The 121,896-nt window shown below is 46.4% G+C and overlaps 1 protein-coding gene across 3 annotated transcripts; it reads left to right on the forward strand.

The window, feature by feature from the left end:
• The first annotated feature begins 60,579 nt into the window (after positions 1 to 60,579).
• Positions 60,580 to 119,114, forward strand: fnbp4 (formin binding protein 4). Of its 3 annotated transcripts, none has more exons than XM_041197454.1 (17): positions 60,580 to 60,899; positions 65,104 to 65,199; positions 65,600 to 65,730; positions 72,865 to 73,081; positions 96,510 to 96,654; positions 100,857 to 100,965; positions 101,150 to 101,470; positions 102,159 to 102,393; positions 103,365 to 103,489; positions 103,679 to 103,783; positions 103,894 to 104,027; positions 104,969 to 105,147; positions 109,490 to 109,812; positions 110,372 to 110,531; positions 111,277 to 111,512; positions 113,562 to 113,722; positions 118,738 to 119,114. In XM_041197454.1, the coding sequence occupies exons 1-17, from the start codon at positions 60,797 to 60,799 to the stop codon at positions 118,826 to 118,828; spliced, it is 2,871 nt and encodes a 956-aa protein (XP_041053388.1). In that variant the 5' UTR covers positions 60,580 to 60,796; the 3' UTR covers positions 118,829 to 119,114. The 3 variants fall into 3 exon arrangements, with proteins under 3 accessions (XP_041053388.1, XP_041053389.1, XP_041053390.1); XM_041197455.1 differs by having other exon boundaries at positions 103,365 to 103,486; XM_041197456.1 differs by lacking the exons at positions 60,580 to 60,899; positions 65,104 to 65,199; positions 72,865 to 73,081 and having other exon boundaries at positions 65,604 to 65,730.
• Positions 119,115 to 121,896: the final 2,782 nt, after the last annotated feature.

Here is a 121,896-nt window from a genome sequence, read left to right on the forward strand (position 1 = left end):
GTGTTGCAGTTGGAGGGGTAATGTGGGTTTTTGACAGAGTGGAAGGGGCACTGTTGCAGAGGGAGGTGTAATGGGGGCTTTTTGTCAGAGTGCAAGGGGCAGTGATGCATTGGGAGGGGTGATGGGTGTTTGTGACAGTGTGGAAGGGGCAGTGTTGCAATCGTAGGGGTAATGGTTCATTTTGACAGTGTGGAAGGGGCAATGATGCAGTGGGAGGGTAATGGTGTTCTTTGAAAGAGTGCAAGCCGAAGTTTTGCAGAGGGAGGGTAACATGGGTTTTCGACAGAGTGGAAGGAGCAGTGGTGCCGTGGCAAGGGCACTGGTTGTTTTGGACAGAGTGGAAGGGGCAGGGTTGCACTGGGGAGGGGTAACGTGAGCGTTTGACAGGGTAGCAATGGCAGTGTAGCAGTGGGAGAGGTAGTGGGGGTTTATGACAAAATGGAAGGGGCAGTGTTGCAATGGGAGGCGTAATTGGGTTTTTTCACAGAGTGGAAGGAGCATTGTTGCAGTGGGAGTGGTAATGGGAGTTTTTGAACGAGTGAAAGGGGCAGTGTTGCAGTGGGAGGGGTAATGGGGGTTTTGACATGATGGAAGGAGCAGTGTTGCAGTTGGAGGGGTAATGTGGGTTTTTGACAGAGTGGAAGGGGCATTGTTGCACTGGGAGGGATAAACGGGGTTTTTGACAGAGTGGAAGTGGCAGTGTTGCAGTGGGAGGGGTAATGGGAGATACTGACAGTGTGGAAGGGGCAGTGTTGAAGTGGGAGGGGTAATGGGGGTTTTTGACAGAGTGGAAGGGGCAGTGTTGCAGTGGGAGGATGAATGGGGGTTGTTGACAGAGTGGAAGGGGCAGTGCTGCAGTGGGAGGGGTCATGGGGTTTTTTGACAGAGTGGAAGGGGCAGTGTTGCAGTGGGAGGGGTACTGGGGTTTTGGATAGAGTGGATGGGGCAGGGATCCTGTGGGAGGCATAATGGGGGCTTTTGACAGGGTTGCAGGGACAGTGCAGCAGTGGGAGAGCTAATGGGGGTTTTTCACAGAGTGGAAGGGACAGTGTAGTAATGGGACAGTTAATGGGTGTTGTTGACAGAGTGGAAGGGGCAGTGTTGCAGTGGGATGGGTAATGCTGGATTTTTGACAGACTGAAAGGGGCAGTGATGCAGTGGAAGAGCTAATGGGGGTGTTTGACACAGTGGAAGTGGCAGTGTTGCAGTGGGATGGGTAATGGCGGTTTTTGACAGACCGAAAGGAGCAGTGGTGGAGTGGGAGTGGTAATTGTTTTTTTGACAGAGTGCTAGGCGCAGTGTTGCAGCAGGAGGGGTAACGGGTGTTTTTGACAGAATGAGAGGGGTAGTGTTGCAGTGGGAGGGGTAATGGGAGTTTTTGACAGAGTGTAAGGGTTAGTGTTGCAGGGGGAGAGGTAATGGGTGTTTTTGACAGAGTGGAAAGAGGCAGTGTTGCAGTGGGAGGGGTAATGGGTATTTTTGACAGAGTGGAAGGGGCAGTGTTGCAGTTGGAGGGGTAATGGGGGTTTTTGTCAGAGTGGAAGCGACGGTATTGCAGTGGGTGGGAAAATGGGGGTTTTTGACACAATCGAATAGGCAGTGTTGCAGTGGGAGTGGGAATGGGGGTTATGCACAGTGTGGAAGGTGCATTGCTGCAGTGGGAGGTTTCATGTGGTTATCAACATAGTGGGAGAGGCAGTGTTGCACTGGGAGGGGTAATGGGGGTTTTTGACAGAGTGGATGGGGCAGTGTTGCAGTGGGAGGTTTCATGGGGTTATCGACATAGTGGGAGAGGCAGTGTTGCACAGGGAGGGGTAATTGGGGGTTTTGATAGAGTGGAAGGGGCAGTGGTGGAGTGGGAGTGTTAATTGTTTTTTTGACAGAGTGGAAGGGGCAGTGTTGCAGTGGGAGGGGTAACTGGTGTTTTGACAGAATGCGAGAGGTTTTGTTGCAGTGGGAGGGGTAATGGGAGTTTTTGACAGAGTGGAGGGGGCAGTGTTGCAGTTGGAGGGGTAATGTGGGTTTTTGACAGAGTGGAAGGGGCACTGTTGCAGAGGGAGGTGTAATGGGGGCTTTTTGACAGAGTGCAAGGGGCAGTGATGCATTGGGAGGGGTGATGGGTGTTTGTGAGAGTGTGGAAGGGGCAGTGTTGCAATGGGAGGGGTAATGGTTCATTTTGTCAGAGTGGAAGGGGCAGTGTTACAGTGGGAGGGGTAATGGTGTTTTTGACAGAGCGGGAAGGGCAGTGTTGCAATGGGAGGGGAGATGGGTGTTGGTGACAGTGTGGAAGGGGCAGTGTTGCAATGGGAGGGGTAATGGTTCATTTTGTCAGAGTGGAAGGGGCAGTGTTGCAGTGGGAGGGGTAATGGTGTTTTTGACAGAGCGGAAGGGGCAGTGTTGCAGTGGGAGGGGAAATGGGGGTTTTTGACACGATGGAAGGGGCAGTGTTGCAGTTGGAGTCGTAATGGTTCATTTTGTCAGAGTGGAAGGGGCAGTGTTGCAGTGGGAGGGGTAATGGTGTTTTTGACACGATGGAAGGGGCAGTGTTGCAGTTGGAGTCGTAATGGTTCATTTTGTCAGAGTGGAAGGGGCAGTGTTGCAGTGGGAGGGGTAATGGTGTTTTTGACAGAGCAGAAGGGGCAGTGTTGCAATGGGAGGGGTAATGGTTCATTTTGTCAGAGTGGAAGGGGCAGTGTTGCAGTGGGAGGGGTAACTGGTGTTTTGACAGAATGCGAGAGGTTTTGTTGAAGTGGGAGGGGTAATGGGAGTTTTTGACAGAGTGGAGGGGGCAGTGTTGCAGTTGGAGGGGTAATGTGGGTTTTTGACAGAGTGGAAGGGGCACTGTTGCAGAGGGAGGTGTAATGGGGGCTTTTTGTCAGAGTGCAAGGAGCAGTGATGCATTGGGAGGGGTGATGGGTGTTTGTGACAGTGTGGAAGGGGCAGTGTTGCAATGGGAGGGGTAATGGTTCATTTTGTCAGAGTGGAAGGGGCAGTGTTACAGTGGGAGGGGTGATGGGTGTTTGTGACAGTGTGGAAGGGGCAGTGTTGCAATGGGAGGGGTAATGGTTCATTTTGTCAGAGTGGAAGGGGCAGTGTTGCAGTGTGAGGGGTAATGGTGTTTTTGACAGAGCGGAAGGGGCAGTGTTGCAGTGGGAGGGGTAATGGGGGTTTTTGACACGATGGAAGGGGCAGTGTTGCAGTTGGAGGGGTAATGGTTCATTTTGTCAGAGTGGAAGGGCCAGTGTTGCAGTGGGAGGGGTAATGGTGTTTTTGACAGAGCAGAAGGGGCAGTGTTGCAATGGGAGGGGTAATGGTTCATTTTGTCAGAGTGGAAGGGGCAGTGTTGCAGTGGGAGGGGTAACTGGTGTTTTGACAGAATGCGAGAGGTTTTGTTGCAGTGGGAGGGGTAATGGGAGTTTTTGACACGATGGAAGGGGCAGTGTTGCAGTTGGAGGGGTAATGGGGGTTTTTGACAGAGTGGAAGGGGCACTGTTGCAGAGGGAGGTGTAATGGGGGCTTTTTGTCAGAGTGCAAGGGGCAGTGATGCATTGGGAGGGGTGATGGGTGTTTGTGACAGTGTGGAAGGGGCAGTGTTGCAATGGGAGGGGTAATGGTTCATTTTGTCAGAGTGGAAGGGGCAGTGTTGCAGTGGGAGGGGTAATGGTGTTTTTGACAGAGTGGAAGGGGCAGTGTTGCAGTGGGAAGGGTAATGGGGGTTTTTGACACGATGGAAGGGGCAGTGTTGCAGTTGGAGGGGTAATGGTTCATTTTGTCAGAGTGGAAGGGGCAGTGTTGCAGTGGGAGGGGTAATGGTGTTTTTGACAGAGCAGAAGGGGCAGTGTTGCAATGGGAGGGGTAATGGTTCATTTTGTCAGAGTGGAAGGGGCAGTGTTGCAGTGGGAGGGGTAACTGGTGTTTTGACAGAATGCGAGAGGTTTTGTTGCAGTGGGAGGGATAATGGGAGTTTTTGACACGATGGAAGGGGCAGTGTTGCAGTTGGAGGGATAATGGGGGTTTTTGACAGATTGGAAGGGGCACTGTTGCAGAGGGAGGTGTAATGGGGGCTTTTTGTCAGAGTGCAAGGGGCAGTGATGCATTGGGAGGGGTGATGGGTGTTTGTGACAGTGTGGAAGGGGCAGTGTTGCAATGGGAGGGGTAATGGTTCATTTTGTCAGAGTGGAAGGGGCAGTGTTGCAGTGGGAGGGGTAATGGTGTTTTTGACAGAGCGGAAAGGGCAGTGTTGCAATGGGAGGGGTGATGGGTGTTTGTGACTGTGTGGAAGGGGCAGTGTTGCAGTGGGAGGGGTAATGGTGTTTTTGACAGAGCGGAAGGGGCAGTGTTGCAGTGGGAGGGGTAATGGGGGTTTTTGACACGATGGAAGGGGCAGTGTTGCAGTTGGAGGGGTAATGGTTCATTTTGTCAGATTGGAAGGGGCAGTGTTGCAGTGGGAGGGGTAATGGTGTTTTTGACAGAGCAGAAGGGGCAGTGTTGCAATGGGAGGGGTAATGGTTCATTTTGTCAGAGTGGAAGGGGCAGTGTTGCAGTGGGAGGGGTAATGGTGTTTTTGACGGAGCGGAAGGGGCAGTGTTGCAGTGGGAGGGGTAATGGGGGTTTTTGACACGATGGAAGGGGCAGTGTTGCAGTTGGAGGGGTAATGTGGGTTTTTGACAGAGTGGAAGGGGCACTGTTGCAGAGGGAGGTGTAATGGGGGCTTTTTGTCAGAGTGCAAGGGGCAGTGATGCATTGGGAGGGGTGATGGGTGTTTGTGACAGCGTGGAAGGGGCAGTGTTGCAATGAGAGGGGTTATGGTTCATTTCGTCAGATTGGAAGGGGCAGTGTTGCAGTGGGAGGGGTAATGGTGTTTTTGACAGAGCAGAAGGGGCAGTGTTGCAATGGGAGGGGTAATGGTTCATTTTGTCAGAGTGGAAGGGGCAGTGTTGCAGTGGGAGGGGTAATGGTGTTTTTGACAGAGCGGAAGGGGCAGTGTTGCAGTGGGAGGGGTAATGGGGGTTTTTGACACGATGGAAGGGGCAGTGTTGCAGTTGGAGGGGTAATGGGGGTTTTTGACAGAGTGGAAGGGGCACTGTTGCAGAGGGAGGTGTAATGGGGGCTTTTTGTCAGAGTGCAAGGGGCAGTGATGCATTGGGAGGGGTGATGGGTGTTTGTGACAGTGTGGAAGGGGCAGTGTTGCAATGGGAGGGGTAATGGTTCATTTTGTCAGAGTGGAAGGGGCAATGTTGCAGTGGGAGGGGTAATGGTGTTTTTGACAGAGCGGAAGGGGCAGTGTTGCAATGGGAGGGGTAATGGTTCATTTTGTCAGAGTGGAAGGGGCAGTGTTGCAGTGGGAGGGGTAATGGTGTTTTTGACAGAGCGGAAGGGGCAGTGTTGCAATGCTTTAGTTAATGGGTGTTTTTGACAGTGTGGAAGGGGCAATGATGCAGTGGGAGGGTAATGGTGTTCTTTGAAAGAGTGCAAGCCGAAGTTTTGCAGAGGGAGGGATAACATGGGTTTTCGACAGAGTGGGAGGAGCAGTGGTGCCGTGGCAAGGGCACTGGTTGTTTTGGACAGAGTGGAAGGGGCAGGGTTGCACTGGGGAGTGGTAACGTGAGCGTTTGACAGGGTAGCAATGGCAGTGTAGCAGTGGGAGAGGTAGTGGGGGTTTATGACAAAATGGAAGGGGCAGTGTTGCAATGGGAGGCGTAATTGGGTTTTTTCACAGAGTGGAAGAGGCAGTGTTGCAGTGGGAGTGGTAATGGGGGTTTTTGAACGAGTGAAAGGGGCAGTGTTGCAGTGGGAGGGGTAATGGGGGTTTTTGAACGAGTGAAAGGGGCAGTGTTGCAGTGGGAGGGGTAATGGGGGTTTTTGACATGATGGAAGGAGCAGTGTTGCAGCTGGAGGGGTAATGTGGGTTTTTGACAGAGTGGAAGGGGCATTGTTGCACTGGGAGGGCTGATGGTTGTTTTGACAGGGTGGAAGGGGCAGTGTTGCATTGTCGAGGGATAAACGGGGTTTTTGACAGAGTGGAAGTGGCAGTGTTGCAGTGGGAGGGGTAATGGGGGTTTTTGACAGAGTGGAAGGGGCAGTGTTGCAGTGGGAGGATGAATGGGTGTTTTTGACAGAATGAGAGGGGTAGTGTTGCAGTGGGAGGGGTAATGGGAGTTTTTGACAGAGTGTAAGGGTTAGTGTTGCAGGGGGAGAGGTAATGGGTGTTTTTGACAGAGTGGAAAGAGGCAGTGTTACAGTGGGAGGGGTAATGGGTATTTTTGACAGAGTGGAAGGGGCAGTGTTGCAGTTGGAGGGGTAATGGGGGTTTTTGTCAGAGTGGAAGCGACGGTATTGCAGTGGGTGGGAAAATGGGGGTTTTTGACACAATCGAATAGGCAGTGTTGCAGTGGGAGTGGGAATGGAGGTTATGCACAGTGTGGAAGGTGCATTGCTGCAGTGGGAGGTTTCATGGGGTTATCAACATAGTGGGAGAGGCAGTGTTGCACTGGGAGGGGTAATGGGGGGTTTTGACAGAGTGGATGGGGCAGTGTTGCAGTGGGAGGTTTCATGGGGTTATCGACATAGTGGGAGAGGCAGTGTTGCACAGGGAGGGGTAATTGGGGGTTTTGATAGAGTGGAAGGGGCAGTGGTGGAGTGGGAGTGTTAATTGTTTTTTTGACAGAGTGGAAGGGGCAGTGTTGCAGTGGGAGGGGTAACTGGTGTTTTGACAGAATGCGAGAGGTTTTGTTGCAGTGGGAGGGGTAATGGGAGTTTTTGACACGATGGAAGGGGCAGTGTTGCAGTTGGAGGGGTAATGTGGGTTTTTGACAGAGTGGAAGGGGCACTGTTGCAGAGGGAGGTGTAATGGGGGCTTTTTGTCAGAGTGCAAGGGGCAGTGATGCATTGGGAGGGGTGATGGGTGTTTGTGACAGTGTGGAAGGGGCAGTGTTGCAATGGGAGGGGTAATGGTTCATTTTGTCAGAGTGGAAGGGGCAGTGTTGCAGTGGGAGGGGTAATGGTGTTTTTGACAGAGCGGAAGGGGCAGTGTTGCAATGGGAGGGGTAATGGTTCATTTTGTCAGAGTGGAAGGGGCAGTGTTGCAGTGGGAGGGGTAATGGTGTTTTTGACAGAGCGGAAGGGGCAGTGTTGCAGTGGGAGGGGTAATGGGGGTTTTTGACACGATGGAATGGGCAGTGTTGCAGTTGGAGGGGTAATGGTTCATTTTGTCAGAGTGGAAGGGGCAGTGTTGCCGTGGGAGGGGTAATGGTGTTTTTGACAGAGCAGAAGGGGCAGTGTTGCAATGGGAGGGGTAATGGTTCATTTTGTCAGAGTGGAAGGGGCAGTGTTGCAGTGGGAGGGGTAACTGGTGTTTTGACAGAATGCGAGAGGTTTTGTTGCAGTGGGAGGGGTAATGGGAGTTTTTGACACGATGGAAGGGGCAGTGTTGCAGTTGGAGGGGTAATGGGGGTTTTTGACAGAGTGGAAGGGGCACTGTTGCAGAGGGAGGTGTAATGGGGGCTTTTTGTCAGAGTGCAAGGGGCAGTGATGCATTGGGAGGGGTGATGGGTGTTTGTGACAGTGTGGAAGGGGCAGTGTTGCACTGGGAGGGGTAATGGTTCATTTTGTCAGAGTGGAAGGGGCAGTGTTGCAGTGGGTGGGGTAATGGTGTTTTTGACAGAGCGGAAGGGGCAGTGTTGCAGTGGGAGGGGTAATGGGGCTTTTTGACACGATGGAAGGGGCAGTGTTGCAGTTGGAGGGGTAATGGTTCATTTTGTCAGATTGGAAGGGGCAGTGTTGCAGTGGGAGGGGTAATAGTGTTTTTGACAGAGCAGAAGGGGCAGTGTTGCAAAGGGAGGGGTAATGGTTCATTTTGTCAGAGTGGAAGGGGCAGTGTTGCAGTGGGAGGGGTAATGGTGTTTTTGACGGAGCGGAAGGGGCAGTGTTGCAATGGGAGGGGTAATGGGGGTTTTTGACACGATGGAAGGGGCAGTGTTGCAGTTGGAGGGGTAATGTGGGTTTTTGACAGAGTGGAAGGGGCACTGTTGCAGAGGGAGGTGTAATGGGGGCTTTTTGTCAGAGTGCAAGGGGCAGTGATGCATTGGGAGGGGTGATGGGTGTTTGTGACAGTGTGGAAGGGGCAGTGTTGCAATGGGAGGGGTTATGGTTCATTTTGTCAGAGTGGAAGGGGCAGTGTTGCAGTGGGAGGGGTAATGGTGTTTTTGACAGAGCGGAAGGGGCAGTGTTGCAATGGGAGGGGTAATGGTTCATTTTGTCAGAGTGGAAGGGGCAGTGTTGCAGTGGGAGGGGTAATGGTGTTTTTGACAGAGCGGAAGGGGCAGTGTTGCAGTGGGAGGGGTAATGGGGGTTTTTGACACGATGGAAGGGGCAGTGTTGCAGTTGGAGGGGTAATGTGGGTTTTTGACAGAGTGGAAGGGGCACTGTTGCAGAGGGAGGTGTAATGGGGGCTTTTTGTCAGACTGCAAGGGGCAGTGATGCATTGGGAGGGGTGATGGGTGTTTGTGACAGTGTGGAAGGGGCAGTGTTGCAATGGGAGGGGTAATGGTTCATTTTGTCAGAGTGGAAGGGGCAGTGTTGCAGTGGGAGGGGTAATGCTGTTTTTGACAGAGCGGAAGGGGCAGTGTTGCAATGGGAGGGGTAATGGTTCATTTTGTCAGAGTGGAAGGGGCAGTGTTGCAGTGGGAGGGGTAATGGTGTTTTTGACAGAGCGGAAGGGGCAGTGTTGCAGTGGGAGGGGTAATGGGGGTTTTTGACAGAGCGGAAGGGGCAGTGTTGCAGTTGGAGGGGTAATGGTTCATTTTGTCAGAGTGGAAGGGGCAGTGTTGCAGTGGGAGGGGTAATGGTGTTTTTGACAGAGCAGAAGGGGCAGTGTTGCAATGGGAGGGGTAATGGTTCATTTTGTCAGAGTGGAAGGGGCAGTGTTGCAGTGGGAGGGGTAACTGGTGTTTTGACAGAATGCGAGAGGTTTTGTTGCAGTGGGAGGGGTAATGGGAGTTTTTGACACGATGGAAGGGGCAGTGTTGCAGTTGGAGGGGTAATGTGGGTTTTTGACAGAGTGGAAGGGGCACTGTTGCAGAGGGAGGTGTAATGGGGGCTTTTTGTCAGAGTGCAAGGGGCAGTGATGCATTGGGAGGGGTGATGGGTGTTTGTGACAGTGTGGAAGGGGCAGTGTTGCAATGGGAGGGGTAATGGTTCATTTTGTCAGAGTGGAAGGGGCAGTGTTGCAGTGGGAGGGGTAATGGTGTTTTTGACAGAGCGGAAGGGGCAGTGTTGCAATGGGAGGGGTAATGGTTCATTTTGTCAGAGTGGAAGGGGCAGTGTTGCAGTGGGAGGGGTAATGGTGTTTTTGACAGAGCGGAAGGGGCAGTGTTGCAGTGGGAGGGGTAATGGGGGTTTTTGACACGATGGAATGGGCAGTGTTGCAGTTGGAGGGGTAATGGTTCATTTTGTCAGAGTGGAAGGGGCAGTGTTGCAGTGGGAGGGGTAATGGTGTTTTTGACAGAGCAGAAGGGGCAGTGTTGCAATGGGAGGGGTAATGGTTCATTTTGTCAGAGTGGAAGGGGCAGTGTTGCAGTGGGAGGGGTAACTGGTGTTTTGACAGAATGCGAGAGGTTTTGTTGCAGTGGGAGGGGTAATGGGAGTTTTTGACACGATGGAAGGGGCAGTGTTGCAGTTGGAGGGGTAATGGGGGTTTTTGACAGAGTGGAAGGGGCACTGTTGCAGAGGGAGGTGTAATGGGGGCTTTTTGTCAGAGTGCAAGGGGCAGTGATGCATTGGGAGGGGTGATGGGTGTTTGTGACAGTGTGGAAGGGGCAGTGTTGCAATGGGAGGGGTAATGGTTCATTTTGTCAGAGTGGAAGGGGCAGTGTTGCAGTGGGTGGGGTAATGGTGTTTTTGACAGAGCGGAAGGGGCAGTGTTGCAGTGGGAGGGGTAATGGGGCTTTTTGACACGATGGAAGGGGCAGTGTTGCAGTTGGAGGGGTAATGGTTCATTTTGTCAGATTGGAAGGGGCAGTGTTGCAGTGGGAGGGGTAATAGTGTTTTTGACAGAGCAGAAGGGGCAGTGTTGCAAAGGGAGGGGTAATGGTTCATTTTGTCAGAGTGGAAGGGGCAGTGTTGCAGTGGGAGGGGTAATGGTGTTTTTGACAGAGCGGAAGGGGCAGTGTTGCAATGGGAGGGGTAATGGGGGTTTTTGACACGATGGAAGGGGCAGTGTTGCAGTTGGAGGGGTAATGTGTGTTTTTGACAGAGTGGAAGGGGCACTGTTGCAGAGGGAGGTGTAATGGGGGCTTTTTGTCAGAGTGCAAGGGGCAGTGATGCATTGGGAGGGGTGATGGGTGTTTGTGACAGTGTGGAAGGGGCAGTGTTGCAATGGGAGGGGTTATGGTTCATTTTGTCAGAGTGGAAGGGGCAGTGTTGCAGTGGGAGGGGTAATGGTGTTTTTGACAGAGCGGAAGGGGCAGTGTTGCAATGGGAGGGGTAATGGTTCATTTTGTCAGAGTGGAAGGGGCAGTGTTGCAGTGGGAGGGGTAATGGTGTTTTTGACAGAGCGGAAGGGGCAGTGTTGCAGTGGGAGGGGTAATGGGGGTTTTTGACACGATGGAAGGGGCAGTGTTGCAGTTGGAGGGGTAATGTGGGTTTTTGACAGAGTGGAAGGGGCACTGTTGCAGAGGGAGGTGTAATGGGGGCTTTTTGTCAGACTGCAAGGGGCAGTGATGCATTGGGAGGGGTGATGGGTGTTTGTGACAGTGTGGAAGGGGCAGTGTTGCAATGGGAGGGGTAATGGTTCATTTTGTCAGAGTGGAAGGGGCAGTGTTGCAGTGGGAGGGGTAATGCTGTTTTTGACAGAGCGGAAGGGGCAGTGTTGCAATGGGAGGGGTAAAGGTTCACTTTGTCAGAGTGGAAGGGGCAGTGTTGCAGTGGGAGGGGTAATGGTGTTTTTGACAGAGCGGAAGGGGCAGTGTTGCAGTGGGAGGGGTAATGGGGGTTTTTGACAGAGCGGAAGGGGCAGTGTTGCAGTTGGAGGGGTAATGGTTCATTTTGTCAGAGTGGAAGGGGCAGTGTTGCAGTGGGAGGGGTAATGGTGTTTTTGACAGAGCAGAAGGGGCAGTGTTGCAATGGGAGGGGTAATGGTTCATTTTGTCAGAGTGGAAGGGGCAGTGTTGCAGTGGGAGGGGTAACTGGTGTTTTGACAGAATGCGAGAGGTTTTGTTGCAGTGGGAGGGGTAATGGGAGTTTTTGACACGATGGAAGGGGCAGTGTTGCAGTTGGAGGGGTAATGGGGGTTTTTGACAGAGTGGAAGGGGCACTGTTGCAGAGGGAGGTGTAATGGGGGCTTTTTGTCAGAGTGCAAGGGGCAGTGATGCATTGGGAGGGGTGATGGGTGTTTGTGACAGTGTGGAAGGGGCAGTGTTGCAATGGGAGGGGTACTGGTTCATTTTGTCAGAGTGGAAGGGGCAGTGTTGCAGTGGGAGGGGTAATGGTGTTTTTGACAGAGCGGAAGGGGCAGTGTTGCAATGGGAGGGGTAATGGTTCATTTTGTCAGAGTGGAAGGGGCAGTGTTGCAGTGGGAGGGGTAATGGTGTTTTTGACAGAGCGGAAGGGGCAGTGTTGCAGTGGGAGGGGTAATGGGGGTTTTTGACACGATGGAATGGGCAGTGTTGCAGTTGGAGGGGTAATGGTTCATTTTGTCAGAGTGGAAGGGGCAGTGTTGCAGTGGGAGGGGTAATGGTGTTTTTGACAGAGCAGAAGGGGCAGTGTTGCAATGGGAGGGGTAATGGTTCATTTTGTCAGAGTGGAAGGGGCAGTGTTGCAGTGGGAGGGGTAACTGGTGTTTTGACAGAATGCGAGAGGTTTTGTTGCAGTGGGAGGGGTAATGGGAGTTTTTGACACGATGGAAGGGGCAGTGTTGCAGTTGGAGGGGTAATGGGGGTTTTTGACAGAGTGGAAGGGGCACTGTTGCAGAGGGAGGTGTAATGGGGGCTTTTTGTCAGAGTGCAAGGGGCAGTGATGCATTGGGAGGGGTGATGGGTGTTTGTGACAGTGTGGAAGGGGCAGTGTTGCAATGGGAGGGGTAATGGTTCATTTTGTCAGAGTGGAAGGGGCAGTGTTGCAGTGGGTGGGGTAATGGTGTTTTTGACAGAGCGGAAGGGGCAGTGTTGCAGTGGGAGGGGTAATGGGGCTTTTTGACACGATGGAAGGGGCAGTGTTGCAGTTGGAGGGGTAATGGTTCATTTTGTCAGATTGGAAGGGGCAGTGTTGCAGTGGGAGGGGTAATAGTGTTTTTGACAGAGCAGAAGGGGCAGTGTTGCAAAGGGAGGGGTAATGGTTCATTTTGTCAGAGTGGAAGGGGCAGTGTTGCAGTGGGAGGGGTAATGGTGTTTTTGACAGAGCGGAAGGGGCAGTGTTGCAATGGGAGGGGTAATGGGGGTTTTTGACACGATGGAAGGGGCAGTGTTGCAGTTGGAGGGGTAATGTGTGTTTTTGACAGAGTGGAAGGGGCACTGTTGCAGAGGGAGGTGTAATGGGGGCTTTTTGTCAGAGTGCAAGGGGCAGTGATGCATTGGGAGGGGTGATGGGTGTTTGTGACAGTGTGGAAGGGGCAGTGTTGCAATGGGAGGGGTTATGGTTCATTTTGTCAGAGTGGAAGGGGCAGTGTTGCAGTGGGAGGGGTAATGGTGTTTTTGACAGAGCGGAAGGGGCAGTGTTGCAATGGGAGGGGTAATGGTTCATTTTGTCAGAGTGGAAGGGGCAGTGTTGCAGTGGGAGGGGTAATGGTGTTTTTGACAGAGCGGAAGGGGCAGTGTTGCAGTGGGAGGGGTAATGGGGGTTTTTGACACGATGGAAGGGGCAGTGTTGCAGTTGGAGGGGTAATGTGGGTTTTTGACAGAGTGGAAGGGGCACTGTTGCAGAGGGAGGTGTAATGGGGGCTTTTTGTCAGACTGCAAGGGGCAGTGATGCATTGGGAGGGGTGATGGGTGTTTGTGACAGTGTGGAAGGGGCAGTGTTGCAATGGGAGGGGTAATGGTTCATTTTGTCAGAGTGGAAGGGGCAGTGTTGCAGTGGGAGGGGTAATGCTGTTTTTGACAGAGCGGAAGGGGCAGTGTTGCAATGGGAGGGGTAAAGGTTCACTTTGTCAGAGTGGAAGGGGCAGTGTTGCAGTGGGAGGGGTAATGGTGTTTTTGACAGAGCGGAAGGGGCAGTGTTGCAGTGGGAGGGGTAATGGGGGTTTTTGACAGAGCGGAAGGGGCAGTGTTGCAGTTGGAGGGGTAATGGTTCATTTTGTCAGAGTGGAAGGGGCAGTGTTGCAGTGGGAGGGGTAATGGTGTTTTTGACAGAGCAGAAGGGGCAGTGTTGCAATGGGAGGGGTAATGGTTCATTTTGTCAGAGTGGAAGGGGCAGTGTTGCAGTGGGAGGGGTAACTGGTGTTTTGACAGAATGCGAGAGGTTTTGTTGCAGTGGGAGGGGTAATGGGAGTTTTTGACACGATGGAAGGGGCAGTGTTGCAGTTGGAGGGGTAATGGGGGTTTTTGACAGAGTGGAAGGGGCACTGTTGCAGAGGGAGGTGTAATGGGGGCTTTTTGTCAGAGTGCAAGGGGCAGTGATGCATTGGGAGGGGTGATGGGTGTTTGTGACAGTGTGGAAGGGGCAGTGTTGCAATGGGAGGGGTAATGGTTCATTTTGTCAGAGTGGAAGGGGCAGTGTTGCAGTGGGAGGGGTAATGGTGTTTTTGACAGAGCGGAAGGGGCAGTGTTGCAGTGGGAGGGGTAATGGGGGTTTTTGACACGATGGAAGGGGCAGTGTTGCCGTTGGAGGGGTAATGGTTCATTTTGTCAGATTGGAAGGGGCAGTGTTGCAGTGGGAGGGGTAATGGTGTTTTTGACAGAGCAGAAGGGGCAGTGTTGCAATGGGAGGGGTAATGATTCATTTTGTCAGAGTAGAAGGGGCAGTGTTGCAGTGGGAGGGGTAATGGTGTTTTTGACGGAGCGGAAGGGGCAGTGTTGCAATGGGAGGGGTAATGGGTATTTTTGACAGAGTGGAAAGGGCAGTGTTGCAGTTGGAGGGGTAATGGGGGTTTTTGTCAGAGTGGAAGCGACGGTATTGCAGTGGGTGGGAAAATGGGGGTTTTTGACACAATTGAATAGGCAGTGTTGCAGTGGGAGTGGGAATGGGGGTTATGCACAGTGTGGAAGGTGCATTGCTGCAGTGGGAGGTTTCATGGGGTTATCAACATAGTGGGGGAGGCAGTGTTGCACTGGGAGGGGTAATGGGGGTTTTTGACAGAGTGGTTGGGGCAGTGTTGCAGTGGGAGGTTTCATGGGGTTATCGACATAGTGGGAGAGGCAGTGTTGCACAGGGAGGGGTAATTGGGGGTTTTGATAGAGTGGAAGGGGCAGTGGTGGAGTGGGAGTGTTAGTTGTTCTTTTGACAGAGTGGAAGGGGCAGTGTTGCAGTGGGAGGGGTAACTGGTGTTTTGACAGAATGCGAGAGGTTTTGTTGCAGTGGGAGGGGTAATGGGAGTTTTTGACACGATGGAAGGGGCAGTGTTGCAGGTGGAGGGGTAATGTGGGTTTTTGACAGAGTGGAAGGGGCACTGTTGCAGAGGGAGGTGTAATGGGGGCTTTTTGTCAGAGTGCAAGGGGCAGTGATGCATTGGGAGGGGTGATGGGTGTTTGTGACAGTGTGGAAGGGGCAGTGTTGCAATGGGAGGGGTAATGGTTCATTTTGTCAGAGTGGAAGGGGCAGTGTTGCAGTGGGAGGGGTAATGGTGTTTTTGACAGAGCGGAAGGGGCAGTGTTGCAATGGGAGGGGTAATGGTTCATTTTGTCAGAGTGGAAGGGGCAGTGTTGCAGTGGGAGGGGTAATGGTGTTTTTGACAGAGCAGAAGGGGCAGTGTTGCAGTGGGAGGGGTAATGGGGGTTTTTGACACGATGGAAGGGGCAGTGTTGCAGTTGGAGGGGTAATGGTTCATTTTGTCAGAGTGGAAGGGGCAGTATTGCAGTGGGAGGGGTAATGGTGTTTTTGACAGAGCAGAAGGGGCAGTGTTGCAATGGGAGGGGTAATGGTTCATTTTGTCAGAGTGGAAGGGGCAGTGCTGCATTGGGAGGGGTGATGGGTGTTTGTGACAGTGTGGAAGGGGCAGTGTTGCAATGGGAGGGGTAATGGTTCATTTTGTCAGAGTGGAAGGGGCAGTGTTGCAGTGGGAGGGGTAATGGTGTTTTTGACAGAGCGGAAGGGGCAGTGTTGCAGTGGGAGGGGTAATGGGGGTTTTTGACACGATGGAAGGGGCAGTGTTGCCGTTGGAGGGGTAATGGTTCATTTTGTCAGATTGGAAGGGGCAGTGTTGCAGTGGGAGGGGTAATGGTGTTTTTGACAGAGCAGAAGGGGCAGTGTTGCAATGGGAGGGATAATGATTCATTTTGTCAGAGTAGAAGGGTCAGTGTTGCAGTGGGAGGGGTTATGGTGTTTTTGACGGAGCGGAAGGGGCAGTGTTGCAATGGGAGGGGTAATGGGGGTTTTTGACACGATGGAAGGGGCGGTGTTGCAGTTGGAGGGGTAATGTGGGTTTTTGACAGAGTGGAAGGGGCACTGTTGCAGAGGGAGGTGTAATGGGGGCTTTTTGTCAGAGTGCAAGGGGCAGTGATGCATTGGGAGGGGTGATGGGTGTTTGTGACAGTGTGGAAGGGGCAGTGTTGCAATGGGAGGGGTTATGGTTCATTTTGTCAGAGTGGAAGGGGCAGTGTTGCAGTGGGAGGGGTAATGGTGTTTTTGACAGAGCGGAAGGGGCAGTGTTGCAGTGGGAGGGGTAATGGGGGTTTTTGACACGATGGAAGGGGCAGTGTTGCAGTTGGAGGGGTAATGGTTCATTTTGTCAGAGTGGAAGGGGCAGTGTTGCAGTGGGAGGGGTAATGGTGTTTTTGACAGAGCAGAAGGGGCAGTGTTGCAATGGGAGGGGTAATGGTTCATTTTGTCAGAGTGGAAGGGGCAGTGTTGCAGTGGGAGGGGTAATGGAAGTTTTTGACACGATGGAAGGGGCAGTGTTGCAGTTGGAGGGGTAATGGGGGTTTTTGACAGAGTGGAAGGGGCACTGTTGCAGAGGGAGGTGTAATGGGGGCTTTTTGTCAGAGTGCAAGGGGCAGTGATGCATTGGGAGGGGTGATGGGTGTTTGTGACAGTGTGGAAGGGGCAGTGTTGCAATGGGAGGGGTAATGGTTCATTTTGTCAGAGTGGAAGGGGCAGTGTTGCAGTGGGTGGGGTAATGGTGTTTTTGACAGAGCGGAAGGGGCAGTGTTGCAGTGGGAGGGGTAATGGGGGTTTTTGACACGATGGAAGGGGCAGTGTTGCAGTTGGAGGGGTAATGGTTCATTTTGTCAGATTGGAAGGGGCAGTGTTGCAGTGGGAGGGGTAATGGTGTTTTTGACAGAGCAGAAGGGGCAGTGTTGCAATGGGAGGGGTAATGGTTCATTTTGTCAGAGTGGAAGGGGCAGTGTTGCAGTGGGAGGGGTAATGGTGTTTTTGACGGAGCGGAAGGGGCAGTGTTGCAATGGGAGGGGTAATGGGGGTTTTTGACACGATGGAAGGGGCAGTGTTGCAGTTGGAGGGGTAATGTGGGTTTTTGACAGAGTGGAAGGGGCACTGTTGCAGAGGGAGGTGTAATGGGGGCTTTTTGTCAGAGTGCAAGGGGCAGTGATGCATTGGGAGGGGTGATGGGTGTTTGTGACAGTGTGGAAGGGGCAGTGTTGCAATGGGAGGGGTTATGGTTCATTTTGTCAGAGTGGAAGGGGGAGTGTTGCAGTGGGAGGGGTAATGGTGTTTTTGACAGAGCGGAAGGGGCAGTGTTGCAATGGGAGGGGTAATGGTTCATTTTGTCAGAGTGGAAGGGGCAGTGTTGCAGTGGGAGGGGTAATGGTGTTTTTGACAGAGCGGAAGGGGCAGTGTTGCAGTGGGAGGGGTAATGGGGGTTTTTGACACGATGGAAGGGGCAGTGTTGCAGTTGGAGGGGTAATGTGGGTTTTTGACAGAGTGGAAGGGGCACTGTTGCAGAGGGAGGGGTAATGGTTCATTTTGTCAGAGTGGAAGGGGCAGTGATGCATTGGGAGGGGTGATGGGTGTTTGTGACAGTGTGGAAGGGGCAGTGTTGCAATGGGAGGGGTAATGGTTCATTTTGTCAGAGTGGAAGGGGCAATGTTGCAGTGGGAGGGGTAATGGTGTTTTTGACAGAGCGGAAGGGGCAGTGTTGCAATGGGAGGGGTAATGGTTCATTTTGTCAGAGTGGAAGGGGCAGTGTTGCAGTGGGAGGGGAAATGGGCGTTTTTGACAGAGTGGAAGGGGCAGTATTGCAGTGGGAAGGGTACTGGGGTTTTGGATAGAGTGGATGGGGCAGGGATCCTATGGGAGGCATAATGGGGGCTTTTGACAGGGTTGCAGGGGCAGTGCAGCAGTGGGAGAGCTAATGGGGGTTTTTCACAGAGTGGAAGGGCCAGTGTAGTAATGGGACAGTTAATGGGTGTTGTTGACAGAGTGGAAGGGGCAGTGTTGCAGTGGGATGGGTAATGCTGGATTTTTGACAGACTGAAAGGGGCAGTGATGCAGTGGAGGAGCTAATGGGGGTGTTTGACACAGTGGAAGTGGCAGTGTTGCAGTGGGATGGGTAATGGCGGTTTTTGACAGACCGAAAGGAGCAGTGGTGGAGTGGGAGTGGTAATTGTTTTTTTGACAGAGTGCTAGGCGCAGTGTTGCAGCGGGAGGGGTAACGGGTGTTTTTGACAGAATGAGAGGGGTAGTGTTGCAGTGGGAGGGGTAATGGGAGTTTTTGACAGAGTGTAAGGGTTAGTGTTGCAGGGGGAGAGGTAATGGGTGTTTTTGACAGAGTGGAAAGAGGCAGTGTTGCAGTGGGAGGGGTAATGGGTATTTTTGACAGAGTGGAAGGGGCAGTGTTGCAGTTGGAGGGGTAATGGGGGTTTTTGTCAGAGTGGAAGCGACGGTATTGCAGTGGGTGGGAAAATGGGGGTTTTTGACACAATCGAATAGGCAGTGTTGCAGTGGGAGTGGGAATGGGGGTTATGCACAGTGTGGAAGGTGCATTGCTGCAGTGGGAGGTTTCATGGGGTTATCAACATAGTGGGAGAGGCAGTGTTGCACTGGGAGGGGTAATGGGGGGTTTTGACAGAGTGGATGGGGCAGTGTTGCAGTGGGAGGTTTCATGGGGTTATCGACATAGTGGGAGAGGCAGTGTTGCACAGGGAGGGGTAATTGGGGGTTTTGATAGAGTGGAAGGGGCAGTGGTGGAGTGGGAGTGTTAATTGTGTTTTTGACAGAGTGGAAGGGACAGTGTTGCAGTGGGAGGGGTAACTGGTGTTTTGACAGAATGCGAGAGGTTTTGTTGCAGTGGGAGGGGTAATGGGAGTTTTTGACAGAGTGGAGGGGGCAGTGTTGCAGTTGGAGGGGTAATGTGGGTTTTTGACAGAGTGGAAGGGGCACTGTTGCAGAGGGAGGTGTAATGGGGGCTTTTTGTCAGAGTGCAAGGAGCAGTGATGCATTGGGAGGGGTGATGGGTGTTTGTGACAGTGTGGAAGGGGCAGTGTTGCAATGGGAGGGGTAATGGTTCATTTTGTCAGAGTGGAAGGGGCAGTGTTGCAGTGGGAGGGGTAATGGTGTTTTTGACAGAGCGGAAGGGGCAGTGTTGCAATGGGAGGGGTAATGGTTCATTTTGTCAGAGTGGAAGGGGCAGTGTTGCAGTGGGAGGGGTAATGGTGTTTTTGACAGAGCGGAAGGGATAGTGTTGCAATGGGATGGTTAATGGGTGTTTTTGACAGTGTGGAAGGGGCAATGATGCAGTGGGAGGGTAATGGTGTTCTTTGAAAGAGTGCAAGCCGAACTTTTGCAGAGGGAGGGGTAACATGGGTTTTCGACAGAGTGGGAGGAGCAGTGGTGCCGTGGCAAGGGCACTGGTTGTTTTGGACAGAGTGGAAGGGGCAGGGTTGCACTGGGGAGTGGTAACGTGAGCGTTTGACAGGGTAGCAATGGCAGTGTAGCAGTGGGAGAGGTAGTGGGGGTTTATGGCAAAATGGAAGGGGCAGTGTTGCAATGGGAGGCGTAATTGGGTTTTTTCACAGAGTGGAAGGGGCAGTGTTGTAATGGGACGGTTAATGGGTGTTTTTGACCAAGTGAAAGGGGCAGTGTTGCAATGGGAGGGGTAATGGGTGTTTTTGACAGAGTGGAAGAGGCAGCGTTGCAGAGGAAGGCGTAATGGGGGCTTTTTGTCAGAGTGGAAGGGACAGTGATGCAGTGGGTGGAGTAATGGCGGATTTGGACACAATGGAAGGGGCAGTGTTACAGTGGGAGGGGTAATGTGGGTTTTTGACGGAGTGGAAGGGGCAGTGTTGCTGTGGGGTGGGCTAAATGGGGTTTTTGACAGAGCGGAAGGGGCAGCGTTGCAGTGGGAGGGGTAATGTGGGTTTTTGACAGAGTGGAAGGGGCATTGTTGCAATGGGAGTGGTAATGTGTGATTTTGACAGAGTGGAAGGGGCAGTGTTGCAGTGGAGAAGGGTAAAGGGGGTTTTTGACAGAGTGGAAGGGGCATTGTTGCAGTGGGAGGGGTGATGGGTGTTTTGACAGAGTGGAAGGAGCAGTGTTGCAGTGGGGAGGGGTAAGGGGGTTTTCGTCAGAGTGGAAGGGGCAGTGTTGCAGTGGGTGTGGTAATGGGCATTTTTGACACAATGGAAGGGGCAGTGTTGCAGTGGATGGGGTAATGGGGGTTATTGACAGAGTGGAAGGGGCAGCGTTGCAGTGGGAGGGGTAATGGGGGTTCTTGACTGCATGGAAGAGGCAGAGTTGCAGTGGGAGGGTTGCAGGGGGTGGTTGTGTGTGTCTGCTTCACCTCTTACTTCTGAGTAATCCAAATTGCTCCCACTCCCTGGGTTCTAGACCGTTGTCTTATTTGTGGGTTGTGATAAAGTGCAGCAGACAACTGGTTTTGGTGCAAGAGAGAAAAAAACTGGGTTTATTGAAGTCACAAATGAACTTATAACATTAGGATTACACTGAGATTATACAGACCTGCACAGTACACTTAGTTAAGAATGGGGAACACACGGCATAACGAGGGAATATCACGCTACTAATCCCCTTACCCTTGTCCCACCCCCAAAACCTAACTAAATTGAACTAGGAGAGGTCAGGGATCATGCTCACCAACCAGGGTTCCTTGATAGTTCGAAATCCAGCCAGTTAAGCTGGTTGCAATTTTGGGTATGCTCTTTGTGTCCTCTGGGGCCTGCCATCCCCACGTGGTCCTGGTCTGTGGAATCTGCAAAGGTTCTTGACTTGGGTGGAGGGCACGGTTGTGGATGGTCGATCTTCATGGAGGGCTGCGGTTGTGACCTTGTTGTCTTTGGTTGATCCTGCCACCCCGTATCCCACGCCGTGATGTTGCCTGCAGGCCTGAAAACCTCCAGATCTCCTTCCTCTGCTTGGCTCAGCTACCTCTCCCTGCTTAAACTCCGCTCAACCACTCCAAAACTGCTCACCCCTCAGATCTCCTCCCTTTTGTAACTGGTGGCCCAGTTATACTGTTTTTCGAATTTCTTTTCTCAATCCAAATCAAGGTTAGTTCTTTATCTGATTTTGGTTGGTTTCTTCAGGTGATTGTTGTCTCGTTGTTTTTAATGGGCTTGAAAGATGTTCATCATTGTCTTCCTTTCCCTGTAACTCGTCTTGAACTGAAATCCATTGTATATGTGGAGTATTGATGGGTTTGCATAATTGCTGCCTTCCTGCCTTAGTAGTTAGTAGCGATTATTTATGCAAGATTTTGATGGACTTTAGTTTTGTGTAAGATGAAGTCTTTCTCTGGGTTGATTGTTTTAAAGAGAAGAATGCGTATTCTGTCTCCTCTCGTTGTCTGGTTCCAGGCAACAATCCACACTGCACTCAACAAGCCTGGGCATGTCCAGTCCCAGGCCTTCATGGGCCTAGCCTCCTGTCTGCAGGGTTCTACACTTAACTCAGCAATTGGGTCCTCTGCCATAAAAGTCCAAAAGTCATATCCTTGTTGATGATATGAAAAATGTGGGAATTTTGAGAACCCTTCATGGGTAATGGGGTTTTTTGACAGAGTGGAAGGGGCAGTGTTGCAGTGGGAGGGGTAATGTGTGTAACACAGGGCACTACAGGAATCTGGAAATACACGGTGTCTCTGGACAGTGAAAGCAGGAGAGTCAATCCTTACTACACCCAGATGGAGGCAATGGTGTAGTGGTACTGTCACCGGACTAGTAATCCATTGCTCTGGGGACACAGGTAGATTTTGAATTCAATAAAAAAAATGACCATGAAATCATTGTCGATTGTTGTTTAAAAAAAAACCCATCTGGTTCACTAATGAGAAGGAAATCTGCTTTCCTTACTTGGTCTGGCCTACATGTGACTCCAGGCCCACAGCAATGTGGTTTACTCTTAAAGACCCTAGCAAGCCACTCAGTTGTGCCAAACTGCTACAAAGCCTCAAAAAAGGAATGAAACTGGATGGACCACCTGGCATTGACCTGGGCACCGAAAATGACAATGGCAAACTCAGCCTCGTAGACCCTATAAAGTCCTCACTCTAGGCAAGCAGCAGAATCATCTCTTACAGATAATGTCCCAGACACAACCATCTCCATCCCTGGGTATGTCCTGTCCCACCCAGCAGAGGTGGCGGCACAATGTATTACAGTCGAGAGGGAGTTGCCCTGGGAATCCTCAACATCGACTCCGGACCCCATGATGTCTCATGGCATCAGGTCAAACATGGACAAGGAAACCTCCTGCTGATTACCACATACCGCCCACCCTCAGCTCCATGTTGAACACCGCTTGACGGAAGCACTGAGGGTGACAAGGGTGCAAAATGTACTCTGGGTGGGAGACTTCATTGTCCATCACCAAGGGTGGCTCCTAGCACAACTACAGACCGAAGCTGGCTAAGTCCTAAAGGACATAGCTGCTAGGCTGGGTCTGTAGCAACTGGTGAGGGAACCAAAGAGAGGGAAAAACCTCATCCTCACCAACCTCGATAGGAGTGAGCACCACAAGGTCCTTGTGGAGATGAAGTCCCGTCTTCACATTGAGGATACCCTCCATCATGATGTGCGTCACTACCACTGTGCTAAATGGGATAGATTTCGAACAGCTCTAACAACTCAAGACTGGGCGTTCATGAGGCACTGTGGGCCATCAGCAGCAGCAGAATTGTACTTGAACACAATCTGTAACCTCATAGCCCGGCATATCCCCCACTCTACCATTACCAACAAGCCAGGGGATCAACTCTAGTTCAATAAAGAGTGTAGGTGGGCATGCCAGGAGCAGCACTAGTCATACCTAAAAATGAGGTGTCAAGCTGGTAAAGCTATAACACAGGGCTACTTGCATGCCAAAAAGCACAAGCAGCAAGTGATAGACAGAGTTAAGCAATCCCATAACCAATGGATCAGATCAAAGCTCTGCATTCCTGCCACATCCAGTTGTGAATGGTGGTGGACAATTACAGGGGAGGAGGCTCCATGAATATCCCCATCCTCAATGATGGGGAAACCCAGCGCATTAGTGCAAAAGATAAGACTGAAGCATTTGCTACAATCTTCGGCCCGAAGTGCCGAGTGGATGATCCATCTCAGTCTCCCCTGAAGGTCCCCAGAGTCACAGATCCCAGTCTTCAGCCAATTCAATTCACTATACGTGATATCAAGAAACGGACGAAGGCACTGGATACTGCAAAGGCTACGGGGCCTGACAATATTCCAGCAATAGTACTGAAGACTTGTGCTCCAGAAGTTGCCACGCCCCTAGCCAAGCTGTTCCGGTACAGAAACTGCTTGATTGGCACCACATAGACAAACATCGCTCCCTGCACATCGACGAAGGGTAGCAGCAGTGTGCACCATCTACAAGATGTGCTGCAGAAACTCACCGACGCTCCTTAGACAGTGCCTTCCAAACCCATGACCACTACCAAGGGCACCTACCTAGCAATGTGGAAAATTGCCCAGGTATGTCCTGTACACAAAAAGCAGGACAAATCCAATCCAGCCAATTACCACCCCATCAGTCTACTCTCTGGCATTAGTAAAGTAATGGAAGGGGTCATCAACAGTGCTATCAAGCAGCACTTGCTACGCAATAACCTGCTCACTGACACCCAGTTTGGGTTCTGCCAGGGCCACTCAGCTCCTGACCTCATTACAGCCTTGATTCAAATATGGACAAAAGAGCTGAACTCCTGAGGTGAGGTGAGAGTGACAGCCCTTAACATCAAGGCAGCATTTGACCGAGTGTGGCATGAGGTGCCCGAGCAAAACTGGAGTCAACAGGGATCAGGGGCAAAAACTCTCCACTGGTTGCAGTCATACCTCGCACAGAGGGAGATAGTTGTGGTTGTTGGGGTCAGTCATCTCAGTTCCAGGACATCACTGCAGGAGTTCCTCAGGGCAATGTCCCAGGCCCAACCATCTTCAGCTGCTTCATCAATGACCTTCTTTCCATCATAAGGTCAGAAGTGGAGATGTTCTCTGATAATTGCACAACATTCAGCACCATTCACGACTCCTCATACTGAAGCAGTCCATGTCCAAATGCAGCAGGACCTGGACAATATCCAGGCTTGGGCTAACAAGTGGCAAGTAACATTTGTGCCACACAAGTGCCAGGCAATGACCATATCCAACAGGAGAGAATCTAACTTTCACCCCTTAATGTTCAGTGGCATTAACATCATTGCATCCTCCACTATCAATACCCTTATGGTTACCATTGACCAGAAACTGAACTGGACTAGCCATATAAATACTGTGGCTACAAAAGCAGGTCAGAGGCTAGGAATCCTGCGGCGAGTAACTCATCTCCTGACTCCCTAAAGCCTTCCCACCATCTACAAGGCACAAGTCAGGAGTGTGATGGAATACTCCCCAAATGCCTGGATGAGTGCAGCTCCCATAACACTCAAGAAGCTTGACATCGTCCAGGACAAAGCAGTCCACTTGATTGGCAGCACATAGACAAACATCACTCCCTGCACCATCGATGCAGGGTAGCAGCAGTGTGCACCATCTACAAGATGTGCTGCAGAAATTCACCGAGGCTCCTTAGACAGTGCCTTCCAAACCCACAACCACAAGGGCAACAGATGGATGGGAACAACACCACCTGGAGGTTCCCCACCAAGTCACTCACCATCCTGACTTGGAAATACATCACCGTTCCTTCACTGTTGCTGGGTCAAAATCCTGGAACTCCCTCCCTAACAGCACTGTGGGTGTACCTACACCACATGGACTGCAGCGGTTCAAGAAGGCAGCTCACCATTACCTTCTCAAGGGCAACTAGGGATGGGAAATAAATGCTGGCCCAACCAGCAAAGCCCACATCCTGTGAATGAGTTAAAAAAAACACCCAGGCAGATCTGTGTTGACACTTCAGGTGTATGACTTGTGACTGAAATTCTCACTCCTCAGATGACAGCCAGAATCACTGGAAAGTCATGCACTGCTTAGCGCTGGACTAGTAAGTGCGAGTCTCTGGCCAGTCCAGCTCTTAGGGTCAGTGGTCCATTAACACAGAGCTTTGGGCTGAAATAAATGTGAGCTTCCTGGAGACTTTGCAGTCAGTTTCAAGTTACATGAACTGCCAGCTACAGTCTGACTCATTCTGGAAAGAGTGCTTACTCTACGGGAAAGAGGAAGCAATCACACGGACCCTGATCTCTACTGGAGTCAGAATGCTGTAAGATCCAAAAATGGGTTCTCAGTATCACTGTTGACTCAACACTGTATACAGTTGAAACACAAAGCACAGTCACTTTCTTTCTCGCCTGAGACTGGGACACACATATCTCTCACCATCAATTCAGCCAATTCTGATCTCTTTGTTTAGATAGTCAACACACAATGCAGAGAGAGCAGACCATCCGTGACAGCGCTCCCCCTTCCACTCTGTCAAAAACCACCATCACCCGTCCTACTTCAACACTTCCCCTTACCCCATATCAGAAATCCCTCCATTACCCCACCCGCTTCAAAACTCCCCCTTCCACTCTCTCAGAAAACCCCATTATCCCTCTTGCTGCAATTCTCCCACCATAGGTGGGACCATAAGTCATAGGAGCAGAAATTAGACCAATCGGCCCATTGAGTCTGCTCTGCCATTCAATCATGGCTGATAAGTTTCTCAACCCGATTCTCCCGCCTTCTCCCCGTAACCTTTGATCCCCTTACCAATCAAGAACCTATTATCTCGGTCTTAAATACACTCAATGATCTGGCCTCCAAAGCCTTCTGTGGCAATGAATTCCATAGATTCACCACTCTCTGGCTAAACAAGTTTCTCCTCATCTCTGTTCTCAAAGGTCTTCCCTTTACTCTGAGGCTGTGCCCTCGGGTCTCAGTCTCTCCTACTAATGGAAGCATCTTCCTCATGTCCACTCTATCCAGGCCTTTCAGTATTCTGTAAGTTTCAATCAGATCCCGCCCTCATCCTTCTAAACTCCATCGAGTATAGACCCAGAGTCCTCAAACATTCCTCATATGTTAAGTCTTTCATTCCTGGGATCACTCTTGTGAACCTTCTCTGGACCCTCTCCAGGGCCAGCACATCCTTCCTGAGACACGGGGCCCAAAATTGCTCACAATATTCTAAATGTAGTCTGACCTTATAAAGCCTCAGCAGCACATCCCTGCTTTTATATTCTAGTCCTCTCGAAATAAATGCCAACATCGCATTTGCCTTCCTAACTACTGACTCAACCTGCAAGTTAACCTTAAGAGAATCCTGGCCTAGGACTCCCAAGTCCCTTTGCACTCCAGATTTCTGAATACTCTCCCCATTTAGAAAATAATCCATGCCTCTATTCTTCCTACCAAAATGCATGACCTCACACTTCCCCACGTTGTATTCCATCTGCCACTTCTTTGCCCGTTCTCCTAACCTGTCCAAATCCTTCTGCAACCTCCCCGCCTCCTCAAATACTACCTGTCCCTCCACCAATCTTTGCATCATCTACAAACTTAGCCAGGATGCCATCAGTTCCTTCATCTAGATCATTAATGTATAAAGTGAAAAGTTGTGGTCCCAACACTGACCCCTGCGGAACTCCACTAGTCACCGGCCGCCATCCTGAGAAGGACCCCCTTATCCCCACTCTCTGCCTCCTGCCAAACAGCCAATCTTCTATCCATGCTAATACCTTGCCTCTAACACCATGGGCTCTTATCTTACTGAGCAGCCTCCTGTGCGGCACCTTATCAAAGGCCTTCTGGAAGTCCAAGTAGATAACATCCATTGGCTCTCCTTTGTCTAACCTACTCGTTACCTCCTCAAAGAATTCTAACAGATTTGTCAGGCATGACCTCCCCTTGATGAAACCATGCTGCCTTTGCCTGATTTTACCATGCACTTCCAAGTATTCTGAAATCTTATCCTTAATAATGGACTCTAAAATCTTACCAACGACCAAGGTCAGGCTAATCGGCCTGTAATTTCCCGTCTTTTGCCTCACTCCCTTCTTAAACAGGGGGGTTACATTAGTGATTTTCCAGTCCTCTGGGACCCTCCCTGACTCCAGTGATTCCTGAAAGATCACCACTAACGCCTCCACTATCTCTTCAGCTATCTCCTTCAGAACTCTGGGGTGTAATACATCTGGTCCAGGTGATTTATCCACCTTCAGACCTTTCAGTTTTCCTAGCACCTTCTCCTTGGTAATGGCCACCATACTCACCACTGCCCCCCGACTCTCTTGAACTTTGGGGATGTCACTTGTGTCTTCCACTGTGAAGACTGACGCAAAGTACGTATTCAGTTGCTCCGCCATTTCTTTGTTCCCCACTACTACTTCTCCAGCGTCATTTTCCAGTGGCCCAATGTCCATTTTTGCCTCTCTCTTACCCTTTATATATCCAAAAAAACTCTTGCAATCTTCTTTTATATTACTGGCTAGTTTACCCTCATATGTAATCTTCTCCCTCCTTATTTCTTTTTTAGTTGTCTTTGTAGGCTTCCCAATCCCCTGGTTTCCCACTGCTCTTCGTCACATTGTATGCTTTCTCTTTAGCTTTTATGCTGTCCCTGAATTTCCTTGTCAGCCATGGTTGCCTCGTCCTCCCTTTAGTATGCTTCTTCTTCCTAGGGATGAATTTTTGCTGTGTCTCCCAAATTATTCCCAGAAACTCCTGCCATTGCTGTTCCACTATCTTTCCTGCTAGGCTCATCTCCCAGTCAATTCTAGCCAGCTCCTCCCTCATGCCTCTGTAGTTGCCTTTGTTCAACTGTAATACCGTTACATCTGATTCCAGCTTTTTCCTCTCAAATTGCAGGGTAAATTCTATCATATTATGGTCAATTCCTCCTCAGGGTTCCTTCACCTTAAGCTCCCTTATCAAATCTGCCTCATTACGCATCACTAAATCTAGAATTGCCTGTTCCCTAGTGGGCTCCACCACAAGCTGCTCCAAAAAGCCATCTCATAGACATTCCACAAATTCCTTTTCTTGGGATCCACTATCAACCTGATTTTTCCAGTCTACCTGCATATTGAAATCCCCCATGATCACTGTAACCTTGCCTTTCTTACACACCTTTTCTATCTCCTGGTGTATCTTGTGCCCCACATCCTGACTACTGTTCGGAGGCCTGTACATAACTCCCATTATGGTTTTTTTACCTTTGCGGTTCCTCAACTCTACCCACACAGATTCTACATCATCTGACCCTACATCATTTCTTGCTAACGATTTAATTTCATTTCTTACCAACAAAGCAATCCCACCCCCTCTGCCAACCTGCCTATCTTTTCGATAGGATGTATATCCTTGGATATTTAGCTCCCAGTCCTGATCCCCTTGCAGCCAGGTCTCCGTAATGGAGGGACCTTCCCTCTTCGGAATTAGAAGGAATGGGTTTGAGTGTCATTCCGGACATCAACCATTGAGTAGAGACCAGAGTCCTGACTCTGAACACTAGGTTGAGGTCCGGCAAGATTACTTGTGATATAGTCAGTTAATATCATAAAGTAGTGCTCTTTTGCCTTGGCTATAGCTCACCTCAGAGAAGGCACTCCAAATAGCAAAATCCCTTTCCTAGTTAAAGCTTCAAGAACCTCTTGTGAGTGATTTAAATTAAAACCTGCCCTGGGGCAGTGCACAACAGATTGACTGTTGGATCAATATTCTTCTCAAATCTCCAGGCATGAGAGATCCAACAAAATCTGCTGCTATCTTGCGCCTCAGGATATAATTAAATGTGTGTTTAATTATTGACATATGCTTAATAACTCTGTAAATGTCTACTTGTAATACTGTGAAACCTTCCACACTGAGGTGTCACTTAGCAGTAGAACATCAACCCTGGAATAACTTAGTCCACACTTTCTTAGTGAAGCTCTTTCAAGATCATTGAAAATGCCTTGTAAAGAGCCAGATGCAGCTGTAGAGCTGGGGATCACCTCTCCCAACCTCATTACAAGAAAGCATTAGGCCTTGCTCATTGACCATTCAGGAAATCTTGAGGTTGAACTTGGTAACTCAGTTGTCAGTTTCCCCTTTCACACACCTGGGAACCAAGCAATGTTGAGGGATAATAAAAGGCATTTGGCCTATCCAAATTCTACCTATGCAAGCAGGAGTGACTGCAGGGATTCTGTGAGCACAGTGCACTCTATGAACTCCAACACTTTTCTTTTGAAGGCAACATCTTTCAGTTCACAGCCCATAAAGTAGCCTTGTAACACAAACTCTAACCATCCACCGAAGACTGCCAGTCGCTCAATGCCCTTTGATCGCAGAACTCTAGATTATCTCTACAGATTAAATCAGCTGACAAACACTGTCACTCAGTGACCATTCTCCCCAGCACCAGGTTACTGGCTGTAGTTCTATCGATGTTAAATCAGCTGCATTAAATTGTTACTAGATAATTGCTCAATTTAGCGCTCTTGTGTTATTATCTGTACTGATGTTAATCCAGCTCCCACACACACACACTCAGTAACCCCACCCCCAACGCCCTATGTTACTGACTGTATCTCTACTGATGTTCATACACCTCCCTCACACTGTCACTCAGTAACCCCTCTCCACCCAGGGATGTTACTTGCTGTATCTATGTTGAGGTCCCTAACAGTGTTACTGAAAAACCTCCACTCCCATTCCCCTATATGAATCACAAAAGATTTTAAACAAATATATTAAAGACGAATGCTAATTTAGCAAGAGTTAATTCTGCGGTCAGGGATTTCATTATGATGCCTGTTTACCTGGACCCTATCCATGATTCTTTGAATAAGGACAGGATGTCTATCCACAAAAAAATCAATGGAGAAAACTAAACAATGAATATAAAATAAAGTAAGCGGTGCGAGGGAAATACTGAGTGTGTTTCATTGGTCAGTTAAAGGAAGAAGTTAGAAAAAAGATGGAAAATATTCTAGATATTTCTACAAATGTTCTGTAACAAACTCCCCTCTCCCAGACTTCCTCTCTGTAACAAACTCCCCTTTCCCAGACTCTTTGTGTAACAAACTCCCCTCTCCCAGACTCTCTGTAACAAACTCCCCTCTCCCAGACTCTCTCTGCAACAAACTCCCCTCTCTCAGACTCCCTCTGTCTATAACAAACTCCCCTCTCCCAGACCCTCTCTCTTTAACAAACTCCCCTCTCCCAGACCCTCTCTCTGTAACAAACTCCCCTCTCCCAGACCCGCTCTCTGTAACAAACTCCCCTCTCCCAGACTCTGTGTAACAGACTCCCCTCTCCCAGACCCTCTCTGTAACAGACTCCCCTCTCCCAGACTCTCTCTGTAGCAAAATCCCCTCTCCCAAACTCCGTCTCTGCAACAAACTCCCCTCTCCCAGACCTTCTCTCTGTAACAAACTCCCCTCTCCCAGACCCTCTCTCTGTAACAAACTCCCCTTTCCCAGACTCACTCTCTGTAACAAACTCTGCTCTTCCAGACCCTCTCTCTGTAACAAACTCCCCTCTCCCAGACCCTCTCTCTGTAACAAACTCCCCTCTCCCAGACACTCTCTCTCTGTAACAAACTCCCCTCTCCCAGACCCTCTCTCTGTAACAAACTCCCCTCTCCCAGACCCTCTCTCTGTAACAAACTCCCCTCTCCCAGATCCTCTCTCTGTAACAAACTCCCCTCTCCCAGACCCTCTCTCTGTAACAAACTCCCCTCTCCCAGACCCTCTCTCTGTAACAAACTCCCCTCTCCCAGACCCTCTCTCTGTAACAAACTCCCCTCTCCCAGACCCTCTCTCTGTAACAAACTCCCCTCTCCCAGACCCTCTCTCTGTAACAAACTCCCCTCACCCAGACTCTGTGTAACAGACTTCCCTCCCAGACCCTCTCTGTAACAAACTCCCCTCTCCCAGACTCTCTCTGTAGCAAAATCCCCTCTCCCAAACTCCCTCTCTGCAACAAACTCCCCTCTCCCAGACCTTCTCTCTGTAACAAACTCCCCTCTCCCAGACCTTCTCTCTGTAACAAACTCCCCTCTCCCAGACCTTCTCTCTGTAACAAACTCCCCTCTCCCAGACCCTCTCTCTGTAACAAACTCCCCTTTCCCAGACTCACTCTCTGTAACAAACTCCCCTCTCCCAGACGCTCTCTCTGTAACAAACTCCCCTCTCCCAGACACTCTCTCTCTGTAACAAACTCCCCTCTCCCAGACCCTCTCTCTGTAACAAACTCCCCTCTCTCAAAATGTCTGTAACTGACTCCCCTCTCCTGGATTCTACCTGTAACAAATTTTCCTCTCCCGAACTATCAGTAACAAATGTTAGGGGAGGAAAGAGTTAATGAAATTCAATTGCTAATTATTAGATTGTTTAACTAAGTACGTACTTGGTTGTATAAAAGCTGAGACAACAGCTGAGACTACTTCTTACTGTGGAGAGTTTTATGACAAGCAATAAAATCTGTCTGAAGGAGTTTGTCTTGTTTTTGGTCTACGTTTCGAAACAACTATTAGAACTTGACAGTGGTAGCAGAGAATGGTTGCTGTGTGTAAGTAAATGATTGGAAACTGAGCTTTCTTTGGACAAAAGATTGTATTTGGAGTTAATTTTAAGAGCTGAGTGGCTCGGAGTCACTCAAAGAAAAAGAAGAATGGCTGAATCAAAATATAGAGTTTCGGGTTATAATTACCCACCGATGTTTTCTGAGTGAACCCTATGAGCAATGGAAGAATTAAGTAATTATGTGGACATGAGTTATGTCCTTGCCAAATAAAAATAAATAGCCTTGGCACTTCTGTTACCATACAAAAGCAAAATAAGATGCAAAGTATTTTCAGAGCTGGAGCTTGAGCATTTGGACATGGATGAAGGTTTGGAAACATTATTAGATTTTATGGATAAGATCTATCGAAAAGATTATTTATTAAGTGCTTACCAAGCATGGTCTGATTTTGACAAATTTAGAAAGTCAGAAGAAAGTTCCAAAGAAGATTACATAATGGAATTCAGTAGGCTATATGCAAAAGTTCTGTCTAGAAATTCCCTAATCGGTGCTGGTGTTCAAGTTACTAGACTGTGCCAAAGTATCAAATATGGATAGGATTCTAGTTTGGATGGGAGTTAAGTTTGCAGAAAGATACATACTGCTAGAACAGAAGTCAGAAGCTCTTTTTTAAAAGAAAATAAAATTCCTCGGAAAACATTCCTTTCCGGCAACAATCATGGTGCAAATGAGCCATTTAGCGATAAGACAGAAAATGGAGGATACAATGATAACGGAATGGTGAGATGGTTTAGAAACCAGATGCAGGCATCATTACAAAAGAAGATTCGTAACTAGAAACAACAGGGACAGAAACACCTTGGACAATTATGGCAGGAGAAAAGAATTAGGGGATTATAACGAACCCCAGAAATGCCCAGGGTGTGGTCAATCGGTGTTTTATATGGGATTCAAAATTCCATTATGCAATGGACTTTCCTAAACGATATAAGGTGTTCTAAATTAAACATGAGACACATGGCTCAAAGAAGAAGATGGAGATATTGACCAAAAAGAGGGCATTGTATTAGTTACAAGATGTTTCAGCCCGGTGATGAATGTCTTAGTGATGAATGGCTTAGTCCTTCAACTCTGCAGCGCTAGATAGCGGATGCACATCTACAGTCTGTGGACTCGACTGGTTAAAATACTACCTGGATTCCTTAAATTACAAGAACCAGAATAAGGTTAAAGAATTTGAGAGGTCCACCAGTTTTAGATTTGGAGATGATAATACCCTAAAATCTTTAAAAACAGTAGTGATTCCCTGTAGGATTGCTGGAGTCAGTCATTTCATCAGCACAGACGTAATGTCCAGTGAAATACCATTACTGTTGAGCAGACCATTAATGAAGAAAGCTTAAATGAAGCTGGACATGGGAAATGACAAGGCCATTATATTTGGAAAACTGGTGGATTTACAATTTACACAATCTGGACACTACTGTATTCCTTTAATGAAACCTAACTTTTCTACTAAGGAGATTAAAGTGTTATTAACGTCAAGGGATAGGAATCTGGAAGACAAAAAGCAAATTGTGTTAAAATTGTATTGGCAGCTTGCCTGCCCTTCATAAAGATTAAAAATTTTGCTAAGGGATGGAGAGTAACACTAAACTTAGAGGAGATAAGTGATATATGTAAGAAATGCAGGACAACGTCATAGCTAATAGTGAGTCTACCCTTAGCGAGTGATTTCAATGAAGTCGTGCTGATGCATTTAACGATGTGGGATAAAGGAAAGAACATTTTATTTGGCAACAAGGTTTAGCCAATCGATTATCAGGTACAGTGAAGAAAAGAAAATAATTGTGGATCAGGTAATGGAGAAGTGGATAGGGACCGGTTTGGGACCACCAGCGAAATTCCTCACTGATAATGGTGGGGAATTTGCTAACACAGCTGAAATTCCCTTTAGTAACAGTGTGTGTGAAAGGAATCACATAGTTTTAGATGAGATGCTTCATAAAATATTGGCAGATAGACCAAACTGTAAATTAACATCAGCTCCCGCATAGGCTGTCCATGCCAAGAATTCACTGGAGATGGTTGTGGGAGCTATAGTCCATACCAGCTGGTTTCTGGTAGAAGCCCAAAAATTCCTTCAGTCCTGAGTGAACATCCCTGAGCTTGGGAGGGAACTATGATTAGCTCTACCTTTTCTGAGCATTTAAATGCACTCCACGTAGGTAGAAAAGCGTTCCTTAAAGCCAAAGTTTCAGAGAATTTGACAAGCTCCAAGATACAATGTACGTCCATTGGGAAATTATTATCAATCAGGGAGACAGGGTACACTGTAAAAGAGAAGGACTTAATGAATGGAAAGGCCCGGGAAAGATTACAGGTAAAGATAGTGAAACAGTCATTTTACAACATGGGAACCAGACTATTCGGCTACACGTCGAGGTTAGATGGCACGGACTACAAATTTGCAGTTCCAGAAAGGATAGTAGGAAGGGACGAGGAAGCATGTACTTCTCATACCTATATGATGCATGACTGTGAGGACCAGGTAGCTGAAGTTGACAGGGCATCTGAAGATGGAGACGGTAAATTGGACGAACAAGATGAGGCAATTTGTCCCAGAGGACAACTGCCAAAAGCTGGCACTAAAGTTACATACTCGCCAAGGGGCCAGTCAATGGCAAGATGCAACAATTGTAGGTAGAGCAGGGAAGGCCACTGGAAAATATAAAAGCTGGTTAAATGTATGAGATAAAGGACAGGAGGTTAGGCCTATGGATTGGGAACATGAGATACAAAAATGGAAGGCACAGAAATGCAGTATCAGTTCAGACAATGGGTCTGGGAGTGAACATGCCTCTAGGGAGAGATTGCAAATTGTTGAAAGAACTTCCATAAATGGAAGAGGGAGATCAAACAGTAACAGTCCAGAGCGGGATAGGGGGCAGGATAGAGTACATAGCTTAACAAGGTCAAGGAATATGGCACAGACTGGTAACGCTACAAGGAGCAGAAGCCCATGTGATCGAGAAGTCTGAGTAGCTTCAAACAAATTAGATGATAAATTAATAAAGGATGCCAAACAGCAAGAACGACATAGTTAGAAAGAATTTGGGGTATACACAGAGGTGCCAGATAGGGGACAACCAGCTCTGTGTCTCAGATGGATATGCACAGAAAAGGTGCTTCCTGATAGGGCTCATAAAGCTAAAGCCAGGCTAATGGCACAAGGGTTTGAAGAAACATTGGATGACCAGGATATAAGAGTGGATTCACCCTCAGCAGGAAAAGTTACGTTGAAGACCTTTTTAGCTCTATTCGCTACAAATGCTGGGAACGTAAGTCCATTGACATTAAAGCTGTTTTTTTTTGCAGGGACACCAATTTCAACTTCAAAGGGAAGTTCTCCTCTGTCCACCAAAAGAGGCGCCAAATGCAGAAGGGACTCTTTGAAAGCTAAATAAATGAGTATAAGGTTTAAATGATGCCTCCAGAGTTTGATATTTGTCCTGTTTTATTAGCACCATGGAGGAAACTTGCAGGCAACTTTATGATGTATGTAGATGATGTTTTTGTGGGGTGATAGTAGTGAATTTGAAACAGTTGTCATTAATGGGCTCAGAACAGAGTTTAAAATTGGAAACCAGGCTTCTGGTGCGTTAAGTGGAAATCGGGTAAAGCGGATCACACATCCGTTTACATCAGCAATCCTGTTTAGAGAACATCAATCCCATTGCAATTTGTCATAGTAGGGCCTCCCAGAAAGATACAGCAGCTTCTAACACAGAAAAAGAGGAACTCCGAAATCTAATTGGGCAGTTGAATTGGATAGGCAAACAAACAAGGCCAGGCATCAGTTTTGACATTTTGGAATTGAGCGCTAAAATGAACGATCCCAAGTTGGAAAAAATCATTCAGGCAAACGAAACATTGACAAATTTCAAATGGAACAGTGTGTTTTGAAATTCCCATCTTTGGGTGATGTTAGAAAAATGAAACTGATTGTGTTCAGTGATGCGTTTTATGCAAATCTGTGATGGATTTTCGAATGTGGGAGGATTTATAATATTTCTCATGGGGGGGGCGAAGGCAAATGCTGCCCTTTGGCATAGGTATCTAAAAAGATAAGAGTGTAAAAAGTACATTGGCAATGGAGACTCTCGCCCTTGTTGAGGCTGTAGATATGGCATTCTTTGATATAAAGGTACTGGCAGAAGTTTTAAATGGAAAAGGGTATTCAGGAATGGTACCTATCGAATGTCTTATAGATAATAAACCACTTTGGGAAAATGTTTACTCTATTTAGTGCGTTAATGAGAAGGGATTGCCAATTGACATTGCCAGCTTAAAACAGGTGCTCGAGAATAAGGAAATTGCCAAGATCAAATGGGTTGAAAGCAGCTACGAATTATCTGATTGCCTCACCAAAAGAGAAGCGAGCTCCAAGAGTTATTAGAAATCCTCAAAGGGACGTCTTTTTCTTTAAGAAAAAGTACTTATTTTTTCTGGACATATGTTTTTTAAGGAGGAGAATGAGGTCAATTTATTGAATTAAAAATATATTGATGTTTGTTATTACCATTAGTTTTTTTGTGATTATATAAACTCAGGGTTACTTTCTCTTTAAGAGGGGAATCTGTTTTTGCAGGAAGGAAACAGTTAAAGAAGTTCAATTGCTAATTATTAGGTTGTTTAACTAAGTACCCACTTGTTGTATAAAAGGGGTAACAGCTGAGATTAGTTCTCACTGGAGAGTTTTATGACGAACAATAAAACTCTGTCTGAAGGAGTCTGTCTTGGTTTCAGTCTTCGTTTCTGAACAACTATTGGAACTTAACAACAAACTCCCATCGCCCGGACTCTCGAACAAAATGTAATCTTTTCAGCTTTGATTCAAAGAGGAACTGATCCTATTGCATGTTGAATTCCATTCTGTTCTTTCAGCTTAAGACTAAAATTGCTCCTCTAAAAGGAAGTTAATGGATGATGATCAGGGGCAGGGCCCTATGGAATTCCTTCCCTTTTGAACGATTGCAGCAGACCCCCTGAGCCCCACTGGTTCTGCCTGCTCTATGAAAGAAGCCTGGCACCTTCTCTCTTAAAGTTGCTAATTCTATTTGAACCAGGTTTTTTCATCCTTTGACCTCCTGCTTCTGATAGCTACCCACCCCATGCTCCTAACCATTGATCATCAGCTCATTTCTTTCTCCCACCTCAATCAATCAGTAATAATCAATAATGGGCCATGATACTCACAATCTTTTGTTCTACAGATCGCCTCTTTCTGCACCAGTTGTTTGTTTGCAGTAGCAAATCTGGGCCATATTGTCCAGCCAGAGCAAAAGGATGCAGTAAACGTCTCATGGGATTTTTCTCCCAGGCTTGCTCACAGAAATGTCTGGCAGATTAATCTTTATATCCAGGAGATTCTGGGACATTCTGAGAAGGGTAAAGACAGAAAAACCCAGTGTTTATGTCATGCCTTTCATGTTTTCTAGCTTTTCCAAGGCGCTTCAGTCAATTGAGTACTTTTTGTAGGTCATTGTTGTAATGTAGGAAATATGACAGCCAATTTACACACAAGCTCCCACAAACAGCAATGAGATAATGACCAGGTAATCTGTTTTGTGACATTGATTGAGGGATAAATATTAACCAGAACACTAGAGCCATAGGATCTTTTAAAGCAAGACTGCACAAGTAACAATGCAGTGCTCCCCTGGCTATGGTTCCTTGACAGTGCAACTCTCTCAGATATTGAATAGGCATTTGATAAAATGCTGCACAAGAGGTTGTTACACACCATTATGGCTCGTGCTATTAAGGTAATAGTTAACAAACAAAAAACAGTAGTAACAAAGGGGTGATTTTTGGAATGACGGGATGTAACTAATGGAGTACTGCAAAGAATAGCGCTTGGGCCTCAGCTACAATCAAAATCAGTGACTTAGATCGAGGAGACCAAGTGTAAAATATCCAAGTTTACTGACAATGCAAAACTAGGTGAGAAAGTAAACTGTGAGGAGGACTCAAGGAGGCTGAAAGTAATACAGACTGCTTAACTGATTGGACAAGGTGGCCAATGGAGTAAACTGTGGGCAAATAGGAAATTATCTGCCTTGTTAGGAAGGATGGAAAAGCAAAATATTTCTCAAAGGTAGGAGACTAGTAAATGTTGATGCTCAGAGGGAAATGGGGGTCCTTGCGCACAAATCACATAAAGTCAACATATCAGGAAGCAAAATAGCAAATGGTACATCCACCTTTATTGCAAGAAGGTTAGGGTATAAGGCTTTGGTGAGACCACAACTGGAGTCTCGAGACACACTCATTGCCTTAGAAGGGGTGCGATGGTAGTTCACTAGATTGATTCCTGAAATGAGCGGGCTGTCCTATGAGGAGAGATTGTGTAGAATAGGCTTATGTTCTCTGGTATTTAGAAAAATATGGGGTAATTACATTGAAACTTCAAGGGTTTAACAGGGTAGATGCTATGAGTGGAATAGTCCCAGAATTGCGCTAAGTGTGGTAGTGGGCGTGAAATTAGATGTTTTACCTACTAGCCATAATGGTGGATGTTCAGTGTATCGTCCGCTTCCTGCCTCATTAATTATGCAACCACAGGAAACATGTCTCACTGGTGGGCAGCCTCTCAATCACCCATCACCTCACTTTCTTCACACGGTGCCATATCTAAACTGCAGCCGCACACACAGCTCTCAACACTTGCAGCCCAGGACTGCTCCAGTGAAGGCATGGCACAGAAAGCCAAGAAGAGTTCAGTAACCCGTCACTGGAATGCCTTTTGGAGACCCATCATGATGTCCTCTATCCCTGCTCTGGCCACAGGAAGTCCAGCAATCTCACCACTGTGGCTTGGGAGGTGATGGCAGTGGTGATCAATGCCAATGTTGCACAGAAGAGGTTGGCCATCCAGTGCAGAAAGAGGATGAATGATCTCTGTACCGCCAGGGTAAGGCAACCATCTCATCGCTCTAAGCTCACACACTCAAGCCCATCACACATTCACTGGCATCTCACTCACTGCCAGCTCAAGGGACATCACCACTCACTCTCTCACCCACACACACCCTCACATCTCCACCTGGCCTCATCTCCTCTTGCACAGATCAACATGCTCCCACACACACTGATCTCAGCCCTAAATATACTCATGAACAGAGCATCCACAACCCTCTGGGATAAAGAATGCCAAAGATTCACAAGCCTATGAGTGTGGAAATTTCTCCTCACTCAGTCCTAAAAAGCCAACCTCTTATCCTGAGTCTAGTTCGAGACTCCTCAACCAAGAGACATAGGGTGGAATTTTCTGCTTCCATTGGTGGCGGGTGTGTTTGGCAGTGTGAGCAGACAATATACGGGAATACCCCACCTTCCCCAGTACAGCCTCTTCCCTTGCCTGAGGCCATTTCTCCCCCTTCCCCAAGCAAGCCCTAGCCCTGCAGTCATTGAAAAGCCACCCCCACCTTATGGCTGGTCTTGTAGGTAGAGAACTGCCTGTGAGACCCCCTAAAAGTGACGTGGTGCTGTCTGCATACGTGGTGCTGATGACCACAAGTGCTGCCCGAGACAAGGTAGGCAAACAAACCCCGAAGTCCCAAGCGAAGTGCAGCTCGCCAGGTGCATGAGGCTTATGTTCAGTTGTGAAACACGTCAGCGTGATGCCAGATGATCCAGCGTGGGGGGAATAAGATGCTAAAGCATTGAAATTAGGTTCACAATGTGCAGTGGCGAGAATCACGACCCAACACTGACGGGTGGAGCAGACGATCGCAAACCTGTTTCACGATGGCGTCAAACGGATTTTTGGTCATTCGGCCATATTGTTCGCACACACCGCCAAACACAGCTGCTGCCAACAATGGCTCTCCAACAACATAGCACTCTCTGTACTGCCCCTCCAACAATGTAGCACTCTCTCTGTACTGCCCCTCCAACAATGTAGCACTCTCACTGCTCCTCCAACATGCAACAATCCCTGTGTTTATTCTCCGACAGTGCAGCACTCCCTCAATACTGACCCTCCAACAGTGATGCACTCCCTCAGTACTAACCCTCCAACTGTGATGCACTTCCTCAGTACTGCCCTTTCAGCAGTGCAGCACTCCCTCAATACTGCCCCTCCGACAGTGCAGCACTCATTCAGTGTTGATCCTCCGACAGTGCAGCACTCCCTCAGTATTGACCCTCCGACAGTGCAGCACTCCTTCAATACTGACCTTCTGACAGTGCAGCAATTTCAGTACTGACCCTCCGACAGTGCAGCGCTCCCTCAGTACTGACCCTCCAACAGTGCAGCGCACCCTCAGTAGTGACCCTCGGACAATGCAGCACTCCCTCAGTACTGAACTTCGGACAGCGCAGATTACCTCAGCAATGGAGCGACAGACTAGGTTACATACTGTAGTCTCTGAAGTGGGGCTTGAATTCATGATTTTCTCATTGAGAAGCAAACATACTACCACTGAGTAATGAGGCTGACACAGTAGTGGCCTTATTGCTAATCTGTATAGTTTAGTACAAAAACAAATATACCTGGAAAAACTCAGCAGGTCTGACAGCATCTGTGGAGAGGAGTCTGCAGATGCTGTCAGACCTGCTGAGTTTTTCCAGGTAGTTTTGTTTTTGTTCTAGATTTCCAGCATCCCCAGTATTTTGCTTTTATCTTAGTGTATAATTTAGTGGATGGCTGGTGTGAATGGGACTGACTCTTCCATTTCCCTATCACATCTCTCATTCATTCTGCTCACTTGAAGCTCTCTCAATAAGCCTGCAGCTCCCCCTTCTGTTTCATGTTAATATAACACTACTGCTTACAACAACAACTTGTGCTTGTACAACATTTTTCATTTAATTAAACATCCCAAGGTGCTTAACTCCAAGCTACTCAAGGGGATATTAGGACAAGTGACCAAAAATGTAGTCATTGGTGTGTCTGATAAGTGAGGGGCTTGAGTGTGGAAGTGGTTTCCATTCAAATATTTGAATTAGAAGCAGAAGTAGGCCATTCTGCCCCTCAAGCTTGATCCGTTATTCAATAAGATCATGGCTTAGTGAGGGAATTCCAGGGCTTAGGCCTGGGAAGCTTAAAGCATAGCCGTAGAGTGATTAATATCAGGAATATGCAAGGAACCCGACTGGAAGAGCAGAGGTCTGAATGTTGTAAACACTTGATGTGCAAGAGGCTCCAGTGCATGTAGAACATAGAAATGTAGGAGCTGGAGTCGGCCAATCAACCCATCAAACCTGCTGTGTCATTCAATATGACCATGGCTGATCATCCACTTCAATGCCTTTTCCCCGCACTATCCCCATATCCCTTTATGTTATTGGTATTTAGAAATCTGTCAACATTTGCTTTAAGTATGCTCAATGACTGAGCTTCCATGGTCCTCTGGGGTACAGAATTTTAAACATTCACAACCCACTGAGTAAAAAAAATTCTCATCTCTGTCCTTATTTTAAAATTGTGCCCCTGGTTAAACATCTTTGCTGCATCTATCCTGTCTATCCCCTCAAGTATTTTGTAGATTTCAATGAGATCATCTCTCATTCTTCGAAACTCTAGAGAATACAACCTCAGTTTCTCCAATCTCTCTTTGTAACACAGTCCTGCCATCCCCAGAGCAAGTCTAGTGAACCTTCGTTGCATTCCCTCTATGGTAATAATAACCTTCCTAAGGTAAAGGGACCAAAACTGCACACAGTACTCCAGGTGCTGTCTAACAAAGGTTCTATACAATTGAAGCAAGACTTCACTGCTCCTGTACTCAAATCCTCTTGCAATAAAGGCCAACGTACTATTAACCTTCTGAGCTGCACGCTGTACCTGCATATTAGCTTTCAGTGACTTATTAATGAGGACACCCAGGTCCCTTTGTTCATATACACTTTCTAATCGCTCACCATTTAAGAAACGCTCCGCACGTCTGTTCCTCCTACCAAAGTGGATAACTTCACATTTTTCCACATTATATTCCATTGCCATGTTCTTGCCCACTCACTAAGTCTGTCCAGATCCCCTTGAAGCTGTTTTGCATCTTCCTCACAACACACATTCCCATCTAGCTTTGTGTCATCTGCAAACTTGGAAATACTACATTTGGTCTTCATCCAAATCAGTGATATATTTTGTGAATAGTTGGTCCCAAGTACCGATCCTTGTGGTACACCACTGATCACAGCCTGCCAACATGAGGATGACCCATTTATTCTTGCTGTGTGTGCTCTGTATGAGATGATATCCACACCGGAGTCAAGAGAGACTGTCATCAAATTATTCCCCCAATTATTCAGCACCCTGCTCATTCATCACAGCTCCTCCATCAATGTTCATCTGCCCAAGGTTTTTGTTCCTCATCATGAATCAAAGCAGAGAGATTTCTCGGCTGAGCCCCAATCATTGAGCAGCAGAGATCTGTGTGTGAACTGTGTAGAGATACTAATGGAACTGCTGAATATGTCAAACATTAAACAAGTGGTATATTTCATGGTGGAAAGTGGAGGTTGGAATCAGATGATGGACCTACGCAAGTTGCACAGAGGGGTTATTCTGCTGGCTAAAGCAATGGTCCAATATGCCAGCCCTAGTCTGACAGGGATTGTAGTGCAACTCTGAGCTCTCATCCTTACAGTAGAAGAATATCAGAAAGTCACTGTGGCTGCCTTCTTTGGAGAACTTTTAAAGTCTCCACTGGCCTTACAGCTTCAGCTGACTGATACTCTGATGAACAAACTGCTTCGATGTCTGTTTAATTGTTCTTCAGTTGTCCAGTTTATGTGTTCGGGGCCTGAGCAATGTTACAACTGGAGCTCCTCACAGAACAGAAAAATATTCGCAGCCAGTGCTTTGTGCAATGACTAGTCTGATGGAAACCGGGGAGAATGACAACGAGCTGCTAATGTTTGAGATGTTGTTATGCCTCTCAAAGCATTTGGATCAGCTGAGACCAAATACTATCAGACCCTTTGTCCTGAAAATCATCAGTGGGATCCAACCATTCTTTGAAGCTAAGTGTGAGAAGGTGCAGGCTGAAGCATTTAGCGTGTTGGGGAGCTTAGCAAAGTGTGGATGTTCAGATCCCAGGACCTATTTTTACCGACAAATCCATTCACACCTGGGTTGTTTATTGCTGCATCTGGGTGGAAACAACAAAGAAGTGTCTAGACCTCGTAACTCAACACTTAGTTTGGTCATTCCCCTTATTGGCTCAACATCTTCCTCAACAACTTCTTCAACACAAGTCCTATCTTCCAGGACCTTCTCTTAAGCCCATACCCTACTCAACCTTCTCTTTAACACAGGCCCTGATCCTACTCGATCTTCTCTTCAACAAAGGCCCTGATCCTACTCGACTTGCTCTTCAACATAGGCCCTGATTCTCCTCGACCTTCTCAACTACACAGGCCGTGGTCCTCCTTGTTCTCCTCTTCAACACAGGCACTGATCCAACTGGACCACTTCCTCTTCAAAACAGGCCCTGATCCTCCTCAGCCTTCTCTCCACCTCAGGCCTTGCTCCTCCTCGACCTTTTCTTCATTGGACACTGGTCCACCTCAACCTTCTCTTCAACACAGCCCCTGATCCTCCTCGACCTTCTCTACAACACAGGCCGTTACTCCTTGAAGTTCTCGTCAACATAGGCCATGCTCCTCGTCATCCTTCACATATTCACAGACCTTAGTCCTCCTCGACTTCTCTTCAAAGGAGGCCCTGATCCTCCACAACCTTCTCTTCAAAGGAGGCCCTGATCCTCCCCGACCTTCTTGACAACATAGGCCCCAATCATTCTCAATCCTTGCTTCAACATAGGCCCAGACCCTCTTCAACCTCCTCTTCAACACAGGCCTTGATCCTCCACGACCTTCGCTTCAGCACAGGCCCTGATCCTCCTTGACCTCCTCTTCAATACAACCGCTGATCCCCCTCGACCTTCTCTTCAACAAAAGCCCTGATCTTCCTTGACCTTCCCTTCAACACAGCACCTAATCCTCCTCGACCTTCTCTTAAACACAGGCTCCAATCGTCCTCAACCTTCCTTCAATACAATCCTCCTCAACCTTCTCTTAAACAAAGCCCCTGATCCTCATCGACCTTCTCTTAAACGCAGCCCCTGATCTTCCTCAAACCTCTCTTCAACACAGACCCTGATCATCCCAAACCTTCTCTTCTACAGAATCCATGATCCATCACTACCTCCTCTTCAACACAGATCCTAATCTACTTCGAACCCCTCCCTTTCAACACAGGCCCTGATCCTCCTCGATGTTCTCTTCCACACAGCGCTGATTCTCTTCAACCTCCAACCCTAATCAACACAGACCTTCTCATCAACAAAGGCCCTGATCTTCTCTGCCCTCCTATTCAAAACCTCCTCGCACTTCTCATCAAAAGAAGCCCTGATCCTCCACGAGCTTCTTGTCAACACAGGCCCTGATCCACCTCAACCACCTCCTCTTCAACACACAACCTGATCCTCCTCGATATTCTCTTCAACAAAGGTCACGATCCTCCTCAAACTTCTCTTCAACAGAGCCAGAATCCTCCTTAACCTTGTCATCAACACAGGCCCTGATCCACCACGACCTCCTCCTCTTCAACACACAACCTGAACCTCCTCTACCTTCTCTTCTACAAAAGTCCTGATCCTCGTTAACCTGATCTTCATCCCAGGCTGATATCCTCCTCTTTAACACAGGCCCTGATCCTCCTCAACATTTTCTTCAACACAGGTCCTATCTTCCACGACCTTCTCTTAAGCACAGGCCCATACCCTACTCAACCTCCTCTTCGACACACGCCCTGATCCTCCTCGATCTTCTCTTCAACACAGGCCCTGATCCTCCTTGACCTTCTCTTCAATACAGGCCCTGATCCTCCTCGACCCCCTCCTATAAACATACAAAATAGGACAGAAGTAAGCCATTTCAACTCTCAAGACTGCTCCACCATTCATTAAGATCATTCCTAATCTGTTTATATTTCAAATTCCACATTCCCAACTACCCGCAATAACCTATGATTCCCTTGCCCAACAAGAATCTATCTGCCTCTTCCTTAAAAATATTCAATGACCCTACCTCCACCACTTTCTGAGTCAGAGTTCCAAAGTTGCACCTTCACAGAGAAAAAATTTCTCCTCATATCTGTCCTAAAAGGGTGAACTCTAATTTTAAAACAGTGCCCCCGAGTTCTGTACCCACCGACAAGAGGCAATATCCTTTCCACATCTACCTTGTCACACCATTCAGGATCTTATACACTTCAATCAAATTACCCCTCACTCTTCTAAACTCCAGTGGAAATAAACCGAGTCTGTCCAATCATTCCTCATAAGACAACCTGCTCATTCCAGGTGCCAATCTAGTAAACCTGCTCTGAACCGCTTCCAATGCATTTACATCCTTCCTTAAATAAGGAGACCAAAACTGCACCATATTCGAGAATGGTCTCACCAATACCCTGTATAACTGAAGCATAACATCCTTACTTTTATGTTCAATTCCTCTCGTAATAAAGGATAGCATTCCATTAGCCGCCTTAATTACTTGCTGTACTTGCATACAAACTTTTTGTGACTCATGCACTAGAACACCTAGATCCCTCTGCACCTTGGAATTCTGCAGACGTTCTCTGTTTAAGTTATACTCTGCTTTTTTATTCTTCCTGCAAAAGTAAACAACATCACATTTTCCCACATTATGATCCATCTGCCAGATTTTGGGCCCACTCACTCATCCTATCTATATCCATCTGCAACCTCGTCATGTCCTCTTCACAACATATGTTCCTACCTATTTTTGTATCATCTGTAAATTTAGCTATCGGCCTTCACTCCCCTCATCTAAGTCATTGATATAAATTGAAAAAAGTTGAGACGCCAGATCAGACCCCTGTTAGACTCCACTCGTCACATCCTGCCAATCAGAAAAACGCCCACTTATGCATACTCTGTTTTCTGCTAGCCAGCCAATCTTCTATCCACACTAATACGTTACCCCCAACACCATGAGCTTTTATTTTCCACAATAACCTTTGATGTGGCACCTTATCAAATGCCTTCTGGAAATCCAAGTGCAGTACATCAACGGGTTCCCCTTTATCCACAGTGCATGTTACTCCCTCAAAGAACTCCAATAAGTTGGTTAAACATGATTTCCCTTTCACAAAACCATGCTGACTCTTCCCGAATACCTTCAGTTTCTCTAAGTGCCCAGCTATAACCTCCTTAATGACCGATTCTAGCACCTTCCCCATGACAGACGTCAAGCTAACTGGCCTATAGTTTCCTGATTTCTGCCTCCCTCCCTCCTTGAATAGAGGGGTTATATTTGCTATTTTCCAGTCTGATGCAGCCTTTCCAGAGTACAGCAAATTTTGGAACATTAACACTAACGCATCTACTACTTCATTAGCCACCTCTTTTAAGACCCCAGGATGAAGTCCATGAGGACCCGGAGACTTGTCAGCCCACAGCTCCATCAGTTTACTCAGTACTGCTTCCCTAGTGATTATAATTTCACCAAGTTCCCCTCTCCCTTTCACCTTCTGATTTACAGCTATTACTGGAATGTACTTGTATCCTCTATGGTGAAGATAGAAGCAAAATACTTGTTCATTTCATCCGCTATTTCCTTATTATCTACAATTAATTCCCCACTGTCACTCTCTAGAGGACCAACACTCATTTTACCTACTCTTTTCCATCTTAAATACTGTAGAAACTCTTACTATTCATTTTTACATTTCTAGCGAGCTTCCTCTCATACTCTCATTTCTTTCTCCTGATTAACCTTTTAGTTATTCTCTGCCATTCTTTATATTCTGACAAATTATGGGACCTGCAACTTATCTTTATTTATTCATTCATGGGATGTGGGCTTCGCTAGCTGGGCCAACATTTATTGCCCATCCCAAGTTGGCCTTGAGAAGGTGGTGGTGAGCTGCCTTCTTGGACCGCTACTGTCCATGTGGTGTAGGTGCTGTTAGGGTGGGAATTGCAGGGTTTTGGCCCAGTGACAGTGAAGGAATGGCAATATATTTCCAAGTCAGGATGGTGAGTGACTTGGAGTGGGCCATCCAGGCAGTGGTGTTCCATTAATCTGCTGCCCTTGTCCTTCTAGATGGTAGTGTTCATGGGTTTGAAAGATGCTGTCGAAGGAGCCATGGTGAATTCATGCAATGCATCTTGTAGATGGTACACACTGCTGCTACTGTGCATCGGTGGTGGAAGGAGTAAATGTTTGTGGATGGGGTGCCAATCATTCGGGCTGCTTTATCCTGGATGGTGTCAAGCTTCTTGAGTGTTGCGGGAGCTGCACTCATCCAGACAAGTGGAGAGTATTCCATCACACTCCTGACTTGTGCCTTGTAGATGGTGGACAGGCTATGGGGAGTCAGAAGGTGAGTTAATCACCACAGGATTCCTAGCCTCTGACCTGCTCTTGTAGCCACAATATTTACCCCCATGGTGTTCATAGTTGGGTATTCAGTGATTATAATGCCACTGAATGTCAAGGGGCGATGGTTAGCTTTTCTCATGTTGGAGATGGCCATTGCCTGGCATTTGTGTGGCATGAATGTTACTTGCCACTTTTCAGCCCAAGCTTGGATATTGTCCAGGTCTTGCTGCATTTGTACATGGACTGCTTCAGTATCTGAGTCATCACAAATGGTGCTGAACATTGTGCAATCATCAGCGAACATATCCACTTCTGATCTTATGATGGAGGGAAGGTTACTGATGAAGCAGTTGAAGATGGTTGGGCCAAGGACGCTACCCTGAGGAACTCCTGCAGTGATGTCCTGGAGCTGAGATGACTGACATCCAGCAACCACAACCATCTTCCTTTTTGCTAGGTATGACTCCCATTGACTCCAGTTTTGCTAGGGCTCCTTGATGCCACACTCGGTCAAATGCTGCCTTGATATCAAGGGCAGTCACTCTCAATTCACCTCGGGAGTTCATCTCTTTTGTCCATATTTGAACCAAGGCTGTAACAAGGTCAGGAGCTTAGTGGCCCTGGTGGACCCCAAACTGGGCATCAGTGAGCAAGTTATTGCTAAGCAAGTGCCGTTTAATAGCACTGTTGATGATCCCTTCCATTACTTTACCGATGATGGGGAAGTAATTGGCCAGGTTAGATTTGTCCTGCTTTTTGTGTACAGGACATGCCTGGGCAATTTTCCACATAGCCGGGTAGATGCAAGTGTTGTAGCTGTACTGAACCAGCTTGGCTAGGGGCGTGGCAAGTTCTGGAGCACAAGTCTTCAGTACTATTGCCAGAATATTGTCAGGAGTCATAGCCTTTGCAGTATGCAGTGCCTTCAGCAGCTTCTTGATATCACATGAAGTGAATCAAATTGGCTGAAGATTGGCATCAATGATGCTGGGGACCTTCAGATGAGGCTGAGATGGATCATCCACTCAGCACTTCTGGCTGAAGATTGTAACAAATGCTTCAGCCTTATCTTTTGCACTGCTGTGCTGGGTTCCCCCATCATTGAGGATGGGGATATTTGTGGAGCCTTTTCCTCCAGTAAGTTGTTTAATTGTCCACCACCATTCATGACTGGATTTGGCAGGACTGCAGAGCTCGGATCTGAACCATTGGTTGTGGGGTCGCTTAGCTCTGCCTATTGCTTGCTGCTTATGCTGTTTGGCATGCAGGTAGTCCTGTGTTGTAGCTTCATCAGGTTGACACCTCATTTTTAGGTATACTTGGTGCTGCTCCTGGCATGCCCACCAGCACTCATCATTTGCGCAGTTATACGCTTTTTCCTTCAGTTTGATGCTTTCCTTAACTTCTTTAGTTAACCAAGGGTCGTGGGTCCTCCCCTTAGACTATTTCTTTATAGTAGGAAATACTTATTCTGAATATTCTGAAATATCCCCTTAAATATCTGCCACTGCTTCTCTATTGATCTACCCCTTGCCGAATATCCCATTTCACTTCAGCTAGCTCAGCTTTCATGCCCACAAGGTTGTCCTTATTTAAGTTTAAAATATTAGTCTTAGCCCAGTCTTCTCTCTTTCAAACTGGATGTAAAATTCAATCATATTGTGGTTGCTGCTACCTAGGGGTGTCTTTACTCTGTAGTCATTAATTAATCCTGTCACATTACACAATATCAGGTCTAATATAACCAGCTCGTTGGTTGCTCTAAGAAACTATCTCGAAAGCATTTTATGAACTCCTCATCCAGGCTACTACTACCAATCTGATTTTTCCAGTTTATATGTAGATTAACATCACCCATGATTATTACTGTCCCTTTATCACAAGCACACAATATTTCTTCTTGTATTCTTTGTCCTAAATTCTGGTTACTGTTAGGGGCCCTGTAGACTCTCCTACTAGTGACTTCTTTCCCCCACTACTCCTCATCTCCACCCAAACCGATTCTACAACATGAACTCTTAAACCAAGGTCACGTCTAACTATTGTACCAATGCCATCCTTGATCAACAGTGCTACCCCTCCATCTTTACCTAGCTTCCTATTCTTCTTAAATATCATATACCCCCAATATTCAGGACCCAATCCTTGTCATCCTGCAGCCATGTCTCCATAATGGCTATGAGATCATATTTATTTACTTCAATGTGTGCTTTCAATTCATTTATTTTGTTATGAAAGCTACCCAAAATCAGATACAAAGCCTTTAGTTTTGTTTTTATGTTATCTTTGAAACATCTAGTCTTGAATTTGGTGTATTCTTAGGTTTTATCTCTTTGCCCCTCCCTGCTATTCTATGACCCTCATTTCCCATATTACTATTATGGTCTTCTGCCTTGAATCTACCCCCTTGACTGGTCACATCTACCCAAGCTTGATCCCTCAATCCCCCACTCCCTCGTTTAGTTTAAAGCCCTCTTTACTTCCTTAGTTATGCGATTTACAAGTACACGGGTCCCAGCACAGTTCAGGTGTTGACCGTCCCAACGGTACAGCCCCGACTTTCCCCAGTACTGGTGCCAGTGCCCCACTTCTCCCATACCAGTCTTTGAGCCACGCATTAATCTCTCTAATCTTATTTGTCCTATGCCAATTTGCACATGGCTCAGGTAATAATCTAGAGATTATTACCTTTGAGGTTCTGCTTTTTAATTTGGTACCTAGCTCCTCATACTGACTATGAAGAATCTCTTTCCTTGTCCTGCCAATGTTGTTGGTACCTACATGAACCACAATAACTGGATCCTTCCCCTCCACTGCAAGTTTCTCTCCAGCCCTGAGCAATGTCCTGAACCCTGGCACTGGGCAGGCAACACAGCCTTCTGGACTCTTGCTCTTTGCTGCAGAGAACAGTGTCAATCCCCCTCAATATACCCTCCCCTATTACCACTATGTTCCTATTTGCTCCTCCTGCTTGAAAAGCTTCCTGTACCATGGTGCAATTGCCAGCCTGCTCATCCACCTTGTAGACCTCGCTTTCGTCCACACAGGTTGTGAGCACCTCAAACCTGTTTGACAATTGCAAAATCTAAGGCTCCTCCACTACTGTCTGCTTGGGCCCATTACTTGCCTCACTCACAGTCACGTCCTCCAAAACAGATGATCCTGTTCTAAGAGGCATGACCATCTCCTGGAACCAAGTGTCCAGGTATTTCTTCCCCTCTCGTATGTTGCACAGTGTCTGCAGTTCAGCTTCCAGATCATTAATCCTGATCTTGAGTTCCTCTACTTGCTTACACTTTCTGCAGATGTGTTTGCCCCTGATCATCTTGGCTTCCAAAAGCTCCCACATTCCACAGCTGCAACATAAAACCTTCCCTACCATTGTTACTTAGGTTATTTAGTTAACTTAATTTAGCTACTCACTTGATTAACTTAGAATAATTCCTTTCTATACCACACCTCTTTCCCTGTGCACCAAATTCTCACGTGAACCTAATTCGCTACTCACTCAGTCTCTGTCTCACTCAAATGTCGACGCCTGTCCCCTCATGCACCCCTTGCTGCCTGTGTTAAAGAGAAGATCGAGGAGGATCAGGGTCTGTGTTGAGAGGAGGAGCCTGAGATGGAACAATGCCTGTGTTGACGAGAAGGTTGGGGAAAATCAGCGTCTGTGTTGTGGAGGATAACACGCACCCTGATCCTCCTCTTCAACGCATGCCCTGATCTTCCTCCACCTTCTCTTCAACACAGACCCTGATCCTCCTCGACTTCCTCCTTTTCAACGCAGACCCTTATCCTCTTCAACGTACATCCTGATCCTCCTCTTCAACGCACACCCTGATCCTCCTCTTCAACGCACACCCTGATCCTCCTCCACCTTCTCTTCAACACAGACCCTGATCCTCCTCGACCATCTATTCTTCAACACAGGCCCAACCTTCTCTTCAACACAGTTCCTGATCCTTCTCTATCTTTTCTTCAACACAAACCCTAGCCCTCCTCCAGCTTCTCTTCAGCACAGGTCTGATGCTCCTCCAGCTTCTCTTCAACCCAGGCCCTGATCCTCCTCGACCTCCTTCTCAACACAGACTCTAATCCTCCACTGTGGCGTGCTGTGTTTGGCTGCAGTGGAGAGCTTCAGTTGGAGTTTGGTGACTGAGGAGGTTTAAATGTTAAATTAAGGGTTAAATTCTGTCTAAAATCTAGTCTTTCTTTATCTTAGCAATAAACTAAATGTTGCTGTTAGGGTTGGAAGAAGGTGAGTTTTAGTCCAGCCTTAAAACAGGGCTCATACAGGCTCAGCTTGCAACTGTAACTAGTTAATTAGGTAACTGGTTCGGAGAGAATAAAAATAGGCTATCTTATGTTTTGACTTTGACTTTATGACTTTGTTTGCACTGGTGTGCTGTGTTTGCCTGCAGTAGAGAGCTTCAGTTGGAGTTTGGTAATTGAGGGAGGAGGTGCTCTTTTCATTTTCTACCTTCGCTCAAAGAGCGGCGGCCTTGGTAAGTAGGAACTGGTGAGTAAATTAGAAAAATGTAAGATTTTTGAAGTTCAAATACTTGGATTTAACAGTGAAGCACCAGGAATAAGGGAAGTTTAAGGCCCAATATAATAAAGTAATATAAATACTCTAAAGTAGAATAAAGTTAACGTAAGGGAAATAAAGTTAAGACATGGTAGGGCAGCTCAGTCAATGCGTGTCCTGTAATTTGTGTGAAGACACGGACGCTACCAGTGTCCTAGCTGACCACATATGCAGGAAGGGCTGCAAGCTGCAGAAACCTGAGGTCCAGGTTTTAGAGCTCGAGTGGCGGCTGAAGTCACGGTGGTGCATCAGTGAGGCTGAGAGCTACATGGATAGCGCATTCAGAGAGGTGGTCATACTGCAGCTTAAGGGCCTGGAGACAGAGAGGGAATGGGTGACCACCAGGCAGTCCAAGAGAAATAGGCAGGTAGTGCAGGAGTCCCCTGGAGTTCCACTCACAAATTGGTTTTCTGTTTTGGAAGCTGGTGAGGGTGCTGGCTCCTCAGAGGAGTGCAGTCAGAGCCAGGTTTATGGCACCACGAGTTGCTCGCTGTACAGGAGGGGAGGAAGGAGAAAGGAAGAGCTATAGTGATGGGGGATTCAATCGTTAGGGGAACAGACAGGCGTTTCTGTGGCCATAGACATGACTCAGGGATGGTATATTGCCTCCCTTGTGCCAGGGTCAAGGATGTCACAGAGCGGCTGCAGGACATCCTTCTGGGGGAGGGTGTGTAGTAATCTCTGTATTACTCCCAGTGCCATGTGCCAGTGAGTACAGAAATAGGAGGATAAGGCAGATGAATGTGTGGCTGGAAAGATGGTGCAGGAGGGAGGCCTTTAGATTCCTGGGACACTGAGATTGGATCTGGGGGAGATGGCACCTGTCCAAGCCAGACGGGTTGCACCTGAACAGAGCCAGGGCTGAGTTCCTTGCAGGTCGTTTTGTTATGACTGCTGGGGAGGGTTTAAATTAACTTGCAGGGGTGTGGGAACCTAGAGAAAATGTTAAAGAGGAATACCAGGGTGCACAAAATACTGGGAGGGGCAGATAGCACTAGTATAGAGAATAGTAAGCTAATACGTAAAGTCGGGGTGAGGGAGAAAGTAAAAAAAATCTAAATCAGGATTACTCTGCTTGTATGTGAACGCACGGAGTACAGTAAATAAGATTGGTGAGTTACAGGCGCAGGTTACCATGTGGAAATATGATGCTGTGGCAATAACAGGCCTAGCTTAAGGAAGGGCAGAACTGGGTGTTAAATATCCCCGGGTACAAGGGGTTCAGAAAAGATAAGAAAGGAAGGAAAGGAGGAGGGGTGGCGATATTAGTTAAGGAGAGCATTGCAGTGTTGAAGAAAGAGAATGTCCCAGAGGGTTCAAGGACAGAATCAATTTGGCTAGAGCTAAGGAACAAAAAGGAACATTGCTTGGTGTAGCCTATAGACCACCAAATAATGAGAAGGACATAGAGGAACAAATCTCCAGGGAAATTAGAGATGCAGGCACTATAGTTATAATGGGGGACCTTAATTACCCAAATGTAGACTGGGACAGTGATGGTGCAAAGGGTGGAGAGGAGCAAAAGCTCCTAGATTGTGTTCAGGAGAATTTTCTATAGCAATATGTGTCCAATCCAACAAGAAATGACTCATTGTTGGACCTGGTTCTTGGAAATGAAGTGGGCCAAGTAGATAAAGTGTCAGTGGGGGAACATTTAGGAGACAGTGATCATTTACTGTATGTTTTAGGATGATGATAGAAAAGAACAATAGGCAAGCAGAGTAAAAATAATTAATTGGACAAGAGCCAACTTCGATGGGGCAAGAACGGAGCTGGGCCAGATAGACTAGAATGAAAGATTGGCAGGAAAGACTGTAGCTGAACAATGGGCTACCTTCAAAAAAGAATTGGGTTCAGGCACAGTGAAGGTATTTTCTATCGAAAGAGAAAGGTAGGGCGAACAAATCCAGAGCTCCCTGGATGAAAAAGGAGATTGAAATTAAGATAAAGAAGAAAATGTGCACTTATGACAGCGGTCAGGTAGAAAATACAATTGAAAACCAAGAGGAATACAGAAGGTTCAGAGAGGAGGAGGGGAGGTGAAAAGACTGGCAGCCAACATAAAGGAAATCGCTAAGTCTTCTATAGGCATATAAATAGTAAAAGGGTGGTCAAAAGGAGGAGTATGGCCAATTAGGGACCTAAAAGGGAATTTACACATAGATGAAAATACATAGGTATTAAATGAATACCCTGCATCCGTCTTTACCAAGAGGGTAGATGCTACCCAGGCCATGGCGACAGACAAGAAAACTCTGTCACTATAAGGGTTCAAAGTTAATAAGGAGGAAGTGTTGAATAAACTGCTGGTACTTAAAGTTGACAAGGCACTGGGACCGGATGAGATGCATCCAAGGGTATTGAAGGAAGTGAGAGTAGAAATTGCAGGGGTACTGGCCACAATCTTTCAGTCTTCCCTAGACTCAGGGGTGGTGCCAGAGGACTGGAGAATTGCAAACATTACGGCCCTTGTTCAAAAAAGGTCGTAAGCATAAGCCCAGCAACTACAGACCAGTCAGTTTAACTTCAGTGGTGGGAAAAGTTTTAGAAACAATTATTCGGGATAAAATAATTAGTAGTCACATGGAAAAATATGGGTTGATAAGCAAGAGCCAGCATGGATTTCTAAAGGGGAAATCATGTTTAACTAACTTGCAGGAGTTTTTTGAAGAGGTCACAGAAAAAGTCAATAAGGGTAATGCTGTTGATGTGGTGTACATGGACTTTGAAAAGGCATTTGACACAATGCTATACAACCGACTTGTGAGAAAAGTTATTGCTCATGGAATAAAAGGGACAGTAGCAACAAGGATACAAAATTGGCTGAAAAATAGGAAGCAGAATCATGGGCAATGGATATTTTTCGGGCTGGAGGAAGGTTTGTCATGGAGTTCCCCAGGGGCCCATATTGGGACCCTTGCTTTTCCTGATAATATATTAATGATCTAGATCTTATTGTGCAGGGGACAATTCAAAGTTGAGGATGATACGAAGCTTGGGAGTGTTGTGAACTGTGAGGAGGACGGTGTGGACAGAGACACCTGTCAAGAGGACAGAGACAAGTTGGTGGAGTGGGCACATAGATGGCAAATGAAGTTCAATGTGGAGAAGTGTGAGGTGGTGCATTTTGGTAGAAAGAACATGGACAGACAATATAAAATAAGGGATGAAATTTTGAAGGGGGAGCAGGAGCAGAAAGACTTGGGTGTATAAGTGGCAGAACAGATGGAGAGAGCAGTTAATAAAGTATATAATATCCTGGGCTTTATTAATAGGGGCATAGTAGGGAGGTTATGCTGAATTTATATAAGACACTCGTTGGACCTCAGCTGGAGTATTGTGTACAGTTCTGGGCACCATATTATAGGAAGGATGTGAACACATTGGAGAGTAGTGGATAGTGTAGAGGATAGCCATAATCTCCAAAACGATATAGATGGGTTGTTGGAGTGGGCGGTGAAGTGGCAGATGGATTTTAACATAGAGAAGTGTGATACATTTAGGGGGGTCAAACAATTACAGAGAGTACAAAATAAATGGGAGTATACTAAGAGGGGTAGATGAAGTGAGAGATCTTGGCGTACAAGCACACAGGTCCCTGAAGGCAGCAGTTTAAGTAGACAAGGTTGTAAAGAAGGCATATGGAATGCCCTCCTTCACTGGCAGAGGTATAGAATATAAAAGGATATAATGTTGGAATTGTATAAAACACTGGTGAGGCCACAACTGGAGTATTGTGTGCAGTTCTGGTCACATTACAGGAAAGACGTAAAAGCTCCGGAGAGAGTGCAGAGGAGGTTCACAAGAATGTTGCTAGGATTAGAAAAGTGTAGCTATGAGGAGAGATTGGATAGGTTGGAGTTATTTTCCTTAGAACAAAGAAGGCTGATAGGTGACTTGATTGAGGTGTACAAAATTATGAGGGGAATAGATAGAGTGGACAGGATAAAATTGTTTCCCTTGATGGAGAATTCTAGAACCAGGGAACATAGATTCAAGATAAGTGGCAGAAGGTGTAGGGGGGACATGAGGAAGAACTTTTTTACGCAGAGGGTAGTGGGTGTCTGGAATTCACTGCTCAAGTTGGTGGTAGAGGCAGAAACTTTAAACTCTTTTAAAGAGTACCTGGATCTGCACCTAAAGTGCTGTAAGCTACAGGGCTATGGGCTGGGTGCAGGAAGGTGGGATCAGAAAGCGCACCTGGGTGTCCTCGGGCTGGCATGGACAAGATGGGCCGAATGGCCTCCTTCTGTGCTGTAACTTTTCTGTGGTTCTATGGAGTGCAGAAGAGGTTCACAATAATGGTTCAAGGGATGAGAAGCTTCAGCGATGAAGATGGATTGGAGAGGTTGGGACTATTCTCCTTGGAGAGAAGGCTGAGGAGAGATTTGATAGAGATGTTCAAAATCATAAGGGGTCTGGACAGAGTAGATAGGGAGAAGTTGCTCCCAGTCGTAAAAGGGTCAAGAACAAGAGAGCACAGATTTAAAGTGATTTGCAAAAGAAGCAAGTATGGCGTGAGAAAAAACTTTTTCACACAAAGAGGTTCAGGTCCAGAATGCACTGCCTGCAAGTGTGATTGAGGCAGATTCAATCGAGGCATTCAAGAGGACATTAGATGATTGTTTCTATTAAAATAATGTGCAAGGGTGAGGGGAAAAGGCAGGGCAACAGAGTCATGAGGTCATAATGCCCATTTGGAGAGCCAGTGCAGACATGATAGGCTGAATGGCCTTCTGTGGTGTTAAGATTCTGTGATTCTTCGACATTTTCTTCCACATCGGCCCTGGTCCTCTTCAATGTTCCCTTCATCACAGGCCCTGATCCTCCTCTACCTCCTCCTGTTCAATACAGTCCCTGATTCTCCTCAACATTCTCTTCAATACAGTTCCTGATCCTCCTCTACCTCCTTCTCAACACAGGCTCTGATGCTCCTCGAGCTCCTCTTCCACACAGACTCTGGTCCTCTTTGACGTTCTCTTCAACACAGGCCCTGATCTTCCTCAACCTTCTCTTCAATACTATCCGTGACCCTCCTCGCCCTTCTCTTCTTCAACATGTCCTGATCCTTCTCCACTTTCTTTTCTCCAACACAGGCCCTGATCTCCCTCATCCTTCTCTTCAACACAGGCCCTGATCCTCTTCTACCTCCTCCTGTTCAATACAGTCCCTGATTCTCCTCGACATTCTCTTCAATACAGTTCCTGATTCTCCTCTACCTCCTTCTCAACACAGGATCTGATGCTCCTCGAGCTCTTCTTCCACGCAGACCATGGTCCTCTTTGATGTTCATTTCAACACAGGCCCTGATCCTCCTCTACCCTCTCCTGTTCAGCATAGGCCCTGATCCTCCTCACCCTTCTCTTCAATACAAGCCCTGACCCTCCTCACCCTTCTCTTCAATACAAGCCCTGACCCTCCTCACCCTTCTCTTCCTCAACACAGGGCCTGATCCTTTTCGACTTTCTCTTCTTCAACACAAGGCCTGACCCTTCTCAACCTCCTCTTTCCCAACACAGGCCCGGATCATCCTCCAGCTTCTCCTCTACTTTGCAATAAATTGTTGATTGTTTCTGAATTATGTTATGTAATTTTCTTTCTTATAAATTAACTGAAATCCTGTTGTTCCGTTATAATCATTGGTTAAACTTCAAACTGTGCAGTGCTAAATTCTGATGCAGAGTCATATTCTATCCTTCAGTCAATGGAATTCTTCACAGGATCAGGAGGCTATTTTATTTATGGAAACAGTTCCCATTCTTTAGCTTACTGAGTATCTTGGAACAAATTCATTGCACACACTACTGCCTGGACAGAACCTGACGCTGTCTTGGTGATTGGGACAACACCGTTCTTTCTGTCCTGGTATTGTATGGATTTATTTTCCCAGCTGCCCAATCGTGGTGCTGGACAGATGCTTCTGTTGTTTGCACTGAGTGAATCTTGATACAATATGGTGTACTGGGGCATCAACATGGTCTAGAGTGCAGATCTAAACCCTGGCAAGGCCTCACTCCAGAAAATGCAGGATACCTGCACCTACAGACCTGGTCACAATGGGCAGTACAGGTCTAATCCGTCATGTCTGAGCTTTGCCCCAGCAAATGGGGTGGCTTACAGTTTCAATTCTGCTCACCTGAACTGATACTGCTGCTGAAGTAGTGTCAGAGCTCGTGGGTCCATGGGCCAAAGATCTGGAGAGAGCTGAAAATAATATTTTCCTCACCCACCCATATGGTGAGGAAGAGCATGGGTGGGATTTGAGAGAGTGCCTCCCAAAGAGAGGGGTGTCCCAGCTTCTGAAAGGAAGTTTTCCTCCAGCTATACAACGTCCTGGTTAGATCGCTTCTGGAGTAGTTTGAGAAGTACTGTGCACAGTTCTGGGCAACGTACCTTAGAAAGGATATATTGGCAATGGAAAGAGTGCAATGCAGATTCATCAGAATGTTATCAGGGCCCCAAAGCGCAGTAATAAGGAGAGATTACATAAACAAAGCTTATTCCCTGGAATACAGAAAGTTTTGGGGTGATTTTATTGAGGTTTGTTCAGGATTTTTAAAGGAATTGTTAGGCAAATTGTTTTTTTTTCCATTGGTGGGGGAGTTTTAAATAAATAGACTTAAGCTTTAAATGAGAGCCAATCATTCAGGAGAACAGTTCAAAAACATTTCTTCACAAAGGATGGTACAAATGTGGAACTCTTTCCTACAACAAGTACTGACGCCAGCTAAATCATTTTAAATCTGAGCTAGGCAAGGCAATAAAAACCATCTGGGGCCAAGAGAGATGATGGAGTTAAGATAAAGATTAGCCATGACCTAATTGAATGGCTTACCCCTCATTAATCACTCCTCTGACACAGCTCTGGAAAGAGAGACACAGGTCCCTAAAGAGGGGTGGGTATTTGCTGGCTGAGCTGACCAAATCTGAGAGGACATTGTTGGCAGCTTGGGCTTGGCAGGTGCTGAGAGAACCAACATGAGCAAATCAACATTTGAATTTTGTTCTCACCAAGCTACTTGCTGAAGAGGCATTTGTCCAGGGTAGCCTAGATAAAGTGAACCAAGTCTCATTGTCACAGTGACAATCCGCCACTTGGAGGTTGATGGCATGCCTTTTCTGTTCCTACAGAAATGGTGTCATATAGTAGTAACACCGTGTTTTGTCAGATTGATTAAGGACAATCTGCATTTATATAGAACTTTTAACGTAGTAAAGCTTCCCAAGACAGCAATATCAATAAAAACCCCAAGCCACAGGAGGAGATATCAGAACAGATGATCAAATGTTTGATCAAAGCGTTAGTTTTTAAAGAAGTAACACAGAGGTAGAGGCAGAGAGATTGAAGGAAAAAATTTTAGAACTTAGGGCCATGTCCAAGCATGGCCATCGATGGTGGGGAGATTTAAACTGGAGATGCACAAGAGGCCATATCTGGAAGAGTGTGGAGATCCTGAAGGCTCCCAGAGGTGGAAGAGGCTACAGGATTAGGAATGAGTCCATGAAAGCAAGATTGGGGAGTTTAGAGTTTTGGCACTGTCAGGCCAGAAGCCAGTGAACAAGATTTGGAGCGGGTTAAAGATCTGTGCAGCAGAGGTTTGGATAAGTACAAGTTTATGTAGGATGGAAGATGGGAGGCAGCCAGGAGATCATTGGGATAGTCATGTCTCGAGGTAACAAATGCACGGATGAGGGTTTCAGCAGCAGGTGGGCTAAGGCAGGGCTGGAGTCAAGCAATGTTAGGGAGGTGGAAGGCAGTCTTGGTGATGATGTAAATACATGATTGCAAAATTCATCTCAACAAAAATAACAACATGGCTGTCAACAGTCTTATTCAAACTTCAAATGGTTGCCAATTACAGAAATGGTGGTCAGGGATCAATTTGTGGGGAGGTCCAGAAGTAATCTCAGGCAGTGACACAAAACAGGCAATGTTGGATTGTCTGCCCATTGTATACAACAGCAGGTATTCTATTGATTGCAATGGAACCTAATACCAGGCACTGTAATCAATGGGCAGTAAATCTGAGATCACCCATTTTGTCTACTGCCCCAGGTGAATTTCTACACCCATGGCTTCATCTTCCCAATGTTTAGTTGGAGGAAATTTCTGCTCATCCAACATTGGATGTCAGGCAAGTAGTATGATTAATCAGTTACTAGGAGACTCTAAAGAACAGATTTAGCAACTCAAAGCAGAAGATGCTGAGGGGCCCCTCGACACACAATGGGAACTGTATACCACCAGTCTATTACTGCATGACCCAACATATTCCTCATTCCTCCCAACGCCATAAAGCCAGATGATCAACCCTGTTGCTATGAAGTATGTAAACAAATGTGCCAAGAGCACCACCAAGTGTACCTGAAAATGAGGTGACAAGCAGATAAAACTACAGCACAATACCACACATGTTAAACAGTGGAAAGGGCATGTGATAAACAGAGCTAAGCTAACCCACAATAAACAGATCAGATTAAATTACTGCAGTCCTGCTGTTCTGTTCACAACTCCTCATAATGAGGCAGACCATGCAGCAAGATCTGGACAACATCCAGATATGGGATGATAAGTGGCAAGTACCATTTTTGTGATGCAAGTCTCAGGATGTGACCATTTCCAATGAGAGAGAATTCCCACACCCCTTGAAACCTAAGGACATTGCCATTGCTGAGTTCCCCATCAATATCCTGGAAACCCACCAATGACCAGAAACTCAACCAGACCAGCCACAACAATACTGTGGCTACAAGTGTAGATTAGTGAGCACTTCACTGCCTGACCCACCCCCCTCCAGCCCCACCCACCCCAAAACCCTGTCCTTCATCTACAAGTCACTTGCCTGGATGAGTGCAGCTCCAACAACACTCAAGAGGCTCAATGCCACCAAGGATGAACCAGCCCACTTGTTTGGCACCCCAGGCACCACTTTAAACATCCAACCCCTCTATCGCTGGCTGCAGTGTTTACCATCTATAGGATCCACCACAGCAAGTCCCCAGGCTAGACAATGCAATCTGTGCTCATAGATTCTAAACTCTGGTATCTTAAGATCATTACAACTAACCCCCTTTTAATACCCTGCAGTAAAAACCTACTCGTCCTGGAGATTTATCCATTTTAAGTCCTATTATATTTTCCATCACTTATTTTAACTTACATTAAATTCTCTCATTGAAATATTTGAGTTTCCCTTCTATCAGAGATATTTTATACTGATACTCCAGTGGGGAAATAGATCCTCTGAATACATCTGCCATTACTTTCTTATCAGCTGGACCTAGCTTTAATAGGCCCACATTTCTCCTATCTTATTATATTTGTTCAAGTTTTCATTATTACTTTTGAATTGATAATTAATCTGAGCTGTTTCAGTATTCTCTATTTTCCTGCTACTCCTTGCCTCTCTTTCCTGCGTGACAGACTTTGGAGGGAAATGGTTCCCATCTGGAGAGGATGGGGCTTCCAACACTGCTCTGCAAAGGCCTGACCCAGTGACGCACTGATGCCATGACGTCAAGCCGATTTAAAATTATTGACGCGATGACGTCACGACGCAGTCAGCTCCTGTTGGACCCGGTGTGGAGGAAAGAGGCGCACGCACAGCAAGGGCCCAGCTCGGAGAGAGAGGCCCCAGCTCGTAGAGAGAGAGAGGGGCCCAGCTCGGAGAGGGGGAGAGAGGGCCCAACTCGGAGAGGGCGGGCCCAGACCGAGCCAGAGAGCGAGACGCGGCCTGTTCCGTGTCTGAGTGGAAGAGGCCGAGTTGCGGCCTGGAAGCCGGTTTCGATGGGGAAGAAGACACGGATCAACCTGCAGCAGAGCAGGCGGCGGCCCATCCTGCAGCTGGAGCCCGGCCATAAGAAGGAGGAGCGCGGCTCGGGCTCAGAGGGTGAGTTGGAGAGGCCTGGTCAGAACTGGCCGGAGGCCGCGGGGCTGCCCTGGGACTCTCCTCCCGGCCCGCGGAGAGGGGGGGAAGCGGCCATGGGCACAGCCCTATTCCCAGGAGCGGACCCCTTGTAGCCATTGCTCCTGGGTTTGCCTGTTCAGCCTGTCCATTCATATAGAACAGGGCTAAAGTACACCTCGGCCCAGCCTGAACTCCAGATCCCACCATAGGCAAGAATAACAAAAAGACTAATCATCTCAATCTAGAAAATTCCCAATTGTCCTCACCCAGGAAACTTTCCACAATGTTCAGTGTCAACCTTACTTAGATACAGAGTAAAGCTCCCTCTACACTGTCCCATCAAACATTCCCAGGACAGGTACGGCACGGTGTTAGATGCAGAGTAAAGCTCCCCCTACACTGTCCCATCAAACACTCACAGGGCAGATACAGCACGGTGTTAGATACAGAGTAAAGCTCCCTCTACACTGTCCCCATCAAACACTCCCAGGACAGGTACGGCACGAGGTTAGATACAGAGTAAAGCTCCCTCTACACTGTCCCCATCAAACACTCCCAGGACAGGTATAGCACGGGGTTAGATACAGAGTAAAGCACCCTCTACACTGTCCCTATCAAACACTCCCAGGACAGGTACGGCACGGGGTTAGATACAGAGTAAAGGTCCCTCCACACTGTCCTATCGAACACTCCCTGGGCGGGTACCACAACATATCTAAATGGAGAGATTGTAGAATTCTGTGGTACAGAGCGATCTGGGTGTCCTGGTGCATGTATCACAGAAAGTCCATATGCTGTTATACAGCAAGTGATTAGCCAAGCAAATGGAATGTTGGTGAAAGCAAAATATCACGGCTGCTGGAAAAACTCAGCATGTCTAACAGTATCTGTGGAAAGAAAAATAGTTAATGTTTCGAGTCCATATTACTCTTTTTCAGAACTTTGAAGAAGTCATATGAAATGGAATGTTGGTGTTTATTGCAAGGAAAACGGAATATAAAAACCAGGATTTTTTTCCCAGTTGTTCAGGGCCTTGATGAGATCCCCTTCTGGAGTACTGTGTTCAGTTTTGGTTTCCTTATTTGAAAACCAATATGAATGAAGCTATTCACTGAAGTTTCACTTGACTGATTCCTTGGATGAAGGGATATCTTGTGATGAAAGATTGAGCAGGCTGGGCCTCTATCCATTGGAGTTTAGAAGAATGAGTGGTGATCTTATTGAAACATATAAGATCTTGAGGGGACTTGACAGAGTGGATGCTGAAAGGCTGTTTCCCTTGTGGGAAAGACTAGAACTAGGGGGCGAAGTTTTAAATTAAGGGGTCTCCCATGTAAGACGGACACTAGAAGAATTTTTCTGAGGTTTGTGAATCTGTGACTCCTCCCCGGAATGTGGTAGAGGCAGGATCTCTATTGAATATTAACAAGGGAGTCGAAGGTTATCGGGGGTAGGCAGGAATGTGCAGTTAAGGCCACAATCAGATCAGCCGTGATGTTATTGAATTGTGGGATGGGCTCGAGGGGCCGAAAGGCCAACTCTTGCTCCTAAATCCTTTGTTTATATATACATATGTTTGTCTGCACAGGTTAGATGCAGTAGCAAAACTGAAATAAACCTTATCAAAGTCATACAATATCCTATGTGACTGCTGCTGAATGATTCCCCTCGTTGTTCTTGATTTGTCTGCCCCCTTTGATAAAGTTGGCCACAGCACTCCGCCCAGTTCCTCCATCATCCAGCTGAGTGAGATTGCAGTTGCCTGGTTTTGTTCTCATCTATCCATTTGTAGTCAGGGAATCACTTACAATGGCTTCTTTTCTGTTCCTGTAGCATTATTGCTGGTTTCCCCAAGGATCTGTCCTTCTATTTTCCATATACCTGCTGCCCCTCAGCAATATCGCTGAGAAACACCTCAGGTTCCACACATACGTTCCAGCTCTACCTCAGCACCATCTCACAGTCTCTTCATTGTCTGATTTGTCACATTCCCTCCAGTTTGAGATTGGGAAGACTGAAGTCATTGTATATTGCTGAAAAGAGAGACACGTTGTTGAAGCTTTTTGTCCCACTCATCAGAACAAATGCAAGAATGCCAGATTTCAAACTATTATAATAATTAATACAACAGGAAAAAAGGATGCTGATTGGTTGGCAAGTTGACTGATTGGCCAAGGCGTTGCCAAGAAGAAAACAGTTCTCCAAGCTCCCTGGTAATTCAAAGTAAAGTGCAAGGCTTGAACATATTCCTTTTGTTTGCAGTGAACGGGCCCCTGTGTATGAATATAAAATAATCCATCGATCTTGCAACGTGGCCCATTTATGCTTGCTGGAAGCGACATACGTTCATACATTCAGCCTGCGAGGCTGTGAAAACAATCAATATATATTAAAACAAATTAACCTTCCTACCTCAACACACCTCCATGATACCCATAGCCTGTTCCCAGATAGAAATGCAAATTAATTATCTTTAACTTTAAACCTGTTCTTTGGTCTGCAAAATATATGGATACTTTCAAACCTTCATTTGTTCACCAGGTGCCTTCAAACCTTTCTCTGATCTGGGGAAATTTGATGAAGAATTTAAACCGTCGCAGTCTGGGCAGTACCTTTCATTCAAACCTCTTGCTGAGGTGCCTAAAACAGACTATCCTCAAGGTATTCAGAGATAATCCCAGGTGTGAATACCTCACATCAGCATCCCAGCCACACAGCAGGGCTTCCCCTTTGATCTGCAATTGTAGGCCCATCTGATCAGTCTTTTGTACCAGGCATTCTTTTTAATAATCCTACATTTTAAAAATTACAATTTCCAAACTAAAAGTAATCTTAATTATGTGTTTGTAACAGCTGATATTTGCTCTCAGATGATCTGTAGAAGTGACTGATTGCAGCCTTCTGGACTGATGGTGCAGGGGGGGATTGTTCTTGCAGTGCTTTGTGATTGATAGATTCTTAACCATTCATTGAAGCAGGAATTTGGACTGCTGCCAGCTGAGAAACTCCAACCTGTGGTCTGTGTGTTCAGGAGAGCATTGTGGATTTATCTTCTTCTTTGGTTCCTGAGTTGCATGACCTCCCCACACCTGTCTCAGTTTGCCATCTCTTGAGAACTCAGCTCAGACTGGAATGAAGGCAAAAAACTGCAGATGCTGGAATTTATTCATTTTGGTTTATATTTTTTTAAATATTTTTTCTCCAATGCCCCCCCCCACCCCCACCCCCACCGCCCAAACCCCACAACGGGCCATGGGCCATCTGTCACTTGTTTCTATGCTGTGCTCTTACAGAGCGCTGACCCTTGTTCTGCTATTAGCACATTGCTTCCTTAGCTTTATGCTGCTATCAGCACCTTCTTTAGTCTTTAACACTCCCTTTGTCTTGTGTCCATTACATCTTTGTCCATCTCTCCTGAGCTCCCACCTATCCCTGACCTATTTTGCTTCACCTGCTCCATCCCCTCTTCAACAGTATAAAATCCATCACATTTCTACTCTTTAGCTCTGAAAAAGAGACACGCGGACATGAAACGTTAACTAGTTCTCTCTCCACAGATGCTGCCAGACCTGCTGAGTTTTCCAGCTGTTTTTATTTCGGCTGAGACTGAAACCTGATGGGACTCGTCATTACAATCGCATCACTCCCAGTCACTTCTTTATATTCAGTTGCTGCCTGCACCATTTTTGATAATGCTCAGTATTTTCGCTGACCTCTAATTGTCAGTAAGTCTGAAATATTTTCACTGATATGATTCAGATAAACAGACATTGTTCTGTCTGCACCTGGAGCAAATAGTGCCAAGTTTCAGGGGAAGTAGTGCAGCTCTTGGGTTGCAGCTTTTGGTTTGCCACAGATCTTGCCTGTCTCCCCACCACCCAGCTAATTCTCTCAGCCCCTGTGCCCATGCCGGGCCATCTATTTCTGCCTTGAGGGGTTTGTGAGAAGTTGCTGAATTTCCAGCCTGTGTCCTTCTAATTGTGACCTTGCACCATGATTGTTTGATTCTGCCCTGGGGGAGCTCCATGGGGAGATTTCAGCATCATGACAGCTGGAAGCGATAGCAGGGAGCACGATTCCTCGAGTGATATTCTGTTTGTCAATGATAATACTATGACTCCCCTGTAGTGATTTATTATACAGACTGCCACCTTGTTCAGATTGTAACATCCATCCTTCTCTGCAGATGAACAAGAAGACGCATCCGATCAATTATTTGTTAATTCAAGTTCAAACAATACAAACAATGGGACGGCAAAGGAATCTGCAGTCCGGACTACAGGTAACTGTTTCCTCATTACACCTCTGAACAGTGTAACTAGAGTAAGATTGTACCCTCTTGTTCTGGATTCCTCCAGCTGAAACTGTTTCCCTGTCTCTAGCCGATAAATCATTTTAGGCACTCATCATTTAGAAAATGCTCTGTATCTTGGGTCCAAAGTGAATGACCAGACTTGCCCATATTGAACTCCATTTCTGCAGTTTGACCACTCACTTACTATTACAGTCCATTTGCAAGTTTCTACTCCCATCTCATTCCTCCCAACTGAGGTGAGCTGCTTGATGTGAGCTATTGACAGGGGATTGTTGCTGAGTGAAGTGATGGTGATATCACTGCTATGGCAGGTATAAGGAGAAGGAGCGGGATGATAGCTGTTTTAATGTATTGTCCTGACTTGCAGGTGGGCTGGGCTTACTCGGAACTTACACAGACAGCGAGGACGATGATGGTGCTGACACTGAGCCACAAGAGGCAGAGCCACGGCCCACCAAGTCTGCAGACATCGACAGCACGTTGGCAAACTTCATGGCGGTAAGGATTAGGTTGACCTTGCCTCCCCCAAGCATAGTCTGCATATTCCCCTTCCCCTCTGCCCAGCACCCCAAGAACAACCTGCATTTCACCCAGCTTTCTTTCCTGGCTCCCATGTTAGCTAATAGCAAGAGTTCTCTATCCTCAGGTACTCTCCTCTGTCCTTCAGATCAGTCAGCATCAACCCTACCCTCAAAAATTAACTCGTGACCCTTCCATGCAAACTATCGCCCCAGCTCCAACCTCTCTCTCCTCTTCAATCCTTAAACATGTTGCCTCCCAAATGTGTGACATCTTTCCTGGAACTGTATTTGAATTCCTCCAGTCAGATTTCCCTACCTGCCACAGTACCAAAACAGCTTTCGTCAAAGTCACAAATCACTTCCTCTGCCTCCTTGCCCTGACTGCAAGCCTTTGACGTGGTTGACCTCACCATCATCCCCCAAACCCTGCCAATGCCTCTCCCCTATGTTTCAGTTGATTGGGGCTACACTTGTGTCTGGTTCCGTTCTTGTCTAACTAATTGTAACCAGAGAATCGTCTGCAGTGGCTTCACTTTCTGCTCTGTACTATTACCACAGTTGTCCCCCCAAAGGTCAATCCTTGGTCCTTCCCTACATGTTGCTCCCTTGGCGACATCATTCAAAAGCACATTAGTTTCCTCGTGTACACTGACAACACCCAGCTCTACCTCACCACTGGCTCTCTCAACAGCTCCACAGTTACTAAGTTGTCAGACAACTTATCCACAATCATGGTGTCATATTTGATCTTGAGATGATTTTCTAATCACACATCCGCATCATCGCTAAGCCCATTTCTTTCTACTCCAACATTACCTAACTCCAACCCACATTAGTTAATCTGTTGCTGAAACCCTAATTCAAGCCTTCGTTGCCTCTAGATTTCACTATTCCAACTGACTGGTCTCCCACATTGTATCCTCGTAAACTTGAGGTCTGGCGGTGCCTTAACTCATGTCAACTTCCATTCATGCATCATTCTTGTGCTAGCTGACCTGCCTTGGTCCATGATTATGCAGTGCCTTGGTTTTTAAAATTCACAGCCTTTTTTCAAATCCCTCCACAGCCTCGCCCCTCCCTATCTCTGTAGCTTCCTCCAACTCCACAGCCCTCTGAAATATCTACACTCATCCAATTCTGGCCTCCTGCGCATCCCAAGTTTATTTGCTCCATCTTTGGTGGTTGGTGCCTTAAGCTCTGAAATTTCCTCCCTTAACCTCTCTACTTTTCCTTCATTTTCATCCTTTAAGATACTCCTTAAAACCTACTTCTTACTTTAAAGGCGCTTTATAAATACAAGGTATTGTCACCTATTTCCCTCTCCATTTGCCCCTACACCAAACGCTACCCATGGCAGTCCTTCCTGTGCACTGTCGGAGTCTCCCCTTCCACTCAACTCACAGCTGCCCTTCTCCGTTATCCACTACCTTCACGCCCCTGTCCTGCAGCCTATGTTGTCCATTGCTACCCTCTCCCTCAGCATGAGACTGACTATTCCAGGTACATTTTATATCTTGGTTTTAACTGCTAGAATTTTGAATGCTGTAATGCTTTATGGTTAATGAGTTACTGTTGTAACCCCTTTACCTTGTCTATACGCACACCAATTCATTAGATTGCTGGTTATATTCCACAGTCTGTGATTCTTCAGTTACATTTGTACTCAAACCGTCCAGAATCTTGTCATTTTGCCTTGTGATTTTATTCAAGGGCTAACTGTTAATCTGTGCTAAACCCCTGGCCGGTTTACATTTGTGCCAGTGGCTTGCAGCTGGATGTGAACAAGTGCTGATGATAGTTTTTCTGAAATTTTGTGTGCCCTAAAGTAAGGATTACTGCTGTGAGCAAGTAGAGCCAATGATTTACCTTTACCTGGAATCTTCAATCAGTCACCTATTTCTCCCTGCACCAAGTTGGAATCTCATGGTCACGCACTATCTCAGCGTTTCCTGTCACTTCATTCCCAGCATTCACCATCTCTTTTTTGAACTGGGAAAGCTGTATTTTCTGGTTTTCTGGTACAACCAGGTGATGGATGCATTCACCAGAGCAGTTTCCCTAAATCTGCACATTGAGCCTTGTCTGTGTGTTGATGTGTGGTCTTTAGGTTTACTTGAAGTAGCAGGTATTCTGTGGTGGGTAACTCACCTCCTGCCTCCCCAAAGCATGTCCACCTTCTACAAGGCACAAGTCAGGAGTGTGGTGGAATATTCCTCACTTGCCTGGATGAGCGTGGCTCTCACAACACTCAAGAAGCTTGACACCATCCAGGACAAAGCCTGCTTGATTGGCACCACATCCACATTCACTCCCACCAGCACCAACGCACAGTAGCAACAATGTGTACCATCTACAAGATACACTGCAGGAATTCACCCAAGGCTCCTTTGACAGCAAGTTCCAAACGTGCGACCTCTACCACCTAGAAAGACCAGGGCAGCAGTCATATGGGAAAATCATTACCTGCAAGTTCCCCTCCAAGTCATTCACCATCCTGACTTGGAACTACAGAACCATGGAAAAGTGACAGCACAGAAAGAGGCCATTCAGCCCATATCTGCACTGGCTCAAAAAAACTAGCCACCCATTCTAATCCCACCTTCTAGCACCCAGCCCACAGCCTTACAGCTTACAAAACCTCAGGTGCAGATCCATGAGCTGGGGGGTTCTGCCTCAACCAGCAATGCAGACAGTGAATTCCAGACACTTACCACCCTCTGGATGAAAAGGTTTTTCCTAATATACACTCTAACCCTTCTACCAATCACCTTAAATCTATGCCCCCTTATAATTGACCTCTCTGCTAGGGGAAAGAAGTCTTCTCTGTCTATCCTATCTAGGCCCCTCATAATTTTGTACATCTCAATCAGGTCACCCTTCAGCCTCCTCTGTTCTAAGGGAAACAACCCCAGCTTATCCAATCTCTCCTCATAGCTGCATTTTTCATAAATCTCCTCTGTACTCTATCGAGAGCAATTATGTCCTTCCTGTTATGTGGTGACCAAAAAATTCCAGCTTTGGCCTAATCAGCGTTTTATACAGTTCCAGCATTGCATCCCTGCACTTGTATTCTATACCTCGTACAATAAAGGAAAGCATACCATGTGCTTTCATAACCACCTTATCTACTTGTCCTGCCACCTTCAGGGACCTATGGACATGTACTCCAAGGTCTCTCACTTCCTCTACCCTTCTCAATATCCTCCTGTTTATCATGTATTCTCTTTGTTTGTCCTCCCAAAATGCATTACCTCACACTTCTCCTGATTGAATTCCATTTGCTACTTTTCCGCCCACTCAACCAAATTATTGATGTCATTGAGTCTTCAGCTATCCTCTTCACTATCAACTACACAGCTGATTTTTGTGTCATGTACAAATTTCCCACTCTCGCCTCCCGCATTTAAGTCTGAATTATTAATAAATAAATGACAATCAACAAGTGCCCCAACACTCAGCCCTGTAGAACACCACTGGAAACTGTGTTCCATTCACAAAAGCATCTATCAACCGTTATGCTTTGTTTCCTGTCACTGAGTCAGTTTTGGATCCAACTCACCACATTCCCCTGTATCCCATGGGCTTTTATTTTTCTGATCAGCCTTCTATGCGGGATCTTGTCAAATGCCTTGCTAAATTCCATGTAAACCACATCCAGTCATCAATCCTCCTTGTTACTACCTCTAAAAATTCTATTAAGTTAGTAAGCCACAACTTTCCCTTAACAAAACCATGCTGACTATCCCTGATCAATCGTGCCTTTCTAAGTGACAGTTTATCATGCCTCTCAGGATTGATTCCAATAATTTGCCCACCACCGAAGTCAGACTGAATGGCCTATAATTTTCTGGCCTATCCCTCGCACCCATTTTAAATAAAGGTACAATGTTTGCAGGCCTCCAATCCTCTGGTACCTCACCTCTATTTAGTGAGGATCCTCAGAGTACCTGCTATTTCCTCCCTGGCTTCCTTCAACAGCTTGCGATACAATCCATCTGACCCTGGTAATTTATCCACCTTCGAGGATGCCAGTCCCTCCAATACTTCCTCTCTCATTATACTTATTGTATCTAATATTTCGCACTCCTCCTCTTTAACTAGAATGTCTGCATCATCCCTCTCCTCTCCTTAGTGAAGACAGAGACAAAGTACTCATTTAGAACCCTGCCCACATCTTCAATATCAACCCACAAGTTACCATGATCACCTCTGATAGGCCCTACCCTTTCCTTAGTTATTCTCTTCCTTTAATGTGCTGATAAAACAGCTTTGGATTTTCTTTGATTATACCTGTAATTTTTTTTGTATCCTCTCTTTGCTTTCGTAATTTCCTTTTTAACTTCACCCCTGTAGTTTCTATACTCCTCTAGACTTTCTAATGTATTTATTTTTTTTGTGACTGTCATACACTTTCTTTTCCTGTTCTACCTTATCCTGTATGCCTCTGGATAAGTGGTGGTTCTTGATTGGGCAGTACCACCTTTTTTCTTTGTGGGGGCGTGTCTATACTGTGCCCGTTGAATCTCGCTTTTGAATGCCTCCCATGGTCTGTCACTGATTTCCCTTCAAGTAGCTGTAACCATCCAGTTTCGCCAGATCAGCTCTCATCTTTGTAAAATTTGCCATCCCCCAATTTCGAACTCTTACTCTTGTTCTATCTTTATTCTTTTCCATAATCATGCTAAATCTAACTGTATTTGGTCACTATCTCCAAAATGGTCACCCGCTGCTACTTCGTCCACTTGCCCAGCTTCATTTCCTAAGACTAAATCTAGAATTGTGACCCCTCTTGCTTGTTATGTGCTGGCTAAAGAAGTTTTCCTGAATGCAGTTCAAGAATTTTGTGCCCTCTGCACTGTACGTATGTATCCCAATTGCTATTAAGGTAGTTGAAGTCCCCAACGATTATAGAAACATAGAAAATAGAAGCAGGAGTAGGCCATTCAGCCCCTTGAGCCTGTACCGCCATTCAGTATGATCATGGCTGATCATCTCCCCATATCCTTTGATCCCTTTCGTCCCAAGAGCTATATCTACTCCTTCTTGAAAACATACAATGTTTTGGTCTCAACTACTTTCTGTGGTAGCAAATTTCACAGGCTCACCACGCTCTGGGTGAAGAAATTTCTCCTGATCTCAGCCCTAAATGGTCTACCCCGTATCCTCAGACTGTGACCCCTGGTCCTGGACTCCCCCGACAATTAGGAACATCCTTCCTGCATCTACCCTGTCTAGTCCTGTTAGAATTTTATAGGTTTCTACAAGATCCCCCCTCGTTCTTCTGAACTCTAGCGAATATGATCCCAATTGACTCAATTTCTCCTCATATGTCAGTCCCGCCATCCTTGGAATCAGTTTGGTAAACCTTCGTTGCACTCCCTCTGTAGCAAGAGCATCCTTCCTCAGATAAGGAGACCAAAACTGCATACGCTATTCCAGGTGTGGCCTCACCAAGGCCCTATATAATTGCAGCAAGACATCCTTGCTCCTGTACTTGAATCCTGTCACTATGAATGCCTCCCATGGTCTGTCACTGATTTCCCTTCAAGTAACTGTTACCAGTCCACTTTCACTTGCCTTTTTGTTTTTGCACTGAGAAATCTGTATACATATTTGCTCTTCTAACTCCCTTCCACTATTTGGGGATCTGTAATACACGCTTAGCAGTGTGGCTGCCCCTTTTTTATTTCTGAGTTCAATCCATATGGCCTCATTTGATACTTCATTTAGTATATCATCCCTCCTCGCAGCTGTAATTAATTCTTTAACCAGTAATGCTACACCCCCCACCCTTTTTTTTCCTCCTCCCTACCCTGCCTGAAAACACTATATCCAGGGATGTTGAGCTGCCATTTTTGCTTCTTCTTAAGCCAAATTTCCCTAATAGCAATGATATCATGCTGACCTGTGTCTATCTGTGCCCTCAGCTCATCAGCTTTGTTTGCTATACTCCTTGCATTTAAATATATGTCTTATAACACTGCCAAATTCCTGTGCTGTGCAATTTTTAACCTTTGCTTCTACTGTCTTTCAGAGTCATTCACTAATTTTCTGCCTCCTGTTCCCTACTCTGAATTTTTCCTATCTGAATCTGCCCTCAGGTTCCCATCCCTCTGCTAATCTAGTTTAAACCCTCGCCAACAACACTAGCAAATCTCCCTGCAAGGACATTTTTCCAGGTCCTGTTCAGGTGTAGATCGCCCAGCTTGTAAAGATCCCACTTTCCCCAGAACTGGTCCTAATGCCCCAGAAATCTGAATCCCTCCCTCCTGCACCATCTCTCCAGCCACCATGCATGCACATGGCGGATTCTCCTATTTCCATATTCACTAGCACGTGGTCTTGGGAGTAATCTGGAGATTACTATCTTTGTGGTCCTGCTTGCAAATCTCTTTCCTAACACCCTAAACTCAGCTGCACAACCTCATCCCTTTCCCAACATATAATGTTGGGGCTAATGTGTGGGTTAATTGTTGACCAACTTTGAATAGTGCAGCGCTCTCGGCATTTGAGAAACAACTCAAATTCTGTCTTCAAACCCAGGACTGCATGTGTGGCTGACTAAGCTCAGCTACGTTTCCCATGCAGAAACCAATCCTCTCAATGTGTATGCTTACTCCTGGTTCTACTGCAGACCCTGGATCAGGGCACGACGATTCTTCCTATGGATTTGTGTCGCCTGCTTGTTGGGTGCAGGTAAAAAGCATGTACGTTTTTGAGGAAGCTTGTCTGGGCACATACTGAAAGGTTGTTTTCTTCTGTGGAGGTTATCTAGAATTAGGGGGCACAGTTTTAAAATAAGGTGTCTCCCATTTAAGACTGAGCTGAGGAGGAATTTCTTCTCTGATGGTCTTTAGTCTTTGGAATTCTAGAGCAGTGGAGGCTGAGTCATTGAATGTATTCAAGACTGAGTTTGATTTTTGATCTACAACGGATTCGAGGGTTATAGAGGCAAGCAGGTCGCAATCAGATCAGCTGAATGACCACCTCCTATTTCTTATACTTTCATTGAACTATTTGTGAGATCAAGTCCTAAAGGCAGTATTAGGTTATGTAATGGGCTCCGCCAATGCTCAGTCCAAGTGTCATGTCTGTGTTTCTATAACCTCAGGAGATTGATGCAATTACAGCACCCTTACCTGTTTCTGAGTCAAGTCCCACTGAGTCACCCGTGTCAGCACCCACACCACCGCGACCAGAACCCAAAACTGAACCGAATGGTCAGAAACCAGCAAACAACCACAACGGCAATGAGGCGAATGCCACTGTGGAAGGCAGTAATGTGGCAACTGATTGGCACTACGATACACAGTACTCACTCTCTGGAGGTAGGTGTACATGTACAGTGTTCATTGGAGGTGTATTAGATTAACGTAAATGCAGTGTTCATTGCAGGTATGTTAGATTAATACTGTATATATAGTGACAATTGGAGGTGTTAGATTAATACTGTATATACAGTGCCCATTGGAGGTGTTAGATTAATACTGTACTTACAGTGCCCATTGGCGGTGTTAGATTAATGTATATACAATGTTCATTGCAGGTATTTGTTAGCTTAATACTGTATATACAGTGCTCATTGAAGGTATGTTAGATTAACACTATACAGTGCTCATAATACTGTATATATAGTGTTCATTGGAGGTTTGTATTAGGTTAATACAATATTAACACGGGTATGTATTAGATTAATACTGTACGTACAGTGCTCATTGGAGGTATGTTAGATTACCGAACCTAGTGCTCATTGGAGGTGTTAGATTACTACAGTATTAACAGTGCTCATAGGAGGTATGTGTTAAATACTGTATATACAGTGCTCATTGGGGGTATGCTAGATTAATACAGTATTAACACCAGTATGTTAGATTAATACTGAATATACAGGGCTCATTGGAGGTGTTAGATTAGTACAGTATTAACACATGTTGGATTAATACTGTATATACAGTGCTCATTGGAGGCATGTTAGATTAATACTGTATATGCAGTGCTCATTGGCTGTAACTGTTCAACATCTCTGCTTGCAACAATCCCAATCGGACTGTTGTGCCTCTGTCTCTTTGAAAATACTTTCCAATGTTATCCCACCTCCCAGCGTTTCCACATAAACCTACAATTAGTCCTGTTTAAGTACACGTACAATTACCATTTGAAAGTTCCTATGGAATCTGATTCCACTATTATTTTAGGCAATGCGTTATGACCTGAAAATCTGTGGGCGGGAGAATTCTCCTTGTTTCACCTCTTGTTCTTTTGCCAATTATTTTCAATCTATGACCACTGCTTGGTGCCAAACTTTCAAAAGAGATGCAGTTTTTCCATACCTCCTCCATCAAAACCCTTTTCTTTTGAATACCTGTTAGGTCTCCTCTTAACCTTCTTTACTCTTAAGGAGAACAATCCAGCTTTATCAATCTCTGCACTTAATTGAAGTCCATAATGAGGTGTAACCAGTAATTTGTGAAGGTTTAACCCGATTGTTTTGTTTTTGTATTCAATACCATGGGTATCCCTGTACGTTTTAACAGTTTATCAACTTGCCCTGTCACCGTCAAGGATTTATAAATTTTCTCCCTTCAAAATAGTATTTGGATTGTATTGAAATAAAAACAGAAAATGCTGGTAAGGCTCAGTAAGTCTGACAGCATCTGTGAGAGAAACAGAGTTAATGTTTCGAGTCCATTTGACTCTTCAGAGCTGACCTATCAACTTTCTAGTTCTCTTGGCTCTGAAGAACAATCGTACGGACTTGAAACGTTAACTCTGTTTCTCTCTCCACAGATGCTGGCGTTTTCTGTTTTTATTTGGGATTTCCAGCACCCTTAGTATTTTGCTTTTAACTTTGGATTTTTTTTTTTGAAAAAAGTACTTTATTCATAAAATATCTGGAAGAACATTACAAAACATTTCTAAATCACCATCACAAAAAGTGCAATCAGATTCAACTTTTACACATAGATCACGAGGTACTTCAATACAATCAATGAGTGTTACAATCATTTCAATATGGTCATTACAGACAATCAGACAATGGTACTGGAGTTATCAACATACTTCATGTTGCACTCTGAGGTGCTTCAATACAAATTTAATACAATTGGTATTCGATGAGTACATTCATTGTGAGCCTCCCAGCCTCTTGGTGCCCTATGGCAGAAAGGTCTTAGATGGCGACCTTTCCCCATTGCACCTTTGCGGCGGCTGCCCCAAGCTTTAGTGCGCCCCTCCGCACGTAGTCCCGGACCTTGGAATATGCCAGTCTGCAACACTCGGTCGGGGACAACTCATTGCGCTGGAAGACCAACAAGTTTCGGGCAGACCAAAGAGCGTCTTTCACCAAGTTGATGATCCTCCAGCTGCAGTTGATGTTTGTCTCGGTGTGTGTCCTTGGGAACAGCCCGTAGAGCACAGAGTCCTGTGTCACAACTGCTCGGGATGAACCTCGACAGAAACCACTGCATCTCCCTCCAGACCTTCTTTGCAAAGGCATAATCCACAAAGAGGTGAACAACGGTCTCGTCCCCACCACAGCCACCTCGAGGGCAAAGTGCAGAGGGGTGAGACTCCTGGCGTGTTGGAAGGATCTGACAGGGAGGACCTTTCTCGCCACCAGCCAAGCTACATCTTGTTGGAAAGTTCTGGTGATGAGGCATTCTGCCAAATGACTTTGACAGTCTGCTCGGGGAACCATCCCACAGGATCCACCCTCTCCTTTTCCCACAGGGCCTCTAAGATGTTACGTGCCGACCACTGCCTGATGGACTTGTGGTCTCTGCATAAATTTTTTCACGAGCGACAGGTGGTGCGGCACGGTCCAACTACTTGGCGCGTTCCGTGGCAGCGTGGCCAAACCCATCCTTCGCAACACCGGGAACAGGTAGAACCTCAGCAAGTAGTGACACTTGGTGTTTGGGTACCGAGGATCTACGCACAGCTTGAAGCAGCCGCACACACAGGTGGCCATCAGTACGAGGACGATGTTGGGCACGTTTTTTCCCCCTTTATCTTGAGGCTTGTACATCGCGTCCCTGTGGACGCAATCCATTTTTGACCTCCAGATAAAGTGAAAGATGGCTCGGGTGATCGCCATCGCACAGGAGTCTGGAACGGGCCAGACCTGCGCCACGTACAGCAACAGCGATAGTGCCTCACACTTGATGACCAGGTTATTACCTGCAATGGAGAGGGAGCGGCACTCCCACATGTCCAGTTTTTTTTGCACCATAGATACTCGCTCCTTCCAGTTTCTAACGCATGCCCTGGTCCCTCCGAACCATATCCCCAGCACCTTCAGGCCATCACCCTGATGGTGAAGGGAACAAAGGATCGGTCAGCCCAGTTCCCAAAGAACATTTACCTTGGCTCCCGAGGCCAGTTCGAACTGGTCGCAGATGTGGATCAGTCTGCGCACCGACAGTGGATCCAGGCAGAAGACGGCGTTATCGTCCACGTACAGGGAGGCTTTGACCTGAGTGCCTCCGCTGCCTGGGATTGTCACTCCTCTTGTGCCCGGATCCTTCCTGATGAACTCAGCAAAGGATTCTATGCAACACACGAACAGGGCAGGGGAGAGAGGGCAGCCCTGCCTGACTACAGATTTAATAGGAAAGCTATCTGATTCCCACCCATTGATTGAGATTGCGCTACTGATGTTAGAGCAGCTGGATCCAGTTGTGAATTCCTTCCCCAAACCCCATTTTGGAGAGCACATCCACCATGAAGGTGTGCGATATTCTGTCAAAGGCTTTCTCCTGACCCAGGCTGATGAGGCAGGTGTCCACACCCCTGTCCTGCACATAGGCAATCATATCCCTGAGAAGCATAAGGCTGTCAGAGATCTTCCTCCCGGGCACAGCGCAGGTCTGGTCAGCATGGATCACCAATTCCAAAGCAGACTTGACCCGATTGGCAATGACCTTGGACAGAATCTTATAGTCCACATTCAACAGTGAAATGGGTCGCCTTTTTCTAATTTCCTCCCTTTCCCCCTTGTGCTTGTAGATGAGGGTGATGATGCCTTTTCTGATGGATTCTGACATGCTGCGGCCAGGAGCATACTCTCATACACTTCCATCAGGTCTGGGCCGATCCAGTCCCACAGAGCCAAATACAAATTGGCTGACAAGCCGTCGATTCCGGGAGTTTTACTCTTCTCAAAGGACTCAAGGGCCTTAGTCAGTTTGTCAGGAGTTAGCGGTTTGTCCAGGCTCTCCCATGTACTGTCATCTAAGACCTCCGTGATAGAGGACAGGAAGGACTGGGAGTCCATGCTGTCTGTGGGCTTCACGTCATACAATCTGGCATAAAAGGATTTGCTGATCCTCAAAATGTCAGACTGTGATGACCTTACTTCAGGCTGCTGATCACAGAGCTCTCTCTGTGTACCTTTTGGAAGAAGAAACGTGAGCACATCTCATCCTGCTTCACGGAGTGGACTCTGGAACGGAAGATGATCCTGAAGGCCTCCGAGGCAAGGAGCAAGGCTTGCTAGCTCTTCACCACTTGGAGTTCCTCCTTGACATCAACCCCCATCGACTGCAGCCGGAGCAGGTTCTGCATATTTTGCTGGAGTCAGGACATTTCCCTTTGTTCCTTTCTAGCTTTCTGGACGCCTCTGAGGATGAAAAACCTCTTGATGTTTTCCTTGATCGCTCCCCACCAGTGTGTCAGGGACTCAAAGAGGGGTTTCACAGTTCTCCAAACTTTGTAATCCCTCTTGAGCTCCTCAATGTTCTCTGGGGTCAGCTGTTGCACATTCAGCTTCCATGCCCCCGCCAACCCTCTGGTCTTCCTTTAAGTGTCAGCCAGAAGCAGGCAGTGGTCAGAGAAGAACACCGGCTTGACATCAGTGGATCTGACTGCGAACGCACAGGAAGCAAACAGGAAGTCTATCCTGGAAGGGATGGACCCATCTGGCCGTGACCAGGTGTATCTACGCTGCGCTCCATCTGCAGAGTTTCTGAAGACACCGTGCAGCTTGGCATCCTTTACTGTTTCTATCAGGGATCTGGACATAGCGTCCAATCCGCTGTCAGCCCTACCGGATCACCCAGCTGCATCGGTTTTGCAGTTGAAGTCACCGCCCAGAATGACTGGCCTGGAGGTCGCCAGCAGCAGTGGGAGATGCTGAAAAACTGCCAGCCGCTCGCTATTTTGTGCTGGGGCGTACACGTTAATTAACCGGAATGGAGCATTACATCTGCTACGAGGAGACGCCCGCCCACCACCTCCTTAACCTCGGAGATGGTGAAGTTGCTTCCCCACAGCAGAATACCCAGGCCGAAGGAACGTGAGTCGTTTCCTCCCGACCAGATCGATGGCCCATGGGACCAGTATCGTGACCATTGCCTGTAGGAGCTGAGGTGCGGTATCGCACACTCCTGCAGAAACAGCAGGTCAGCTTTGATAAAAGCAAAATACTGCGGATGCTGGAAATCTAGAACAAGAACAAAAACAAAAATACCTGGAAAAACTCACCAGGTCTGACAGCATCTGCGGAGAGGGATACAGTTAACGTTTTGAGTCCGTATGACCCTTCATCAGAACTAGGAAATGTAGAAATGAGATGAAATATAAGCTAGTAGAAGGGGGTAGGACAGTTAGAGCTCGATAGGAGGCCAGTGATAGGTGGAGGCCAAGAAGAGACTGCCAAAGATGTCATGGACAAAAGGACAAAGGGGTGTTGACTGTAGTGATATTATCTAAAGAGTGTGCTAATGGGGACATTAAGGGTAGCAAGCAAGACAAGCTAGTGGCAGATGGCCTGGGTGGGGTGGGGTGGGGGGAAGGGATCGAAATGGGCTAAAAGGTGGAGATGAAACAATAGATCAAAATAAATTTAAAAATAGGTGGGAAAAGAAAAATATATTTGTTAAAACATTATAAATTATGGGGGAAAGTGGGATCGGAACGGGGATGGAGGAGAGAGTTCATGATCTGAAATTGTTGAACTCAATATTAAGTCCAGAAGACTGTAAAGTGCCTGGTCGGAAGATGAGGTGTTGTTCTTCCAGTTGGCATGGAACTTCAGTGGAACATTGCAGCAGGCCAAGGACAGACGTGGACATGAGAGCAGGATGGTATGTTGAAATGGCAAGCGACAGAGAGGTCTGGGTCATGCTAGGGGACAGACCGAAGGTGTTCTGCAAAGCGGTCACCCAGTCTGCGTTTGGGAGCAACGAATGCAGTAAACTAAGTTGAGGAAAGTGCAAGTGAAGTGCTGCTTCACTTGAAAAGAGTGTTTGAGCCCTTGGTCGGTGAGGAGGAGGGGGAGTAAAGGGGCAGGTGTTGCACCTTCTGCAGTTGCGTGGGAGGGGGTTGAGGTGTAGGGGGTGATGGAGGAGTGGACCAGGGTGTCCCGGAGGGAACGATCCCTCCGGAAAGCTGCCGGGGGGATGAAGGGAAGATGTGTTTGGTGGTGGCATCATGCTGGAGTTGGTGGAAATGGCGGAGGATGATCCTTTGAACGCAGAGGCTGGTGGGGTGATAAATGAAGCCAAGGGGGACCCTATCATGTTTCTGGGAGAGAGATGAAGGTGTGAGGGCGGATGGGCCGGACACGGTTGAGGGCCCTGTCAACTACCGTGGGTGGAAAACCTCGGTTCAGGAAGAAGGAAGACATGTCAGAGGAACTATTTTGGAAAGTGGCATCATCAGAACAGATGCGACGGAGGCGAAGGAACTGAGAGAATGGGATGGACTCTTTACAGGAAGCTAGTGTGAGGAGCTGTAGCCGAGGTAGCTGTGGGAGTCGGTCGGCTTGTAATGAATATTGGTGGACAGTCTATCACCAGAAATTGAGACTGAGAGGTCAAGGAAGGGAAGGGAAGTGTCAATGATAGACCACATGAAAATGATGAAGGGGTAAAAATTGGAAGTAAAATTAATAAATTTTTCCAGATCCAGACAAGAGCATGAGGTGGCACCAAAGCAGTCATCGATGTACTGGAGAAAAAGTTGTGGGAGGGGGCCTGAGTAGGACTGGAACAAGGAATGTTCCACATACCCCATAAAGAGGCAGAACTGGGGCCCATGCAGGTACCCATAGCCACACCTTTTAAATGGAGGAAGTGAGACGAGTTTAAGGAGAAATTGTTCAGTGAGAGAACAAGTTCAGCTTTGACCTTGGCAAGGTAGTCCAAGGTCGCAACACATCGCGTAGTAGATTTAATGCTATAGATTTATGGATATAATCTTTACACCCATTTTAAAGCATTTTGTCGTTATCAAACCTGTTGTCTTTGAGAGTTCCAGCTCTTTGGTCTGCTCCTGCATACCCATAGTGTTCACGAATTGTCTCACTTTGGATGGGCTGAGGAAACTGCCCTGAATCACCCCATTGGAGATGTTCCACTTAGGTGGTATCTGGGGATTTGTGCAAGGAACGATCTTTGAAATGTTCTCTGGAGAAGTCTCTCCGATCCTCTCCCCCTCTGGGCCGTTGCTGCTTCCGGCTTCCCGGAGCTGGGGTGCGCTGAGCGCTTCACTGCTCCCAGATTCCTGAGGCTGGGGTGCACTGACCTCTTCGAGTTGTGGGCAAAGTTGGGGTGCGCTGGTCTCTTCAATGTCTCCAATGTTCTGGAGCTCTGGTGTCTCGTCCTCCAACTGCCTAGAGCTTTGCCGCTTCTTCTGTAGGTGCCACCCTTGCCCTTCTTCATCCGAAGAGCAGCTGCCCTTGTCATCTGTGTCAGATGGGAGATGCCTCTTGCCATTTGTCTGGGAAGTGGCTTGGTCCCCCCTTAGCCCGTTCTTCTTTTTGGCTCTCTTAACCAGCTGTTACTCCCCCTGCTGATTTTCCGCTGCTTCCTCCTCCATTGATTCGCTCTCCTGAGGAGTGGGAGGTTCGGGGGCAGTGCAGTTGATTAGCTGTCTACTGCCTCAATCTTTTCCTCCACCTTGTCTCTCTCCCTGTCCTCCTTTGTCTCATTGTTCTCATTGGGGGTCTTGATGGAGTGTTGCGAGTGCCCTTGGTAGTAGTGACACGAAGTATTTCATCTGCTTCCCCCTCATTGGCTTTGGCTGCCTGTGCGTAAGTGAGGCAGCATTTGGGGCAGGTCTTGTAGAGGCGGCCTGTCTCGCCACACAGGTTGAGGACTTAGTCTGTTTGCAGTCCTTTTGTCTGGTGCCCTTCCTGCTTGCAGTTCTTGCAGAGGGCGGCGCTGCAGTTGGCCGCCACATGACCAAACTTGCCGCATGAGCGACAAAGTTTGGGCTGCCCAGTGTAGACAAAGTAGCCACGGCTTCCCCCGATTGCGAACCTGGAAGGAGGGTGGAGGATGGCTCCCTTACCATTGGCCTTGAGCGTGACCTTGACATGGCGTTTGCTTGTCCAAATCTCAAAGGCTTCTTTAACTTCGGTGCAGCTCCCAGCCATGTCGACATACCTGGCGAGGAAGGTGAGCACATCGGCAACAGGGACGTGGGGGTTGTAGAGGTACACAGACACCACACGGTCCAGTTGCAACGGCAGGGCAAATCGGGGGAAGCCATGGCTACTTTGTCTACGCTGGGCAACCCAAACTTTGTCGCTCATGCGGCAAGTTTGGTCATGTGGCGGCCAACTGCAGCGCTGCCCTCTGCAAGAACTGCAGGACCTTCATCTGCAGCTGGTCTCTCTTCTCCTCAAACACCTTCAGGAACTTGACGCAAGCAGCCACACTCCTGAAGGTCACGTTGAAATATTCAGCACTGGGGAAGTCTTGCAGGCAGTGGTTCTCCGCAGCTTCAAATCCACACAACTGCAACAGGATCCACTTGGTGAAGAAGACACGATCCATGGGTGCTCGTCCTCTGCTGTCCTTCACTGCCACCCTAACGGTATTACGTACCCCATGGTTTGGGGCTCGACTGGTTATAGCCATCGCTACACTTGATCTTAGCCAAAAGGCCGAGAAGCACTTTGGATTACATTACCTTGCCATGATGTACCACCCTCATCCATCGCTTCACACTTACCAACATTACATTTAATTTGCCTCAAATCTGCCCATTTCACCACCAGTCTGCCCTTCTAACGTCTCTTTCTATTTCAGTTTACTTACGCTGTATAGTTTTATATCATTTGTAAACTTCATAATTGTGCTCCCTTTACCTAAATTGTGATCTGATTGTGACTTCAACTGTCTTTCCTTGTCATTTACTTACCTCTGAGGGAACCCTACTGAATACTCCTCCCCAATCAAATGTCCTTTCACCATGATGCTCTGATTCCTATCCCTCAGCCAATTACACACCCAAGTTACCACCATTCCTTCAATCCCATGCGCTTCTAATTTTCCAAATAAAACTTTCAAATGCCTTTTGAAGGTCTGTTTATACAACATGTATCACTGCATACCTTCACATCAACACTGTTAGCTTATGAAGGTTGGTCTGACACCATATGCTTTTAACAAATCCATGCTGGCTGTCCTTCATGCTTTTCCAAATGAGAATATATTTTACTCTTGATGATAGTCTTTGTATCGTTGGACTTGAACCTGGTAACAACAGGACATCATGCATCTTTCTGTTTTTTGAACAAGGGTTTCTAATCCACTACCTTTACACCCCCCACACCCTTTTTATCTACTGTGACATTAATTTGATCCTCCTCCTCTTGTGAGACATGCAAAGTACTCATTTAGTACCTCAATAATGCCCTTTGCCTCCACAAGGAGATTTTCTTTTTTTTTGTCCCTTATCTCCCCACACTTCCTTTAACTATATTTTTATTTTTTATATATTTTTATAAAAGACTTTCCATTTTATCTAACATACTATTTGTTTTCTCATATTGTGCCTTGATTTTTCTTCCAAGTTTCCACTGCACTCTCTCTCATTCTGCCTGGTTTTCAAATGTGTTCTGTATCTGACTTTGTCAAGGACCTTTTTAGCTTTGGATGCCCTATCTCTCTTTATGGGGATGTGTTTGGCTTCTATGTGAATTATCTCCACCTCAAAAACTTTCCATAGACCAGGAAAGCAGCAAACTGGCAATTGTTTCTTGTCCCTAATCACTAAAGTTGCCTACTATTCAGTTTGGTTTTATTTCATGATTAATTTTTGCTTTGGCCCTTTTCATAATGACTGTAAACTTCATTATATTTTGATCACTATTACCCAGACACTCCTCCACGGAAGCACACACTGTTTACCCTACTTCATTCTCCAAAACTGCAGCACATTCTTACTCAATGGGCTGATTAAGAAAGTGTTTCTGTACACATTTTAGGAGTTCTTCACCCTCCTTGGCCTTTACTGTGTCTTTTTCTTCAACCTTTAATAAGATAGTTGAAGCCTCCTGCACTTACATTACCTTAATATTTGTCTGAAATTTGTCTACAGATTTGCTGCTTGATCTATTCACTATTTGGGGATCTGTAGTAAGCACCCAGAAATGTAACAGCTTCCAGCTAAATCAGATCAGAGTTGATTGCATGGCTCAAAGATTGCAGTGGGAGAAATGAGTTGCAATTCATGGGGCACTGGCACCGCTAGGGAAAGAGGGAGCTGTACCATTAGAACATCGTTACATATAGTCAGCATGGTTTTATGAAGGGGAAATCATGTTTAACTAATTTAGTAGCATTCTTTGAGGAAGTACATGCAATGTGCATAAAGGAGAACCTGTAGATGTAATGTACTTGGATTTCCAAAAGGTAGTTGGTAAGGTGCTACATCAAAGGTGTATACGCATACTGTCGGGATAACATAATAGCATGAATAAAGGATTGGTTGACTAACAGGAAGCAGAGACTAGCAGAAAATCTGGAATTAAAAGTCTGATGATGACCGTGAAACCATTGCCAATTGTCATAAAAACCCATCTGGTTCACTAACGTCCTTTAGGGAAGGAAATCTGCCATCTTTACCTGGTCTGGCCTACATGTGACTCCAGACCCAGAGCAATGTGGTTGACACTTAAATGCCCCCTGAACAAGGGCAATAAATGCTGGCCTAGCCATTGACAACCACATCCACATGAACAAATTTTAAAAAAGGAATAAGTGGGTCTTTTTCAGGTTGGCAAGCTGGGATCATTGCTGGGCTTTCTACTATTTACAATCTATATCAACAACTTGGATGAAGGGACCAAATATTGTAGCTAAATTTTCCAATGACACCAAGATAGGTGGGGAAAGTAAATTGTGATGGAGAGATAGAGTGTCTACAAAGAGAGAGAGGTTAAGTGGGCAAAGTTTAGCAAATGGAATATACTGTGGGAAAATGTGAACTTGCCCACTTTGGTAGGAAGAATAGAAAAACAGAATGCTATTTAAATGCACAACTCTGGTACAGAGGGATCTGGGTGTCTTGGTACATGAATCACAAAAAGTTAGCATGCAGGTACAGCAAGTGATTAGGAAGGCAAATGGAATTTTGGTGTTTTTTTCTCCAGAGGAATGGAGTATAAAAGTAGGGAGGTTTTACTGCAGCTGTGCAAGGCCTTGGTGAGACCATATCTGGATTGCTGCATGCAGTTTTGGCCTCCCTTATTTGAAAGAATTGCATGAGAAGCAGTTTAGAGAAGGTTCACTTGATTCATTCTTGGGATGAAGGGCTTATCATATACCCATTGGAGTTTACAAGAATGAGAGGTGATCTTATTGAAACATCCAAGATCTTGAGAGGTCTTGACAGGCTGGATACATTTCCCCTTGTGGGTGAGACCAGAACGAGGGTGCACAGTTTTAAAAATTAAGGGAGATCTCATTTAAGACTGAGGTGAGGATGTTTTTCTCTGAGGATCATTAGACTGTGAAATTCTCTTCCCCAGAAAGCAGTGGAGGCTGGGTTGTTGAACTTATTCAAGGCTGAGTTAGACAGATTTTTAATTGACCAGTGAGTCGAGAGTTATGGGGGGCAGGCAGGAAAGTGGAGTTGAGACCACTATCAGATCAGTCATGATCTTATCAAATGGCGGAGCAGGTTTGAAGGGCCAAATGGCCTACTCCTCTTAAACCCTATAAAATCATAGAAACATTACGGTGCAGAAAGAGGCAGTCCAATGTGTCTGTGCTGGCTAAAAATAAAGAAAGTAACCGCTCGTTTTTAATCCCACTTTCCAGCACCTGATCCATAGCCTTGCGGGTTACAGCACTTCCAGTGCAGATCCAGATATCTTTTTAAATAAGCTGAGCAATTCAGCTTCAACTGCCAACTTAGGCAGTGAATTCTAGACACCCATCACCCTCTTTCTGGGGAAGAGAATTCCACAATCTAATGATCCTCAGAAAAACACCCTTATCCCAGTCTTAAATGAGCCCCCCCCCTCACTTATTTTTAAAACTGTGCGCCCTCGTTCTGGTCTCACCCACAAGGAAACGTATCCAGCCTGTCAAGGCCTCTCAAGATCTCGTATGTTTCAATAAGTTTTTCTTCTTGTCCCGTCTAATCGTTCTACCAATCACCTTAAATCTATAGATAAAAACAAAAAAACTGCGGATGCTGGAAATCCAAAACAAAAACAGAATTACCTGGAAAAACTCAGCAGGTCTGGCAGCATCGGCAGAGAAGAAAAGAGTTGACGTTTCGAGTCCTCATGACCCTTCGACAGAACTTGAGTGAGTCCAAGAAAGGGGTGAAATATAAGCTGGTTTAAGGGGGGGTGGGGGGTGGGTGGTGGTTTTGGGTGGGGGGAGAGAGAGAGAAGTGGAGGGGGTTGGTGTGGTTGTAGGGACAAACAAGCTTGTTTGTCCCTACAACCACACCAACCCCCTCCACTTCTCTCTCTCTCCCCCCACCCACCTTAAACCAGTTTATATTTTACCCCTTTCTTGGACTCACTCAAGTTCTGTCGAAGGGTCATGAGGACTCGAAACGTCAACTCTTTTCTTCTCCGCCGATGCTGCCAGACCTGCTGAGTTTTTCCAGATAATTCTGCTTTTGTTACCTTAAATCTATGCCTGCTGATATTTGGCCCCTTAGCTAGGGGAAACGGGTCTTTCCTGTCTAATCTATCTAGGCCTCTCATAATTTTATACATCTTAATTAGGTCACCCTTCAGCCTCCTCTGTCCTAAGGAAGCCAACCCTAGCCTATCAAATCTCTCCTTATAGCTGCAGTTTTCAAGCTCTGGTAACATTCTTGTAAATCTGCTCTGCACTCTCTCCAGAGCAATTATGTCCTTCCTATAGTGTGACCAGATCCATACACAAAATTCCAGCTGTGGACTAACTAGCTTTATACAGTCCAGCATTACATCCCTGCTTTTGTATTCAATACCTCATACAATAAAGGAAAGCATTCCATCTTCACCACCTTATCCACCTGCCCTGCCACCTTCAGCGACAGGTCGACATGCACACCAAGGCCTCCTACTTCCTCAACCCTTCTCAATATCCAACCGTTTATTGAGTATCCCCTTGCTTTGTTTGCCCTCCCCTAATGTATTACCTTGCACTTCTCCAGATTGATTCCATTTGCCACTTCTCTGTCCACTCAACCAAACCATTGATATCATTCTGGAGTCGACAGCTGTCCTCTTCACTATTCACTACACGGCCAATTTTTGTGTTGTCTGCACACTTCCCACTGATACTTCCCACATTTAAGTCCAAAAATCAATATATACAACGAACATCAAGGACCCCAACACTGAGCCCTGTGGAATGCCACTGGAAACCATTTTCTATTCGCTAAAACATCTGTCAACCTTTGTTTCCGGCCAATTTTGGATCCAACTCACCACCTTCCCCTGTATCCCTTGGGATCTCACTTTTTTGACCAGCCTGCCATGTGGGACCTTGTCAAATGCCTTAGGAAAATTCATGTAGACACTGCACTATCCTCATCAATCCTCCTTGTTACTTCCTCAAAAAATTGAATTAAGTTAGTAAGACACAACCACCCCCTTTAAAAAAAAAAACCATGCTGACTATCCCTGATCAATCTGTACCTTTCTAAGTGGCAGTTTATTCTGCCTCTCAGAATTGATTCCAATAATTTGCCCGTCACCGAAGTCAGGCTGTCTGGCCTATAATTTTCTGGCCTATCCCTCGCACCCTTTTTAATAAAGGTACAATGTTTGCAGACCTCCAATCCTCTGGGACCTCGCCTGTATCTGGTGAGGATTGGAAAATGACGCTCAGAGCATCTGCTAATTCCTCCCTGGCTTCCTTTAACAGCCTGGGATACAATCCATCTGACCCTGGTGATTTATCCAATTTCAAGGATGTCAGCCCCTCCAGTACTTGCTCTCTCACTCTGCATATTGTATTAATATTTCACACTCCTCCTCTTTAACTAGAATGTCTGCATCATCTCTCTCCTTAGTGAAGGTGAAGACAAAGTACTCATTAAGACCCCTGCCCACATCTTCAGCATTGACACACAAGTTACCACGTGCATCTCTGATAGGTCCTAACTTTTCCTTAGTTATTCTCTTGCTCTTAATGTACTGGTAAAACATCTTTGGGTTTTCTTTGATTTTGCTACCAATATTTTTTCGTATCCTCTCTTTGCTTTTCTAATTTCCATTTTTTAACTTCATCGTTGTAGTTTCTATATTCCTGTAGGCTTTCTGCAGCATTAAGCTTTTTGTTGCTGTCATAAACTTTTTTTTTGTTTTATCTTACCCTGTATGCGTCTGGTTAACTCGCGGCTCTAGATTTGGCAGTACCACCCTTTTTCTTTCTGGGTATGTGTCTATATTGTGCCCGGAGAATCTCGCTTTTGAATGGCTACCACTGAGTTGACACAATTTTCCCTTCCAGTAGCTGTATCCAATCCACTCTCGTCAGCTCACCTCTCAGCTTTGTAAAATTTGTCTCCCCACAATTTAGAACATTTACTCCTGTTCTGTCTTTGTCGGTATTGTTTGTGGGCACTTTGTGGACACCATTTTAAAATTAGGTGTCACCCTTATAGGACAGAGATGAGGGAAAAAAATTTTGAGGGTTGTGCAAATTTGGAACTCCCCAGCTCAACCGCTTTCTGAGACAGAGCCACTGATTTTTAAGGCAGATGTAGATGCATTCTCGTTAGGCAAGGGAATCAAAAGTTATCAGGGGTAGATGGGAATCTGGTACTCATACTTGGAACATACAAAGAAAATAGGAGTAGGTGTAGGCCATTCAGTCCTTTGAGCCTGCTCCGCCATTCACTATGATCATGGCTGATCATCCAACTCAATAGCCTGCTCCCGCTTTCTCCCCATATCCTTTGATCCCTTTCACCCCAGGAGCTATATTTAATTCCTTGTAAACATACAATGTTTTGGCCTCAACTACTTTCTGTGGTAGCGAATTCCACAGGCTCACCATTCTCTGTGTGAAGATGTTTCTCCTCATCTCAGTCCTAAACGGTCTACCCCGTATCCTCAGACTGGTTCGTGACTCCCCCACCATCAGGAGCATCCTTCCTGCATCTACCCTGTTAGAATTTTACAGGTTTCTATGAGATCCCCCCTCATTCTTCTGAACTGCAGCGAATATAATCTTAACCAACTCAATCTCTCCTCATATGTCCGTCCTGCCATCCCAGGAATCAGTCTGGTAAACCTTCGCTGCACTCCCTATGGAGTAAGAACATCCTTCCTCAGATAAGGAGACCAAAACTGCACACAATATTCTAGGTGTGGTTTCACTAAGGCCTTGTACAATTGCAGCAAGACATCCCTGCTCCTGTACTCGAATCCTCTGGCTATGAAGGCCAACGTACCATTTGCCTTCTTTACCGCCTGCTGCAACCTGCATGCTTACCTTCACCCTGGTCTCGTTGCACGTTTCCCTCTCTCAATTGAAAGCCATTCAGATAATAATCTGCTTTCCTGTTTTTGCTGCCAAAGTGGATAACCTCACATTTATCCACATTATACTCCATCTGCCCACTCACTCAGCTTGTCCAAATCACACTGAAGCATCTCTGCATCCTCCTCACAGCTCACCCAGCTTTGTATCATCTGCACATTTGGAGATATTACATTTAGTTCCCTCATCTAAATCATTAATATATATTGTGATTAGCTGGGGTCCCAGCACCAATCCCTGCAGTACCCCACTAGTCACCGCCTGCCATTCGGAAAAAGACCCATTTACTCCTACTCTTTGTCTCCTTTCTGTCAACCAGTTTTCTATCCATCTCAATACACTACACCCAATCCCATGCGCTTTAATTTTACGTGCCAATCTCTTATGTGGGACTTGGTCGAAAGCCTTCTGAAAGCCCAAATAAACCACATCCATTGGCTCCCCCTCATCAACTCTACTAGTTACATCCTCAAAATTCCAGTAGATTTGTCAAGCATGATTTCCCTTTTGTAAATCCATGCTGACTGTCCGATTCAGCTACTGTTTTCCAAGTGCTCAGCTATTAAGTGTTTTATAATGGACTCTAGATTCTAATTTTCCTCACTACCGACGTCAGGCTGACTGGTCTATAATTTGCTGTTTTCTCTCTGCCTCCCTTTTTAAATAATGGGGTTACATTAGCTACCCTCCAATTTGTAGAAACTGTTCCAGAATCTCTAGAATGCATCCACTATTTCTAGGGCCACTTCCTTAAATACTCTGGGATGTAGATTATCAGGCCGTGGGGATTTATCGGCCTTCAATCCCATCAATTTCCCCAACACCATTTCCCCACTAATACTGATTTCTTTCAGTTCCTCCCTCTCTAAACCCTGTGTTCCCCAACATTTCTGGTATGTTATTTGTGTCGTCCTTTGTGAAGACAGAACCAAAGTATGTATTTAGTTGGTCAGCCATTTCTTTGTTCCCTATTATAAATTCCCCTGTTTCTGACTGTAAGGGACCTACATTTGTCTTCACCAATCTTTTTCTCTTCACATACCTATAGAAACTTTTATAGTCAGTTTTTATGTTCCCCGCAAGCTTAATCTCATACTGTATTTTCCCCTTCTTAATCAATCCCTTGGTCCTCCTTTGCTGAATTCTAAACTGCTCCCAATCCTCAGGTCTGTTGTTTTTTTCTGGCCAATTTGTATGCCTGTTCCTTGGATATAATTGTATCTCTAATTTCCCTTGTAAGCCATGGTTTGGCCACCTTTCCTGTTTTACTTTTGCGCCAGACAGGAATAAACAATTGTTGCAGTTCACCCATGCGCTCTTTGAATGTTTGCCTATCCACTGTCATCACTTTAAGTAACGTTTCCCAATCCATCATAGCCAACTCATGCCTCATACCATTGTAGTTTCCTTTATTAAGATTCAGAACCCTCGTCTCAGAATCAACTACGTCACTCTCCGTCTTGATGAAGAATTCTATCATATTAAGGTCCCAAAGGGGCCTCGCACAACTAAATTGCCAATTATTTCTTTCTCATTACACAATACCCAGTCTAGGATGGCCTGTTCTCTAGTTGGTTCCTCAACGTATTGGTCCAGAAAACCATCCCATGTACACTCCAGGAATTCCTCCTCTACGGTATTGTTACTAATTTGATTTGCCCAATCTATATGCAGATTAAAGTCACCCATAATTACATATGTTCCTTTATTGTATGCATCTCTAATTTCCTATTTAATGCAATTCCCAACATTACCACTACAGTTTGGGGGTCTATATACAATCCCCACTAACATTTTTTGCCCCTTAGTGTTTCTCAGCTCTACCCATACAGATTCCACATCGTTGGAACTAATATCTTTCCTCACTATTGCATTAAATTCCTCTTTAACCAGCAATGCAACTCCACTGCCTTTTCCTTTTTGTCAATGTCCTTCCTAAATACTGTTCAGTTCCCATCCCTGGGCACCCTGCAGCTATGTCTCCGTAATCCTGACTCTATCATACCTGTTTACATCTATTTGCGTGGTTAATTCATCCACTTTATTGTGAATGCTCCTCGCGTTAAGACACAAAGGCTTGTCTTTTTAACATTACTTGTCCCGTTCCCACTATTTTTCACTGAGGCCCTGTTTAATTCTTGCCCTTGATTTCTTTGCCTATCACTTTTCTTATTCCCCTTTGTTCTTGTCCTTGATTCCCCTTCCTCTGACTCCTTGCAAAGGTTCCCATCTCCCTGCCATTTTAGTTTAAACCCTCCCCAACCACTACAGCAAATATTCCCCCCAGAACATCAGTCTTGGTCCTGCCCAGGTGTAACCCGTCCAGTTTGTACTGGTCCCACCTCCCCCAGAACCGGTCCCAATGTCCCAGGAATCTGAAACCCCACCCCTCACACCATCTCTTCAGCCATGTATTCATCCGATGTATCCTGCTCTGTATCTACTCTGACTAGCAAGTGGCACTGATAGTAATCCTGAGATCAATACCTTTGAGATACTTTTCAACTTACCTCCTAACTCCCTATATCCTGCTTTTTTAGGATCTCATCCCTTTTTTTACCTATGTCGTTTGTACCAATGTGTAACACGACCGCTGGCTGTTCACCCACCCCCTTCAAAACGTCCTCTCGCCGCTCTGAGACATCCTTGACCCTAGCACCAGGGAGGCAACGTACCATCCCGGAGTCTAGTTTGCGGCCACAGAAACGCCTATCTATTCCCCTTACAACTGAATCCCCTATAACTATTGCATTCCCACACTTTTTACCCCTCCTGTGTGCAGCAGAGCCAACTGTGGTGCAACGAATTTGGATGTTGCTGCTTTACCCTGAGAGGCCATTCCCCTCAACATTATCCAAAGCGGTTTATCTGTTTTGCAGGGGAATAGCCACAGGTGATTGCTGCCCTGCCTGGTGATCACTCATTCCCTTCCTGCTTGTGGACTCATAGCCTGACTACCTCTCTATACGTGCTATCCACGATACTCTCTGCCTCGCAGATGCTCCACAGTGTCTCCAGCCGTCGCTTCGGCTCCAGAAGCCAGGCTTCCAGGAGCTGCAGCTGGAAACACTTCCTGTACACATGCTGGCCCCGAACACTGCAAATGTTCCCAGCTTCCCACATAGAGCAGGAGGAGCACACCACGGCTTTGAGCTCTCCTGCCATGACTTACTCCTTTAAATTAAATTAAACCTTTTGGAAGATACTTAATATCAAATAATATCAATTACTCTAGGGCCCTTCTTCTCTGCTCCTCGTTGTTACAGAATATCGTCCTTACAAACGATGAACCCACAAAATAAGACCTTAAAAACTATAAGTGACAAAAGTAGTAAATACTTACCCGACCATACTCACGGTACTCAAAGGATCACCTCATTCCCTCCTCACCGATCTCCCTCAGTCACCTCTGCTCTTACAGCTACTCGTTAGCTCCCGGCTCTGCTCGAGGTTCTCTCGCGCTCCCAGCTCCTCCCGCGCCCCTCTCGTGCCCCTGGCTCCTCCTGCGCCCCTCTCGCCCCTCCCGCCCCCCCCTCTCGCCCCTCCCGCCCCCCCCTCTCGCCCCTCCCGCCCCCCCTCTCGCCCCTCCCGCCCCCCCTCTCGCCCCTCCCGCCCCCCCCCTCGCCCCTCCCGCCCCCCCCTCTTGCCCCTCTCGCCCCTCCCGCCCCCCTCTCGCCCCTCCCGTGCCCCTCTCGCCCCTCCCGCGCCCCTCTCGCCCCTCCCGCGCCCCTCTCGCTCCTCCCGCACCCCAGGCTCCTCCCGTGCCCCTCTTCTCAGCCCTCTCCCTCTGTATCCTGCCTGAAAACTATGTACAGGGATATTGAGCTGCTATTTTTGCACCCCCCCCCCCCCACAAGCCAAGTTTCTGCTTTAGTGATGGTATCATGTTGCCATGTGTCTATATGTGCCTTCAGCTCATTGGCTTTATTTACTATATTCCTTGCGTCTACATATATACCTTTTAACGCTGCCAAATTCCTGTGCTGAGAAGCGAAGCTCGAAACACAAACAGATCAGCCATGATCTTCATGAATGGTGGAGCAGGCTTGAGGAGCCAAATGGCCGCCTTCTCCTATTTTGTATGTTATGTTTTCCATAATGATGCTAAATCTAACTGTATTATGGTCACTATCTCCAAAATGGCTCCCCACTGCTACTTTATCCACTTGTCCAGTTTCATTTCCTATGACTAAATCTAGAATTGGGCTTATGTGCTGGCTGCAAAAGTTCCCTTGAATGTAGTTCAAGAATTTTGTGCCCTCTGTGCCCTTCACACTGTTTGTATCCCAACTGATATTAGGGCAGTTGAAGTACCCAACTATTACTGCCCTATTGTTTTTTCACTCAGAAATCTGCCTACATATTTGCTCTTCTAATTTCCTTCCACTATTTGGAGGTCTATAATACACTCCTAGCAGTGTGGCTGCCCCTTTTTTATTTCTGAGCTCAACCCTTATTTGATGCTTCATTTAGTATATCATCCTTCTTCACAGCTGTAATTGATTCTTTAACAAATAGTACTACACCCCGACCTTTTTCATGCCCCTCCCTATCCTACCTGAAAACTCATTATCCAGGGATGTTGAGCTGCCGTTTTGCCCCCCACTTAAGCCAAGTTTCTGCTATAGTGATGATATCATGCTGCCATGTGTCTGTCTGTGTCCTCAGCTCATCGGCTTTATTTACTATGGCCCTTGCATTTACACATATGCCTTTTAATGCTGCCAAATTCCTGTGCTGTACACTTTTTAACGTGCTGTTTTCTGTCTTTTGGAGTCATTCACTAATTCTCGATCACCCGTTTCCTGCTCTGAATCTGCCCTTGGGTTCCCATTCCCCTGCCACTCTAGTTTAAACCACACACAGACGCACACGCACACGCACACGCGCACACACACCCCCCGGGTATTCATCCCAGTCACCTTTCCGGCCAAGTGTTTAATCGCCAGTTCTCCTGTTTCTATACTCGCTTGCACGTGGGACTGGGAGTAACCCTGAGTTTACTGCTGTGTTCCTGTGTGGGAATCGACCTAGTCAACCTTCCCTGAACTGCTTCCAATGTAAATATATGCACGTTTAAGTGTGGAGACCAAAACTACACACAATACCCTAGGTGCGGTCTCACCAAAACCCTGTACAGATGTAGCAAGATTTCCCTACTTTAATACTCCATCCTTCCTGCAATAAAGGCCAGCATTCCGTTTGCCGCCTTAATTACTTGCTGCGCCTGCGTGCTGCCTGTTTGTGCTTATACGTAGACATGCAGATCCATTTGTACCACAGCATTCTGCAGTCTCTCCATTTGAATAACTCTGTTTTGAGTCCAGAGGACAGTAAAGTCCCTGATTGATCAATGAGATGCTGTCCCTCGAGCTTGCATTGAGCCACACTACAATAGTGCAGAGGGCCAAGAGCAGAGTAGAATGTGGATTTAAAATAAAATGTGACCACAAGCTCAGGGCCATGTGGACTGAACAAACATGTTCCACAAAGCAATCAATCTGAGTTTAGTCTCCCAGTGCAGATGAGACCGCCATTGTGATCTGCAAATACAGTATAATAAATTGAAAGAAGTGCATGTAAATTGTTTCAGCCCTGGAAGGAGTATTTGGAGCTTGAGTGTTGAGATGGAGGGAGATAAAGGGCAGGTCTTGCATCTAGTGTACTTGCATGGAAAGGTATTGTGGAAAGGGGATTGGGTATTGGGGATGATTGAGAAGTGGACCAGTGTATTGCAAGAGGAATAGTCTCTTTGGAATGCTGATAGGAGAGGGAACGATATGTCTGACTTCATGCTGGGGGTATCAGAAATGGAGGAAGATGATGATTTAAGGTGGAAACTAGTGGGACGGAAGGTGAGAGCAATGGGAACCTTAGTGTACTTCTGGGAGGGAGGAAAATGAGGGGCTGAGAGTAGAAGTGTGGGGAATGGAGCAGATACATTCAGGAGTCCTGTCAGCCCCTGGTGGAGGGGAATCCTTCACCTTGCGCTGTCATCCTTTTTGTCATTTCATCACTCCTGCCTTGCCTTTTCACAGAACTTCCTTTTTGTTCTTGCCCATCCACCTCTGTATTTACTTACAACTTGTTACCCCTTTTCCCAGTTCTGGTGAAAGGCATCAACCTGAAAGGTTAACTGTTTCTCCCTCCACTTCTGCCAGACTTGAGTATTTCCAGGATTTTCTGTCTCTTCCAGGCTTCTAACATCCAAATATGTTGCTTTTAGCCTAACCTTTTCTCTTGTCCATAATCTCAAAGCTAGCAGATTATAAGTAATATTTGCTGGCTATAATGGCTGCCCATTTGGTGTTCCAGGAAATGTTGGCACAGACTCACCCTCTAGTCACCTGATTGTTGTAAATTAAACCAAAATTTGCCCCCCCCCCACCACCACCACCACCACCGCCCCCAACCATCCACCAGGTCAAATGGGCAAAATGTTGACAAGCTGGAATCTGCCATGATGCCCATCATAAGTGAACAGCCTCTGAATGCTCCGGATAGATGCTCAAATAATGAAGGGCCACTTGGATGAAGTGCCCAAAGGGCTATTAAGGTCCCATTAAGAGTTAACTCTTTTGGAACAGGAGGGGACAAACATAAGGAGGAAGCCATTCAACCCCTTAAGCCAATCTATAATTCAGCTAGATCATGGTTTATCTGTATCTTTGCCACAGCTGCCATCACCCTACTAGCTGGAGTTAATGTTACTGAACTAGTAATCCAGAGGTCCAGAATAATTCTTCAGAGACATGATTTCAAATCTCACCACAGCAGCTGGTAAAATTTAACTGTAGAATAAAAAAATGAACCGCAATAATGATCATGCCAGATTGTTATAAAAACCCATCTTCTTCACTTTTGCCTTTCAGGGCTATGTAATAAATGCTGGCCTTGCTGCCCATGCCCCAGGAACAAATTCCTGTCTTTACTCTGAAACACTTAAACCCCTGTCTCACAATAATCTGTCAATCTCTGATATAAAATTTGCAATTGATACCCCCCACCCCACCCCAACCCAACCTCCCCAAACACGCATCCAGCCTCAACAGTTTTTTTTTTGGGAAGAGCGTTCCAGTTTTCCACTACCCTTTATGTGAAAGTGTACTTCCGAAAATCACCTCTGAATGGTCTAACTCTAATTTTAAGATTGCATCCCCTTGTTCTGGATCCTTTGACCAGAGGATGTGATTTCTTTCTAACTACCCTATCAAATGTTTTAGTCATCTTAAACTCCTCACTAGATTAACCTATAACCATCTATGCTTGTGGGAATACAAACCTGCTTTAAGTAACCTGTCCTCAGTTTAGCTCTCTTGGCGTGGTGTCACTCTGGTGTTGGAGCCCTCCAAGGCCAGTATGAGCTTCCTATGGTGTGGTGCCCAAAATTGAATACAGTTATCTATATGTTGGTCCGCCAGGACTGTGTAATTAACATTACTTTGTATTCCAGTCCTAAAAGCCCAGCATTTCAGTAGCCTTTTACTTTATTTTTATGTCTATCCACCAGTTTTTAGTGATTTCTACTTGAATCTCTAAACCTTTCTGCTCTGTAATTCCTAGCCCCTCGCCATGTAGAAAATACCCTGATCTTTCTATCTTGGGTGTAAAGTGGATGCTCTCATACTTTTCCATATTAAACACCATCTGCCAGTTTTGCCCACTCACTTAATCTACCAGTGACCCTTTGCAATTTTTGTTCTCACCTGCACGACCGAGCCACCTAACTTGGTGTCATCAGCAAACTTGGATATATAGTTCTCTATTCCTTTATCTAAATCATTGATAAATATAGTGAAAAGGTGAAACCCCAGTACAGATGTTTGGATACCACTAACCCATATCCTGCCAACTGGGAGTATGTCTGCATTTTCCCCAGATCCTCTACCTCCTAACCAATTCAGTACAAATGGGTCAGACCACCTTACCCTCCCTGCTGGAGAACTGTTGTGTCTGGAGGTGGGTGTGCTTTATTGATATGTACAAGTAATGAGCACAGCCTTTGTCTCTCACTGTACAGTTAACGTGAATATGGGCGACTGGCAGGAGGTGTGGGATGAGAACACAGGCTGCTACTATTACTGGAACGTTCAAACCAATGAAGTGACGTGGGAGCTGCCCCTCTATCTGGCTGCTCAACTGCAAGGTCTACATTACCAACACAGGTAGGTGCTTAACCACAGCGGATCTCCACACACTTCTGATGAGCATTCCAGTGCTGTGTCTTGTGCAATGACATTTGTCAACACCAAGTGGATAGTTTAACTGGTTAGTTTGCGTTATATAAAATTGCATTCCAATGTTTTTTAAATAAAAGAAAAGCTTGCAAATTGGCACTTGCTGTATTTCAGTTTCCTCCCCCTGCAACTGCAACCAAACCATGCTGGTGACATTGACCAAAGAAGAAAGAGCCTTTGTTGTGCCCCAGCTAATTTAGGGATGATTTGAGACATCCCGAAGGCACTGGCTTGTCCTTGTGGAGTGGGGCAAGCTGTAGAAATTGTGCGAGTTAATTCAGAAGTCATGGAACATTCTGCCCTACCCACCAAACCCACCCATTGTAATTTTGGCATGTTTAAACCCATGTAGTGATTGGACACATGCTTTGATTTTAAGCGTGTGACCTCGGTCGGAATCCAGGGTGTTATAGTTGTGTGGAATGGATGGAAATGCACATCTGACAGTTGTTTACATCCGTTTGTCTTTCCATGAGAGAAAGTTAAACCGCATTAATGGAGAAGACCCAGCAGTAGCAAAACACATGGCCCAAGTTGAGGGCTTTGAAACAAGACAGCCAAGCATGTGAGTACGTACAAGAGGAGTGAGGGATTGGAGCTGGGCAGGGGCCACACCACCAAGACTCAGCTGTTGCTGCCTGGAGTTTCTGAAATATAGTGCTGATTTTACAGAGTGATTCTAACCAAACAAACCATGTGCAATGTCTCCGCTCCTAGCAAAGTGTGAAATATGAAGGGCTACCTCGCCAGGGGGTCCAGCATCTCGGTTTACACAAGAGTCGACTGGCTCGTCGCTATGTAGTGCAAGTGGTGATCTTGCATCTACCTGTGTCTGTTCCTGTACCCGTTTACTATTGAAATCATGCAGAAGGTAATGATTAGCATTCTGACGTGCTACACAAAGGGTTTAGATTAAGTATCACAGAATTTAACTTTTGGGCAATTTATAATTTTCTTACATTGCTGAAGTCACTGAGCCTAGGGCTTAGTTAATTTCATTTCAAATTCTGCCCCACACTCCACAACTCCAGCATTAGTGTGGGGAAAATAGCTGCATCAATGGCAGTAGTGTGAGGTAGAAAATGGGGAAGGGTTTACAGGCTGGTTGGTTGGTTGGCTTGGGGGTGAGAGGAGCTTGAGAAACTGGAGTACGAATGTTCAAAACTGGCCCATTACATTTGGCACTAGCGTGAACAAGTTCAGGACGTCCTTCATGGACGAGATCCAGCCTAAGTACTAATGCGATGGAGAGAAATATCAAGAGTGCTCTTAGATTAGTATGTTAATAAAGGTATTCAAGGTCTAGAACTAAGACATTGCAGGACAATACCTCCACTTGGTACATTACAGTTGAGCATTTTAGCCCTGGTATTCCAGTGACATGGGTTTATATTTCCTATTCAACTTATCATTCATATTTTCCACTTTCTTCCGTTAAAAGTAAGCCACTCACTAATGTTCTGATTTTGCTATTTTCTTTTAAACACTGATCCTGATGTCCTGTTTGACCCAAAGGAGAGTGTGTGGAAAGGTTATGATGTCCAATTTTATACGGTAATTCAAGATTATCCATTCTATGTATGCACGGTACAAGAGTAATGGATGGAGAAGGGTTTCAAGACAGTGACGCAAGGAGGGGCTCACATTTCAACGTGCTGTGTAAAATACTCCTAGTAATACACATCATCTAGATCATGAGGTAACAAAGAGGAGGCTGAGGGGTGACCTGATAGTCTTTAACATTATAAAATGTTTCCACAAAACTAGAAACCATAAGCATACAGTTGCTATACAAAGCTAGGTGGGGAATTAAAACTTGAGAACATAAATACACTGCAAAGGGCTAGATAGACTGTTTAAGTTGTTGGACAAGGTAGCAGATGGACTGTAATGTGGAGAAGTGTGAAGTTATCCACTTTGGAAGAAAAAGCATTTTTTTAGATAGGTAAGAATCTAGTAAATGTTGGCATTAAATGAAATTTTGGGGTCCCTGTAAAGGAATCGCAGTTAACATGCTGGTACAATAAACAATTAGACAAATTATATGTAAATGGTAAATTGACCTTTATCGGAAGGGGTTTAGAGTGGTACGGTAGTCTTGCTGCAATTATTTAGGGCTCTGGTGAGACCATTTTTGAAGTGCTGTGTAACAGTTTGATCTCTTTACCTAAGGAAGGATATACTTGCCTTGGAGCAGGTGGAACAAAGGTTCACTAGATTGCTTCCTGGGATGTGGCGAGATTGATTAGATGGGCTTATATGCGCTGGAGGGGTCAGTCATTTAGGGCAGATCAGAAATTACTTCACTTGCAGAATTCCAAAGATTCACAAATGTATCCCTGAGGGCTGTGGATGCTCATTTGATGAGCACAGTATATTGATAGAATTTTGATGGGACAGAGTGGAGTTGATCTAGAAGCTCAGCCCTGATCTTAGTGAATGGCGGAACAGGCTTAAATGATCATATGGCTTGTTCCTATTGATCTTTTAGGGTAGGTGAGCGTAGAGTGGGAGGAGGCTTTTACAGAGCAAAAATATAGTATAATGGGCTGAATGATCAGTTTCTGTGCTGTAAATCCCATGTAGCACATGGGAGCAGTGGGTAAAATCCCTGGTAATAGCGCATGAGCCCACAGTGTCCTTCAAGTGACAGTGCTTCAAGATGTATTTGATGGCAGTCGTGAGGCAACATTCTGGTTTGTAAGGATTCCAGTTAATGTGAAGTGACAGCAAGGCAAGTACCTCATCATCCATGCAGACTGGGAGTCGTTGCCTGAGATCTAAAATCAGATTGGCCACTTGTGGATTAACCACATTGCCTTCAGCTAAGGGCATTTCTTTAAGTTAATTGTATAGTTTCTAAAGGCCTCCTGCTGAGAGAATATGCTTGCCACCATTAACACTCTAGAGTTGGTTTAACAGCTGATTATTGGAACTGTATCCCTGAGTAATTTAAAGAAAGATATAGAAGAGAGAAATGTGAATTAAAGGCAAGAGTACAATTGTTGTAATTTAAATATAAGTTGAAAGAGGGGAGATAAATCCAAAGAGCAAAGTCCAAAATTAAACAAACCTTGGGGCTGCTCTTTACAAAAACAGTCAGCAGATAAGGTTGAGGTTCATTACGAGTTGCAGTAGCATTGTGTGCTTTAAGTCCCCCTTCATACAGCTTACAGCTTCGGTAAAAAACTACCAACCCAGTGCCTTGTTTGCTATGGTACTTCTAGTCATGCAGCTCAGTTTTAAGTTTATATCCTACGTGCTGGTCGAACATGTCGTTCGGGTGTATGGTAGGATATTTACAGCAAGGCCCTTGTATAAAGTTGGAATTCCCCTTTATAGTTGTGAGGCTCCCTGGGACCAAGTGGTGTCTCAGAATCCTTGAGTTTCCACTCATGAGAACATAACAGAAGTAAACCATTCAGCCCCTTGAGCCTGTTCCGCCTTGGTTGATCTATATCTTAACTCCATCTACCCCCACCCTTGCTCCATTTCATGAATACCTTCACTCAGCTTTTTTTACATTTTCACTTGACCCCAGCATTTGTGTGAGGAAGGGGATCTTTGAGCAAGAGTTCCTGATTTCCACTACCCCTCAAATCACCCCGAACTCTAATTTTAAGATTATGCTCCCTTGTATTGGCCTCCCCCTGCCCGCAACCAAAGGAAACAGTTTCTCTACCTACCTTGTCAATTCCTTTGATAATTTTAAACACAGAATTAGAACATCCCTTACTTCTCTACATTCAAGGGAATGCAGGCGTAGTCTATGCAACCTACCTTTTTTCCCAGGTATCATTCTGTGAACCTACGCTCCACCTCTCCAAGGCTAATCCATCCTTCTCTATGTGTGGTATCTAACCAACAATTTAAATATCATATAACTTCCACATTGCAACCAGGAAATTGAGTTGTGTGAGAGTTTACCTATACTATGTATAGAGAAGAATCGGTGTTTTAAGCTGTAATGTAATGATGCTTAGTGGTGTGGGGGTGGGTGCTGACAGTAGCTGTTGAAATGGAGAGGGAGGGGGGGCAGCAAGGCCATTCAGTTTTGGGAAGGATTGTTGCCACAGGACCTTTTGAGCAGTGCAGTGAGGAAACGCATGTTACCGTGTGTTGTCTTTCAGCTCCGTGACCCTGTCCGCTGGCGAAGTGGAGAGTAATTATCAGCACACAGGCATCTATCACCATGACCAAACTGTGGCAAAGCCAGATGGCAGAAACCTGAAGAAGAAGGTAGGGGTGAAATAAGGTGATATCTGTTGCTTTTCTGCAGGGCAAGGGGCAACAAAAATAAAAATCTTGTGCGGAAGCCTGCATTTATTTCAGTGGGGCCACTGATGTACAGGTAACTTTGAATCACGGCCGTGCTGGCTCCTTTGCGTGTCATGTCTCTAACCTGCTTTTTCTACTTCCAAAGGAAGTGAACGAGAGTGTATTTGCACTGGCTGGCGAGAAAGAGGAACATTCAGGTGTCGCCGCATCTCTGCTGGCTCCTCTCATTCCCGAAGAGGTGAAGAAAGCCGAGGAAAAGTGGCGGAAGAAATTGATTTGCCAGGAAGAAGAGGTTGTTGAGGACAGTGGCAAGAACAACAGCAGCATGCAAGTGCAAGAAGCATCACAAGAGGATCGTCCGAGCTTAAACCTTTCCCTGGAGAGCGCAGAGGAAGAGGAGGGAGTGGAGAAAGAGGAGGAGGAAGAGTATACCCGGGAACTGGAGTTGGTGCTGGAGAGAAAGAAGGTAAAATTATGCTTCAGTTAAAGGATGCAAAGCTGTCTGTGGTAAGAGAGAGACTGGGTGCTTGTGAACAGCAGAACTAAACTTGCATTTCTAATCTGCCCAGTTCCTTCACCACACAATTACATGATCATCTGAAACTTTGCTTACTAAATAAATTATCCTCTGAATTACAGCAGAGTAATGCATGGTGCATCATTGCATAACACTCCTTTCCTTGGAAGGTGAAGTGTCACTCTTAAGTTGCAATGAGGAGTGATGCCACTGAGGATCTGCTAATATTTGCAATTCTTTTGAATTTGGATGGGCGCAGAATGATTTGGACAGCATAATGTACATTTTAAGCTGGTTGCTAGGACCAAGGGTAATGAACAGCTGAGAAGGGCCAAGTAGACATTTGAGGGGCGTTGGTGTTTTCATGTATCAATAACCCACACACCATGGGGCAAAATCATCCTTGTGCAAATGTGGCCCCAGCACACAATTGCTCTGAGCTTGTGTTCACGCCAAGGCCCAGGATACCTGGGGTAAGAAGTGACACTGAAGAAGATCTTTCACTTTCACAACCGCAAAATCTACCAAGATCCACCTACAAATTAAAACAGCAACAAGAAAGGCAGAGTCATTTGTGTAGCTTTGTTTTACTTGCTTTTTATATCAATAGTTTTTGACTCAGTCCATGTGTTCACAGGCAGAGCTGCGTGCACTGGAGGAGGGCGATGCCAGCTTGACTGGGTCAAGTCCGCGCTCTGATTGCAGCCAGACTTTAGCGCAGGAGGGGCAGGTGTCTGAGAGCAGCAAGCACGTCCATAGGAAAGGAAAGTGGCAGGCACTGGTTCGCACTTTTAGCCCCGAGTCTGCTGGTCGTGCTTCAGATAACCTAGAACGTGACATCACCCCAGAGGGAACGCACTGTGCTGAAACTGGTAAGTGATTGGAGAAACTTCATTGGAAAGGTTTTGTCACTGTTCGGACGGCCAAGCTTTGTTTTTTGTTTCCAGGATTGGACAGTGCTGCAAGGCCACATTTTGTAACCCCTCTCTTGCAGCCCTAGAGATATGGTGGGCCTTCATTTGTTTGTACTTGTGCATATCTTCTTCAGGAGGGATAAGACTGGACTGGCTGGTCGTGGGAGATATGGACATTCGTAAACCAGCTCAGATTTATGATAGTCCAGCAGTTATTATGATCAACTTGACAACTCCTGATCCTGGGATTCTAATCCAATACCAAGGCCGTAACATGCAAGCTTAACTTGTTCAAAATGGCTCAGTGGAGGAATCGCATTTCATTCATATGGTGTCAAGCTCCCTCTACACTGTGCAATCACACACACTCAGGGCAGGTACAAGCACAGGTTTAATCGGTTAACAGCACTGTGGATGTACCTACCCTACATGTACTGCTGTGGTTCAAGAAGGTGGCTCATCACCACCTTCCCAATGGCAAGTAGGAATGGGCAGCAAATGCTGGTCTAGCCAGCGAAGCCACATCCAATGAAAGAATTTTTTTTAAGAAGCACAGAGTGAAGATGAGTATGAGATTTATATTTTTTATACCAACTTTTGTGACTGTAATGAGCAAACCTGATGGTCTGTACCAATAAAAGTCCATTTATTGTCTGCCCATTTGGAATAGGTCGAGACACCCAACCTAATTTCACTCAGCTGTAACCAACAGGGAATTGTGCAGGAATACAATGTGATAAATTATTTTGACAATTACAGTTTGACAGTTATATATGGAGGGGAATTATAGGTTTGGGTAATAATAATTTGAAAGAAAATGGTTGAATATTGTGTGTAACTTAATGTCATAGTCAAGTGTTGAATGACTTCAGTAACCTGCTCATCTAGCTTCCTGTTGCACACCCCAATCCTCTGATTTCTCTCTGCAGCTCCTGAAAAGCCGAGTGTTGATCCTGAGGAAAGTGAAATGGATCTTGAAGGATCTGCAGAAAAGCAAACAGCTGCACCAAAACTTCCTCCAGAAGAAAAGGATGACCGCGGTGAATTGAAGGTGGCAAGTCCAAAGTCTAGGCTGTGTTGGCATTTCTTTATTGTTTAACTAGCTGCGGCCTTTTCGGTCACTCGTATGGCTCAGTATGCTAGGACATTTTGGGGACCACTATGGGGCCCAGGGGATGGTTGTGGGATGGGGAAGGGGATGTCTTGCAAACATTGTGAGCATTGATATTGACTCGTTCTTCAGTTTCAGATTGCTGAATTGGCAAACACTCTCTCCAGCAAACTGGAATTCCTGGGAATTAGCAGACAGTCTATCTCCAACTTCCACTTCCTGCTGCTCCAGATTGAGGTTTGAGACTGACTCTATTTATTCCACACACAACCTGAATTGGTGTTTGAGGGGTGGGAAGCCCTCAGAGGGAGAGCTTTTTCTTTAATGACACCTCTCTTGGATTTCAGACTCGAATATCAGACTGGCGAGAAGGAGCACTGAATGGCCAATACCTGAAACGCAAACTGCAGGAAGCTGATTTACAGATTAAACACTATGAATCTAATGCATCCCCAAAAGGCTGGTCCTGCCATTGGGACAGGTACGCACTCTTCTACTTTTTCACCTTTCACCTTTGACACGTGACAACCGAACTGTGACCCCCCCTCCCCATCTCCACATGACGACGTGGCAACAGTAGTTGCAGACTGCCAGCTCACTAAACTGCTAATTTGGTAACGCTCCTGCATGTATGCAAATCCCAAAAGCAAAACCAAAATCATTGGACCAGCCTAAAGTATAACCCTCAAAATTTGGCAATTTCTCATGCTGAGGTTTGAGTGTTGGAATTGAACAGATAGACTGCTCATATAATTGTGTTGAGTAAGGGATTAACGATAAAGGGGAAAGGGGCGGGAGAGAGAGAGAGTGCGCATGCAAGGAATGTCTGCGCTTTGCTGGAAATTTCTGAGATGGAATTCCTGAGCCGACTACACAAGAGAAAGAGGGAAGGTGCCTCCTGCAGCAGCTACGCGAGAAGACCAAGATTATTGCCGGAAGCACAGGTCAGAATTATTTTCTTTTCTCTATTTCCAGTTTACTGTATCTGTAAAATACATAAATGTGTTTTTCTATATAAATTTTTTTTAAATAGTTTTATTTTTCAGCTTGAAGAATATTTTTGCACTAATTCCTTCCTTGTTTGCTTCTAGATGAAAAAGGATGTCTGAATTAGCCGTCAGATCTCCTGCTCTGTGCCACCATTATCAGGCAGCCTTTTTCTCCCATCGAATACAACGATAATTGGGCTGTAATTTGTAAATGCCTTTTTACAAAGGCACAATATTTTAAAAAAGCAAAAATACAAACCAAAATTAAATCATGAGGTTTTCTGTTTAACCTCTGCATTCCTAGACTGCTAGGAGCAGGAGGTGCCAAACCTCCTGTTGGCAAAAAAAAATCATACCTGTTTTTTTTCGCCTCTGGCAGGGTGCACCTGCAGTCGCCCCCCAAACTAAGTGTGTCCTTTCTGTCACGCCGTAGGGAGCACCGGCGCTATTTCTATCTCAATGAGCAGACGGGCCAGTCACAGTGGGAGTTCCCAGACGTGGACGAGGAGGATGAAACAGCTGAGTGTGCCTCAAGGCTGAATGCTGGCAAGAGCATGTTCTCCGCCAGCGCTCCGGTGAAAGAAATATCGGGCGCACTAAGTGACCCTACAGGTGAGGAGCTTTGCTGCTGGTCTGTCTTTATCTCCGGTTGGTAGTGGGGAATGAACAACAATCAATATTCCTTTCAAACTTCCTGGGCTTAATCACCGGTTGGTCCCCAATCCTGCAGCAGTGGATCAGTCCAAGTCAAGGGTGGTGTGCAACTTGGAGGGGAACTTTCAGGTGATGCTGGTGTTCCCATGTGTCTTTATCTTGGAGGTGGTAATGGTCCTGGGTTTGGAAGGTGCTATTGAAGGAGCCTTGGTGAGTTGCTGCGGCGTACCTTGTATCTGCTGCCACTGTGCATCGGTGGTGGGGGGAGTGAATGTTTGTGGATGTGGTGCCAATCAAATGAGCTGCTTTGTCTTGGAAGGCGTTGAGCTTCTTGAGTGAGATGGGAGCTGCACTCATCCAGGCAAGTGGAGAGTACTCCATCGCACTCCTGACTTGTGCCTTGTAGTTGGTGGGCAGGCACGGGAGAGTCAGGAGGTGAGTTACTCGTCGCAGGATTCCAAGCCGCTGACCTGCTGTTGTAGCCACTGTATTTATATGGCTAGTCCAGTTCAGTTTCTGGTCAATGGTAACCCCCAGGATGTTGATAGTGAGGGATTCAGTGATGGTAATGCCATTGAATGTCAAGGGGGCGATGGTTGGGTTCCCTCATGCTGGAGATTGTTGCTTGGCATTTGTGTGATGCGAATGTTACTAGCCATTTATCAGCCAGGACTTGCTGCATCCAGGCGCGGACTGTTAAAGTATTGAGGAGTTGAACACCTTACCTTAATTAACGAACAATGCCACTTGTGATCTGATGTAGGATAGGGAGTCATTGAAACAGCTGAAGATGGTTGGGTCAAGCGCACTATCCTGAGGAACTCTTGCAGTGATGTCCTGGGACTCCTGTGATACAATGCTCTGTCTGTGGACAGTTTTCCCCTGGCTTGCATTGACTCCAGTTTTGCTGGAGTTCCTTGATGCCATGTTCGGTCAAATACTGCCTTGATGTCAAGAGCAGTCACTCTCACATCACCATGGGAATTCAACCCTTTTGTCCATGTTTGAACCAAGGAGGTCACGAGCTGAATGTCCCTGGCGGAACCCAAACTGAGTGTCAGTGAGCAGGTTATTGCTGAGTAAGTGCTGCTTGTTAGCACTGTTGATGACACCTTCCAATATTTACCAATGATGGAGAGTAGGCTGATGGGGCGGTAATTGGCCAGGTTGGATTTGTCCTGCTTTTTATGTACAGGACATACCTGGGCAATTTTCCACGTTACCAAGTTGATGTCACTGTTGTAGCTGTACTGGAACAGAAGGGCTAGGGGCACAGCAAGTTCTGGAGCACAAATCTTCAGTACTACTGCCAGAATATTGTTAGGGCCCATAGCCTTTGCAGTATCCAGTGCCTTCAGCTGTTTCTTGATATCACGTGGAATGAATTGAATTGGTAGAAGACTGGCATCTTTGATGCTGGGGACCTCCGGAGGAGGCTGAGATGGATCATCCACTTGGCACTTCTGGGTGAAGGTGGTTTTGCACTGATGTGCTGGACTCCCCATCATTGAGGATGGGATATTTGTTGAGCCGCTTCCTCTAGTGAGTTGTTTAATTGCCCACCACCATTCACAACTGGATTCAGGACTGCAGAGCTTAGATCTGATTTGTTGGTTGTGGGATCGCTTGGTTCTGTCACTTGCTTCTTATGCTGTTTGGCATTCAAGTAGTCCTGTGTTTTAGCTTCACCAGCATATTTTTAGATATGCCTGATGCTACTCCTGGCATGTTTCCTGACACTCTGTATTGAACCAGGGTTGATCCCTCAGCTTGATGGCAATTGGGATAGTGAGGGATATGCTGGGCCATGGGGTTACAGATTGTGGTTTGTACAATTCTGCTGATGGCCCACAGCATCTCATTGATACCCAATTTTGAGCTGCTGAGTCTGTTTTGTGTCTATCCCATTTAGCAAGTAGTAGTGTCACACAACTGTCACCTGCCACAAGCCTGGTCTGGCAGATGTGTCCTTCAGAGCTCAGTCAGTAGTGATGTTACCAAACCGCTCATGGTGATGGTCATTGAAGTTACTCAGCCAGAGTACGTTCCGTGCTCCAGACACCCATAGTGCTTCCTCCAGTTGGAAGAAGAATGATTACTGATTCATCGGCTGAGCAGAAGCAGGTTTTGTTTCCTGGGTGAGTGCTATTCAAGGTGTGGCATGTATGCCGATGTGGAGTCTCTGGGAAGAGCAAGGAAATTCAGGTTTCTCTTTTAAGATGTTAATCAAAACTGATTTCATTCGCCAAGCTTCTGGTAACATGTCCTAATGCCGCCTTACAGTCCTGTGGATTCAGCTTAGGACGTTCTACTGTATTCAAGGCACAATATCAGGCAGCATCAAAGAGCTCTAGTAAAGTTGAAATGAATGGGAATTGGAAAACTCTCCACTGGTTGGAGTCATACCTAGCACAAAGGAAGATGGTTGTGGTTGTTGGAGGTCAATCACCCCAGTTCCAGGACATCACTGCTGGAATTCCTCAGGGCAGTGTCCTTGGCCCAACCATCTTCAGCTGCTTCATCAACGACCTTCCTTCCATCATAAGGTCAGAAGTGGGGATTGCAATCATCTGCGAACAATGTTCAGCACCATTCGTGACTCCTCAGATACTGAAGTAGTTTGTATGCAGCAAGACCTGGACAGCATTTAGCTTGACTGATAAATGGCAGGTAACATTGCCTGACATGTGTGACATAAATGATCATTTCCAACAAGAGAGAATCCTAACCATTGTCCCTTGATATTCAATTGTATTAACATCACTGAATCCCCTACTATAAACATCCTGGGGGTTACCATTGACCAGAAAATGAACTGGACTACCCATATAATTACTGTGGCTACTAGAGCAGGTCAGAGGCTGGGAATCCTGTAACACGCAACTCACCTGACTCCCCAAAGCCTGTCCACCATCTACAAGGCAGGAGTGTGATGGAATACTCCCCACCTGCCTGGATGCAATCCCAACAACATTCAGAAAGCTGGAGACTATCCAGGACAAAGCAGCCTGCTTGATTGGCACCCTCCCTCCACTTGATTCACTCCCTCCACCACTGATGCACAGTAGCAGCAGTGTGTACCATCTACACGATGCACTGCAGTAATTTACCAAGGCTCCTTAGGCAGCACCTTCCAACCCTGTGATCTGTACCACCTAGAAGGACAAGAACAGCAGACACTGGAACACCATCACCTGGAATTTCCCCTCCAAGTCACTCACCATCCTGACTTGGGACTATATCGCCGTTCCTTCACTGTCACTGGGTCAAAATCCTGGAACTCCATCCCTAACAGCACTGTGGGTGTACCTACACCACATGGACTGCAGCAGTTCAAGAAGGCAGCTCACCACCACCCTATGCCAATAAATGTGGGTCTTCTCAGCGACAATTGCACTCTGTGAATGAATGATAAAATAAAATGCAGGTTGTTGAACAGGTGAATGAGCTGTATGAATCTTCTTTTAAAAATTGGCATAAAACTCATATAACCAACCTCCAGATAGTGTGCAGCAAGTCCCAGAAGACAAGTGTAGCCAAAGCCCCTTACTGCAGCAGTCCTGATTTTTTTTTCTCCCTGTTGTGTCTCTGCATTTAGTCTGCCATTTATTGTGCCTCTCAAAACATCGCAAGCCTTAGTGATGCATTACACTCCGGTGCACGGGCTGTTGCAAAGACAAATGCAAGGCTATTTTCCTTCATGTCTACTTCCCATGGGTATTGTGTTAAAACTATAGTCTGTTCCGTGTCAGCACCACCCCCACCTTCCTCCCCTGTAAGTGATCCAATCCCTCATGTGGTGCTTTGCACAAGGCTCTGAAGCCAGAGCTCAGCCCAAATGTTAACAATAATTTACATTTTAAATGGGTCAATCTTATCTCTCACACTGCCTTCTTGAGTGAAGTGAAGACACAATTGCAGGGCCTGGATCTGAATACCAGGAATCATTCTGAATTGGAGACACATATCACAGCAGAGTGATGGTGTTCAAGGGATTAGAGAAACCTGCTGAATTGAGTACGTCGGAGAATGGGATGTTCACGCTGGGCTGAAATCTCTGGAGAGATGAGGACATTAGGTTACACAGACTTGTTGCCAACAGAATGGCCGCCTTATTGCTGCCAAGGGTTCCTGAAGAGTATATATGTGAATATTTACTGAACAAAAGATCTGGAGTCATTCCAACAGCAGGCCCAGTTGAGTTGCTAGTATTCAAGGGTGGCAGTAACTCTTATTGTTTACACTAACTGTACTCTCATTTTAGTTTATTCTTTGTAATGTTGCTGATCCTTGCACACAGAGCTCTGTGCCAGCCAGCTTTCCGTTTGTCAGCCAATCAACACTGCTTCTATAAGAAGCAATGTCCAACCCCCACTCCCCCCGCTTCCCCCTCAACCCCCCCTCCCATTGGATCTTCCTCCCCCACCCCCACCCCCACCTTCCTCCCCTCCCCCACTACCCCCACCACCACCACCTCCCAGCGATGATGGAGACATACAGGAAGTGGAGATGGAAGTGGAGAGCAAGGAGCCACCAGCGCCAGGAACAGAAGAAGATTGTTTGGAAAGAGCCCTTCTCAACATCATCCCAGTAGCAACAGTTCAGCCTCCAGCAGTAAGGAAGGTGAGATTGGAGTGTTTTTAAAAAAGAAACATACCCCCCCCACTCTCAAGACTGCACTGTAGTACTGATGACAGTAAGCAGCTGAAACTGATAGGAAAGATATGATGTGTTCTATGTAAGTAGGCTAACCTCAGTTGGCCTGGTATTGCTAATAAAGCCTGAGGTGACTTGTGTAGCACAGCCCAAACTGTGTTATCGTGTACATTACAGGCTGAGGATGTTGCATGGATTATGCACTGTTCCATACACAACCTATTAGAAACTGAGGAGCTCAGCACAGCATAGATTCTGTTCTGCACAACCAATTGAAGGCCAAGGAACACAGCATGAGCTGTGCACTGTCCTGTACATAACCCTACCTAAATGATCTGTGATATGCACAGGATATTAGAGTGAGACAGACAGCACAGCCGTGCCCTGTTACTTTGATGCAGCATGTTCCAGGAATGCCCTATTGCGTCTTGAGTACTGTTTGTATCCCCAGAGAGATTGTGTCTGTAAATTGGACAGGTGAGATCTCTCTGGAATGCTGGTAAACGTGAAACTGATTATCTTTCAGAATAATTCTGCTTCAAGCACACCTATGAACCCACCAGCTTCAGGTCTGACTGCCAAAGCTAGCAAGAGGAAGGCAGCAGTGCTGACTTCTGTACCGATGCCACGTACCATCACCATTGGAAGCAGTCCTGTCCTGTACACTCAGTCAGCCATGATTGCAGGTAAAAGAGGTGCATGGTGGCATGTGATGTTTATGCGGAATGGCACTTGGGGCCTGGTGGGAAGAGAACACTGATGGAGGAGACGGGTGGGCGGGGTGCTGAGGAGACGGGTGGGCTGGGTGTCGAGGAGATGGGTGGGCGGGGTGCCGAGGCGACGGGTGGGCGGGGTGCCGAGGCGACGGGTGGGCGGGGTGCCGAGGCGACGGGTGGGCGGGGTGCCGAGGCGATGGGTGGGCGGGGCGACGGGTGGGCGGGGCGACGAGGAGGCGGACGGGCGGGGCGCCGAGGAGGCGGACGGGCGGGGTGCCACTCAGGTTGTGCTGTTGAGCACAAGAGCTCCAGACTCCTTGTCTATGACTCCCACTCCCCCTCTTCCCCGGTCCCATCCCTCCCCCCGTCCCCGCTCCCCCCTCCCTGTTCTCTCTGTCCCTCTCTCCCCAGTTACCCAGGGCTTTGCTGCTGGCAGGCTGCCCCTGTGTTTTGGGTGAAGCTGACAGGCTGCCGCTATGTTTTGGGTGAAGCTGACAGGCTGCCCCTGTGTTTTGGGTGAAGCTGACAGGCTGCCCCTGTGTTTTGGGTGAAGCTGACAGGCTGCCCCTGTGTTTTGGGTGAAGCTGACAGGCTGCCGCTGTGTTTTGGGTGAAGCTGACAGGCTGCCGCTGTGTTTTGGGTGAAGCTGACAGGCTGCCCCTGTGTTTTGGGTGAAGCTGACAGAATGCTGCTTTCCCTTTTTGTTGAGCTGCAGGTCCCCAGCTGCTGGCCACGATGGTACCCATTCCTCCCATGCACCAGGCTGTACCTGCACCAGCACCCCCTCTGCTGCCCATGCTGACCAGTGCAGTGCAGACACCACACCATATCCCACAACACCAAGCACCAGTCATCCAAGCAAACCTACCACTCCTGACCATACCGGAGGTGCTGCCAACTAGTGCGGTGGCTCAGGCAACAGAGAAGAGCAGAAAAGTGAAGAAAGACAAGGTAGAGTGCAGCTCGTTGTCAGCGCTTCGGTCTCTGGGCACATTGCTTGCTGAATGGAAGGAGCAGATTGATTTTCCCCAACGCTAGGCTTTGTTCTCTCCCCTAACCCCTCCCTCTCTGCCACTGCCACACCCAGTGAAGGGTTTGAAAGGACTCAACGTTGCTCCTGCACTTTGTGAACTTGAGTTGATTGCCGTTCGGCAGTGTTGCTTCTCTCTGCCACACAAAAATCTCACCTCCCTTTATCTCCTGCTACAGGTCCTTCACAATGCAGCTACACCACCCACCTTCCTGCACCCAAATAGCTGATGTTACTTCAGTTTACTGACCACAGTTCAATGAAGTCTCAGATTATAAAATCATAAGAAATACGAGCAGGAGTAGGCCATTCATCCCCTTAAACCTGCTTTGCCATTCAATAAGATCAAATAGTTGCTTGGTGGAAGCATTTGAATTTCATTTATTTATTTAAATATTTTGAATGTAAATAGAAGCTTGGTGGAATAACTGTTCCCTGGTAATCCTCCATGGCAACACCTATGCCAAGCAGAGTCCACTTGCCAACCAGTCAGCACCCTCTATTCATGCAGTATTGTTCCTTTTGAGATTTGGTATTCTTGTGATTCTGTCCTGATGAGTGCAAGACGAAAAGTTTCAACAGTGTCTCTTTTTCATAACTGATCTGATTGTAGCTTGAACTCCATTTTCCTGCATGCCCCCCATAACCTTTGACTCCCTTGTCAATCAAAAATCTGTCTATAGAATTGGCACATTGACTATGACAAGTAATGTGTTAAAACAACAATTTCATTGAATATTGAATAATGATTATAATAAAACAATAATGATATGACAATTATAATTGATATATAAAAAAGAAAAATAGATGGGAAGAAAGACAACTTTATTGAAAGGAGAAAGCACTTTATATATAAAATAGATATCAGAAGAAAAGAAAGGCAGATTTTTTTTTTCCAATTACAAAGAATAACCCCAGTTTGGTCTGTTCCACGACAGCACCCTAAATTGGTACATACGTTACCATCTCCCTGGTACATACATTACCAAGTCACTGAGTAACCTACAGGTAAACACTGGTCAGTCACTCCATTCTTGGCCCTTCCTCCCATCTTCAGAGGTGACTATTCCACTACGGCTGCAGCAGTGAGCCCTCGAAGCAACTTCCCTTTAAGACAAACGTCTGGCTCCATTCCAGCCTTCCGAGGTCTGGTACAGTGCTTTCCCAAAACAAACCTCAATTCTTATCGATTCTTCTCACAGGCACTACAAGGCCGTACAGACTTCACAATATCCAAGTTGTTTACGCATCTGTCATCTTTCAAGTGTTATGTCCATCAAACTTCATCTTCTGATGACCATGCTAGTGACCACAAAAGGTTACTCGTCCTGGCCTGTAGCCCAAGGGTCACAATGCAGTAAGGGAAAGGACTTCTGATGAACAAAAGACAACTTAATTTACTATTCTACCTTGATAAGTGGAAAACCAATGATGTACTCTAAATACAAGCTGCGCATGGGCAGAATGAAAAAAAACAAGGCATGGAAAAACAGGCCACGACTGATTACTATTGATTAATTAACCAAAGCACAATCATAGCTGGGTTAAGATCAATGTAAGATTTAACACAAAATTAATTCAGATATTCATGACAGGCTTAAAATCAAGAGCAAAGCAGAAATAAAATGCAAAAATACCAAATTGCAAAAATTAGCTGGCCTCGGGTCTACAGGCATGGAAACTAATTTAACTAAGGTTCAAATCTCTAATGGTAAAAGTACTTTCTCTTCAACCAATACTTGCCTGTTGATCCACTGAGTAACAAGACGAGGATGGTCTGAGCCTTTGTGCCTCATTGACTTGGAGCTGGGGCAGCAGTAGATGATACAATTGACTCAGCATCACTTAGAGAGGAGACATCAGTGCAGGTAAAGTAACTTACTGAACCCCACCTATGGTTGGCTCTGGGGTTAGCTCCATCATATGACTGTGTTCAGGGTTCCTTATCTCCAAAACTCTCCTCTCACCAGAATAAGAAGAGTAAAATGAAGATGCCATCACTGGTGAAAAAGTGGCAGAGCATTCAGCGGGAGTTGGACGAGGATGAACACTCCAGCTCCAGTGAAGATGAGCAGCGAGTGATTCAGGCACATAGACGGATTGAGGAGTGGAAGCAGCAACAGCTAATCAGGTAAGCACATTATCCTTGGGGACACTGAAATGTACATCACAGTTTGAAAGACTTCTTTAAGCCCCATTAGTCACAGGTAGTGCAAGACATGTTCTAGGGTATGGAACAATCATGAAAACAAATTGCTGGTTGGAGAAAGTGAAAGCAAACCAAAACTGTAGACATTATTCCAGATGTGGTCTCACCAAGGCCCTGTACAGTACAGCTGCAGTAAAACTTCCCTACCTCCATATTCCATCCCCCTTGCAATAAATGCCAAAGTTTCATCTGCCTTCCCAATCACTTGCTGTACCTGCATAATGACTTTTTGTGATTCATGTACCAGGACACCCAGATCCCTCTGTACCACCGAGTTCTGCAATATCTCTCCCTTTAAATGGAATGCTGCTTTTGTACTCTTACTACCAAAGTGGTCAGGTCCATGTTTTGCCATATTATACTTCATCTGCCAAATTTGACCACTCACTTAACCTGTCTACATCCCTTTGCAGACACACTGCCTCCTCTTTGACAACTTAGTTCCTACCTATCTTGATGTCACCAACAAATGTAGCAACCGTACATTTGACCCCTGCATCCAAATCAGTGATGTAGATTGTAAATAGTTGAGGTGACAGCACTGATCCCTGTGGCACTCCACTAGTTGCAGCTTACCACACGAAAAGCAAACATTTCTCCTGACTCCTTGCTTCCTTGTTAGCGAGCCAATTCCTTATCCATGCTAATAAGTTAGTCCCGCAGAATGTTTCCTTATCTTGCGTAGTATCAGAAACCCAACCCTGTCTCTGTCCCTGAACCAATCAATATATTACCCAGTAACCCTGCGTCTGTTCCTGAACTACACGGTATATTACCCAGTAACCCTGTGTCTGTTCCTGAACTACACAGTATATTAACTAGTAATCTTGCCCCCTCTCTCTTCCTGAACCACTCTATATTGCCCAGTAACCCAGTATTATTTCCTGAACCTTTCACTAAATTACCCAGTAACCCGGTATTATTTCCTGAACCACTCACTATATTACCCAGTTATCTTGCCCCCTCACTGTTCCTGAACCACTCACTATATTACCCAGTAACCCTGCCCTGTGTCTGCTGCTGACCCACTCACTATATTACCCAGTAACCCTGCCTGTGTCTGTTCCTGAACCACTCACTTATATTAACCAGTAGCCATATCTATTTCTGAACCACTCACTATGTTACCCTGTACCTCTGCCCTCTGTCTGTTCCTGACCCACTCACTACATGAACCTGTATCCCTGTCCTGTGTCTGTTACTGACCTACACACACTTTTACCCATTAATCTTGCCTTGTGTCTGTTCCTGAACCACTCACCCATATTACCCAGTAACCCTCCCTGTGTCTGTTCCTGAAGCATTCACTATATTAACCCAGTTACCCTGCCCTGTGCCTGTTCCTGAACTCACTATATTAACTAGTAACCCTGTGTCAATTACTGAAGCACTCACTATATTACCCAGTAACCCTGCCCTGCGTCTGTTCCTGACCCACGCACTATATTAGCCAGTAATATCCCCTGTGTCCATTCCTGAACCATTGACTATATTACAGTCTCCCTGCCCTATGTCTGTCCTTGAACCACTCACTGTATTACCTGGTAACCCTGCCCCATGCTGTTCCTGAAAGAGTCAGTATTATACCCAGTCTCCTTGCCCTCTGTCTGTTCCAGAACCATTTGTTTTGTTACTCAGTAACCTTGCCCTGTGTTTGCTCCTGACCAACTCACAGTATTACTCAGTAACCCTGTCCTGTGTCTCTCCTGAACTGCACACTATATTACCCAGTGATCTTGCCCCCTTCACTGTTCCTGAACCACTCACTGTATTGCCCAGTAACCTTGCTCTGTGCCTGCTCCTGACCCACTCACTATATTACCCAGTAACCCTGCCCTGTGTCTGTTCCTGAACCACTCACTTTATTAACCAGTAACCGTATCTATTTCTGAACCACTCACTATATTTCCCTGTACCCCTGCCCTGTGTCTGCTCCTGACCCACTCAGGACATGAACCAGTATCTCTGCCTTGTGTCTGTTCCTGACCCCCACACACTTTTACCCAGTAATCCTGTCTTGTGCCTATTCCTGACCACTCACCATATTACCCAGTAACCCTCCCTATGTCTGTTCCTGAAGCATTCACTATATTAACCCAGTTACCCTGCCCTGTGCCTGTTCCTGAACCACTCACTATATTAGCTGGTAACCCTGCCCTTTGTCTGTTCCTGACCCACACACTATATTAGCCAGTAACCCAATGTCTGTACCAGAACCACTCACTATATTACCCAGTAACCTTGCCCTGTCTGTTCCTGACCCACTCACTATATTACCCAGTGATGTTGCCCCCTCACTGTTCCTGACCCACTCACTATATTACCTAGTAATCCTGCCCTGTGTCTATTCCTAAACCACTCACTATATTACCCAGTAACCCGGTATTTTTTCCTGAACCACTCACTATATTACCCTGTACCCTTGCCCTGTGTCTGTTCCTGACCCACTCACTACATGAACCGGTATCACTGCCCTGTGTCTGTTCCTGAACCACTCACGAGATTACCCAGTAATCCTGTCCTGTGTCTCTCCGAACCGCACACTATATTACCCAGTGATCTTGCCGCCTCACTGTTCCTGAACCACTCACTATATTACCCAGTAACCCTGCCCTGTGTCTGTTCCTGACCCATGTACTATATTAGCCAGTAACCCTATGTCTGTACCAGAACCACTCTCTATACTACCCAGTAGCCCTGTGTCTATTCCTGACCCACTCACTATATTACCCGTAACCCTGCCCTGTGTCTGTTCCTGACCCGCTCACTATATTACCCAGTGATCTTGCCCCCCTCACTGTTCTTGAACCACTCACTATGTTGCCCAGTAACCTTGCCCTGTGTCTATTTCTGAACCACTCACTATATTACCCTGTACCCCTGCCCTGTTCCTGTTCTCGAACTCACTATGTTAGCTAGTAACCCTGTGTCTATTACTGAAGCACTCACTATATTACCCAGTAACCCTATCATGTGTCTGCTCCTGAACACCTCGCTATATTACCCAGTAACCCTGTGTCTGTTCTTGACCCACTCACTATACTACCCAGTAACCCTGCCCTGTGTCCCTCCTGAACCGCATACTATATTACCCAGTGATCTTGCCCCCTCACTGTTCCTGAACCACTCACTATATTACCCAGTAATCCCACCCTCTGTCCGTTCCTGAGCCGTTCCCTATATTAACCAGTAACCCTGTATCTGCTCCTGAATGACTCAATATATTACCCAGTAACCCTAACTTGGGTCTGTTCATGATCCACTCACTATATTACCCTGTAACCTTGCCCTTTGTCTGTACCTGAATCACTCTCAATTATATTACCCAGTAACCCTGCTCTGTGTCCATTCCTCAACCACTCACTATATTACCGGTAACCTTGCCTTGTGTCTGCTCCTGAACACCTCACTATATTACCTAGTAACCCTGTGTCTGTTCTTGACCCACTCACTATATTACTTAGTATCCCTGCCCTGTGTCTGCCCCTGAATCTTATTGCCCAGTAATGCTGCCCTGTACCTATTTCAGAACCACTCACTATATGAACCTGTAACATTGTGTCTGTTCTTAACCCACTCACTATATTACCAAGTAATCCTGCTCAGTGCCTATTCCTGAACCGCTTACTGGATTATCCTGTAACCCTGCCGAGTCTGTTCCTGAACAACTCACTATATTACACAGAACCCTCTCTTGGGTCCGTTCCTGAACCGCTCATTATATTACCCAGTAATCCGGCTCTCTGTCTGTTCCTGACCCACTCACTATATTACCTAGTACCCCTGCCCTATGTCTGTTCCTGAACTGCACATTATACTACCCAGTAACCCTGTGTCCGTACCAGAACCACTCACTATATTACCCAGTACCCCTGCCCTGTGTCTGTCCTGAACTGCACACTATACTACCCAGTAACCCTGGCTGTGCCTGAACTACTCACTATATTTCCCAGTAACCCTGTATCTGTACCAGAACCACTCACTATATTACCCAGTACCCCTGCCCTGTCTGTTCCTGAACTGTGCACTATACTACCCAATAACCCTATCTGTGCCTGAACCACTCACTATATTACCCAGTAACCCTGTGTCTGTACCAAAACCACTCACTGTATTACCCAGTACCCCTGCCCTGTGTCTGTTCCTGAACTGCGCACTATACTACCCAGTAACCCTGGCTGTGCCTGAACCACTCACTGTACTACCCAGTAATCCTGTATCTGTACCAGAACCACTCACTATATTGCCCAATAACCCTACCCTGTCTGTTCCTGATCCGGTCACTATATTACCCTGTAATCCTGCCCTGTCTGTTCCTGAACCACTCAATATGACCCAGTAACACTGCCCTGTGCCTGTTCCTGAACCATTCTCTACATGAACCTGTAACATTGTGTCTGTTCTTAACCCACTCACTATATTATCAAGCAATCCTGCCCAGTGCCTATTCCTGAACCACTCACTAGATTATCTACTAACCCTGTATTTGTTCCTGAAAGGCTCACTATATTACTAAGTAATACTGCCCCATGTCTGTTCCGAAACCAGCCACTATATTACTTAGTAAACCTGCTCTCTGTCCCTGAACCAGTCACTACATGACCCAGTAACCCTGTGTCTGTTCCTGACCCACTCACTATATTACCAATAATCCTGCCCTGTTCCTGACCCAGTCACTACATTACCCTCTAACCCTGCCATATCTTTTCCAAAATCACTCACTATACTACCCAGTAATCATGCCGTGTCTGCTCCTGACCTCACTTTATTACTCAGTAACACTGTGCCTGTTCCTAAACCTCACTATATTATCCAGTAACCCTGTGTCTGTCCCTGAACCACTCACGATATCACCCTGTAACCCTGCCCTGTGTCTTTTCCTGCACCACTCACTGTATTACCCAGTAACCCTGCCCTCTGTCTGTTCACTCCTACAGTGGCCAAGCTGAGAAGAATGCCAATTTTGAGGCACTGCCGGAGGACTGGCGAGAGAGACTGAAAAGGAGAAAAATGACTTCAAGTTCTTAATGTTTTTGAATTTTTCAGTTTGTGTAAAGTATTTTTCTACATTTCTATAAGAACTGTTTATTTGTGTAAATCACTGTGACTAAGGTAGTGGCTCTGTGAGCAGCTTGGTGCATGAGCATTAGACTTAGAGTACTGTATCCTAGCATTTTTTTGAAATATTGGGGCTACAAACAAATTTATGTCATAAAGTGGCGTGCATCTGGCATGTGAACTAAAACCCATTTGCAGGTTCCTATCTGTGCTGTACATTTGTATATAACATCAATAAAAGCTCTTTTTTACATTAGTTTTGGCTATCCTTTCTCCCAACTCATGGTTCAGATTGTTGTTTACACACCTCTATACACTTTTACTGAAACCACGCACCACTCCATCACTGCATCCACTCTGCCTGCAAGAAATTTAACAGAGTGCCTTTACTCAGTGTGGGTTATATATCACTGTCCCTCCTCAGGGAGTGGTTTATATATCACTGACTCTCCTCAGGGTCGTGTTTATATATCACTGACCCTCCTCAGGGTGTGGTTTGTATATCTCTGCCCCTCCTCAGGTCATGGTTTATATATCACTGCCCCAGCTCTGGATGTGGTTTATAATATCACCTGAGCATGCTCTGGGTGCTGTTTATATATGGCAGACCATACTCTGGGTGTGGTATATATGTCACTGCCCCTGCTCTGGGTGTGGTTTACATATGACTGCCCCTGCCCTGGCTGTGGTTTATATATCACTGCCCCTACCCTGGGTGTGGTTTATATATCACGGCCCCTATTCTGGTTGTGGTTTATATATCACTGCCTCTGCTCTGGGTGCGGCTTATATTTCACTGTCCCTGCTCTTGATGCGGTTTATATATCACTGCCCCTGCTATGGGTGTGGTTTATATTTCACTAACCCAGCCGTGGGTGTGGTTTATATATCACGGCCCCGATCTGGGTGTGGCTTATATATAATTGACCATGCTCTGGATGCATTTTGTATATCACTGCCCTGCTCTGAGTGCGGTAAATATATCACTGCCAGAGATCTTGGTGTGGTTTACATATCACTGCCGCTGCTCTGGGTGCAGTTTATATCTCACTGCCGCTGCTTTTGCTGCAACTAATATATTACTGCCCCTGCCTGGATGTGGTTCAGATGCCACTGCCCCTTCCATGCATGTGGTTTGCATATCACTGCCGATGCCTGGGTGTGGTTTATATATCACTGCCCCTGCTCTGGATGCGGTATATATATATCACTGCCTCTGCTCTGGGTGCTGTTTATATTTCTCTGCCCCTTCCCTAGGTGTGGTTTTCATATCACTGCCCCTACTCTGGGTGTGGTTTATATATCTAGGCCCCTGTTCGGGGTATGGTTTATATTTCACTCCCCCTGCTCTGGGTGTGGCTTGTATATCACTGTGCCTGCTCTGGGTGCGGTTTCTATATCACTGCCCACGCTTTGGGTGTAGTTTATATATCAATTCCCCTGCCCTGCATGTGGTTTATATATCATTGCCCCTGCCCTGGGTGTGGTTTATAAATCACTGCTCCTGCTCTGGGTGCGGTTTAGATATCACTGCCCCTGCTCTGCATGTGGTTTAAATATCACTGCCCCTGTTCTGGGTGTGGCTTGTATATCACTGCTCCTGCTCTGGTTGCACTTTATATATCACTGCCCCCGCACTAGGTGTGGCTTATATATAATTGCCCCAGCTCTGGATCCATTTTGTATATCACTGTCCTGCTCTGAGTGCGGTAAATATATCACTGCCCGAGCTCTGGGTGCGGTCTATATATCATTGCTCCTGCTCTGGGTGTGGTTTACATATCACTGCCGCTGCTTTTGATGCAACGAGTATATCACTGCCCTTGCTCTGGGTGTTGTTTATATATCACTGCCCCTGCCTGGGTGTGGTTTATATATCACTGACCCTGCTCTGGGTGCAGTGCATATATCACTGCCCTTGCTCTGGGTGCTGTTTATATTTTATTGCCCCTTCCCTGGGTGTGGTTTATCTATCACTTCCCCTGCTTTGACTGTGGTTTATATATCACTGCCACTGCTCTGGGTGCGGTTTATATAACTCTGCCCCTGCTCTGGGTGCGGTTTATGTATCACTGCTGCTGCTTTCAGTGAAACTTGTATATCACTGTCCCTGCTCTGGGTGTAGATTATATATCACTGCTTCTGCTATGGGTGCGGGTTATATTTCACTGACCCAGCTCTTGGTGCGGTTTATATATCATTGCCCCTGCCCTGGGTGCGGTTTATAAGTCACTGCTCCAGCCCTGGGTGTGGTTTATATATCACTGCCCCTGCCCTAGGTGTGGTTTATATATCACTGCCCCTGCTCTGGGTCTGGCTTGTATATCACAGCTCCTTCTCTGGGTGCGGTTTATATATCACTACTCCTGCCCTGGGTGTGGCTGATATATCAGTGCCCCTGCTCTGGATGCATTTTGTATATCACTGACCCTGCTCTGTGTGAGGTTTATGTGTCAAATCCGCTGCTCTAGGTGCGGTTTATATAGCACTGCCCCTGCTCTGGGTGTGGTTTAAATATCACTGCCCCTGCCTGGGTGTGGTTTAGATGTCACTGCCCCTTCTGTGGTGTGTGTGTGTGGTTTATATATCACTGACCCTGCTCTGGGTGCGGTATATATATCACTGCCCTTGCTCTGGGTGCTGTTTATCTTTCATTGCCCCTTCCCTGGGTGTGGTTTATATATCACTGCCCCTACTCTGGGTGTGGTTTATATTTCTAGGCGCCTGTTCGGGGTGTGGTTTATCTTTCACTCCCCCTACTCTGGGTATGGCTTGTATATCACTGCGCCTGCTCTGGCTGCGGTTTCTATATCACTGCCCATGCTTTGGGTGTGGTTTATATATCATTGCCCCTGCCCAGGGTGCGGTTTATAAATCACTGCTCCTGCTCTGGGTGAGGTTTAGATATCACTGCCCCTGCTCTGCGTGTAGTTTAAATATCACAGCCACTGCTCTGGGTGTGGCTTGTATATCACTGCTCCTGCTCTGGTTGCCCTTTATATATCATTGCCCCCGCCCTGGGTGTGGCTTATATATAA

The sequence above is a fragment of the Carcharodon carcharias genome, chromosome 10 (assembly GCF_017639515.1).
Source record: "Carcharodon carcharias isolate sCarCar2 chromosome 10, sCarCar2.pri, whole genome shotgun sequence".
Taxonomy (NCBI): Eukaryota; Metazoa; Chordata; class Chondrichthyes; order Lamniformes; family Lamnidae; genus Carcharodon; species Carcharodon carcharias.

Excerpts from the sequence above, each read along its gene's own strand:
- fnbp4 (XM_041197454.1), top strand. The coding sequence starts at position 60,797 with ATGGGGAAGAAGACACGGATCAACCTGCAGCAGAGCAGGCGGCGGCCC. Across the intron at positions 65,731-72,864 it reads CGTTGGCAAACTTCATGGCG|GAGATTGATGCAATTACAGC; the intron begins GTAAGGATTAGG and ends CTATAACCTCAG. Across the intron at positions 73,082-96,509 it reads ACAGTACTCACTCTCTGGAG|TTAACGTGAATATGGGCGAC; the intron begins GTAGGTGTACAT and ends CTCACTGTACAG.